This window comes from Monodelphis domestica, chromosome 6 (assembly GCF_027887165.1).
Source record: "Monodelphis domestica isolate mMonDom1 chromosome 6, mMonDom1.pri, whole genome shotgun sequence".
NCBI lineage: Eukaryota > Metazoa > Chordata > Mammalia > Didelphimorphia > Didelphidae > Monodelphis > Monodelphis domestica.
The window spans coordinates 9,822,853-9,963,775 of NC_077232.1; the positions used below are offsets into that span (position 1 = coordinate 9,822,853).

The following is a 140,923-nucleotide window of genomic DNA, read 5'->3' on the forward strand; positions in this document are numbered from 1 at the left end:
AGATTTGGGGAGAATCATATCTCTCTCCAAAGGGGAAGGTTAGCTCAGGACCCCTCTCCTGGATAGTGGGGTGGGTTTCTGAAGGGCAGTGACAGTGGGTGTCCTCCATCTCCCAGAACTATTCTCTGAGGAGACATATTTCCTGTCAGAGGGACAAGACTTGGCCACCTCCCTCCCAGAAAAAGAGGGGAAGAAGAATCTTCTCTCTCCCTTTTTCCTTCCCTGTTTCCCTCTCAATCCTTCTCTCTCCACCCCTTCTATTACAACTCCTCCTCACTCATTTTATAAACGAAGAAGCTGAAGCCCACAGACAGGAAATAACCCTTCTAAGGGCTTTGTTGTTCCATCGCATCTGATTTTTCATGACCCTATTTGGGGTTTTCTTGGCAAAGATGCTGACAGGATTTGCCATTTCCTTTTCCAGATCATTTTACAGATGAGGAAACTGAGACAAACAGGGGTGAGTGACTTGCCCAGGGTCACACAGTCAGTAACTATCAGAGTCCAGATTTGAACTCAGGGCTTCCTGACTCAAGGCCAGGCACTCACATCACATCAATTCCTTCTCATCTTCCCAAGTTTCCCCTTACCTTCCCTCAGCCTCAATTATCCCCTCATCTCTGTCCTTCTCCTACATGCCACAGCTTTTCAGCCGCTCCCTGGGCACCAGGCACCTCCTTTCTCCACCAAGTTCCAGTGAATGATGGCAAATGCAGAAGGCATCTTTCTAACTTGTTGGTATTTACCCAGCGGTGGGATTTCTGATCAGAAAATTGGGGCATTTTGGTTGTGTTTTTCACCCAGGGAAGAGTAATGCCTCTCCCTGCACATTCCAAATTGTTTTCCAGGACCGCCAAGCCCGTTTTTAGCCGCTCTTGTTCCTAATGGCAGCTTTGGCTTGGTGGAGATGCTGCCTTTCTCCTGGAAAGCAGGGTGGCGCATTGGGGCAGTGGAGTCTGGTTCCACTTCACAGCTGACCCTGCACTCAGCCACACGGGAGCCGAGGAAACCGTTAATAAGCCAGATGGGCTTTGAGCTTAGAGAACTGTTCTTTTACATGTGGGGAAACTGAGGACCTTAGCACTTACGTGTTATGCCCAGGTTCCTCTAGCTGCTTGAGGTGGGTCGCTGGCTGAGTCCAGAGGAACTTGAACATTATCTCAGGGGCAATAGGGAGCCAGTGCAAAGCTGTGAATAGAGGAGCAACCCGACCACACTTCCCCAGTCTGCATGTTCTCCTAGTAACCTTGGCTCTCGGCTTCCCATGACGTTGTTTGATTGTATCCGTCTTCTCAGACCAGATGAGTGGGGTCTGCCATGGGGGAATCACTGGGCTCAGCTGTTTCTCTCTCTCCTTCCCCCCATCCCTCCTTCTGTCTCCCACAAGAGCCACCAGGCCTGGGATGGGGACCACCAATCACCCTCCTTCTAAGGAATCCTCTATGCAACACCAGGCGGTAAAGCCCTTTTCTCAAGGAGTCCCCACTCTGTGGGAGAGACACATCTATGGAAGGTCATGGAGGAAGGAGGGCACAGAGAAGGCTTCAAGGAGGGGATGGTGCCTTGCTGGGAGGCCCAAAGAAGGGGGCATCTTTGGCAGAGATGGAGTGTAGAGAGGGAGGGAAATCCGTCTGGAGAGGTGGGCAGAGGTGTTTATGTTATTCCAGAAGGCATAGGGAGCCATGGAAGGTTTTTGAGATGCTGCTGCTGCTGACATGGTTGATTTCTTGCTTTAAGGGGCCCCAGAGCTGTTCCAGGGCAAACTGCTCCTTTCACAGAGGAGAAAACAAGTCCCATCTGCCCCGTAAGAGGCCGCCTGGGCGGATGTGGGGGAGGCAGGAGCCCAGATCAGAGGGCACTTCGGGAGAGAAGAGGATGGAGTCCATCCAGACGTCTGCAGGCCAGCCCTGGGCAGTGGGGGGTCAGGGAAGGCCGGCCGGGAGACTAGCACATCCGGCTAAGGTCTGGAGAGACGGTGGTGCTGTCCGGTGGAGGGAGCCAAGGGCCAATGAGCTCCTGTTTAGAGGAGATGCTCCCGGGGCCATCCTGCCGGAGCTGTCCAGCAGGCGCTCGGAGAAGGGACGGCAGGGTAGATGTGGGACAGCAGCAGAGGAGAGGGAGGGAGCTAGGCCGGGAAGCCCGGCTGAGGGGGAGACGAGCTCAGTGCGGATGGGCCGAAGGTACTGGAGGCGGGACAGACACCGAAGGGAGGCTGGCGAGAGCAGCAATAGGGAAGGGAAGGTCAAGCGTCTCCGAGGCCCAGGCTCAGTGGGCACCTTGGAGAGCGCCCTCCCGGGCAGTGGAGGGGGAAGGGGGGGAGACAAGCTCTTTCTGGAGGATGTCAGTGCGTGGGGAGGTAGTGCAGGCAGCCAGTGTAGACTGGCCGCGCAAGGCAGGCGGGCTCGTTACCAGGACGTAGCTGGAGCGGATGGCGGGGTCCAAGGAAGAGTTTGGAAGGCTGGGAAGCCCAGAGCGCGCTTGGAGATGGGGGGAGGGGGGAGAGTTAGCCAACGGGGAAGCTGAGGCTGGGAGAGGGCTCCGAAGACCCTCTAGGCAGGGGCCCCCGCCTCGGTCACGGAGGCCTCCTGTACCGGGGCTGCCGGAGGGGTGTCTGGGGGAAGAGCAGAGGCCGGTCCCGCCAGGGTCCTTTCGGAACTAGGTCTTCTCTCCCCTCTCAGAGATCTCCGAACACCCCAAAGTCGGGGGTCCGGGTAGAGGGATGGAGGGCGCTATCGCTTTCCCTCTCCCAGGGTCACACTCTCTGCTCCCCTGGCCAGGGACCGCCTTGGGGGCCGTTTGCACTCCTGGGTCCAGGCTCGGGACGCTGGGGGAGGCTGGGCCCTTCTCTGCTCCGTCCCTGCCCAGCCCCGGCAGGCCCTCGGGAGGCGGAGTCCGCCCGCCTGCCCTTCCCTCTGGAGCCTCTCCCCTTGGGGAGGGGGCGCGGCTCGGCCCCAGTGGCCCCCCCGCCCCCCGCGGGCTCCACCCTCTCCTCGGGGCGGCTGCCATCCATCCATCCATCGGGCCGGCCGGCCGTCGCCGCCGCCGACCCTCGAGCCCGGCCCCCGGGCCCCTGGCACAAAGCCTCGCGCCCCCTCCCCGGCTGCGAATCTTGAGCACCCTGGGGCGCGCCGCTGGGATGCCCCGAGGGGGCAGGGGCCCGGCGCCGCGCCCCAACTCCCCGCCCCCGGAGCGGCGACCCCTCGGCACGTGGGAGGGGAGCCAAGGGGGCGGGGAGTGAGGCCCCAGACCCGGTGGCGGGAGCCCGGCAGCAAGGGCGCGTGGGGGGGGGGGCCAGAGGCCGGCACCGCCCGCGAACCCGCTGCCCGGCCGAGCCCCCCAGCAACTGGCAGGAGGAAATAGCGCGCGGCCCCTTTAAATTTACCCAGGAGCCCTCCAAGGAGCCCCAGGGGCCCCAGGCAGGAATCCCCACCCCGGCTCCAGCCCGCGCCGGCCGCCGAGCAGCGAGCGAGCCCCCCGGCCGCCGTCGCCGCCGCCGCCTCCCGAGCGGAGGAGGTGTCCCCGGCGCCGGGCCCGGCGAGCAGCCCGCGCCCGGAGGGCCGCCCGCGGCGCGCACCGCAGCTCATGGAGCCCGGCGGGGACCCGCGGAATCGGAGCGGCGGTGGCGGCGGCGGCGGCGGCGGCGGCAGTAGCGGGCCTGGAGCCCCCCGCAGCCGGCGCCCCCCGCGGGCCCCGGGCCCTGAAGACCAGGAGGCCGGAGGTGAGCGGGCCGCCCAGCGGGGGAGAGCGGAACGGGGGAGGGGGGCCGCGGTCCCCGGGCCCTCGCGGCCGCTGAACAAAGCGGGGGAGGGGGCGGGCGCGGCGCCCCCTGGCGGGCTCGGACAGCAGCTGCAGCCGGGGCGGGGGTGAGGGGGAAGCAGGCAAGGGACCCCGGCCTGGGCCCCCCTGCGCGTATGGGCCCCACCCTGAGGCCCCAGGCCGCCGTCCCCGTCCCACCACCGCGGACCCCACCCCTGCCCCCTGTCCCCGGCCAGGGCGCCCCGGGCCTTCTCGGGCGCCCCCAGACCAGATCTCCATCGGCGTCCTCCAACTCCGGGCTCTGGAGCCGAGCTCAGCTGTTCTTAAAGGGGCAGGCCTCCTTTTTGCGGGAGAGGGACCCTTTCTTAAAGGGATAGGCCGCCCGAGAGGCTCCCGCTGCAGGGAGGGAAGGGGCCCCTGCAGGATCCTGATCCGACCCTTTCATTTGGCAGAGGGGGAGAGCCTCGCCCAAGGTTCCCAGGATCACAGGTTTTGGGGGGCCGGAGTAAATGCCCTTTGGAGGGCCTCAATGCCAACCCCCCATTTCTGTAAAGAAGAAAACAGACTTAGAGAGGGGAGGCATTTAGAGATCTTCAGGCCAAACTCCCTTCTTTACAGATGAGGAAACTGAGATCCAAAGGGAAGGGAATAACATGTAGTATGTGCCTGGCATTGGGCTAAGCAGTATATTATCTCATTTCATCCTCAGCCTGAGGGAGAAGCTACCATTTTATAGTTGAGGAATACATGGCTAAGAGAAGGAGAGGCTGGATTGGAACTCAGGGCCTCTGGTGGTCTTCCTGGCCTCTTTCCCCTGTACAGCCCACAGTATTTTGAGCCTCTGGCAGGGGAGAGGCTTTTCCCCAAAGGATGAAGTTTTCCTCTCCAGACAGCCCAAAGAGCCCGGGGCCTGCCCGCCAGAGATCAGGCTGCATGGTGGCTCTGCTCCCCACTTTTTGGACCTTGGGCAAACCCCTTTCTCTAAGCCTCAGTTTCCTCCTTTGTAAAAGGATCCCTCCTGGTCCTCCATGTGCTTCTCCCTGCCTGCTGGGGATTCATCTCCATCCTTGGAACCACCATTCCAGCCGGGCCAGCTCACTTACGTCCGACCCTTCCCCTCTCTGGGGGGAGCCTCCCTAGGCCCCGAGGCCCCATCCGCCTCTCCAATCCCAGGCTATGATTGCCGAGGGGAGACGATGAACTGGGAGCCCCGGAATCTGAGTTCAAAGGCGTCTCTGCCACCTGCGTGGCCCGGACCCTTCCTCCAGCCTCAGTCTCCTCACCGGTAAAGTGGGGGGGCCTGATTGCCTCTGCGCGCCTCGGCCATCTCCCCCCCCCCCCCCCTTCTGAGCCGCAGCCCTGAGGACTAAGGCTCAGAGCCCTCCTCCCCCTTTAGACTTCTCCGTCTCTCTCATTCCTGGCCGAGAGTCTTTATTAGCGGGAAAAGCTGCTCTTAAACCAAGATGGACTGCCTGGGTGGGGGGGCCTCGGCCTCGGCCCCCTCCCAGCCCCAGAGCTTCCTCCACCCCTTTTGACCATTCCGAGGGGCCGCAGAATTGGGCCGCTCCGGACCCTACCTCTGGGAGCGTGGCCCATCCCCGCCCTTGTTATTTAAAGAGACAAAGCCCTTCCCCTCTTAAAGGAACAGTACGTCCGCCTTTGTTTCGAGCAAGATCGCCGCGGTGGGGCGAAGGGACCGTGGAGGTCACGCAGCCCCTTCCCCTCGTTCTGTAGAAGAGGGAAGGAGGGACTGGCCTGGGGTCCGGAAGGAAGCTGGAGCCAGGATTTGAACCGGACTCCCAAGCCAGCCCCAGGGAGCCCTGCCACTGAAGCCTTTGCATCGGGAAGACCGGGGTTGGCGTGCCAGTCATCCCACCCCGGCAGGTCATCCCGCTTTCCCTCACCTCTGGGCCAAAGGGGTCGGCCTGGGTGGCCTGGGAGCCGGGCCCAGCTCCTGATCCCAGCTCCTGATCCCTCCTACGGAGAGACCCAGGACCAGGGCCAATACAATAGGCTGTTACTTGGCCGGGTCCAGCTGGCGCTCAGGAATGGGTGGAGTGAAATGGCCTCACCGGGGCAGAGACAGCCCCCTCCTCGGGCAGTGCCACTGGGCACGGGGTGGAGGTGCCTTTAAGAAGCGCTCAGGTGGCCCCCCAGCGGGCTTAAAGGGCCAGCGCTGGCCACTGCCTCCCTCCGGAGGTCTGGTGGCTCCCCGGCTTTTGTTCTATTGTGGGTCCATTTATGGCCTTTCTGTGGCCAGAAGGGATTCCTATTTAGAGAGAGCCTCCGGTAGCCAAGCCTCTTCCCAGACACCTGGAGAGGGCAGAGAGGGCAAATGTTATTACCCCTATTGGAAGGATGAGGGAAACTGAGGCAAGTGACCAGCTTACACGGAGCCTGAAGGGCAGAGGCAGCATCAGAACCCAGGGGTCCGAGCTCCCAGATCTGCCCAGAGAGGGGGAGTGACTTCACTCAGCCAGGCCCTCCAGGAGCCCCCCGGAGCTGCCCCTCCTTGGCAAGGCTCCCCCTGATCCCCAGACCCACTTTCTTAGGAACCAGGAGCCCCTCCGCTTGGGGAGAGCCTCCCGTCTGTGTCTGGCCAGCCCCCTCCCTGGCTGACTTCCTCTCCTCCAGGGACCCCGGCAGGCCTGTTCCCGAGGGCCCCACCCAGGCCTGGAAGCTGGGCCTGGGACCAGTGGTGAATTGGCCGGCTTCCCCAGCCCTCTGCGCTGGGGAGCCGTGCCGGGAGGGCAGGGCCGCCGTTTTTTAATAGTTCAAACTTGGCCCCCGGTTTTTCTTTCCTAGTCTGCTGCGCCTCCCTGGGCCCCACTTCAGAGCTGAGAGCAGGAAATAGTTTGAGCCGGGGTGGCAGGGGGGTGGCGGGGGTGCTGTTGGAGTTGGCCTGGGATGAGGCCACTCAGAAGGGATGTTCTGTTCTCTTACCAGGCAGCTGGCTTAGCTAGAGAAAGCGAGGAGCCCCAGCCTGCTGGGGCTGGCCCTTAAGGGCCCAGGGCAGCCGGGCAGCCTGAGCCTTCGGCCTTCCTTTCCCCCTTCCTGTTCTCTGCAGTGCCCATGTCCACCCCCAGCTTCCTCCTCCAGTCTAGCTGTGGAGTGGCTCCAATGAACCCCCCAGAGAAAATCTGCCTGTCCTAGGCGCGAGGACTGTATTTGAAGGAAAATGGATGAACCTAAAGGAGAGGCAGATCCTGACCTTACTGGGCAAGACTGACCCATTTGTGAAATGGAAGAATTGGAGTTGATAGCTTTAGGCCCCTCCCAACTCTGCCATTCCCTGTTCTAAACTCCTTCCCAGCTCTGCCATCCTCTATTCTAAGCTCCTTCCCAGCCCTGCCATTCCTTGTTCTAAAGCCTCTTCCCAGGCCTGCCATCCTCTATTCTAAGCTCCTTCCCAGCCCTGCCATTCCTTGTTCTAAAGCCCCTTCCCAGGCCTGCCATCCTCTATTCTAAGCTCCTTCCCAGCCCTGCCATTCTTTGTTCTAAGCTCCTTCCCAGCTCTGCCATCCTCTATTCTAAGCTCCCTTCTAGCCCAGCCCTGCCATTCCCTGTTCTAAGCTCCTTCCCAGCCCTGCCATCCTCTATTCTAAGCTCCTTCCCAGCCCTGCCATTCCTTGTTCTAAAGCCCCTTCCCAGCTCTGCCATCCTCTATTCTAAGCTCCCTTCTAGCCCAGCCCTGCCATTCCCCGTTCTAAACTCTTTCCCAGCCCTGCCATTCCTTGTTCTAAAGCCCCTTCCCAGCTCTGCCATTCCTTGTTCTAAAGCCCCTTCCCAGGCCTGCCATCCTCTATTCTAAGCTCCTTCCCAGCCCTGCCATTCTTTGTTCTAAGCTCCTTCCCAGCTCTGCCATCCTCTATTCTAAGCTCCCTCCTAGCCCAGCCCTGCCATTCCCTGTTCTAAACTTTCCCAGCCCTGCCATTCCTTGTTCTAAAGCCCCTTCCCAGGCCTGCCATCCTCTATTCTAAGCTCCTTCCCAGCCCTGCCATTCTTTGTTCTAAGCTCCTTCCCAGCTCTGCCATCCTCTATTCTAAGCTCCCTTCTAGCCCAGCCCTGCCATTCCCTGTTCTAAGCTCCTTCCCAGCCCTGCCATCCTCTATTCTAAGCTCCTTCCCAGCCCTGCCATTCCTTGTTCTAAAGCCCCTTCCCAGCTCTGCCATCCTCTATTCTAAGCTCCCTTCTAGCCCAGCCCTGCCATTCCCCGTTCTAAGCTCCTTCCCAGCCCTGCCATTCCTTGTTCTAAAGCCCCTTCCCAGGCCTGCCATCCTCTATTCTAAGCTCCCTTCTAGTCCAGCCCTGCCATTCCCCGTTCTAAACTCTTTCCCAGCCCTGCCATTCCTTGTTCTAAAGCCCCTTCCCAGCTCTGCCATTCCTTGTTCTAAAGCCCCTTCCCAGGCCTGCCATCCTCTATTCTAAGCTCCCTCCTAGCCCAGCCCTGCCATTCCCCGTTCTAAGCTCCTTCCTAGCCCTGCCATTCCTTGTTCTAAAGCCCCTTCCCAGGCCTGCCATCCTCTATTCTAAGCTCCTTCCCAGCCCTGCCATTCCTTGTTCTAAAGCCCCTTCCCAGGCCTGCCATCCTCTATTCTAAGCTCCTTCCCAGCCCTGCCATTCTTTGTTCTAAGCTCCTTCCCAGGCCTGCCATCCTCTATTCTAAGCTCCCTCCTAGCCCAGCCCTGCCATTCCCCGTTCTAAGCTCCTTCCCAGCCCTGCCATTCCTTGTTCTAAAGCCCCTTCCCAGGCCTGCCATCCTCTATTCTAAGCTCCTTCCCAGCCCTGCCATTCCCCGTTCTAAACTTTCCCAGCCCTGCCATTCCTTGTTCTAAAGCCCCTTCCCAGGCCTGCCATCCTCTATTCTAAGCTCCTTCCCAGCCCTGCCATTCTTTGTTCTAAGCTCCTTCCCAGCTCTGCCATCCTCTATTCTAAGCTCCCTCCTAGCCCAGCCCTGCCATTCCCCGTTCTAAACTTTCCCAGCCCTGCCATTCCTTGTTCTAAAGCCCCTTCCCAGGCCTGCCATCCTCTATTCTAAGCTCCTTCCCAGCCCTGCCATTCCTTGTTCTAAAGCCCCTTCCCAGCTCTGCCATCCTGTATTCTAAGCTCCCTCCTAGCCCAGCCCTGCCATTCCCCGTTCTAAGCTCCTTCCCAGCCCTGCCATTCCCCGTTCTAAGCTCCTTCCCAGCCCTGCCATTCCTTGTTCTAAAGCCCCTTCCCAGCTCTGCCATCCTCTATTCTAAGCCCCCTCCCAGCTCGCCCCCCCCCCCCCTCCTGAGACGGAGGCAGTCGCTGCAGACAGGTGGGCCTTTGTGCTGTGCCTTCTGGAGGGGCTGCCCCTACTTTCCTGGCCCCGGGTGGCCCCTTGGCCTAAAGCTACAGGCTTACTCTGTGCCAGCCCTTCCTTCTTAAAGGGGCAGATTCTTCCCTCGGATTCCTTTTTTTTTTTTAGGAAGCCTAATTATATGCGCCGTCCTAATATCCTTTTGTTTCCACTCCCTCTTAAAGGAACAGCGCTTTCTTTCCTGCTTTCCTTTAAACGATCCCGTAGTCCTCTTCCTTCCCTAAGGCGTCCCTCGAACCCCGCCAGCTCTGGAAGGGTGAACACTCGGGCCGGCTGGCAGAAAATTAGATTTCAGAATCTGGGCTGGGAGCTGACGCCTGCGGGGTAACCTTGGGCAAGTCTCCGCGGCTCCGAGAACTGTGTGCGGGGCGCAGTGCCGAGGTCCGGGTCACCTGAAGGACCCAGAGCCCCGTGGGCAGACCTTTCCCGGTCAGGTTGTGCCGCGGGCGGCCCGGCTCCCGGCCATTTCCTTCTCCTCCTCAGGTCGGGGCCGCCCAGCTCCCTCCCCACGGCCCTCAGGGTGACCCTCTCCTCCCCGCCCCCACTCTTCCCTTTCTAGACGGGGAGAAGGGCTGTTGGGTAAAACCCCTCTCCGGTGCCTCCCTCCCCGTCTAGGGCCGGAGCTGAAGCCAGAGGGCAGCGCCTTGGGGTCCCTCCCTTCCCCCCGGAGCAAGGGCCCTCCTTCTGGCCGGAAGTACTCGGACCACTGCGAAGCCCGGGCCTCCCGGCCCGGCAAGAGCCGAATCCCGGGGCGAGACCATCGGCGCTACTACCATGACCACTGGCGGCTGGAATACCTGATGGACTTCAACCCGGCCCGGCACGGGATGGTGTGCATGGTGTGCGGCAGCTCCCTGGCCACCCTCAAGCTGAGCACCATCAAAAGGCACATCCGCCAGAAGCACCCCTACTCCCTGCACTGGAGCCCCCGGGAGAAGGGGGTCATCAGCAGCAGCTGGGATGCCCACCTGGGGCTGGGGGCCTGCGGGGAGGTGGGGGGGCCGGGGGCCCGAGGGCCCGACGAGGACGAGGATGAGGACTTGGAGGAGGAGGAAGAGGAGGAAGGCCCCGCGGCCCCCCCAGCTTGCCTGCCCAAGGGCCCAGGTAAAGGCAGAGGAGCCCAGGGGGGACCTGCTCCCTCCCCCACCTCGGGAGTGTGAGCCCCTCCCGCTGGAACCTTAGCGGCCAGGAGGGTCTGTTCAAGCCCCTCTTTTTACGGAGGGGGAAACCAAGCCCCAGAGGGGGCAAAGGACTTACCTAAGGTCACACAGTATAGTAGGTGCTCTCTATCTTGTTAGGAAACCGCTCAGGGAGCGGGAGGAGGGGGAGGACTTAACTGAACCCGGAGAGCAGGGGAGGGCCGAGGGACCGACGCCCCGGTCTGGGAATCGGGAAACCGAGAATTGGAAGGGTGGAATGAGGGCCCGAGGGGGGAGCCAGGGGTGTGGAGGAGGCTGGCCAGAGGGAGAGGAAGGGGAAAAGAGAACCTAGAGGGAGGAGGAGCCGGGGGAGGGCTAGCCCCCAGCCCCCAGCGAGCCGTGCCCTGAGGCTATGGGACTGCCCTCTCAGTTCCTTCTCCCCACCTTCTTCCAGGCCGATCCTCCTCGGGCAGTGGGGGTGGCCGGCGTCGGAGGCGCGGGGGCCCTTCTGCTCCCCGGAGGCCTGGAGGCAGTGGGGGGCTGGGGGCTCCCCGGAGCCTGGAGCGGCGGCTGAAGGAGTCCCTGCAGAGCTGGTTTCGGGCCGAGTTCCTCATGGACTACGACCCGCGGGGCAACCGGCTGGTGTGCATGGCATGTGGCCGCGCCTTGCCCAGCCTCCACCTGGATGACATTCGGGCGCACGTCCTGGAGGCGCACCCCGGCTCCCTGGGGCTCACCGGCCCGCAGCGCAGCGCCCTGCTGCAGGCTTGGGGTACCCCGGCTGCGGGGCCAGCCCACCCCCCACCAGGTGTGAGGCCTGACTAGAGGGGGCCCCTCCAGGTCATCTTGGTGGGAGGAGGGAGGAAAAAGTGAGAGAAGCCCTTGGGAGGCAGGGACTCCTGGGTCTTCTCTGCTCTGCTCATGGCGCATGCCTAGGACACCTGGCGGGTGGTGTGGGGTTGCCAGAGGAATTTGAACTGGGGGAACAGGACGCCTGGGTTTGTCTGAGGTCCACCCCCAGCCTTTCTCAAATGAAGGAATGATGCCATTTAATTCATCAAGCATTTATTAGACCCTTCCCTCGTGCCCCGTCTCTAAGCTCCTTACCCTAACTGTGTGACCTTGGCTAAGTCACTTCTCTGAGCCTCAGTGGTGACATCTTCGCCATGGGGGCTAGCCGCTAACGGGCCCTCACGGGGGCAGGGGCTGGGCGGCGCTTCAGAGGGGTGGGTCCCTTAGTGGGCTAGGCCTCTAAGTCCAGCCCCCTCTTCCCTCCTGTCTCCCCACAGACGAGGACCTCGGCCCTCAAGACCTGACTCGAAAAGCCCAGGCTGCGCCCTCGGCTCCCTCTTCCCTGGATCCCTCTCCGCCGGCCCCTGGGGCCCCTCGAGCGGGAGCGGCCCCCGCGGAGGGGGGAGCGGCGGCTGGGACTGCCGCGGGGCTGCCCCGGGGCCGCGATCATCGGCGCTACTACCAGGAGCGCTGGCGGCTGGAGTACCTGATGGAGTACGACGGCGGACGCCGCGGCCTGGTGTGCATGGTGTGCGGGGGCGCGCTGGCCACGCTCAAAATGAGCACCATCAAGCGCCACATCCGCCAGCGGCACCCGGGCTCCACCGGCCTCAGCGGGCCCGTCAAGGCCCTCATCGCCCAGGAGTGGAGCCGCAAGGCCACGCACCTGCTGGCCCTGGGGCTTCCCTTCCCCGAGCCCCCAGGGGCCAGGGGGCAGCCCAGCCAGGCCACCCAGGGCCAGAGGGAGGAGGAGGAGCCGCCGCCGCCGCCGCCGCCGCAGCAGCAGCAGCAGCAACAAGGGGGAGAAGAAGAGCCGGAGGAGGAGGAGGAGGAGGAAGAGGAGGAGGGAGAATGGGGTGAGCTGGAGACCCGCAGCCTCCCTAGGGATGGGGGGCAAGAAGGGAGGCCACAAATAGGAGGAAGGGAGCACGGGGAGAGGGGCTTGGGAGAGACTGAAGGAGAAAGGGGCAGGCAAGAAGGGGGCTTCCTGCAGCGGGGTAATGGGGAGCCCTGGTGAGCTACAGGGGAGAGAAATGGGGAGATCCAGGAAAGGGAGGGAGAGGCGAAGCGGTGGGGCGGGGCAAAAGGAGAAGGGGAGGAGTCGGAGGAAAGAAGGGGTGCACTCGGGCAGGCCCCTATGGCTGTGGCCTCCCTCCACAGCCGACCGCTCGCCCTCCGCAGAGGAAGATGGTAGCGCCAGGAAGACTGAGGAGGAGGAAGGGGAGGACCACGCGGAGGAGGCGGCCGCGGCCCCGGCCCCGGAGCTGCGGGCCAGCAGCGCCCCGCCCCCGCCTCCTCCCCCGCCCCCGCCCCCACCGCCGCCTCCTCCGCGGAGCCGGGAGCAGCGGCGCAACTACCAGCCGCGCTGGCGGGGCGAGTACCTGATGGACTACGACGGGCGGCGGCGCGGCCTGGTGTGCATGGTGTGCGGGGGCGCGCTGGCCACGCTCAAGGTCAGCACCATCAAGCGCCACATCCTGCAGGTGCACCCCTTCTCCATGGACTTCACGGCCGAGGAGCGCAAGACCATCCTGGAGGCCTACGAGGAGGCGGCGCTGCGCTGCTACGGCCACGAGGGCTTCGGGCCGCAGGCGCCGCCCCCGGGGGCCCCCGACGGGGACGTGCAGCCCGGCGCTGTGTGCCGGGCATAGCAGCGGCCCCGAGGGAGAGTCCCTCGCCCGCCCCGCCGCGCCCCGAGCTGGGGGGAGGGGCGGTGCTGCCCCGCCTCCGCGTCACCCCAGCCCTCCCTGCCCTGGCTTCTGGCCCTTGCTGTGACTCTTGCCCTCCAGCGGAGGAAGTCTGGCCGAGGCCCCGCCACGGCCCCCCTGGCCTGACCGCCTCCCTCCGGCCCGCCGTTCAGTGTTAGAGCCGAGGCCCCGCAGCCCTCTCTTTCCGCCTAGGGCGGGGGGCTTGGCCCAGGCCCCCCTTGCTCTGCTCGTTGCACATGATCCAGACTGGATCCCCCCCCCCCCCCCCCGCCTCCCCCGGAGCGGGTTCTGACGCCCGCCTGGGGCCTGGCATTCCCGCGGGCTCTCCCCAGCCCGAAGCATGGCAGTATTAGGACGGCCGAATCCGCGTAGTAGCACTTTTTTTTTATCCTCCCTTTCCTTCGGTCGGGGCTCGGCACCCCGTCGCTGGGCTCGCCCAGAGCGCCGCGCTCCGCCGGCTTCCGGCGGGCGCGGGCGGGGAGGTTTTAGGGAGCATCTTCTAGGCAGGTCCAAGTTTGGAGTGTTTCGATTCATTCTCTCCTGTGGAGAAAAGGTGGCCCCGCAGCCGGCCCTCGCTCGGCGCTTCTTTTTTATTTGATTCGGAAACTTTATTTAATGCTTTTCTATGGGGGGGGGGGGGGGAGCTGGCCGTCAGCCTTGTGTGCAAATGTCTTTATTTATTATTCGTGTATCAGAGATAAGCTGGGAGCTCCCCGGACGGGTGGGGGGAGGGGGAGGGGGAAGTGGAGGAAGGAGCAGGCGGGTTCCCGAAGTTCCTAGAACTCCCCTCCGCGGGAACCTGTCGGGACGGCTCTTTCCGGTCTCCCCCCAGCACCCTGGGAGGGGCTGCTGCTCAAAGTGGCGACTTCCTCGAGGTGGCCCCGAGGTCTCCGGCGGCTCTCCCGGTTCCCACGGCCTCCACGCCGCGCCTAAGAACATCAGCTTCGTGGGCAAGGAGCGTTAGAGCCCGAGGAGCCCCCGGGGCTCGCGCAAGTGGCCCTTCCCGCTTCGGAGGGGAAGACCGCGGAGTTTAGGAACTGGCCCAAGGCGAGCTGCTCGGGCCGGAAGTAGCAGAAAGGAAGCACTTAGAGGAGCCCCGGAGGCAGCTCCCTCCCTTGGCACTCTGGGGGGTGGGAAGCTCTTTTTCGCGTGCTGCATGCCAACCCAACACTGCCTCAGTAGCCCGAGCAGTCCGTGTGTCCATGAACATTCTAAGCGGTGTGCTTGCCCTGCTGGCTAACCTGTACGTGTTCCTCCGAATCTATATTTATATGCCAGGTTACTCTTTAGTGACATTATCCGAACATTTGTATGCGTATTTGTGAGGTGTTTGCATCCGTTTTTTTTATATCCGCCTCCTAAGTTTTGTAAGAGAGGTATGTTGAATAAATGCTTTCAAAAGGAGCCCCTTCGCGTTTGCCCCCCTGGCTGCCTGGTCTCTGCCCTCCTGCCACCCCGCCCCCCATCCCGTAAAGAACGGAGTCCGCCACAGCCGGTCACAGACATTGGGATCTTTTTATTAATACCACATCCATTTGCAGTTTGACAGGACCCGATTCTCTGGGCTCCTGGGAGGGCGGCTACTGTTTGAGGATGCACGCACACACGCACACACGGCTTCGCGAGGCATTTTTTTCCTTAAAAAAAATCCACAACAAACCTGCCTGGCACAAAGGTGTGTCAATGATCAAAACACAGCAGTAATAAGAAAACCGACAGGAGGGAGGGGGGAGCCCGGTGACCATCAGCGGACACATTCCATACAACAGACGGAAGAGGAATGAGAGCAGAGGAAGGGAGAACCGGGAAGGACAGGGATGCCTTGGAGTTCCCCGGCCAGTCTTTCTCCTAACCATCTGACATCCAAGCCGACAGCTCGTTCTGCTTCTTGCTACCGAGCTGCCGCTGCGGGCCTAGAAAACACGGTGCGCTTCGTCCAGATTTTCCATTCACTGCTCACTCACTCTCGTGGACACTCGGCAGCAGCAAATGCATTACCGGAAGCCACGAGTGCCTAAATAATCTACTCTCAGAAGACAATATTAGAAGGGGGGAAAGAAAGTCACTTGGAGCTCGGACCAAAATGCCTTTATCCTCCCATCGGCCGGTCTCCCTTGCTGCTCTGCACCGTCGGTCCTCCCGCAGGAAGCCAGGGCCTTGAGGCCTGGCTAGGAACCGCTTCATCGCCATGTCGGGAGGGCCACTGTGGAAAGACGCTTCTCTCCACCTCCCTCCATAAGAACGAGGAAAATCTTCCAATAAAGTACCAACACCTCCAAAATGCAAAGCTACCCTCAAAACAAGGTCAGACTCCATGTAAACCACAAAATGTACTTCTAGAAGATCATCTGCATTTCGCTTGATTTAAACAAAACAACCCCAAAAAGCAAGCTATTTCCTCCTCCCAAGCCCATGCTCCTAAGCAAAAGCCCCTGTTTTGGGGTCTGTCTCCCCAGCACAGCTCAGGGAAGCTGCGCCTTCAGGCCAAGACGATGACAATCCGCCCAGGACGACCCAACAGAGAAATAACAGACACGGGAAAAGAAGGGAGCTAGAAGTTCCTCTTAGAAATGTTCCCCCCACCCTGGACTGAGATAGAATTACAACAACGGAGGAGGCCACATGCAGATTATTTTTCTCTAACAAGTTTACAGCAGTGTACAGCAGTTACAGACTTTTTTATTTCATAATATGAAAAGTACAACCTTATTAAACTTGAAGTGAGGCGGGGGAGAGGGAGGAAAGCACATTACAGGAATGAGTCACAAGACTAAAGCTCAGAACTGGTGTCATAAAGGAATACTATCCACTTCTCCAAACGGTCGCGTCTTAATCATTTGAAGAAGAGTGGCAAGCGGATCTCATCCCTTCTCTGGGTTTTCCTTCTAGTCCCCATTGTCTTGGACCAACAGTAACTTACTGGACAGAAGGAAGATCACGACTCTTTCGAAGTTATTAAATGGAACCAAAAGCGATGCCTCTCATAAGGCCCTACTCCGGGCAGAAGATGGCCCACCGAGAGCAGGGACCGTCTGTCATGTCAGCCTTTCACACAGTGGGGCAGTAAAGGGTCAGAGAGACAACAAGGCCCAGAAGATGGGAAGATTCCTCAAAGCCCCTTCACACCCAGACTCTTGCCCCAAAAGAATTTGTCCCAAATAAACTGTTCTGCTTTAAATTAAAAAGAGATAAGCTGATGATGAGAGATTGATTGGTAAAGGCCAATAAGTGGAAATGAGCTAGCTGGGATCTTCCTTCCGAATTCCACCCTTTCCTTTCAATCTTTCATCACCCCGTGGTTCTAGCTGGAGGCAAAAGCGCCCCCTCCTCCCCCACAAGATGTGGATTTATCCTATACAGGCGAGTCTGTCTTTTACGCTTGTGGGTTCTAAGACATCAGTTCTTTTTAGTCCCGAATGTTCTTGTGCTTGATACTGAGGACAAGGAGGAGGGAAGGGGAAATACCAAATTAAAGAAACCTTGGAATACAGGCTCAAGCTGACAATGAGCATACTCCTCCATAGGTACAAGTAACAATGGTTATAACTATTAAATGGTGTTTTAGTAACTGTTGGATTTCCAGTTTCTGAGCTGTTATTCTGCCTTTTTCTTTGCGATGCCAGGAAGTTTTGCTTGGATCCTATGGAAGAAGAAAAACAAAAGAAAAAATGAAGTCCCTTTTAGAATAAAATAATTTTAAATCTGATGCTAGGAGAAATGAAGCCAGTTTGGAATTTATATACGGAGTGAAAAAGATTGGAATTCCCTTCACCAATGCACATTTCAACCACCAATGACTCAGGTGGCCAACGCTAGGCCAGACTCGCAGGTGACATAATTTGCCCAGTCACACAGCTATGCCACGTTAAGCTAACCATTTATTTGAAGTATTAATGACCAACATTTTCTATCTTATGCACAGCAGAGAACTGGAGTCAGTCAACTTTGTTCTTCTCAAGGTAAATCAACTTAGAGGGTCGTCAGGTAATAAATAACATCGACAGGTGATATCTAAACAGAAACTTGATCTGAGAATTTGTGAAGTGACTTTGCCAGTCTTAAAAGTATATGCACACATGTAAAATGTGCTCAAGACAATGTCATGAAGATGGTTTATGCAAAGGGATCAGGTTCTCTACTGATACAATGGGAAAATCATGAAAACTGAGTTGTTAAAAAAAGATGCAAACTCCCAGAAGTGATAAAGCTTTAAAAAAAATTTTTTTTGCTAAAATATCTTTTTTCTGAAACAAGTGTAGGATGGAAGTGCTTCATTATACCAGAAAAATAAATGTCAGTTAATCAGAAAACCTTAAAGTCAGTTCAGAAAAGGAGCTGCACATTCTACATGGCCATCCATTTCCAGCACAATGAGAACCAGAAAAAAGTTTTCCAAAACAATAGATAAAATGAAAACTTCTGATACTAAAAAATTCTTCTTTTGGGCAGCTCAGTGGTTCAATGTATAGAATGTTGGGCCTGCAGTTAGGAAGATTCATCTTCCTGCATTCAGTAGTTGTGACCCTGAGCAAGTCACTTCATCCTATTTGCCTCATTTCCCTCATCTGTAAAATAATCTGGACAAAACTGCAAACCATTCTACCGTCTTTGCCAAGAATACTCTAATGCAGTCCCAAAGAGTAGACCCGACTGAAACAACTCAACAGCAGCAACAGTTCTTCTTTAACCCAAACTTCCAAATACCAAGTGCTCTATTATGCTGTTGCTCAGTTTTGTCTGATTCTTGTGACCACCCCATGGACGACACTGTCCATCGTCCTGGCAAAGGCACTGTGAAATTTCCTTCTCCAGTGGATTAAGGCAGATAAAAGTTTTAAGTGTGAGGCCAGATTTGAAGTCTTCTTGATTCCAAGCCCATGCGCTATCCACTGAGCCACCTAGCTGCTTCCCAGGCAAAGAGAGGTTAAGTGACTTGCCCAAAGTCATATAGTGTTTGAGGGTGCATTTGAACTCAGGTCTTCCTGACTCCAGGCCCAACACTCTATCCATGGATACATCTAGCTGCCCTCACTCTATCATAGCAATGTGTTTTAGGATGTATCAATGGAAGATGTTTAGATGTGACATGAAGTTATTTTCACAAGTAGCAGTAAAAAATACTCACTTTGCAACAACTGCCTTGGTCTGATCACGAGCAATGCCAACATAATGGTCAATCTGTGTCTTTAAGGAAGAAAGAGTCAAATTGTAACAGCAGGCAGAATATCAAATCTCCTTTTAGCAACAATTCCCCTAAGTATGTCTTCTTCCTTGAACACAACTATCTTCATCAAGGTAATTGGAAAGCAACAGAAAGGGCTAGCAGTGAATTCTTCCATGATCTGGGGCCATATTTTAATCTTCTGATGTTGTATTTCCTGTTCCAAATGTTCTGCACTCACTGAGGTGCTTCCCTAGATGTATATTTAACTAAAGTCATTGGTGTGGAGTTTGCCCTTAATACCAGGGGCTATATCCAATCCATTCCTGCTAACTGCTGACGGTTTATTGGCAGGGTGGTTTGGCATCTCCAAATTGAGCTCTTAGAGCCTGGTGATGCTCAATAACCAGTTAAATGTGGCAGGATTGCTCCAGATGGTGGATAGTTCAATTCCCTCACATACTTGTCTTTTAAAATTAAAGTAGGAGAAACAAACAATAAATCAATTAAAATGTTTTTTTAATGCAATGGGAAAGGATGATGAAAGCAAAAATAAATTTTCAGTCTAATATACTGCAGTCAATCATTCTTTGAGTTTATCTTACCTTATACTTTTCATAGACAATTGGAACACTGAAGACCAGCAGTTCAGCTGTAAGAAATAATCAATGTTACTTAAGGAGGATAAGCGGCATAATCAAAGCAATATGTTAAGCCTAAATTGAGGGAAATAGTTCTGATTTCTGATTCAAAAGAGCTCCCAGAAAAAGTTTAAATTAAGAATGTTATGTGAGCTTTAGGGGAATGCAGGCAAAGAGCCGAGGATACCAGCAAACATGGTTTGTGAAGCACATGAGGGGGATCCATTCAACACGTACAACATGGAATAAAGGTCATTTCTTTTTCTAGGCAGAGGCCACATGGCACTGTAAAGACGAGGACATGAATGAGGAAGTAATAGCACCAGGCTGGCCTCTGTGCCTGAGTCAGGCATCTAAGTGCCCCCTACGAGTCCCTGTACCAAGACACACTGATGTTGGCTCCCCAGCCTCCAGAGAGGGCATACCAATCGCCGGGAAGGTACACGACACATCAATGGGAGCGTAAATGGAGGAGGCCCACTCGAGAAAGCTTTCTTTCCCCGACTCCAGCACCAGCACTCTGCAACTGCCCAGCCTCCTCCACAGGGAGGACTCGCACCCTCCTTCCCAAGCACTCCAGCAGCACCATCGCCTTACCAAGAATCAGAAGGGTGATTCCATTGAAAACAGCACCCACGTAGGTCATCAGCCACATGAAGACAGCCAGCTAGGGAAGACAGGGTGAGACTGTCAGAGGTGCGATGCTCCAGCTTACCTGAGCCTTCAGCAGCTCTACCTTGAATATAGTTCCTCTCTAGCTCAGCAAACTTCAGCCTGAGGCCTGTTTTTAAAAACCACTTTTATGAGTTAAGAAGGTTTGTACATTTAAAAATACAAGGAAACTTTATTAACAACCATTCTTAACTGGCAAGCAAACATGGTAGTTTACAGACGCTGCTCCTTAGGTAAGAATCTGCCACCAGTCACTGCAAACTAATCTCCAAATTTCAGAGCTGCTGAGATTGTGCGGAGCCCTCACCACTGAAAGGCAAATTTAAACCACTTCTTGCTGGTTATCTTCTTCCTTTCTTCTTCTCAGTCTATGTTCTTTTAGCAAGAAGTGGTCTCTCCACCAGAACATTGTACCCAGTAACTGAAACACTGCGGAATGATCAACTGTAACTGATTTTGCTACTAATAGCCATGCAATGATCCAGGCCAATCCTGTGGGACTTATGAGAAAGAGGCTCTCCACATCCAGAGGAAGAACTGTGGGAGCGGAAACACAGAAGAAATTTGGGGTTTTGGTTTTAAAAGATGACTCTATTACAAAAACAAACAATATGGAAATGGGTTTTGAGTCTAATGTCTAATCCAGTGGAATTTCTTGTCAGCTCCAGGAGAGGGAAGGAAAGCGGGGAAGGAGAGAACATGAATTATGTAACCACGGAAAAATACTTAAAAGAAGTGGTATCTCCTCCACTAAATTTATTCTCATTTTTCAGACCCAGGCAAGGCTGAGCACAGTTCCCTCTTTACTTTTTCTCTGCTAAGCCTTTATTCCTTCCTTGTCTTAGAATCAAGGCCAGAGCTCCAACTAACCTTTAAGGAATCCACCAGATCTTCCACCAGAAAGAGTCGGATGATGAGTTTGAGAGCCTTATTGACATGCACCATAGCAGCATTCACATAATTATGGAAAGCTTCTGAGGACAAAGCAATGTCCACATCCAGGTAGGCTCTTAATGGAAAAAAGGAAAAAACAAAACCAAACCATGTACTTGACAAGTGAAATCATCAATTTGGATTTTCTTTCTAACAAAGTAGAACACCCTTATCCATGGCCTACCCATTCTAATTCTAGTTCCCATCCTCCCAAAGGTCACCACAGGGGACCCACCCAATAAACTGGAAGTTCTCCTCTTTGCTTTCAAGGAAGCAGAAAATTTGAATTACTGGGAGGACAGTGAATGGGTCACAACTCAGGAACTCCTGACTCTCTACTCTTAGCTCTATTATGAGGTTGTGATGTAACCATGAGCCCTGGGGTTGATTCTTTTCTCTGTAAAATGAAAAGTAAAATTTCGCCTCAAAATAAGTTTCTAACAATTAAGAGTTAATAACTATTTAGAGCATTTAGCAAAATGAAATACAATAATCTACCATATAAATTAAAAGTGTTAAGGAAAATGATACTGGCAGAGAAGTCATAAAATTACTCTATAAGCATTCTGAGGTAAAATTAAATCTGAGGCAGAATTAAATCTTTGGGGCAACTCATCCATCCACTTCAGTAAGCTCCTCTTTCTTCAAAAAATGAACAGAATGACAGCCACTTCTTTTCCTCAAAAATAGTATTTTAAGGGTTTGAGATTTCCAACAGAAATGTGTTTCAAACCCTATAACTGGTTTTTTATGAAAAAAATATCTTACGAGTAGCCAGAAATTACATCCCAGAAACACATGTTCATCTCTTCAGCTTTAATAATAACCTGCCCTCTAATATAAATGTAGCTAAAGAGGAGGGAAATGAGCACCAACACATTAAAAGAAGTATGAGATGAACTCAAGAATTCCCACACTTCTCCAACATACCATGGATAGAAATGCTTTCCCTAGCTTTACCAATTCTAGAAGACCTCAAGGCCTAACATTAAAAAAGGGGAAGGGGGGGGGGGGCAGCTGGGTAGCTCAGTGAATTGAGACCTAGGCCTAGACTAGACTAGAAATCAGAACTATTTTCCTTCATTCAGGCTTAAAAGGTGTGCATATTGCCTTGATTATGCCACTTATCCTCCTTAAGTCCTAGGTTCAAATCCTATCTCAGACACTTCCCAGTTGTGTGACCCTGGGCAAGTCACTTGACCCTCATTGCCTAGCCCTTACCTCTCTTCTGCCTTAAAACCAATACACGGTATTGATTCCAAGATGGAAGGTCAGGAACTAACTGTAAGTCACCCTATATAGTCCTCCCAGTTTCTGCCTATTATTGGAGCCCAAAGGTTCTCTACCATAGTAGCTTCTCCATAGTGTCCCTTCTTGGGGGAATCTCTTTTATCAGCACCCCAAGTGATTAGCAATCCATTAGTGTGCAGAGTGGACTCTCCTTGAGGAGCTGCAGAATTTCCTTTAAAATACTCTTCCACTCACTTGAATGGGTGGCCTTCTTCTGACTTCTGTACAGCTTGGATGACAGACTTGTAGATTCTGAAGGAGATAGTGACAGAGAGAAGGGCCAAGATGAGGTAAGAAGCCACACTGATGACACTGAAAGCTGCTAGGGAGAGCAGCATGATCAATGTGGTGCCAAAGACAAGGCCAGTCTTCTTGACATCCCGCCAGAAGATGAGATCATGCACTGTCAAAGGAAAAGGAAAAAGCTTTCAGAACATAACCAAGGACCACAGTGGAGCCCACGTCCAGCCTAGCCTGTCCTAGTCATGTGTATTCTCACTTTAAGAAAACCTACCAGACAAAACGAGAGGGCATTATTGTATGGCAAGTGGGTTTCATCAGACAAAAGGCTTTAAATAAAATGTCTTTTCCAACACGGGAGTTTCCCCAATTGCATCTCAAAGAAAATGGCATGGACATAGAGCTTTTCAGAAATATATCCGCTTCAGAAAACCGACTGGAATTCAATAAAACCTCAGATTTAAGCTATGAGTTTGTATTCAACAGAACATCAAATAATGCTTACTTAAAGAGGGTTTTTGCAAAGAGAAAATTTGTAATAAACATATTTGGAGTGTCATTTTAAATATAAGCAGAATTCTTATATGATGGTTTGCAGAAAACTCAGAATGTTGACAGAATTCTAAAGTTAGAAAGAAGCTCATTCCTCCAAAATCCTAAAAGCATTACATCACAACTAGTTACCAACATATGAGCCAATGACAATTATTTTACCTTCACTAGACATGACAATTACTATTAGGACTTCACTGATGAAAAGGGGGCTAGTTCAAAAACTGACAGCTCCACTATCTTTTTTAACTGGATGTCTACCACATAGCTGACATAAAAAGTATATGCTACTTATTAAAGGGGATTTTAGAATCCAATTCAGTACATCCAGAAATCTGATTGTAGGCAATAACCTCAATCGCTCATGCTACACCATTCCCTCTGCTCCCCCAATCTTCAGAATTTGCGGATAGATGAGTCCATTTGTTTTGGGGGAGGAGAATGAGGAAATGAAGAAATATTATGCTACTGTCCATCAAGAAAAAAAGATTTAAAACAAAAGTAACTATAGTCAAGAGTGGAAGCTTTTATTCTTTTTAGTTCAGGATTAACGAATGTTGTAATCCTTGGTATAAAGTTGGGAAGTGAATCTTTGGGAAAAATCCAGTCTTTTTAAGTTGCATCTTTGGGTGCATAAAGGAAAATGGAACAAATTTGTTTTAGGGTAAAGGAGAGAGCCCCCAAATAAACTGATCTATATTGAAATGAGGGAAGCGAAGCAAGATACCTTGCTTTCAACAAAGAAAAAATTGGTTTATGAATTTGAGGGAACAGTAGTTTGGAAAAAACTTGTCTTTACAGTCACTTAAACTGGATTTTAGGAAGGCAATTTTAGTCAGACCAGAAACAAGGAATACAAATCTGGAGCTGTACCCCAGCAGGAGTCTGGTGAACTAGCAAAGGAGAAGAGTTAGCAAAGTATAAGAAATTAAACACAACAAATGAACTAGCACTTTCAGCTTGCATTTAATTAATACACCTTTTAACTTGAGTATACTGATAAGCCGTCAGACTGGAGCACTTAAGTCTCCAGTGTCTCAGCAGGGCTCTGATAAGTACTTAACTCTTATTATTGTGGGAAAATCACAATCTAAACCTGTTTCCTTAACCCTTCCAACTCTTATCTTTTTCCTCATATCTCTTAATTTTTAAGTAATTACAGATTAAACAAAATTCTCTGTATTCAGAGGAAGGGCTATGGGCTACACCATTCCCTCTGTTCCCTCAATCTGCAGGATTTGGGGACCCATATGTCCATTTGTTTGGGGGAGGAGAATGAGGAAATAAAGAAAAGGAATTTGATCGTAATATCCAGGTAACCTGACAGAATCTGAAATACAAAGTTCACCGACCGATTTGCTATCATGCTATAATCTAGAGAGCAGTTGACTTCTACTCCAAAACTATACAAAGTCAGCTAGAAGCCCATGGGCATTAGGAAAAGGTCTCTCAAGAGACAAAGATGACTAGAGAAGACCAAAGATACATGTAGCTTGCAAAGGTCTGTGACCACAGGCAACAAGAGTAGTGGACTCCTTTCACAGTATCTCAATGGGCAACAAAGCCACAGTATTCATACCAAGAATGCTGAGGCCCAGGAGCTTTGAGAACCCCAATATTCTATCCTGGTATGTCAGAGAGAGTGCTGAAGATTCAGTGCTCTGAACTTCAAAGATCAAAGGGAAGTCTAACCCTGGGATGTGGAGGTCAAAGCAAGAACTCAAGGGACACAGAAAAAGACCAAAGAGAGTGGGCATAGCAGAGTGCCCACAAAGTGTATCAGGGGATGGCTAGCTACTAAGCACCAATTCAGGATCTAAGGCTGGAGAAATGAGGAAATCGAAGAAAAAAATTATCATCAAGAATCTCTGCAAATCTAAGTCCATAATAACTGGAACAAAGGAAAAATGGATTTTTCACATCTGAAAGAAATAAAGCAAAAGATTTTTTTAAAATCAAATCAAATCTCATGAGAAAAGAACTGAAAGGATAATTGGCTTAAAAGAGAAAATGGTAAACCTTACTCAGAAATGGAATTTCTGAGTTCAAATCTGGCCTCAGACACTAGCTATGTGACTGTGGGCAAGTCACTTTCCCTCATTTGCCTCATCTGCAAATTATTTGGAGGGGGGGGAACTATTTCAGTATCTTTGCCAAGAAAACCCCAAACTGGGTCACAAAGAGCCAGACATGACTGAAATGACTCAACAAACAAGTCAATGGCTCCATGGGACAGTAAGAAATATTAAAACAAAACCAAAGAATGTACTTTGAAAGAAAATGTTACATATCTGATGTTAAAAAAAAATCTGGAAAACAGGTTAAGGAGAGAATATTTAAGAATCATTGGATTCTCTGAAAATCATGATTTTTAAAAGTGTCTGAACACTATATTTCAAGATATCATAGAATTTGAGTCAACAAGAGCCGAAGAGCATTGTGAAAGGTAAAATGGATAATTTTCAGTACATTAAATTGAAATTTTTGTACAGCAAATGTTGCCAAGATCAGAAGGAAAGCCAAAAATTAGGGGAAAATTTTTTTATGAACAGCCTCTTGAATAGAGGTCTCAAGTCTAAACCATATAGAACTCTGTCAAATTTTTAAGAATAATAGTCATCCCTCCAACTCATAAATGGGCAAAAGATATGAACAGACAACTTTCAGATAAAAAAAAATCAAAGCCATATATAGGTATGTGGAAAAATGCTCTTAACTGCCTCTGATTAGAGAAATGCAAACCCAAGATACTCATATCTCATATGCATCAGAAATTGGTAAAAGAGCAAAATGACAAATGTTGGAGATGTGGAAAAATTGGGATATTAAATACACTGCTGGTGGAGCTATGAACTGATCCAACCATTCTGGAAAGCAATTTGGAATTACACCCAGTTATAAAACTGTGTATTGCTGGGTCTGTTTTCCAAGGAGATCAGGGAAAAAAGAAAGGAATCTATATGTTCCAAACAATTTATAGCAGCTTTCTTTGTGGTAGCAAATAACTGTAAACTGAGGGGATGCCCATCAATTGGGGAATGGCTAAACAAATTGTGGTATATGACTGTGATGGAATACTACTGCACCGTATTGGAAAGAAGTCCATGGGATAATGAACAATGAAATGAGTAGAACCAAGAGAACATAACTCAGGGAGGGGAAGGAGGGTTCTATAGAAATTCTATTAGTGGAAAAAAAAAAAAAGAAAACTGTCCAGATCTACAAAAGTCATATCTAAACCCCAGAAATTCCACATATAAAAAAAAAGAAAAAGCAACAAGCATCTAGAAACTAGTCAAGATCACACAAGACATGGCAACTTCTACTAAACCCAGAGAAACAGAATACTGGAACATAATGTTCCAAAAGGCAATGGGTTATAACCAAGAATATATAATCCTACAGAAAGGAAAGCATGGATCTTTACTGAAAGGGAACTTTAAGCATTCCTGATGAAAAAGCTAGAACTAAAATGGAACTGAAATAAAAACATAGTAAGAGTCAGAAGAAACCCAGAAAGGGAAATTTGAGTAACTAGAAGGAATCGTAGGATAATACAGAACTAACATTCTAATGGTGAAGATGAAGTTAGTGACCCTTGGGAATTTTCATTTCTTAATCGATACAAGGATAGTTAAGAAGCAGGATAACAACTGATAAACATGGAAGACAACCAGGTACAGCAAAAAAAAAAAACAACTTGGAAAACTTTAGAGCTCAGATCAATGCAAACATCAGCCATGTCTCCAAAAGCTCACCCCCCCCCCCCAAGGATACTATTAGCCACCTTTTTTTTTTTTAACCCTTCCCTTCCATCTTGGAATCAATACTGTGTGTTGGTTCTAAGGCAGAAGAGTGGTAAGGGCTAGGCAATGGGGGATAAGTGACTTGCCCAGGGTCACGTAGCTGGGAAGTGTCTGAGGCCAGCTTTGAACCCAGGACCTCCCATCTCCGGGCCTGGATCTCCATCCACTGAGCCACCCAGCTGCCCCCTATTAGCCACCTTCTGACAAAGAAGGAAGGGACAGGAGGTAAAGACAAATACTTTGGTACATGACCCTCCTATGGACTCTTTTTGTTTGATGATTATCTGTTTCTTTATTTTCCTTTTCTTTCAGCAGGTTAATAAAGAGGAAAGGACAATTAACTGCAATATGGGGGGGGGGCACTCTGAGCCATTGTAATGCTTTTTAAATTGCACAGAAAAAAAGACAGGAGGGAATTTCAGAAGGCACAAAAGAAAGGCAATTTTTAAAGTAACTTTTGTGGAATGTATTACATACTTCAAAAGTAAGTGGTGCTTTTCTTTGGTGTTTAAATTTAAATAAATTTGGGTGGCTAGGTAGCTCAGTGGATAGAGCATCAGGCCTGAAAGTCAGGAAAACCAAGCTAAAATCTGGTCTCAGCTGCTCTGTGTAACTTTGGACAAGTCATTCATTTAGCTCCAATTTCCTAGCCCTTTATACCCTCTTTTGCCTTGGTATCATTACACAATATTGATTATAAGACAGAAGGTTTTTTTGTTGTTTTTTTTTTAATTGATTCTGGGAACAACTGAGTGGCTCAGTGGATAGAAAACCAGGCCTGGGTTCAAATCTGACCTCAGAACTTCCTAGCTGTGACCCTGGGCAAGTCACTTGACCCCCATTGCCTAGCCCTTGTCACTCTTCTGTCTTAGAACCAATACATAGTATTGATTGTAAGGCAGAAGATAAGGGGTTAAAAAAAATTAAGAACCAGACTTTGTTCTCTTATGTGAGTTACAAAGCAAACTGGAAATCCAGAGTGCCAAAAAAACTGACTAATCACAGTTTCTCTTTACTCCAAGCATGAATCAGATAACAAAACAAAATGTTAACTGATGCGTGAAGGCACAACTAAGTTATTAAGGAAGCAATTACTTTTACAATGTATAATGTTTACTAAAACTTCTGGTTTGGATGCCATTGATTCAGACTTTGAGAAACAGATTTAAGCATTTCGGAAATGCCACTTTGCAAACAACTGAAAGCTAATCTTCTTGTCTCTCCCCACAGAAACTCCACCAGAGAACACTGTTAGTTAGTGTCAGCTTAGTCCCAGTTACTGCCAGGGGCAGAGCATCCATGGGTGGTCCTGAGGGTGACTGAAAGAATGGCAGGATTTCCATTTCTCTCCTTTCATGCTCTCTCGTCTGTCAATGCCTCTCCTCCGCTTCCCATTCCACATTAGCTTTGGCCACACGAGGCACTGCTCTGTCCAGGTACTCCCTTTACCTGCCTGCCTGCCTCCCATGACTTTAAGTACCATGTAACTGTGTCTCCCATCTAGGCCTGGAATCACAGCCAGCCCTCCATCCCAGGCTGGCTTTTTGCTTTTGTATCCACAGTGCTTAGCACAGGGCTTGAAGGGCAGTGGGCTTCTTTCTTTTAAACCTTACCTTTTGCCTTAGTATGGGACCCAAGGTAGAAGAGCAGTAGGGCCAGACAACTGCAGGTTAAGTGACTTGCCCAGGGTCATCCCTAGCTAGAAAGTGTCCGGGGTCATATCTCTGGGTCTCCACCCACTGAGGCGCTTTAATTAACTACCTCAAGCCATCTTCCAAGCCACACCCACTTTTTTCCAGGTTCTTCATTGCTGCCAACAAATAGCCCCCCCCCCCCGCCCCCCCCAGCATTTATCAAATGCCTACAATGTGCTGGGCAGTCCCTACTGGTAAGTAGCTCTCATGAGAAATGAGGCAAACGCATGAAGAGAAGACAAGGACAAGTAGAGCCAGTCAATAAGAGCAGTTAAAGACGAGGTATCTGACAAGGCAACATCCAAGGGCTCAATTACCTTCCCTTTCACCACGTACATCCAATCAGCTTTTAGGCGTTGTTCGCCTACTCCCCCATGTTCATAGGAGCGGAGGGCCACATCCAAGAAACAAATCCTGCCTCTGACATCCATTAACCGTTTAACCCTGAGCAAGCCGTACTCTTGGCCCAAGACAGCTTAGTCTAAATCACACTGGATTCAGTGGTAAGAAGCCCCACCACAAAAATCCAGACATCCCATTCTTTCCATTTCCCTGCCATAATTCAAAGAAGTTCTTGTCCCAACAAATTCAGTTATTCCTAAATGATCTCCTCGAACCCAATCTTTCCCCATTCCAGAGTGGCCAGGACAATCTTCCCGAAGTCCAAGCTTCATCATTCCATACTGCCAATAGACTAAGCGTAGTTTGGCATCCAAAGCCTGGCACAATCTGATTTCAACTCCCCTTCTAACTTTATTTCTCATTATTGCTCCATCATTCCCATATTCTTGCCAAAACGAACTACTACTGATTCCCAAATTGCATTCTGCTGCCCTTCCACGTATTCCCACAAACCATCCCCCAAGCTTAGAATGTCTTCCCATCTCCCACGTTTGCCAATTAAAACTCTTATTGAACTTCAAAGTTCAGCATCTGTGCCCTTCTCCATGGAGTCTTCCCTGATTTCCTACTACCTTCTAAACTAAAATATTTCTCCTTCCCAGATTTTCCTAAACTGTCTCTTGTTTATTTGTCTCTCACTTAGTGGACTATAAAGACCTTGGGGAAATTTTTGTATTTCTCTCTAGCGTCCTGCACATTGGAGATGCAGAATATTCACTGAAATGAACTAGTATCTGTTGTCCCTGGGTCTGTTCCTACAGCATAAGGAATGAGGAAGGGACAAATGTGTGGCTAAATACTAGGTTTTGTTTTGTTTTAACTTGTATGATACGCAGGCTCTTTTTTTGGATTCTGACTTTCGGGAAATCCAATAGTTCTTAAATTATCCTTTCAGGACCGACTTTCAGGACTGACTTCTTCAGGTCAGACACTTTTGATATGGGATGTCTTTCACTTCCTTCTATTTTCCAACTTTTTGATTGTGCCTGTGGGATAAGTTTCCCATCTCATTGGTTTCAACTTCCTTTCTCTAAGGTTTGTCTATAGCTGCACATCTCAGTGGTAAATGACCGTCAGGTCACTGACTGATGACGTCAAACAAAGCAGCATAATGGAGAGAGAAGCTGCCTCCCAACAGTACTTTACAAATATTCATTTGATTCTCTGGGAGGTAAGTGATGTCACTATCCCCATTTAAAAAATAATGAAAATGAGGGAAGCAAAAGTTAAGTGATCTGCCCAGGATTACATAGCTCATCAATATCTGAGACCAGATTTGAAGCTGTCTTCTTGTCTCCAGGTTCACTACTCTATCCACTGTGCCAACTAGCTGCTATAGTATCAGGACAAATCCTTTGCGCTACCCTTCAATAGCTAAAAATCAGAAAACATTCCACCCTCATAGTCTTACTTCCTTCAACCAATTACTGTACTGAAAGCTCCCATAGGATAGACATTAACACTTTGTTCTTCAAAATCACAATCCTGGATCTCCTGAAAACAAAAGGTTATCTTATAACATCAAAAATGGGAAAGCTAGGAAGCCATCTTTGAAGCTGCCACCACTGCAACTGAGGGAAATGACAAACATTGCCCCCAATCTGGATACAGATTGGGAGGTCTGCAATGTCTTTCCTATCCCCACCTGATTATAAGGAATGTCCTTTAATTAGGGATCCCAGGTCTTAAAACTTCACTCAGACTTTTGAACAGATCAGTCTTGTGGCCAAATTTGACACTGGTCAGATTACTTTGTACATAACAGATCTAGAAAGAGTCTCAACAGGAGATTTGGTTGGGGGAAAAGTACTGGAACTTGAATCTTACATGTGGATTTTCTTTACTCCTATCTAGAGCAAACTCAAGAATACTATATAGTCAATCATTCACTGAAAACAATTTGCAGTCAAATAAAGGAAATGAAAAATGAGTAGGAGAAACAGATGAAGTCACCTCATTAAAAATTTTTTTGAACTTAAAGAAACATCTTTTCACTTACTTATTGGGGTGCTCGACATTTCACATGAAAAAAGACCTCAGGGTTTGAGTGGTCTACACTGTTCAGTATGATTAAACAATGTATTACGGCAGTCAAAAAAAAATCAATACCATCCTAGGCTGCTTCAAATAACACATTCTCCACAAAAGAGATCCATCCTCTAATTGTACTATGTCCTATCAGAAATCTTCAGTCTGAGGCACAGTGAACAGTACTGAGGAAGCCTTAATTTCAAATCTGGTCTGGTCTCAGACACTTAACTAGCCTTGAAATTCTAGATACGCCACCTGACCTCTGACTACCTGAGTTTCCTCAAATGTAAACATTTTTTAAAAGCACCTTGTAATGTAAAAAAAGAGAAAATATTTTTAAAGCACTCTGCAAAACTTAAAGCACAAGATAAATGCTGGTTATGATAATGAAGGTATTCAACTAACTTTATGTGACATTTTAATGCCATATAGATTCTGTAGAGCATTTAGGATGTTTGAAGACTGATTGAAGCAACAGAATGTTTATCCTAGAAAAACCTGGGTAGAGTGGTAGGGAGGGCTTTCTAGACTTGGTCTTCTTATTCCTGGTAGGTTGGGCTACGAATAAAGGGTACAAGTTGCAGAAAAACAACTTCTGACTCAACACGTGGAAAAACTTTCTAACTAGAATGAGTTCAATGAGGGAGAAGTGGACTTCTCAAATTAAAAATGTGTAGGTTGAACTCAGTGATCTCTAAGACTTCTTTCTAGTTCTAAAGCTACGATTTCCCTAATTAGAGGGTTAAGTAGATGTTGACTGATGTAGAATGGATTCTTGGTCTACTACAGCTTGGACTAGATGATTTCCAAAGTTGGTTCTAATCCTTCCAATTCTGTGATTCTATTCAAGAGAAACACTCAAATCTTCCAGGAGGGACTCTTCCCATTAGCCCAACTTTTGGATCTTATATATCATACAGTAGTACTACTAACTCTAATCTCCTTTATATCTCAAATTATACTACAAAGCAGTAATTATTTACTTATTTAATACTAGCTCAAAAACAAGAGAAGTTGGTAAGTGGAACATATAAGGTCAACAACATATGGAAGCAAAGAGCAGAATAGCGCTTAACAAACACCAAGACTCCAGTTACTTGGGTATGGGCAAAAACTATTAGAAAAACTAGAAAAGAGGTCTGGCAGAAATTAGGTCTAGACCAACATTTCATTCTGTATTACACCAAGGTAAACTCTAAAACACATGAAACTTGGATTTTTATGTGGTGACATAAAAAAACAAATTAAAACCAAGATTAATGAATATTTGTTTCCTAAATGAGTTCTCAGTCTTGGTCTCCTTGAAATATTCTGGTCCAGGAGTTGGCAGTCTTTGATACAAGGGCAGTATTCATTTAGCGGGAGGTCTAAAGCCAATCCATTTAATGTAAATTCTAAGTAAAAAGATTTCTGCCATATTGATTCTAGGAATGATATATATAAATAGTTAAATGCTTATATCATATTTTACAGAATAATAAAATCTGTCCATCCCCAGCCATGAAACAAATTGACAGGGCCGAAGGAGTGGAGGAAAGATGGATGATGAGGGAGTGACAGCTAGTGCCAGAAACTGGTACTGTTTAGCTCTCCCAAAGGACACTGGTATCACTTCACATCTTAGTGAGAAGTAGAAGGGACAATTTGAAACAACCAAATACAAGCAAGAATTTAGAAAACTTAGTAAGGATACACAATGCTTGCTTTGGCATACAGTAACTGATTAATAAATGCCTTTTCAATCCTTCAGACATGTAGTTTGGTGAGAGAAACAAAAACTGTACTTTTAGAAACTTATTTCAGCATGAATACCTCAAATATTCTAACTAACATTTTTGACAAGATTAAATCTACCTTTTAAAAGCTCTAGTAAATTACATATCCAGACATCCTGTCATACACGATCGACACTAAAAGGGAGCAGCAATTGAAAAGTCAGACAGAGGACAACATTCAGCCAATGTTAAGTTCTATAAATTAGTCCCTTCATCCCTGTTTTAACTGCTGCACTAAGAGAAACCCCGCTATAAACTACCTGATTCAGTCCCTTCCATCAAGTTTGTTTTAAGCCAGGTTCCAAAAGCCTGCATCACAAGGTTAGAGACTATTAAAATGTTCTTATGAAAAAGAGTAAAATGGAGAATATAAGTTTATTAACTTCCTAATTTAAAAAAGTCCTAATCCTCCTAATTACCATCCACTAGATCTTTCTTCTTCCCTTACAATATTATTAGGGTCTATCATTACACACTAATATGACTAGCTTCCTTGAAAGAAAACTATGTTGATATAAAGTGAAGAGGGACAAGACAGCTAGTTAAATCATTTTACAATCCATGTAAGGAAAACAAGTAAGACTTTTGCCCAGATCATGTCTTTCTTCTCTTGCTAGATTTTACATAGTTTGACCTAATCAGTTTTCAACTGTAATTATAAATAATTACTTTAATCAGATGATAGTTTAAATTTTGATTCAACTTTTGTGGGTGGTAAATGGGTTAACAATCTGCTTTGCTATAGACTTGTTCAGCCAAATAAACCAGCCTCGAAAGGCACAGAAGCAGCATTGACAAAGAGCACAACGCAGTTACTGTGAAATATGGACACGCATGCTCTTTCTATGGACAAGTTTGGCAACAGCCCAAAAATTTGTGGGAACTTTTTCAAGGCAGCATTTCCTTCAGACTAAAAAAAACAAGTTTTTCCTCCATTAGAACAACCGTGCCTCCTCCTCTGTACTCAAACAGATTTATAATACCCAGAAAACAAAGTATCATTGACTCCCTCATAGGCAACAGAGAGGAGGGGCAAATCTAGAAATGAAAGAAAAATTGCAAAACTGACTAAAGGATCAAAGAGAAGGATAACACAACTTTAAAATATAATCCAAGAATAGAAAGAGCAAGTGTTGGTTTCTTATCTGGTCCCACTTAAAAGCTGTGTGACCCTGGGCAAATCATAACCCCAATTGCCTAACCCTGAGAACTGCCTAGCTCTCCTGCCTTGGAAGGGCATTTAGTATTGTTCTACGACAGAAAGTAAAAACAAAAAAACACAACCTCGGCCAAAAGGCAACCGGATAGATACACAAGTATATATGCACATGCAGCCCCCCCCCCCCCCCCCCCCGCCCATCACTGTTCAGTTGCCCTCAATGATTAGTAATGGGCTCCATTTTCCTTCCCATCCTAACTTTTGTAATTGTCTTCCTTCCTACCATCATCCTTGGTGATTTCACATTCAAGTTAATAACGACATTTTTTTAACCCTTACTTTCTGTCTCAGAATCAATACTGTATATTGGTTACTAGGCAGAAGGGTGAAAAGGGCTAGACAATGGGAGTGAAGTGACTTGCCCAAGGTCACCCAGCTAGGAAATCTCTAGGGCCACATTTGAATCCAGGACCTTCTGTCTCTAGGTTCGGCTCTCAATCCACTGAGCCATCTAGTTACCCTGAAATGACAATTCTAATACCTGGGCCCTGGACCTTTCACTTCGGTCACCTATAATAGAAATGTAGGCTGAGATTATATCTAAGATCTCCAAGATTCAGAACTCTGAAATTTTCTGATTACCATCTCTGGATTTTTCAATTCTCTTCTGATTGTCTCATTCTCTCGGCATCTGCTTTTCCCTCATGAATTCCAATTCTTCAATCTCTCTTTATTCTCCCAGTCCATTATCTAAATATACAGCTCTACTCTTCTCTTGAATCTACAAGTTAAGCCATTTCAACAAGACACTGTCCTCTGCTCTTGAACCTCTCTCCCCCTTATCTTTCTGTCTTTGGGTCTGGTCCTCATTCTTCCTATTTACAATCTCTCTCCATAAGCTCATTAGTTCCCCTAAGTCTGAATATATCATCTCTATGAAGGTGACTCCCAGAGCTACAAGCAGCCTTCATTTCCCTCATGAGCTCTAGTCCTACTCTGTCACATACCAATTACACTTCAAACTGAATGTGATTCATTGGCATCTCAAACTAAACATGTTCCAAACAGAACATACTGTCTTTCCCTACTTCTATCAAAAGTATCACCACCTTACCTTCTCCAAAATCCATTCGCTCCTTTATTTTACTTTCCAGAACATAAAATGAACCTTTCCACTTGCATTCACTTCCTTTTCCCTCATACAACCCATACAGGGTATGAAAAAAAGCATCCCAAATACAGCAATTTAATTATAGACATTTGGGATGGAGATCTCTGAATCTGCACATCTCACATTTCTTTTGAACTACAGCAATTCCCCTTTGCTTACTGAACACAACACCTTCTCTGATACACCATGCAGGGTGGTTCTGGGCATGGCCATTCTTCTATGCATTTAAAAAATGCTTCGGTGACCTTTTATTTCTTCTCTCACATTTTAAAAGAAAGGTATGAGGCATCCAGGAAGTACAGTGGATAAAGTGCCAGACCTGGAGTTGGGAGAAACTGAGTTCAAATCTATCCTCAGAAAAATTCCAGCTGTGTGATCCTGGGCAAGTCACTTCTAGTTTGCTTAGTCCTTGCAGCTCTTCTGTCTTAGAAATGATACTAATAAAGTAAGAAAATAAAAGGCAAAAGTAATCAAAGCTCAAAAACCCTGCAGTTTTGAATTGCCTTCATCTCCCACATCTAGTCAGCCATATGGTCCCCGTTTCCTTTTACAATACCTTTTGCATCTTTTTCTTTCCATTCCACTCAAGGCTTGTCTCCTCATCTCAAGCCAAGAGGCTTTCTAAGGCTGATTTTCCTTTCTCTAAATTGTACCTTTCCAATCTATCCTGCTTGCTACAACTGTATTAAACATCCTAGTAAACAATTCCAATGTCAAAGTCCTGCTCAAAAATCTCTACCAACTCTCCAATACCTAAAGAATAAGGTTCAAATACCCGAGTTTGTCAAAGATTCACAATCCACCTACCCAGACCTATTTGCCAGGACTTTCCTTTGAGACATTTATGTACTAGCAAAACTGTATTGTACATGCACAAGCTAGCTTTCTTGTTTCTGACAAAAAGGAAGCAATGTGGCCTTTCTCATGAATTAAATGAAGGGGCTGGGAAATTTATTGTATAATTACAATAACCAAGCAAGGCCCCAAGAGGACTAAAAACTTTTCCTTCTTTGCAGAGTTGGGGGACAACAGATATGGATCATTGTATAAATATTAAACTTAGTTGACGTGTTAACTGTTTTTGCTGAATGCTTTTTTCTCTTTTTTATCCTCTAAGAGAAGGCTTACTAAGAAATGGAACGGAGAGGAAAATGTTCCGAAAAGATAAAGAAAACAAAAGATATCAGTAACTTTTTTTTAATACAGGAAAGGAAGTGGTTAGGAGAGATACTTCTAAGTTCCTTTCCAACTCTAAATCCTATAATATTATTAGACCCTTTCTGACTGAAAATGCTCTATTTACTCCCAATTTCACCTGCCCCATTCTTCTCCTTTAAGGTTAAATTTAAATGCCATCTTTTCCAAAAGCCTCCCATGATCCCTACAGAAAGAACGCCCATGGCATTGGTATCTCTTTTACCTTACAATGACATTCCACTTTGTTTAATAATTTTTACACATGCATTTTATCTTGTATTAAAGGGCTTTATGTACAAGGTAAGGTTCCATCCAAACTTCCTCCCCCCTTTATCTTCCATACCACTCACAATCAAAAAACATTTACTAAGTGCTGATATTCCAGGAACTTTGCCAAGCACTGGGGATACAAAGACCAAAAAGAAATCATCCCTGACCTTAGAGTATAACTGAATTGTCTCAATGCTTTATCCACAAGAGGACTCCAACAAAGTTACCTACTTTCAAGATATGAAATTTCTCTGTGGGACAAGCCCAGATTAATTAAAAGTTCCATTTAGCTTCTCTCCCAACAGGACCTCCTTCATCTTTTGTTCTTCAATTCATCTCAGAAGTCTCATGTTAAAAACCCCACATTAAGAACAACAAAATGGTGATTGTCAAGGAGTCATATAAAAGAATAATGGTCTAATGATTTTAATGTTCTGGAACTCTGAGGTCAATCACTTATTTATAGCCAGGAGTAGAAAGCCTACTTTGTATAAATCTCTGAGAGTCAAATTTTGTGACAGGAAAAACTTGCTTGTGGAAGAGTCTACTTGCTTGTGGAAATGGAAAAGCAGAAAGAAAGCAAGTCAAGGAACCACAAGGTTTCACCTAACTTTTTTCTACCACATTCCCCCCCCCCCCCTTTTAAAAAGGACAATTTTTTAAGCATGATTAATAGAAAAATTACAATTTAATCAATAATGGGACTAGGCAAATACATGACAGGCGGTATTTCTAATGTAAAAAGTTACCTGAGAAGTCAGTCAGAAGTCTTGTTAGGAAATGCTCATTAACCTGTTCAGTCTTGCTAAGAAGGCTGGATATCATTCCTACTCCAGTAGGTCCTTGTGTAATACCAAAGTCAAGGTCAGAGGCAGTCTTGACATCTCTCTCCCTCAGGATATCATGTGATTTCTCTGGCCAAGGTGATTCTGGAGCAAATGTTGAAGTGACAGTCTCTGTGGAGGTTCGTATGGGTTTTTTTTCTATGGGAGCTTTTACATCCTCTTGTGAAGTCTTTATCCTGTCATCTAGTTTCCCACCTAATTCTTTAAGGGCCCTAATGGTAAGCTGCTCCTGTTCTAAATCTAAAGATGCTACTGGAGCACCTTGACTGGAAAAAGTATTCTGGAGTTGATTGCCATTGGTGCTTTTGTTTGGTACAGTGCATTTGTGGCCAGCATCTTCAACTCCATATAAAACTCTTATAGGAAAAGTTGTTTTCAAATTTGTGTCCTCTTCTGCTGTTGCTTCAAAGGCATTTACTTCAGCTAATGCTTTCTTTGTTTGGATTTCTGAAAGTGTGGTTATAAGGTCTTCTGGAGAGTCATCACTTTTATTCTCTCTCAAGGAGTCTTCTCTTAACATTCTTGAAGATTCTTCTGGAGAAAGCCTGGGCTGCTCAGTTTTAAAAGATTTTAGGGGAAGAATTTCATCCAAGTTGTCCAATGGCTTCACATATTTTGTTGAAGAATCAATGGCGATTATCTTTGGACATGAAATTTCACTAACTGGACTTTCTCCAAGAATATCTGACTGAGCCTGTAAGGTTTCAAAGTCATCAACAGACTCTCTGCAATTGTTATGTGTCTTACTGCTGACATCCTGACTGTATGTATCCTTGATTTCCCTTTCATCTGCTTCTATTATAGGATTTGGAACAAAAACAAGTTTCTCTGCCTGAATTTTGACACCACCACCAGCAGCAGCAGCTTCGCATAAAAGCTTCTCAGATTCTCTTTTATCACTTTCAAATGAAATGTCTGCAGTAATATCTTCAATAACAGTGTCATCGGATTCACCAGAACTATCCGCTTCCATCATTTCTGCTAGGAAAGAAGTCTCCCCATTTAGATCAACCTTCAGAGAGTCATCAGGTAAAAGTACCTTTTCAGTAATCTCTTCAAGGCCCGGTGATGCACATTTTCCACCTCGAGATTCAGGTAATCTGATGAGGGTGCCGCCTCCTTTAGGCACACTCTTTGCCATACCTTCCAAGCTGACTTTCTGTGCAGAGTCAATGCTGTCAGGTGAAACTTTTTCATAGAGGGATACTCCTGATTCAGTGCTGGGCTTGCTCCCATGAATGGAATGTACAGGGATTTTCTGAATGTTCTGATGAGGACATATTTTAGGATGTAAGGCTGAAGTTTCTGAAGCATATTCATTTCCATCTAACCTTGAAGCTTGAGCAAGGTTTTCAGAAGATTTTTCTGGTTGTTTTAGTTGGGAAGCTAAATCCCAAGTCAGTACTTCATTGGTGAAGTTATGCATGTCACTTACACACCGAGATACCTCTTCTAGGGCTGCAGTAGTTCGTGAAAACTGTCGGGTGAGCAAGGCGGAGGCTGGATGTCTTTGCTCCTGGTTTCTCAGTGAGAATATTCTGTTACTGTCCTGTGAGTTCCCAGTAGTTCTCTCTTGGTCAGTATGCATTGCCCAGCTACCAGGTTCACTAGTGCTCTCCCTATAGGAGTCTTTAAACTCCTGGTCAAACGTTGCTTTGTCAATGATGACTTCAAATGGGGATTCGGGAGACTCTTTTTCAACACTGACAACAGCAGAAACTTCAGAAGGAGACAAAGAGTGGTTACTGATGCCTTCTGCCTCAGACTGCTGGGTGTGCGGCTGCTGACCTTTTAGCAAAGTGAACTTGGCATCAGCCTCTGAAGCAGCCACCTCACTTTGGTTCCTTAGTTCTTGGTCCTTCATTTCCTTTGTAAGAAAGGCAGGCTGTTCAGGAAAACTGGTTGGAATACATGGACGATCACCGTGTACGTCTGCTTCTGTGCCACCAGGTGGAGCTTCCGTTGCAGAATCTCCATTGGTCCCATTAAGTCTCTCCATCTTTTTATTAGCAGCACCAGCAAAATTGTCTTTTCCTTCTTTTGACAAAGCAGGCTGGATGTCTAATACTTGATGTTTTTCTTCACGTAGTATCATGTCAGTGTTGAGAACTTCAGAAGATGAAAAAAAAGAAGTCGGGATTTCTGACGTGCCCTTATCAGAGCCTAGTGAGCTCAATCTCTCTGAAGCCAGCATTTGGAAGAGAAAAGTGTTTACAGCGTACAACATTCACGAGCTAGTCAGGCAAAGCAGCATGCTTTGTTTTCAATTCACATGTGTATGTGCACATATATGTATAAATGTGGGCAACAAAACAATGACTACACGTATTCTTCAAGGCATGCACTAATCAGGAAGCCACTTCATGCTGTGAATGCAATGGGGCAAAGCATCGTAGAAGCACAGGGAAGGTTTTGGAAGGCAGGGATTGTTTTTGCAGAAACAATAAAAGCAGCACGAACTTTAACGCCACTTGCAGTTGTAACTACATGATAACAAAGTGTCGCTAAAATTTTGTACAATGTTTATAATGGACCTTTTGTTCTTTCTTCAGTGGGGGGCAGGTAACTATAAAACAAATAAAATGAATACTACAACACATGGCCTTACTTGATTATAAATTCACTATTCTTTGCTACATCATTCTCATGACTGCCCATGGACATTTCCCTACTGTAGGTGTCACTGCAGAGGTGACAAATACGGGAAGGCAATGTTGCCTATACTCTTATGCTCGTATACTCTGCAGGCTGAATGGTTGTTAGTAAGACTTACTTGTTCTCTTTTAAAACTCTTTGCTGCAAGAAATGACTCGCCTGGTAGAAATTTGGAAATGAAGGTGAGATAAAAAGAAAAAGTATCACAAAAAAGGATACGACATTTTAAAAAAGAAGATTCACTCTTCTAGTCTAATAGTCCGGAAGGAAAGGTCCCTGGCAGGGCTAGTTTCCCCTCTTAACTACAGAGGACACAGAATTGTCCCACACTTAACAGTAGAATGTTCTGTCCTAGACACAGGCCTGTGCATATGCCCAGGTAATTGCTTATCTGACATAATTGAAGGGTCTTGAAAAGATTCACTAGCTTTAAATTTTCTTTGGGCTGAAGCAAACCGATGGTCAGAAGTCATCTTTTAATATGCAACGCTCTTACAAAAGTAACAGATCCAGCCCAACTAGTCATTAACACCTGCCTCTAAGAGTACCTCACATCTACTTTGTCTAAGAACATCTCCCCCACTAGAATGTAAATTTGGAAAAAGTCAAACTTTTGTTTTTATCTTTGTATCCCTGGGGCCTAGTAATATTTATAGATATTTTATTGGATTGGATTTCCAATTTCATAAATGGTAGAGACTCTAGAATAGATTTGGATTGGGGAAGGATAGAAGGATCCTCAGGATCAGGGATAGCTAGTCAGCCAGGTGAGCTCAAAATCAGAAGGCTTTTGGCAAAGGCACTAAAAAAGAAGTAGGAGATTGCTAACTAAACTTCACTTCCCTTCCAACTTCTTCTAGGGCTAGCATGGCATATTCCACAACATTATATTCCCATAGTATCTTTTATCAGAAGTCAGCAATACCATCAGTAACCATTTTCACTCTTTTCTAAATGAAAATAATAAAGCACCTAAACAAATAGACTAAATAGAAGCAACTGAGAATCCTAAATCTCAACCCACAGATTTAATTTCTACACTTAATTAAGAAAAGATGGGCCAAATCTCACCACCAAGCCACAAAATTCCACTGTTATAAAATTCTTTTTTTATTCTATTAGTAGGCTATGATAATCATAATCTGAGGTTAGAGAAAAGTAAATTGTTAAAATTTAGTGGTATCTGTGCAATAAGGATAAATTGTTTAAGCCAACTATAATCCATACTCAGTGCTAATAAATCTAAAAAAACACCACTGGACACCTCTGCCATTGTGTATAGCATAGGCATTCTAAGCATTATATATGAACTAAAAATACAAATCATCTCCAATATTATACCAATATATAACAAAGCTTAGAAACAATTTTAGCTATTGTAATCTGTGGCAGTAATCACTTTAGTAATCTAGGCTTTTAAAAATGGCTACTGATCGTTACTTGATGAATATAGCTTGGATTAGATAGATGTAGGTTCGAACAAAACTGCTTGGCAACATCTTAAAGGAATGGAATTCTGAGGTGAATAAAACTTTTATCTCAAACTATGCCTCCATCCCTACCAGTCTGCTTATCTATTAGGTTATAAATTTCTTAAAGCCAAAAATCTTACTTAAATCTGTTTTATTTCCCCTGATCTACTCTGTTCAGAACAGAGAGGAAAGCAATAAATCTTTTTTTGTCCTCACACTGCAAACAACTTCCTTGGAAGTCTGAGGCATGTCATCTTGTAAAGAAATAGATATAAAAAATCAAGATGGTGACAATGTTTACTTATTCTAAGTGAAAATTGTAAAATCTGAGTTGTGCAAATAAAGAACTACACCAAGTTCTGATTTTGAAATGTAAAATTAACACAAACTTTTCAAATTCACTGAAATAAGCACTCATAAGAAAAACAATGGTATTAAAGATTAAAATCTACTAAATAGAGTCATGATAGCTCCATCTGGAATAAAGTAGGCATTACAGTGTATTTAACATTTACTGATCAACCATCAATACCATAAGATACTGAATAAAGTAAAACTTACTTTAAATAATCTTTAGGAATGCTTTAACTACTAAATGCTTTAACTACTAAATAGAATTTTTAGGGGTTTTTTTTGTCATTAGCAAAAACTAATTCCCATCTTGCTGGTTACAAAAGATTATTATTTATTGCTTCTCCTTTTTTTCCAATTAATTTATTCATCTCTCCCTTTTTTCAACAGAGCCAACATTTCTAAGGCAAATATAGAAATTCCAACAGAACTTATGTAAATGGTCCTTCTTCAGTTGCTGTGGACAAAAATATTTTTGTAATTGTCTGTTGGTCAAATCTAAACTGAAGCTCAGATGACACATTAACCAGTTTCTAGTTTGGCTATAATCTACCCTTGTTTATACTATTGGAAAAGTTCTCAGAACCTATCCCTGGTCCTAATAAGATATTGGAAGCCTATGGTTTAGTCTAATTCCTGTATTTATAAAGGAAAAAGACATTTTCTTTGGTTCTTTTAATTTTTATCATCCTGTTTGTAATTTTAAGCACAGGATTGTGCCAGCAGTTATGAAAGTAAATTATTTGGCAATGTTAAAAGCACTAACAGACTTGGGCAGAATCTATTTTCATGCTAATTATTTAAATGCAAGGCAATTTTGAAATTAAATCATGATTTTGTTGTAGTACAAAATAGTACAGAATTCAATAAACCTTTTGACTTTCTGCTATGACCATAAGGCATATTTCCTTCAAGTAAAGAACATCACAATTAGTACGGTAGCACTGTTACCCAAGACTAGATGGCAATATTTATAAGGATCTTCAAAGGTCAGGTTTATTATATTATCGTGCACAACGAAGAAGCACTAATTTTAAGGTTATTTGCTGGAAACAACTCTGACTAATCTTTCTCAGAGAAATAGCTATCTCATTCAGTAAATAGGAAGGAAGGAAATACTGTCAAATATTGTTCAAATTAATTCCAAGAACATACTCATTTTTTTTTTGTTATTGAGTTCACTTACTAGGTATTTCATTTTCCAGAGGCCTGAACACTAACAAAAATCCCTATCTACTCAGACATGACAAAAAAGGGCTTTAGATTCAGAATACAATAAGCATGGCAATGTTTCAAATTTTGTCAAGCTATATTGAGCCCTGTGTTTCTAGATTGCTTTTAAACCTAAAAAAGCTCCAACAGTTTTGATCACAGTATTTAAGATAAAGTAAGAAAGTTCAAATCAGAAGCCACACTCTTAAGCTTCTGCTCTGCAAGAACACCATCATTTCTAAATAACAAATTCCATGGTTGATGAGTAAATATATAATCTAAATGAAAGTGTTTTCCCTAAAATTGCAAATATTAAAAGATAGTAAGCATTTAAGATACTTTTCAATTCTCCCTTCTAGTCCCCAAAACCTTTCCCCACTTCAAAATGTAGGGTGTCTCAATCAATTTGCTTTGGAGAAGGAGAAATAACTTGTACAAAAGCCTTATGCAAAGATCTTAGGGTTAGGCTCTTCTTACCCTACCATCTGGAAAGAAGGCCGAGTATAGAAAATACTCCTTGCCCGTTTCTATTTAGGAACGACTCAATTTCTATATGTCAATATTTACTGTCTCTACAATACAGCAATTTAACCTGGGAACAAGTTGCAGCAGGGCTTCAAATATAGATTATAATGTATTAGTTATCCTATCACAAAAGGATAGTCTCTTTAATGTAATGAGCAATATTGAGTCCTGTTATCATTTGATCAACTACTTTGTCATTGCCATACACAGACATACAAATGTAAACACACAAAAGATTAGCTTGAAAAAATATTCAGGCATAGGTTTTCCTACACATGAATTTTTTTTTATTATTAACAAAACAAGAGGGAATGAGTTTCAAAATTTTAAAACGTGCAAAATATTATCAGCAACTTTCAGCCATAGCATCAAAATAGGAAGTTAGCCAGCAGACACTTTGCAGCTAAGCTAGTCCAAAACAAGAAAGGTTCTTCTGTACAAAGAAAAATGTTTTCTTTTATTTTCATAATTTGAAAAAAGGCTGTAACTGGCTTGGTTTTTTTCCTCCTCAAAGCTTGTCCCAAAGTTATCAGTGTTCTAACTTCCTATTCCAGATGCCTATACAGTATTGCACTGGCCAAACTGAATGCAAACATCTAATGAAGCAAAAATATTTCCCATACTGAAAGACAGGAATTTTCAATTTGTCTGTTCTCCCAGCCCCAATCATTTTTACAATGTTTCATGAAGGTAGAAGGTCTTATTATATTTTTCTCCTACATCTATTTTAGTGAAAAATATTCATCCTCATGAAGGAGAGAATTATGTTTTAGTTTGCATTTGTGCTTGATGCAACACATCTTTAAAACATTACTCTAGTCAACTGAACAATTACATGATTAAACTAGCTTCTAATTCAATTGCTCCCTTGCTTTTAATATGTTACCAGTAGAAGTGTCGCTCACCTTTTTAAAAGAACAATCAGTAAATATGAAAAAGGCGTGGAAAAAGCACTGTACAACTATCTGGACAAGTCAATGACTAATTCTAGGTCTCAACTGCTCTATATTTATCTAAAATAGATATAAAAATTTAACTTGACCTTTGGCAGGGAGCTAGACTCTATGTTCTACCAAGTCATTTTATTAGTAACAACCATTTTCACCATAGTAAAATATTATATTAATTGCATTTCACTAACTTGAACTTCAGGATTAGGTTCTATAACTAAAAAGGATTTATTAAACAAAAGATAAATATAGGAGATATTTATATATAAACAATAAATATATTATAAATAAGGAGACTTAATTTAATGTTCTTAACTAACAATTGGTTTAAGAAGCAACTATTTATAGACAAATATTCCTCTATATTCACTGTTCCAAAGGTCTTAGTGCAGTTTTAAGCTTTACTCATTTACATAGCCATATAATTGGTATATTACCAGAAGATTGATTTATTTCAAGGACCAAAATTACTTACTTTGTTCCTAGGCATACTTTTCTTTAAAAATCTTCGAATTTAGCCAGGCCTCCCTCAGTTTAAATTAGTGACATTTAATGTTATCTGAAGGCTCAGGCCCTATACCAAGGATAATATCAAGTTTCATTGTCTGAAGTCTTTGGAACTCTTTAGGGGACTGGCTTTAAGTTTGCCACCACTCCAGGAAAAATATTTTATGTTAAGAGGATTTGTTCAATGTATTTGTGAAAACAAAACATAGAAGCAGTCTTTATACGTAACCCTTATGCTCATTAAGATCTGCTCATTAGCTTCTATGTTCCTTAGCTTCCTAGAATTTACAGGTGGTGATATAGGGTTACTCTTTCTATAATGGTTTGCCCCTTGGCCTGAAACAGCCAAAATTGTTCTTAAGGAATACAATTTCTTCAAACCAAATAGATTCTTCCTGGTATTTTCCCCTTCTGTTATTTTACTGAAGGAAAAGTAGAATCTGTCAAAAGCAGTTGTCAAGGGATATCTCTCAATCAGCAGCTAAAGTGAGTGGATCCCCACATAATCGCTTAGTCTCCAAGTCCAACTCTGGTCACCAGGCAAGGACTGTAGATCAGAGAAGGTTAATCTCATTCAACAAACACAGCACTATTTGGGAAATTTTTCTATCTTGGTCTCAAGTGCTCTCAAAAGGGGCTGGTCCAGTTTTTCACGTCTTAAGGAAACTAACACTTTAGTTCTTTCAAGATATTGATCCTGTTAATTTTTCCTTCAACAGTAGAACCTACTTTTCTTTCCCTAAAATAATTTTTATCCAAGAAAAAGAGGGGTGTGATATTCTATAGGTTTAAAATTATTCCAGAATTATAGTCAACTTTTTGAAACTGAGACCTCCTATAAATTTTAGTTTAGAAAAATCCCTTTTCGGTTCTATAGCCTACATAAATATATCATTGTTTTTCAAATGCAGAGTCTCTAGAATGATTAATCAATTTTGAAATTTGTTTCTAGAAACATTCAAAAAGTACACAGTTAAAGTTAGAAGCTATTCCTTTCCAGTATGAAAATGGTCATTAATAATAGATTTTTGAATATTTGAAATATTTCCATTGCTAAGTACTAAGCTCAGAAAAGAGAAATTTTTGGTGCCCCCCCCCCATCAAATATTGATTTACTTGCATTGTTAACTCACTAAAGAACACACCTAATGGAAATTTGGTCTAATATCAGGATCCAAGTACAGTCTTTTTGCAATTTGTCACATATATAATGTAAGACTTATGTACAATTAACTTTCAGGGGATGTTATTAACCCAAGGAATACACAAATCTGTCTGCCATAGTTTTTGTAAAGAAGAATAAACAGGTCAAACTCTCTATGTTCATTCAAATTCTATGTTCATTAAGTCCAGTCCTATATAAGGACAGATTCCTTAATGAATTGCCATAACCTTCAACATATGTAATTCCAGCTATGATCCAGTAGCCACAAAGCATGGCCTTAGGCTTTTTGGGCTAGTCTTAGAAATATTTAATTTAAAAATTTTAAACCCTCACCTTCCATCTTAGAATCAATACGATGTGTTGGTTCCAAGGCATGGTGAACCAGGAAGCAAAGAACTCTGCTTCTTAAGCCTGGGTGATCAGTCAAGACAGCCCAATAGTCTAACAATGTCAATGTCTGTCTGCCTGCCTGTCTGTCTGTCTGTCTCTTTCTGCCTGCCTATTTCCCAGTTATCCCACCCTTTGCATCTCCAAACATAAAATTACCATATTGCCAATTCCCTTCCTCACTAGATGCCAGATTAAAAAAAGTAAAGTCACAACAATCTCTAGGACAAGAACTGCTTGCCAGAAGCCAAGTGACTTACTCCAGGGCCAATGAGGAAAGAAATTCAAGCTAAGACGGTTCACAGCAGGCTGACAGGTGCTTTCTGTATAGGCAGTGGAGACAAGATTTTATCTTTTTCTTTCTAACACCAAGTGTCTCAAAAGAGTCATATAACTGTTAGTCAATATTCTAAATCATATAGATATCACATTCTGTAGTTGGGTTGGGGGTTGTTTTTTTTTTCTCCTCACCCTGAAAGGCACTTCTATCTGTCCTAAATGTTAATGGACAAAGTTAATTTTGTTTCTTAAGGCTGACCCTTAAAAAGCAAACTTTACTTGTCTAGTGAATACTTCCAGAGAACTATGAGCAAACAGCTGCTAAATATACACAATGAACTGATTTGCCATTAATTTGAGTTTTAAGGGATTGGAGGGGGGATGAACAATAAGAATAGTGTGCCTTATACTCCCAGTTACAGCCTTTCTCAACATTTTTCTTTCATTAATGCACAAGAAAATGACAGACTTGCCTTGTGAGGTCGAAAATAGAGATACAGGCTGAGAGGAAGAAACAAAGGAATCTGAAAGAAAATATATAGGATGAGAATTCGAAAACCTCACACAGGAATTTTAAAAACTTTTCTGTCAGTCAGATTTAGTAATGTCACTACCATTCTCTTTAGGGAAAAAAACAAACCAAAACAAACAAACAAAAAACAGCTTTACAGCTAGATTTCCACTCACCCAACAGCAAAATTTTATTGATCAGATGGACTGTTTTACTAAACACATTTTTACCACTAAAGGAATTGGTGAGAGGAGTACCTTTTCTGTAAGAATAACTTTAATCATGGCATTCAGAGATTTAGAGTTGGAACATTAAAAATTATCTATTCCAATTCCCCTCATGAGGAAAGGGAGGCTCAGTACTGAAAAGGGGATTTCAGATATCAGTAAAGCAAGGAGCCAAGTTTCAAATATCATTATTATGACAAATCCAAGGTTCTTTCCCCTATACCACATTCCACTGTTATTTGTTGGGGAAAAGAAAATAATTTCTATTTGCCTTAATAAGTTTTCAAGTGCCTGACAGAGGTAAGTGACTAAGAATACAGAATGAAACAAAAATACTTTGGACATGGACAATTAAGGAATTTGTTTTGCTTGACAATGCTTATTTGTTACAAATGTCTTGTTTTTCTTGGATGTGGGAGGGAAAGAAAATTATTTTTGTTAAAGAAAAATTAAATTTAAAAACATTTTTAAGTGCCATATTGAGAGTAATTTATTGATGAGATCAATTTACACATTTCCCTTAAAGTTTTCATGTACTTTTCTAGAATTATCAAATATTTATCAAGAAGGGATCCAAATGTAATTTCACCTTTTAAAATTATAGCTCTCCAGATCTACTAATCTTGTTACAATATTTTTCAGTTTTGAATGTTTTACACATTGATTTTAACCATACAAAATAAAAATACTTAAAATTTAATAAAGGTTTTTCTAATAGATATGCCTATAGGCACTAGTTATAAAATGCCCAGGAACAGGTATATATAATATTGATCCTTAAAAACCCAGAATTCAATCGATAAACTTTGTATTACATATAAGCAAAATCAATCAAAAGAAGTATAAAAATAATTATATATGAAGTTGTACCACAATTTTGGAAAATCACATATTATTAATAATAGCTACCATTTATATATATATATTTTCTTTAGTCTTGTAATATGGTATCTTATTTAATTCTCACAACCACTGGTGTAGGTTGTAGTATCCTTACTTTACAATGGAGGAAACTAAGGCAGACAAGAGGTTAAACAACTTGCCTAGGCTCACACAGCCAGTAAGAGTCTGAACCGGGAAATGAACTCATATCAATCCCAGTTCTCCCTCCACTGCACCACCAAGAGACTAGGTGTCTGCAAGTATGAACTCTTAAGTTCCCACCTGTTCCAATTCTAAAGAGAAAACCAACACTCACAAGGCTATTCACAGTTATTACCACAAAGCAATATCCCTTTCCCCTCATTATTTAAAAAGCTTATTTACGTATTTCTTTAATGTTTCCAGATGATCTCACTTCTTTATGCATCTACTTTCAATTTGAAATCTCTGTGGACTATTTGAAACCTGAACAAACCAGAAAAACCAAGCTGCAAATTCAATGCCAAAAATTAAAGTAGACGGGCATGAGATCCTACCAATTCACCAGCTGTCTTACCACCTTCCCCCTCCCCCCCCATAACACCTTGTTTTGGTGGGAAATGTTTACATGAGACTATTAACTATACACAGCGTGCCTACTTACAGAGATCACAGAAAATCAGTTATCACTTGCACCAAGATTGTCCAGGCATCTATTAAACAATGCACCGTGTAAGAGATCTTACTGTAATCTTTAGACTTTATTCCATAAGGGCAATTAGTTTATAGAGTTGGCCTCAAGAAGGGTGGTTTTGAAACTCAAACTCTGGTCTAAACCCAGCATGTCAGACCCAAGCTATAGTGTCTTCGTCGTAAAAGCGGATTCAAGTAAATTGGTTAAGACTTTCAGTATGAGATGATAGAATAGTAAGTATGCTGTAATAAATAACCAAAATCCAAAGAGTCCTCTAAATTTTTAGGCAGGTCAGCTGTCACTTCAGCACTTATCTGAAAGATGTATTTTATGCAAAAAGCGACGGTTGTCTTATTCATCCTAGGCCAGTGTCTTGAATGTAGTAGTTCTCCAATGAGTTGTCGGAAACGAACTACCTAAATTTAGATTATTCATTCCCTACTGAAAGTTTCAAAGTTTAAAAGACAGAAACAGACATCCTTCTTTTCAACTTCAGTGAAATTAAGAAGACTTATAATCTAACAGAAATATTCATGTTAATTATTAACACAATGTCCATTCCTATAGGCGGTAGACTACACTCTGATCAACTTTGCTTCCAATCTTCAACATCCTCCTTTCATCTTTGACTTGATTTTTTTAAATCCTGACCCATCTTGGAATCAATACTGGGCATTGGTTCTAAGGCAGAAGAGTGATAAGGGCTAGGCAATGGGGGTTAAGGGATTTGTCCAGCTGGGAAGTGTTGGAGGTCAAATTTGAACACAGGACCTCCCATCTCAGGGCTTGACTCTCAATCCACAGAGCCACCCTGTGGCCCCCTTTAACTTTCCTTAAAGTCAAACAAACAAAAACCAAGAATTAAGGGCAGCTCACTTAACCCTCCACTGTTAGCCACTCCAGCCCTAGAACCAACTTACTAATAAATACAGAAATGAAAAGTGATTGACTCCCTGATATCTGACCTCTCTAATATTAAACTGCAAAACTGATCACATGTAAATTTAAAACTGCATTATGCAACTGTTACCTAAATAAACATTTTGTAGTATGGACAAATGCTTACTATTTCCCACTTCATAACCAAGGTGTTACTATGTTCAATTCTCATTAAAAATTCACAACTTAGATGTGCAAAAAAAGCATTTTCACATGCAAAGTAGAATACCATAAATATTGTAAATGTAACAAATGTCCATCCAATATCACTCCTTTTTAAAAAGCATAATTCAACTTAATACTTTCAAAACTGTCCCGCGCTTCCTTCTGCACTCCTCTGCAGACATTTATTTATTTATTTGCTTATTTGTATTTTAAATACTATGTATTGGTTCCAAGGCAGAAGAGTGGTAAGGGCTAGGCAAAGGGGGATAAGTGACTTGCCCAGGGTCACACAGCTGGGAAGTGTCCAAGGTCAAATTGGAACCTAGGGCCTCCCATTTCTGGGCCTGGCTCTCAATCCACTGAGCCACCTAGCTGCCCCCCTCTGTAGACTTTTTTAAAAGTTTCAATGGTGCCCTTTTTTCTGTACCACCAATATTATTCCCAAATACCCCTTTCTTTTAAATGCAGCAGAAAAAAAAATGCCCAAAACCTTGAAGTAAGTACAGTCAAGCAAAACAAATCCAATTGTGGCCAAGTTAAAAAATGTTTGTCTTGTTCCATTCTTTTGAAATTTTTCACTTTTCAGTCTCCAGAATTATTGTTACTCTTCTCTTCAACCCCAAAATACTCTGAAAATGCGTACACTCTCAGAGAAACTAATTACCCCAATTCCCACCTGGGACAACTAGCTTCGTTACAAAATCAGTAAACAACTTTTAAGCTGCAGTCTATTGTCTAGTAGAAACACCAATACCAAAGATTCTAATAACAAAAATGAAGGTTTGAGATAGCAATAAAATACTTAATTCTCAAAACTATATTCCTGGTCCCCTCGAAGTCCAATTCTCACTCCCTTATGGTAGGGAAGAGGTTGAGCACTGGCTCAAAAACCTGTCCATCTCAGGACTCTGCAATCTTAAAAACTGAGAACATGGGGGCACAGCTGGGTAGCTCAGTGGACTGAGAGTCTGGCCTAGAGATGGGAGGTCCTAGGTTCAAATCTGACCTCCATCACTTCCCAGCTGTGTGACCCTGGGCAAGTCACTGGACCCCCATAGCCCAGCCCTTACCACTCTTCGGCCTTGGAGCCAATATACAGTATTGACTCCAAGATGGAAGGTGAGGGTTTACAAAAACAAACAAACAAACAAAAACACATGAGAATTTAAGAATCAGTTTACCTATGATCTTACCTTGAACTTTTTATCTTCTCCCCCACAAAAAACATTAAATATCCTTGCAAGACTCCAAATTATTTTCTGATAAAAGGCAGCATATTCAAATAAAAAATTTAGGTAGCTTTCCTGGCTCTCATTTGTTTGAATATTTTAATCCCACCTTTCCCAATAATTGATATTCTAAACTTCCAGATATTGATTCCTCCAGGGCACTGAATATACTAAATTATGAAACTGCAAGTCAGAACTTTGTAGCTCTATTAACCACTGAATTCACTTGAGTGACTGAACTATTTTCAATTCACTTCTACTTCATACTCACTAAATCTAAATCAATAAAATGATGATACTACTCAATGTTAAGAAATTTCAAGCTAACTGGGAATTACATGAATTTTTGCTTCTAGAAATTGTTATTTTCCTTTACCAATCTTTCCTACAGCATTGAGCTTCCTGAGGCAATCTTCTCTACAACAGGACTGGTTTTAGTTCTTCCATGACTTTTTTTTTTTTTACTAAGTGGAGATTTAAAAACCATCGATGAGAACCAGAAAGCTGCTGCTCAAAGCCACAAAAAAGTACTAAACACCAAAGGACAGTGTGTGCCACCCTGAAACTTCCTGTAACTGCATTGCCACTATGGCAAAAAGTCTTTCGAACTGCAGAAATACCCTGAAAGAATTCGACGATGCAATCACAAGCAATGACCAGTCTTATTTTATGGGTTTCTTTAAAAATGTATATAAAAGCAATCCATTGTAGAATAGTTCAACTACAATCTAGAGCTGCTTTTATCAAATAAAAGATAAGGCAGTTCCCTTGGAAACTGCTAGGCTGGTATGCACCACATGAACTGAACCAGTAAACAAGATACCCAGTTGAATTAATAATTTGTAATCTGTTTCACTAAAGAACCAAATTACTTTGCCAGAGCACCAAATAATTCTGATCATAAATGTAAAGCATTTTGCAAACTTTCAAGCACTACATACATGCTCCTAGGTGGTTTAATTATTCTCATTTGACAGGTGAGGAAATCAAACTCAGAGGTGACATCTTGCTCATAGTCATACATCCAATTAAATCTAAGGGGCAGAATTTAAACCCAGAATTTTTCTACTTGAATCATGAGGTTATGCTCCTTTACCTGACTGAAATAAATGCATGGATGACTTGTTTAATAAAACTAATAAATGCATAATTCCAAATTGGCAAAATACACCTAATAAAACATGGTGGTTATTATTTTTCCAAATTCCCTTTTTAAAATTCTGAAGGCAATGGACAGTCTTTACCAACAATTTTTTAGAGCTCTTGGTAGAAAAACAATATTTTTGGAAGTTGAAGAAATGAAAAACCTTTAAAGAACCACTCAGAACAAGTTAGTTGCAATTCATTTTGTTATCTACCCAGCAGCTTTTCAGAATAGCTGTTATTTGCAAATTATACCTACATGTGAAAATTACATTGAAAGAAACTTGGGAAAGGGGAGTCAGAGGGGAAGAATAATTATAACAGCATAACCCACTCAAAAAAAATCACATGGGGGACAGCTAGGTAGCACAGTGGATAGAGCACCATGCCTGTCGTCAGGATTTAAACCTGGGTTCAAATTTGATCTCTGATACTTCTTGGCCATGTGACCCTGGACAAGTCACTTAACCCTGTTTGCCTAGGCCTTGCCACTCCTCTGTCTTGGAACTGATACTAAGAAGATAAAGGCTAAAAAAAAAATTATTTTGTATTTACTCTGAATATGTCAGATTGGAGACTGGACCTGTGATTTTATTAGCATAAAGAACTCCTGGGTGAAGAAAATCTCTCTCCCAGGACAGCCTAGAATCTTCTTATAGAGTTACTCAAAGAACACTGAGAAGTGAGGTGAGTTGAGAAAGAGGCAGTGGGACGGGGGGGGGGGGGGGGGGGGGGGGGGGGGTGTTCAAGCAGGCTCTCCATCCACCTTGCCAGGCTGCCCGACCCTGTATTTGGCACATGTGGGGCCTCATCAGTGGGTTTCCCCCAGTAAAACATAAACTACTGAAGGGGAGGAGTTCTGTTTCCTTTCTGTCTGTATCCAAACAGGCTCTGTGATTCTGGTCCTGGATTGGGTGAGTGGGCTGGCCTGGCCCTCTCTTCTGCTTTACCCCACCTCCTGCTTTCTTTATTCCCATCTCTGTGGATGGGACTTTTCATATTCAAGAACAATCACTGCGTATCATGGCAACATTTATGGTGAGAACAAAGGAGCATAAAGAATGCCATGCCAACGCGTGATAACGCAACTTCAGCCCTTCTAAGACTCTGAGATAAGTCACCTAAGCTATTAGGATAATGGACTCCTCTTGCTTCCTAGCAGAAGGAAAAGTCTGTAATCGCCCACTTCTGGTTCAAGAGCTGCCATCTGTTCCTTTCCAAAGCAATGTCAAGGTTTAAGGCACAAAGTCATCAGAGTTGCACTGCTAAACATTCGTCTCATGAAACTTTTGCCACACTAAACTTTCACCAACTGTTTCATGGGTGGGTGTGATTCTTCATACGTCATATAGAGAAAAACTATTTCAATACCAAGATTTGTGACTGGATGAAGCCACTCAAATATTTAGGATACAAACATAAACATATTTCATTGGCCTGCTGGGAGTATGAACATGTTACTTTCAAAAAGCCCACTCAAGAAGTGCCAGTGGGAGCGACAACCAAAGAGAATCAAACCCAAATTAGAGACATTCCTATCCAGGTACTGGTCAGTCGCGCCCTGAGATGTACAAAGCTGTTCCTGCCCTCAAGAAGCTTATATTCTAATGGGGGGAACAGCTTGCAAACAAAAGCTATAACTGCAAAAATGGCTAATTGGGGGCTGGAGGGGAGAAAAGGAGAAGAGAGGCCAGGATCAGCTTCCAGCATAAGGGGGATGGGTTTTTAGGAGTCTAGAAGGAAGCCAGGGAAGCCTGGAGGATGAGGTAGAGGAATATTCAAGCACAAGAGCTACTCAAAGAGAAAACCTGGGGGCAAAGGACTGAGGAACAACAAGAAGGCCAGTGTGACTGAATGACAGGGTAAATGAAAAGGGGGAAAGTCTGAAAGACAGGAACAGGTCAAGAGATGAAACTTGAACACCAAACACACTCTGAGACTCCTTCTAATACTAGGATTCTAGTTTGTTTTTAAGCTGTCCAAAATGTTTTTTAGACGAAATGTTTATTTTGGCACTTCATTTATGAGAACGTGAACTTCAGACTGTGGCAAGCTGCAGAATTTCACAAATTTCACACGATAGTATAAAATTAAGGGAATGCATTTGAATTTATATGAATCAGACTCTCACCTACTTTGGCCTAGCAGAATCAACTACTGTATAAATAGCCCTGGTCTTCTTATTCATTTTTAAAAGTCCCTTTCACTTCAGTTCAGACATTAACTCTTACTTCTCCAGAAATCTGCCAAGTCACCATTCACTCAGACCTCTTCCTCCCCTTCCAATAACATTAGGGCCACCTTCCACTTGTATAACACTTTCCATTTTACAAAACGCTTTCTGATACATTATCTTATTTGATCCTCAGAAGCCCACAAGGCAGGGGAACTAGAGGAGAGCCTCAATTTACAAATGAGGAAACTCCAGCCCAGAGCTTGCTTACTTACACAAGCTCTCTTGCCCAAGGTCATGTAAGTACTAGTCTTAGCTCTACATTAAGAACTTATCTCCTGCTTTATGCTAGTAAGCTACATTAGTATTTGGTCATATAAAAAAGGGAAAAAGGGAAGCCAAGGGCCAATTTCCCAGCCGGCCTTTTCACAATTCCTTGTTACATTCAAACTTCTACAAATTCACAGACTCTCAAGGCTGGAAGACACTTTAAAAATTATCTCAGTCCCCCTCATATTTTATAGAGCAGTAAACAGTGCCTTTTGGGTCAACTTGCCTAAGGTCATGGGGCTATTCCATAGAAAAATCTATAGATTTGGAAGCAGAGTGAAAAGACTAAACCTAGAGCAGATTCCACTTAACCAAGCACTAGCCAGCAGACCATGGACTGCATTATTCCACTTTCTTTAATTTCTGATTCTCTAAACCAGTGATTTCCTTGGTGGAAGTTGATTTCATCACTCTTTCTTTAAAAGAAAAGCATGACAGAGTACAAACAAGTCTATCTAGACTTTCGTGGCTGGTGTAACTTCCAGGAAAGCCACCAAAGTAGTAACAAGGAAGAGAAGCACAGAAAATGACATGGATTTAAGAAAAACACCTCTCTCTAAATGGCTTGGGATGATATTAGTGCCTTAAGGATGCTACTATAGCATGTGATTTAAGACTTTCATAAATTCATCAAGATTAGATCCAAGATTAGATCAAAAGATATTTAAAATTAAGCCCAGAATAACCAACTTCATTGTATATTCATGCAAGCAGAAGACTGACTGCTACCATTAGAGCTGTGGAAACCATTTTGTAATGAGGAAGCTTAAGTAATGAACCGATGACTACATACTAGAGAATCTTTATATGCAGCTTTTGTATTAAGTGCAAGACCTAAAAATAGAGATGCTATAGAAGGCTCACAAAAACTGTAATGTATAAAGGACACATCTGGGCCTATTACTGCCTTGGTATTTTAATAGCAAGCAATGAAGACATGAAAAACAAAATTTTCATTTTTATCTTACATGTCAACAATGACAGCACTTATGTACCACCTAAGATACTTCAAAAACAAATCAGTCATGAGGAAAATTAGTAGATAATAGTAAAGTGCCAATATATAGGAAGAAATATGCAGTTAAGAAAACAAGCCAGGTGATTGCTGATTATTTGTATTCCAAGCCTTTTGTAAGTCAGGTTCTTTCCTTTAGAAGTTGGGAGTTCTCTTAATTACATAGAAATCATTTAGTGAGGAAGGAAAAAAATTCATCACATCAAACAAATGGAGGGAACTTTAGAGAATGTATTTTTGCATACATGCCCCCCTTTATTCTATAAATGAGAAAACTGAGGCTGACGTTTCCAGAAACTAAAATTTGAAAGCTTTAAAATTATGTGAGGCAACGAAAAAACACAAAAGCATTTAATGATTAATATGCACAATTTGTCAGGACCTTACCCATTATCTACAGGGAATTTCATTTATGGTTACAAAATGTCTTATTCATGGAAATTCATTTCCTAAAGCTTGTGTACATGGACATATATACCCACACAATTAGTAGCATTAACTCAGGAAAACAACAACAGTGGCAAAGCATTTAGTAGTATAAAAATGCAAAGCAAACCTACCTTAAAAGAAGTATTATGTGGAAAGGAAAAATATTAAACATTGTAATTTTAGTGACTGTTTAGGCCTGCAGAATGGAGACGATCCACCTTCCCCTCCTGCAAGGGAGGGTGACCATGGGCATGGACTAAATTACACTGTCAAGATTGAGTTGATATGTTGGTTAGTTTCAATGAGCTATTTTTCTTCTTTATTGTTTTGTTATATGGGGAACCTGTCTAACAGACAAGAGAAATGTACATTTGGAAATTCAGGTGTTGTCAAAACAAGACATTAATAAAACTTTTCTTTGAGAGGATACTACAATAAGTGAAAAAGATTGTGGCTAATGACACCAAAAATAAAGATTCAAAGAAAATATTAGCTATGTCACTAGACATTTTGGTTAGGCTTTATTATGTTTTCCTATGTATCAAAATCATTTCAACAAGGCCCTATTAATAAAGATAGACAGTTCTTCCATAGAGATAGCCAAGAGGAGGGAAATGCCCTTGAAGTGATTTCATAATTGATTCAACCATTGTAAACTTTAGACTTAAATTTTAGACTCTGCTCTAGCCAATACTTCCATCACAAAGGTTTCATTCCCAGAACTATGGTCTAAACGTGTAGCACATGAGTGCCACCCAAACCAGTTTAAAAATTCAATTTGTAGGTGACTCAATGGATAGTCAGGCCTGAAGATAGGACCTCAAGACACCTGTGGAAGCTCTGTGACTGACAAACCCTTCCTGCTCTTCTGCCTTAGAACCTACTGATTCTAAGCTGGAAGGCAAGATTTTTATATCCATATAAAAGTGGTAAATATTTAACAAAATGAAAATACAATAAAACTCAGATAATACATTCTAAAACTAAGTGACCCACAGAAATCCTTATATATGGATTCAGTGGCCTTGAGTTTGACACCACTAATCTAAACCATAAAACAAAAATCAATGTATGCATCAGAAAACAGTTAAAGGAACCAAATAAAGGAGAACAGTGATAAGAAGCACCCAAGTTGCTAAGAGAGAATACCACCCCCAACCAAGTTGCTTAGTAATAGAATTGTCTTTCCTTGAGAACTGGGCACGAAAAGAAAATTGTAGAGAAATAATTGTTTAACGTTAGCACAAGGGGTCCAACGTTTCTGCCTCACTCCTTACTGGTACAGCTAACCCTGACCTAAAGAAGTCTTACCCAGCTTTCAATAAAATAAGTTGCTTCTACTGAAATAATCATAAGCACCCTGGGAAACCCAATAGGACATGGCATGGACAGGAGGAAACAGCAGCATTCAGAACATACTGTGTATCTACAGCTAATCGCCACGATAACGACAGATGGAGACCAGCTCCCCAAAGTCAAGCAACAGATTGAATGAAGAAACTTAAAAATCCAAATTCTTGGGGAAAATTCCGAATAGGAAACTAATCCACGATTCCCGACAGCCCAGGGAGCCCTTTTCTCCACCTGTTTTCTTTCCGAGGCTCTGGCCCCTTTAAGAACTGTCACCTGCCCACTGGTTTTTTTCCTCCGAGAAGGCATCTGCACTGCAGATCTCCGCAAGAGGGGCGCTTGCCAGCCAGCTCCCACCAGCGAGCAGACGCGCATACAAAGGAAACGCAGTGGTCGGCTCCGCAGCGTCCCTACACGCCATTAGGGAGAGGGAGGAGAGGGGGCTTTCGGCAGATCGTGCTTTGTTCCATCCATCCCCTTCTCTGCAGTCGCCTTTGTCACCTTAGTTCGCGGGTTCTGGCTCCAGCAGACACAGCTGAAGGCAGAGCCCCATCCCCGAGCACTCCGTCTATTCCCTTCGAGCAAACAGGGCGGTGTGCGTGGGGACGCAGAAGGACCCTCCCAGGGGAGGACGATGCAATGGGGGTGGGGGGCAGTCACGCCGCCCCTACAGAGTCCTCTCCTCTGGGGTGGCCAGCCCAGGCCCCCAAAGCACAAGCCCTTTACCCCGCACCTATGGAAGCACCCCAAAAAGGTTGCCCCCATCCCCCGACCCCCGTGACCTGATGCCATCTATGCCGCTCCTCTCCGAACACAAAATAGGCACTTAATTTGTGCGGGCGGCCAGACCACTGCCCGGCGGGGCGCGGACCCCTCCTCATTCCTTTTCTAGCTCACCTGCCCCGCAGACCCGGGAGACCTGGGGCTTTTCCAAGGGCGCCCACCTCCCAGGGTCCCCCCCCCCCCGCAGCACCCAGGCTTGATTGTGCAAGGCAGGGAAGAGGCGGCAAGGGAGCGTGGGGGAGGGGGGTCGCTCTCTCCCAGCAGTTCTCCCCCCTCCGCTCGTGTTTTCCCACGGCCCCACCCCAAGGCCCTGGCTCCACACCCGTTCCCACGCGTGAAGCCAAATCTCGGGCTCGGCTCCAGGTTACCACCTGAGGCTCCCTCCCCGAGCCCCGACCGAGCCCCTACCCCTACCCCCGTGGGGCTGCCCCCTCATCCAGCCGCCCCCGCCATTCCCCCAAGGCCTCCCCTCCCCCTCCTCACCCGCACAAGACGAGGCGCAGCTTTTGCCCCCTAGGCCTGGACAGGCCCCAGGGCTTCCCCCGCTGCCCGCAGCGGCCCCAGAGGCATCGGCCCCGGACGACGAGGACGAGACGGACGGGGACTGGGTGGCTGCCGATGGCTCCGCCATGGCCTCGCCAACGGGAGGCGGAAAGGGCAGAGGCGAGGCGAGGAGAATAAGGGCTGGAACTGCGAGAGGTGAACGGCAGCAGAGGCGGTGGCTCCGGCTCTGAGGGCGGACGACGAGCGACTGAGCCACTGACTGGCGGCCCGGTGGAGAGGGAGTGGGGGAGGGGCGTAGAGCTCGGTCGCGCGCCTGACGGGATACGCAGGCGCACTGCAGCCCCGGACCGGCGGGAGGAGGTGGGCGGCGGCCGCTCCAAGCCCGCAGCGGAGCCAGTGCGCAAGCGCAAGAGATCCTCCCGCCCGCGTGCCCGCGCGGCGCCGCAGCCCCCCTCCTCTCAGCGAGCGAGCGACTGAGGGGCAGGGGGCTGGGCCGGCCCTGAACCCCGCCCACAGCCCTGGCTCTAGGGAGCACGTGTCTCCTGGTGCGGGGCTGCGGGAGTGTCCCTTCGCATGCACTTGTTGGCGGCTTTTGGGGAGCGGGCCCTGGCGGGTCTCCCCTGCCCTGGAATTGGGGGAGGGGCGGCGCGGTTCCAGGCTGCTCTTGGCTCTTGGTGCTACCCCGGCAGCCCCTGGCACCGACCCCTCCCCCCAACCTCCCCAAGGCGTTCCTACCCTCCTTTGGGTCGGGCTGGAAAAGCGGGGAAAGGCTAAATCACAGTTCTGCTCTCCGGGATCAGAAAGTCCGCCGGGAGCTCTCGGACTAGAGATTACGGAGGGGAATTAAGTGGGAGGGATGAAGGTGGGCAGATCTAAAGGCACAACCCTGGGCCTTCTCTGCGTCTCAGGGTCAGCCAGCCCAACCCCCTGGTTCTGCGATTTCTGGGGAATCAGGAGAAGGGCCTGGACGGGATGCTCCGGAGCAGTAGTAAGGCAGCCAATACTGGAGGCAAATGGACAGAGGGGTCACCCCCCCCAGGCCTTCAAGCGCAGTCTTTGACCTCTTGTCGGGGTTTGAGGTACAGGCAGACCGCGGAGGGGGCTCCGAGGTCTTGTGAGTCTCTCCTCTGTCAAACCCTGCCTTTAGGGCCTGCCCTTCTGCTCAGGGACTCATCGTGCTGCCTCCTGGCCTGGGATCAGTTCTCAAACGGTGGCGTTCAGAGGATCACAAAGGCTCAGTTCCCTTTAAAAACCCTGGGATGGAATTCCTTTCTGCAGAGCCTGATCGATAAGCAGCCTGCAGCCACCGCAGTAGCCATAGAAACGCCTTCCGGAGAAGATGCTCCCTCTGGGAGGAGGGCAGCCAGCAGAGGGAAAGAGAGATTAGACCATGGAAGGAGCCTTCCCCCAGGCGCCCTTGCGGGCAGCCTCGGAGGTCAGAGAAAAGCCCCACCAGAGAAGGCGGTGGTGGCTGCCGCAAAGTCCAGAACAAAAGGCAGCGTGCCTGGGTTGGGCCTGCTGCAGTCACCAGCCACGGAGACAGCTACAGCCCTTCTGGCGGGGCCTCCCTGGTCATTGTGCACAAGGCCTGATAGCATCCTCCCGATAAATGCGGAACTTTGGCAGCCTGACACAGGATCGAGGGAGAGACAGGCCTCGTAGTCAGACAATGAGCAGCAGCCTTCCAGGCCCCTCACCACGCCTGGGCAGGCAGAGCACTGGACCTGGAATCAACAAGGCCTCTGTCCACACCAACTAGCCTGGCCCCCATGGACAAGTCACGTGCCTTTCTGAGCCTTCATTTTCCCCATCTGCGAAATGGAACGAATGTACACTTTCTCCTAGCATTTTTTTGAGAGGGTCAAATGGACTTTGCAAACCTTAAAGAAGGATAGATGGGAAGGGCAGCTAGATGGCACAGTGGAAAGAGTGCCAGGCTTGGAGTTCAGACTCTGGGCAAGTCATTTAACCTCAATTATCTGGCCCTTACCCTTCTGTCTTAAGAGTTGCTACAAAGACAGACAGTAAGGGTTTAAACAGGAAAAAAAAAGAGCTATAGATAGGTCTGTTATTGCTGCTGTTTTTATTCTGGAATCCCCTAGTATAGCAAGTCCAAGTGGCAGAGAAATTAGCTTTTTAAATGTATTTTTGTTTCTTGAAATATTTCCCATTTGCATTTTTAATATTTATTTTTTAACTTGTGAATTCTAAATTCTCTCCTTCCTGATGTGGGCTTTAAAATTAGTAATCAATAGCTATTATATTTTATAAAGGTTTATTAATAATGACTAAAGCAAAAGAACTGCCTGACTTCAGCCAGGTGGAAGGTTCAAAAGAGGACTAGGTAGGGGTTACAGCCACTAAATACCATCATGCAAAAAAAAAAAAGTGGGGACCCAGGAAATGGAATCTTGGGAAACTAAGGGACTCCTGGGGGATGAAGTCCAAAGGCTCAAAATCTCCATTTATACATATTCTCCCTGTGATCCTATTGGGAAACCAGTTTCCCCAAAAGGATCGTGGAAACATACTCAACTTAAAAATTGCAATAATTTGTGGATAAAAGGAAAAGAGAACAAAACCAATGATTACCAGGTTGACAAAAAGCCGACTGATTTTCCCCCACCCCTTGACAAGGCAAGCAGTAGGCTATGAATTAGACAGATGAAGTCATGCAGAACATTTCCATATTAACCATGTTGCAAAAGAAAACACCCAGAAAAAAATCTCAAGAAAAATAAAGTGAGCATATGCCTTAATCTGTATTCAGCGTTCATCAGTTCTCTCTCTTCATCACAGGTCCTTTGGATCATTGTCTTGATTAGAGTTGCTAAGTCTTTCAGCATCGACCATCATTACTGTTCCTTTATACAGTTTGGGTTTTTTTTTGCTAACTTCACTTTGCATCAGTTCATAGAAGACTACCCAGGCTTTCCTGAAACCATCCATTACCATTTCTCATACCACAAATGTATGTAATCCCAATCATACACCGGAATGTATTCAGCCATTCCCCAGTCAATGGGCATCCCTTCAGTTTCCAGTTCTTTGACATCAAAAAAGAACTGCTGTAAGCATTATTTGTACATATAGACCCTTTTCCTTTCCCTTTGAACTCCTTGGGATGCAGACCGAGTAGCTGGATCAAAGGGTATGCCCAGTTTAATAGCCCTCATTGGCCTCCAGAAATCTCGACCACCAGTGCATTAGGGTCCCAATTTTTCCACATCCTCTCCAACATTTGTCATGTTCCTTTTCTGTCATGTTAACCAATCTGATAAGTGTGAGTAATACCTCAAAAGTTATTTTGATTTGCATTTCTCTAAGCAGTGATTTAAAGCATTTTTATATGATTTAATAGCTTTGATTTCTATTCTGAAACTGCCCATTCATATCCTCTGACTATCAATTATTCTTACAAATTTGACTGTTTCCTATATATTTGACAAATGAGGTCTTTACCAGAGAAATGTCCCCCCCAACCCCCCTTTCTGCTTTCTAATTTTGGCTACATTCGTTTTGTATGTGTAAAGACTTTTCAATAAAATCATCCATTTTGCTTCCTGTGATCCTTTCTGTCTTTTCTTTAGTCATAAATTCCTGCCTTATTCGTAGATATTTGACAGTTAAATCTTTCCATGCTCCCCTAATTTACTTAGGAAATCACCCTTTATGTCTAAATCTTTTATCCATTTTGACCTTATTTTGACATGTGCCTAATTTTAGCCAAACTGCTTTCCAATTTTCCCAGCAGTTTTTGTCAAATGATGAGTTCTTGCCCCCAAAGCTAGGATCTTTGGGTTTATCAAACCCTAGATTACTTTGGCCATTTGCTAATGTGTTAATGGTGCACCTAATCAATACCCCCGATCCACCCCTCTGTTTCGTAGCTAGTACCAAGTTGTTTTCATTGTTACTGCTTTGTAATAGGCTTTAAAGTCTGATCCTGTTAAGTGGCAAGAAGCTAACTTTTTTTTTTAACCCTTCTCTTTCATCTTAGCAATATTGTCAATGGGTTCCAAGGCAGAAGAGCTGTAAACCCAGGCAATGGGGGTTAAGTGACTTGCCTAGGGTCACCCAGCTAGGGAAGTGTCTGAGGTCACATTAAAACCCTGGACCTCCTGTCTCTAGGTCAGGCTTGTAATGTACTGAGCCACCTAGCTGCCCCCAAGAAGCTAACTTTTGAAATCTAGTATCTATGATCTTTGTAGACTATCAGGGAATTTCCCTTTTCCCCCCCATTTAATTAGTATTTATTAAAGCCTACTTAGTATTTATGACTATTTATTAAAGCTTCTCATGTGTAATAAAGGGCTGTCCTAGAGGCTCTGAGGGCTAAGAATGTCGAATGTCTTCACTGTTCTTAAAGCCACAAAACAATGAAAGGAGTGGATTAGGGGAGTTTTTCTCCTCCTGGCTCCTCCCACCCCCCAAAAAGAAAATATACACATGAATTTTTAAAAAATAACATTTTATTTTGTGCTTCAATTAGATTAAAAAAACATTTTTAATCTTTAGGTTTTTAAAGTTTGAGCCAAATTAAAGTTTGAACCATATTCTTAAGTTCCCTGCCTTCCTCTCTCCCTTCCTCTACTCTCTGAGAAGGAAGCAAATAAACACATGAATTTCATTAACATTTCTTTTTCCCTATGGAAAAGATTCGGACAGGGGCAGCAGAGGTCCTGGGTTCAAATGTGACCTCAGATACTTCTAGCTGTGTGGCCCTTGGCAAGTTGCTTAATATTACCTAGCTCTTACAGCTCTTCTGTCTTGGAAACCATCTACAATATTGATTCTAAGATTTAAAGGTTTAAAAAGAAGAATGAAAAAGAGAAAGAAAATGCTTAGTTCAGTCATATAAAAATGGATGTTCCCCACATTGAGAGAAAGAACTATGGGAGTAGAAATGCAAAAGAAGAACGTATGATGTCACGTATCACATGTCTATATGGGGATGTGATTTGGGGTTTAGGCTTGAAAAGATGGCTCTATAGCAAAAAGGAATAATATGGAAATAGGTATCAAGGGATAGTACTTGTGCAACCCAGCCCTGGGAGAGGGGAGGGAAAGGAGATGAGAATCCTGGACACATTTTTTTAAACAAAATAAATTTTTAATTTTTTAAAAAACAAAATATTTTAAAAACGAAATAAATAAATAAATAGTGGATGTTCCAAAAGGCATTTATTTACACTTTGGAGGCGAGCGCTGGCAGGACGGAGGGGTCTTCCATGGTGCGAAGGTTTCTGAGTCCTGGTGGAGAAGACTGGAAAATTAGGAAGGGAGTCACCACAGGAATGCTCAGAGGACACAGGCAACTCTAGGCTGGTCTCCAAGGATCAGATGATTGGTTGGCCCCAACTTTGGGAGTCAAATCAAGCCAACCAGCATTTACTAAGTCCTTACTCTGGGCGGGAGACCCTGGGCTAAGTACAAGAGGACAAACACAGGCAATAGCTCCATGCCCCTCTCCTGGCCTAGGGGCCGGCGGAGACCACCCACTGGACCACATCAGACTCAAACGCAATGTTCTTCAGAAGCATCCAGGACCCTGGAACCCGCCCAATTCTCCAGAAGGGCCCCGGCACCTGTTTGTGGAGACGGTCAGGAGAGGCTGACTAACGCCGACTACTAGACTATCTCGAGATATTCTGAGGGATGTAGAACAAGGCAAAGGGAGAAACTGACCTTGTGGGGTCCTCCCCGAAGACCAGCCTCCGCCTGCGGCCTCTCCAGTTTCTGGTCATGACCAAATGGCGATGGAGATGGAGTGGGGCGACGGGCAGAAAATGTGCTCGATCTGGGGTCTAAGGTCCTGGGTTTGAATCCTGCGCTGCCAGGACCCTAGTCAGGCCTCCATAAGATGCTTTCAGAGAGACCTGGGAGAGGCGCCCGTCTCAAGCCCTCACTGCACACAGAGGGGACCGCAGACAGATGTTTGTCCAAAGTCACAAAGGCACGAGGGAGCAAAGCTGTGGAACGGAATTTCCGAGGCAGCAGGCCCTCTGACTCCTGATCCCACGTTCTCGTAGCTTCACCAATGGTTTGTACTGACCCGGACCTTTTTGGTCAAAATATCGTCTATTCCCAGCTCCTTTGATTTCTATTTAGGGGTCCCAGATCGGGCAAACTAGCTCATTTGAGGCTCAGAACAAGTCTTTGGGAGGGTCTGCCTCCTGCTTTGTCTCTCCTCATCTTTGCCTTTGTGAGCTCAGGTTTCCTTCAAAGCAAAGCATCTGGGTACCGATGCAGCCCCCCAAAGCATCTTTTGTGTGCACACGCAGGCAGACGTGTGTATACCGCACCTACATGTCTATAGACATGTCATCCTCCCCAAAGAATAGAAGTTCCTCGAAGGCAGGGACTGTCCTCCTTTTTTTTCCTATCTCATCCCATAGCACAATGGCTGGCACATAGTAGGAACTTAATAAATGTTTGCTGGTCCAGCGATTAGGCGGTTTACAGGACTTGTGCTAAGATTTATTCAAGATACACTCATGCGACCTATCCACAAGTACCTCCTTTGGCTGCTCCAAAAAAAGCTTCTAGAAATATTCACGTATAATAGGATGCTTTTCCTCTTTAATTTTTAAAGAGTTTTTCTAATAAAGGCCTCACTTCTCAAATACATGGAGAAATGAGCCCCATGGAGATCTTCTTGTGGTATCAAATAGAGGTCTAGCCAGGGATGCCCAGCTTAGTAACTTTGGAGACTTGGGTTCAAATTGCCATCCACAGTCTGGTTCGCAGCTCCATGAATTGGAGGCACACTAGGCTATGCTCACCCAGGCTCCGCTGTTGTAAAGGTATAGAGGTGGTAAATGAGCTTTTGTGTGTGTTTGGGTGCGGGGGGAGTATTTGGGGGAGGTCCCATCCAGCTTTCAGCCTTGTCCGCTACTAAAACATCTACTCCCATTTGGCTGCCTGCTGGAGAATTTCCCATGGTTCCTTTCACCTCTACATCCACCCCATACAATTTTACTTCTCCTCTGGGCCACGCGCCACGCTCAGCACGCACTAGGCCAGCCCGTGTAAAAGGGCAGGGCCTGCAAATATTCACCCGCCTGGGAGTGAAGACGCTCATCGCGTCCTTCTCCAGTTCTTTGCCTTTTCTAGAGAGGAGTGCTGCGGCGCAGGACGCCGGGCGAGTGCTGGGGATTAGGCTATGAGTCCACGGTCTCCGGGCTGTTGCTACACACCGATCTGGACCAGGGCCACGGCACAGACTTCTACCTGGACTGTGGCCCCGACTTTCCGGTTTTCAGAGGAGTGGCAAGTGTGGAAAACTCTTTTTTCGGGCAGGGCAGTAGAATGGACTCTGGAACCTGGGCGTCCTGGGGCCTGGTTCAGGTCTTGATTCTGGAGGGCCTCGGTTTCCTTATCTGTAAAATAAAGACGTGGGGGGTTGGGCTAAGTGATGGCTCCCCAAAGGCCCCCTAAAGTAAAACGAGCCACAACAAAGCGCCTTTTGAGTCTGTGAAGGGTTCACTGAGTAAAGGAGATGCTAAGGAAGCGGCTGTTCTGCACTGGGGGACACTCAGGGGCCACATGCTCTGCAGGGTCTTCTTAGGCCAGGGAGGCAGGGAAAGAAGAGGATAAACATTTCTGTATTGTGCCTATTATATACCCAGCGCTGAGCTAAGGGTTTGTTTTTTTACTAAATTCTCTCTTGTGTAAATCCTTAGAGCATCCCTGAGGAGGTGCTATGATGGTCCCCATTTTACAGTTGAGGAAACTGAGGCTGGGAGTTTTAGTGATTTGCCCGTAGTCACAAGATAGGAAGTGTGGGAGGCCAGATTTTGACTCAGATTTGGTCACCCCCGTCCCTTGCTAGTGTGGCATTCACCCCTAAGCCCTGACAGGTGACTTTTCAGCATTGCCACATTCTCCCCCGACACCCAATTCTGCCACCCCCGCCCCAAAGCCTTGAGCTTGGCAGGTGAGGTTGGTTAGCAAAGCTGGGCCTCCTCCAGCAGACCCACAGATCATGACCAGACGCAGTCTGGGAGCCTTTCCGGTTTGGTGGGACGTGCCAGAGCTCGAGTTCTGCTGGCAGTGCCAATGAGATGCCAGGGTCACCCACGAGCCATGGTGAGTCATGAGGGGAGGCCTTCACCAGAGGAGAGGTTAATATGGCAGGAAAGGACTGCTGGGCTCTGGAACACACCTTCTTTGGGGTGGAGGCAGGAGAGTGGGCAGGAAGGGAAGAGAGGGAGCTGGGTCAAAGGAATGTTTACTTGCACCCCCTCCCTCCTCCACCCATGGCTGGGCACATTCCAGCTGCTCATCCAGGGGCCTCTCGAGGCCCTGTTTGCGGATTGTATGGCCACCACCACCATTATGGCCTGGGTGCTGCTCTGTGTGTGTGTGTGTCTGTCCATCCGTCTGTCTGTCCGTCCATCCGTCTGTCTGTCCGTCCATCCGTCTGTCTGTCCGTCCATCCGTCTGTCTGTCCGTCCATCCATCTGTCTCGGGGGTTCAGGCCCATTTCAGAATAGCCAAGCAGAGGGGAGTATCAGTGGAAGGGCAGGCTGGTGAGCCTTCTGGGTCCATATCCAGATATCTCTGCTGGTTGCCAACCTCTGAACCCTCTTGGCCCTGCCATTCATGAGACTTTGGACAAGTTTCCTCTCTCTCTGCTCTCGGTGGCCTCACCTTGGCCCCATATTCTCTTCAATATGGATGCACTGTCTCTGGGACAGGAGCGAGACAGAAGAGCACCAAAGGTTAGGCAATTGGGGTTAAGTGACTTGCCCAGGCTTACACGGCTAGGGAATGTCAAATTGGAACCCAGGACCTCCTGACCCCAGGCCTGGCTCTTCCCTTTGATCCTGATGTCCTCAGGACCTCGGATGGCACTTGGCATAGAGTAGGTGCTTAGGCAAAAACTTGCAGATAGACTGATTCATGGTCAGCAGGAGCCGTCGCTTTGGCCCTAGACACCACCAATGAGGAGCCTCAGGGCTGGAGCTGAGAGTGAGCTGGGTTCAAATTCACCCTTGGATCCTTTCTTGCTGAACCTCTCTGTGTCTCAAAGTCCTCATCTGTAAAATGAGAATGATAATATCTGCCACATCTCCCTCAAGCAGCAATTTGAGGATCAAATGAGATCATGTGTATACACTTTTGTGGCTGTTCAGTTGTTTCGATGACTCCATTTGGGATTTTCTTGGCAAAGGTCCTGGGGTGACTTGCCACTTCCTTCTCCTGCTCCTTTTACAGATGAGGAAACTGAGGCAAACAGGATGACGTGACTTGCCCAGGGCCACCAGTAGGTGCTCAGTGCCCTGGGTTGGAAGCAGTGCTCTGCCTAAGGCTCTAGGGTTCAAGGTTTGTCTGAGGGGAGGCAGGGAGGTGGAAGACGGCAGTGGCCTGACTTACCTGCCTGGCAGCCCCCCTTGCCTTCTGGTTCTCTTTCAGGGGCTAACCTGTTGTTTCAGGTGGGCTGGCATGCCTGCCCTGTGGGTGATGTAGGCTAACGCCGATTGGCTATCTGTCTACAGCTCACTGGGCAGCACTGAGTGGAAGTGACTTGCCCACCGTCTCATAGCTAGTATGTATCTGAGCAAAGCCTTCCAGACTCCAAGACTCAGCCTCCACCCTAAAAGCTGGAGTCCTTGCCCTCAAGGGCCTGCCTTCTAGATTCTGGGACAAGGCAGCCCTGGGAGTGACAGCCTCCCCAGGACTCCTGGCAATGCCTGGGGCATGGCTCCAAGTCCCACCAGTCCTCTGGAGGGACCAGGAAGGCTGAAGGGACCTCAACAAAACTGCTACTGGAAAGCCAGAAGATGCTGGAGTTGGACGTTCCCCTGGGCTATGGCTCCCAGCTGGTCCTACAAAGAAGAAGCTCCCCTTCTCTTAGGGATGGAGTTAATGCCTCATCCTTTACTCTGCCCCCAGTCTTGCAGGGCATAGAAATCCCAACATGCACAGCATTCCCAGGGCCTTGGGTCCGAACCATCGGTTTCTGGATCCTCTGCCAGGGAGACACGCAAATAGGCTGGATGGCAAAGTGCAAAAAGCATTGGGTTCAGGGTCAGGAGGAATCTGGCACTTGCTGGAAGTGTGACAATGGCCGAGTCATTCAATGTCTCTGAACTTTTGTGTTCTCCATCAAACAGGACTAAGAATGCCTGTATCCCCTACATGAAAGGATTGCTGGCAAGATTAAATGAGATCATGTGATGAAGGAATTACACGGGGCAGTTAGGCAGCTCAGTGGATGGAGTTCTAGGCCTGAAGACAGGAGATCTTGGGTGCAAATCTGGTCTCAAAAACTTCCTAGCTATGTGACCTTGGGCAAGTCACTTAACCCCCATTTCTTAGTCTGTACCACTCTGTTTTTTCACAGTATTGATTCTAAGACAGAAGGTAAGGGTTAAAAAAAAAATAGCATTTGACAATTTATAAAGTGTTTTTCTTCCTGATGATCCCTTGAAGCAGGGAATTTGGCTCTGGTTAGAAGGGAATTTTGTATACAGGAAAGGTCCTGATGGAGATCCCACAGGTGCCCAGTGGCAGTGCTAACACTCAAACCCAGGTCTCCTGACTCCACTAAAGCCCCAGTTATCTTCCAGAGAGGCCACTTGTACCTGGGGCAACCGGACCAAATCATTGAGGAACAAGTATTTATTGAGCAATTATTGTATACAGAACACCTTGCAAAATCCTGCCTGCAATCCAAAGTTTGGATAAGAAAGGAACAGGCCTTGTGCTCTAAGCTGATGAACTTAGAAAAGATTGGGCAGCTTGGCGCAGCCCCTTGGAGTCAGAGCTCCAAGCCCCCTTGGGTGGCTGTGTTCTGGGGCAGGTTATTCAATCTCTCTGGGTCTCACTTTCTCCTTATGTGAAAGGAAAGGGTTGAACTCTATCACTGTGGTCCTAGGACATTCATTTTCATCGGATTCCTCCAGTTGGTTGCTCTGGAATTCCCTGGAATAAAATACTATAGACAAATTGGGCAGGACAAGACCCAAAAAAGTGATCAGGAGAGAGGGTTGGGGGACAAGGATTCTACCTGTGTTCTCTCATTCTTCCCCATCTCCCCTTAAGGTCTAGAGCTAAAAAAGACCTTGAGGGCCCCCCTGTCCCAGACAGGGAGGGGTAAGTGACCTACCCAAAGTCCTGGCTGGGATTCTCATCCAAGTTTCCGGGCCCAGATCCATTACATAAATGCAGCCTAGCCTGGGTCTCTCAGGTTTGGTCCTAAGTGCTCAGAGGTTTCAGAATGACAGAGGCCATGGGCAGCAATCAATAAGCAAAGCTCGCCAGGGAGATGCTCTTTTCTGGTGTGACTGAGAACCAGGGAAGGCCCAGGGCAGTGATGACACAGCAATTGGTGGTGCTGGAGGTAAGGTCACCTCTAGTCATCACAGTTCAGTAATCTCCCTTTTCAAGATCCCATCCACCATGGAATCCATGTGACTTTTTAAAATACAGGGATGGGGAAGGGTCCTTAGAGATCATCTAGTCTCACTCCCTCATTTTACAAAGGAGAAAAGAGAGGCCTAGGAAGGGGAAGGGACTTGCCCAAGGTCACAGTCAGATCCTGGGAGGTTCTGCCTCTTCTATGGCTCTAGAGTGCCTCAGAATGGAAATTCCCTTAGGTACAATGTGATTTAAAATTCTCCCCTCCCCCCTTGATTCCTGTCTGGTTCTCGGCTAGGTACTCCTTCAATGCCTGTTGAATTTAATAGAATTGAATAGGGTTGGCCTAAGTTCCTGGCACGGACAGTATTAGGCTTTTAATAAATGCTTGTTGGCTTGTTGATTAGGTGCTGAAGGTCAACGAGCCTGAGGCTGTGAGTCAAGATTAAGCTTGGCTCCAATATCTTTTTGCCTTTGTTATCTTGGGCCTGTTACAAGCCCTCCTTGGGCCAGTTTGCTGCTGTTCAGTCATTTTTCAGCCATATCCAATTCTTCATGACCCTGTTTTTTATTTTATAAAGCTACTGGAGTGGTTTGCCATTTCCTTCTCTAATTCGTTTTGCAGATGAGGAAACTGAGGCAAACAGGAATAAATGGCTTGCTCAGGGTCACACAGCTAGTGCCCAAGGCTGAATTTGAACTCAGGAAAAGCAGTCTTTCTGATTGACTCCAGGCTAGGTACTCTATCCATTGTACCACCCAGCTGTCTTGCCTCAGTTTATTCATTTATAAAATGAAGGATTTGGATGGATGAGATGATTTCTAAAGCTGGTTCCAGCGTGATGTAGGGAGCTTTAGATTTAGCATTATTAGTCCTGGGGTTCAAGCTCCTTCTCTGCCCTTTACTGGTTGTGGGCAAGTCATTGTTTCTCTTTGGGCTTCAGCTGTGAAAAGAGTTAATAATAAAGTGCTGGGAACCCTTTAAAAGGCCTGGAGATGGATGGGTGTCATCATTATTCACTTTTCTGGGACTCAGTTTCCCCAGTGTACCGGACGGACTGCATAGGCGGATCTCTCAAGCCCCCTTCTCGCTTCATTTCTCCCTCCGTAGCCCTCTTCCCTCCGCCTCCGGGCTTCCGCTTGGCCTGCTGGGAGTTGTAGTTTGGTACGACACAGATTCTTTGTTTTTCTCTGCAGCAGCAGCCTCAGGCACCGAGCCGGAGCTCTCCGATGGACTGGTTTGGACGCAGCCGGGTTTCGCAGTCCGGCCCTCAAGAGGTCCATAGACAAGCCACCCTCTGAGCGCCGATATCGCCGCCAGGCTTGGTAGGAGTTATGGTTCCTCAGGAGACTGAGAGCCGAACCGCCTCGCCCTGCTCCCGCATGGCCTGCTGGGAGTTGTATTTTAATGGGAGTCCCAGAGCCCGGTTGGGCGCGAGAACAGCACTACGCTTTCCTGGAGGCCGCGGTGGGCGGGGGTGCCGCGTGGGCCCCGGCCTAGCCCCAACTCAAGAGCGCGTGCGCAGCCCGTTTCTCCTCGCACCCGAGTCCCGCCCGTTTCCCGCTCAGCTCCGCCCGCCCGCCTGCTCGCCCGCTTGCCCGCCCTCCAGGCCCGGCCCGGCCCCGGCCCGCCCTCCTCCGCCGCCCGGGCTGATGAGGAGGCGGCTCCATGTTTTCTTTTCTGCAAGCAGCGGCGACGGCGGCCTCAGCAGAGAGCGTGAGGAACCCAGGTAACCCGTTCCCGGCCCCAGCCCTCCGTTTTTGGTTTAACCTCCACGCCCCCCAGCGTGTAAGAGGGGTGTCGGGACCGTCAGGAGAGAGTCACGCCGTCTGGCCTCGGGGCCCTTCCCTTCCTGGTCCTCAGTTTACCTGTCTGTTAAAGGGGAGACCTGTTGGGGTCCCTCCCTTTTCGGGCTTCCGTTTACCGCCGTGTAAACCGAGGGGTGCTCCGAAGTGGCCTCGTTTGTAGCGGAGGGACCCACGCGCCTCCTCCCGTGGGCTGGTTTGTCATTTTGCCTCCCCCATTCAGGTTCTTCCTTTCAGCCCTCTCTTCTGTGCCCCAGAGCTGTGGGGGAGGGGGGAGGACCCTTTTCCTGTGTCTCGGAGCAGTGTGTGGGGGCTTCCTTGTGTCCCCAGCCCAGGGCAGGGAGGAGGGACCTCTTCCCTGTAGCCCTAGACTGCAGCAGTTGGAAGGGAGGGCAGCTGTGCCCTAGAGCGGTGTGGGAGGGGAGCCCCTTCCCCTGCCCCCCCTGCCACTCCTTGGGGTGGGGTGGCATTGGAGTTTCCTGTCTAGGTTTCTGTCAGCTCTGCGTGCTCCACCCTGTTGGGCACAGAGGGTGCAGGAGTGAGTGACCCACCCCAGGGGATCCCCATGAGAGGCTCTCCTTCCTTTGCAGACATTCCCACCCTATTGGCCTGGGAACTTTGAAGCCGATTCTTTTGGCCATATTAGGGTGGAAAGATGAGGGAGGAGATGTTGGACCTTGCAGGCCTCCCTGGCTTGCCATCCAGACCCTTTGGAAACCAGGCTTTGGCCCAGGTACCTGCCTGCGCGGGCACCGTGGGCGGCCCCACCTCCCACCCTCCCAGCAGGCAAGTTTGGTGAGCCAGGCCTGCCGCCCTGCCACTCCTCAACTTTCATTAAACCTGCCCCAAGAAACTTCAATTATTTTTAACCTGGATCTCACCACCTCAAGGGACTGAAACCAAAAGCGTCTGGTGCTGGGGGATTTGCTGTTCCGTCAGGCTCTCCTGACATGACTGAAATAGAATGGGAACTTCAGCTGTTTTTGGGTCTGCTCTTCCTTTTTTTGAAAAGAAGCTCAAAGGGTGTCATCCAAGGATCACCCCCTTCCCCCCTTTGAACATAAAACTGGTGAACTTTCTGTCTAGACTCCAAAAGGCAGGTCAGGAGTCCAGTTGGGAAAACTTCTATTCCCTCCTTTTTAGTCTGAGGAGTTGTATTGAAACTAGGATTGAAAGGAGGAAACTTTTAAAGTGGGGGCCCAGGGCAGGCCACCTGCTTTCTAGTTGTTGCCAACCTACTGGGAGACACGTTGTTCCAAAGTCACTTTTAATAGATAAAATGACCAAAGGAAAACTGGTTTTTAAAATCTTATTTCAAAATTTTATTGATGTTTACAACCTGTGATTTTAGAGAATTGCCTCAGGTACCTACAGTCTCAGGCCCACTGTTTGTGAGAGGTGAGATTTGAACCCAGGGCTTCTGGACTAATTGTTATACTGCCTCTTCTTTCAGATAGAAAAAATAGATAATGCAGTGGTGTCAGATCCTAGGGGAAACAGCCTTGATCATGAGGGTCCCTTCTGGCTGCATCTAGTCTTAGAAAAACACGTATCAATGTTATTTATGTTTTATTGTATTTTCATTTATTCTGTGGGATATTTGCCAATTACATTTTGATCTGGGTTGGTGGCTGTGCCTCAGGCCCAGACCTAGAGTCTTGACACCTCTGCTATAGTGGCCAGAGAGCTGGGTTCCAGGCCTGACTTGGATATGTCCTGACTGTGTGACTTTGGGCAAGTCACTTATCTCTTGGAGCACTAGGAATCTCCTCGAGGTTCTTAAGTTACCAGAAGGATCCGCTTGCATCAGCAGAAAAAGTTTCTTCATCTGGGAGGGCTTTGGAAATCTTCCTTACAATTTCAGTGGGATTTTTTCTGTATTTACTTGGCTTTATAAACCCAGTTTTGCCCTATGAAAGATGCCTCTTAAAGTTCCAGCTGATAGTGTGGCTGCCTGTAAAGGGGAACATTTTCTCACTCTGCATTGCAGGATCTTTCCTGTCTTTAATATTGCAATTCCACGATACCTTCTGAAATCACACCTATAAATGACTTTGTAAACTTGAAAGCACTTTATCAATGCTATTAGCAATTGTCATTTTTGGAGAATTAGACTGGTGGTTTATTATTTTAAAAATCAATAAAACTAAGGGGAAATAGATAATGTGTTGATTTGTTAAAAAAAACCTCACCAAATAATAGTTGAAATACTTTTTAGAATAGAAAGAATGCCAGCTGTGGAGTTGAATTGGTTTCAGATCCCACCTCTGATGTTTACTCACTTGTGTGCCATTGAACAAATCATGACTCCCTAGGCCACAGTTTGCTCATCTGTAAAATAAGGGGTTTAGACAGATGACCTCTGAGGTCCCTGCCAGCTCTAGAGCTAAGATCTTGTTTCAAAAAAATTTTCTAGGGGCAACTAAATGGCTCCATGGATAGAGCAGCAGGGGTAAAGTGAGGAGCACCTGAGTTCAAATTTGGCTTCGGATACTTCATAGCTGTGTGGTCCTGGGCAAGTCACCTAACTCCCATTGCCTAGTCCTTGCTGCTCTTCTGTCTTAGACCTGATACTAAGAGAGTTTAAAAAAGAAAGGTAGGGGACAGCTTGTTGGCCTAGTGGATAGAGAGCCAGGCCTGGATGGAGAGCCAGGGCCTGGATTGTATGACCCTGGGTAAGTCACTTAACCCCAACTACCTAGCCCTTATTGTCTGTCTGCTTTGGAACCAAGCTTAGTATCCATTCTAAGGCAGAAGGTAAGGGTTTTAAAAAAAGAACATTTTATGCTGGCAGAAGCCTCATGTGTTGTTTGCTTTCTTCAGTGGATAGGGTGATGGAGGATATGAAAAATTGAACATTACTACACTTTTTCAAGAGGTTTATCATGGACTTTATTGAAACTTTAGGATCAGGAGAAGTAATTTGCTCCTCCTCAGACTGGTTAGAGCATAGATATTATGGCAAGTGTGTATGTAAAGAATTTATTTCCTCTGCCATATGTTTTTAAAGTTTTCTCTATTATTCTTAAAGTGTTTGTCCTCATGAAAAAATATTCAGAGCTTTGATTTCATTTTGGGAGTCCCCTAGAACCTGTGCAGCCTGGCACTATTCTGAACTCTAGAATCTTGGGAGACTTGTCCAGGCTCACATAGTCTGCCCCTTCTCAGAGGCAGCCCTCTCCCCTTCCCCCAGGCTGCTGGTCTGTATTACTTGAAGAGCATTAAGGACAGGGCGAGGTGCTTATAGATGTGTCAGCAAAGAGTCCTGCACAAATCATGGTGCTGAATTGAAACTTCGAAGGACATACGATTTGTGACACAGTTTATAAACTAGGGATCCCAGGAGGAGACCTAGGAGGGACCTAGGAATAGAGTCTGGTGGCCCAGGGAGCACGAGGTGGTTAGGAGCAGAGCCAGGCCTTCCTCTAAATCCCTTGTTCGTCCACTCAGCCAGCCAGCCAGCATTTAGTAACTGCCAGTAAGGAGCCAGCAGAGTGTTGATTAGAGAAGATGATGCCACTTCACACGCAGCATTTCCGAAATACGATTTTTGTTGCACTTGTCAGTGTTGGAGTGTCTCTTTCCAGATGGTTCTGGATATCTCAGGACTCTGCCGAACTGAGCTCTAGTCTGGTATGCTGGATGTTCCACAGATCCTCAAATTCAAACTGTCCAAAAGGAACTCAAAACCCTTCAACTCATGTTCCCAAACTCATTCTGGATTTTTCTGGACTGCCCTGGTTTCAGGTGGAGGCTGCCACTCCAGATTCTTGACTCTTCTTCCTCACCTCCTCATCTAGCCATTCTGATGGCAGATCTTGGGGCTTCCCCCTCCAAAATGCCTCTGCTGGCCACCCCCTCCCTCCCATGGCCGGTCTGGTCCTTGTGTTCTCTTTCCCAGGCTGCTGCTGGCACTTCCTGCTCTGTTTCCTTGCTTGGGTGGTCTCTGACATTCGAAATCCTGGTGCCCAGGGACTGGACTTCTTACTTGGTGCTTCTCTTTAGCTTTCACCTCTGGACCCTCAGGCTTTGAATCAGCTCCTTCTTCACCTTTTCTTCTGGAGTTAGAATGGAAGCTCCCAGAGGGCTGAGACTGTTCTCTGTCTCCTCAGTGCTTGGCATACAGCAAAACATTCCGTAAATGCCTTTCCATCCCATTTCCTTGCTTCCCCAGACCCCAGATACTGGGTACCTGCCTTTTGTGTGAGCTAAACATTCCTGTCCTAAAGGAAGATTGCTCTTGACAGGGCTGCCTCTGGGATTCTCTTTTCTGCTTCTCGTACAACTGAGCCTCATCATGAAGCCTTTCTGGACCATCCAAAGCTGCTCATGCCTCCTCCCATTCATTTCGTAGAGTGGGAGCTCCTCCAGGACAAGAATTTACTTCATCTTTGTCTTTGCTGCATTTCACTTCTGAGGGACACAATCATAAATTCGTTCTAAGTAGTGCAGTAGGTGGCTATCAGTTCTTGCTTTTTTAATCCTCTGAATGATAATGACACTGATAACTCTTGTTAGAATGCTTTAAAGTATACAAAGCACTTTCCCTAGGACAGTTCAATAACCTTAGGAGGGAAGGGAGTTCAGGAATTTCCTCCATTTTACAGGTGAGGAGACTGAGGTTTAGAAGAGCTAGATGACTTTCTTTTTTTAAAGAAGTTTATTCTTTTTTACTTTTCAGGTAATTATTTTAAAATTAATGTGTTCCTCCTAAAACTTCCCTCCGCAATTGAGCAAAGTGAAAAACAAAACATAACAAAACTGGGAAAATGCCTCCAGCACACATCTACTTCCTACATTTGTCATGTCTAAACATGCATCACTCTCATCCTTTCTGTTTCTGCCCCTCCCCAGATCTGCCTCTCCATTTGAAATGTTTCATCTCTGTCAAGGAATGAGAGATAGATCTCATCTTTATTCTCTTGGACCAATGCTTTTATTGATGAGAGTTCTGAAATTTTTCCAAGGTTTTTTCCTTACAGTGTTGCCATTGTTTCAGTTCTGCTCACATCATTCTGTGTCCATTTTTAGAGAACTTTACAGTTTCTTCTGTAGTTGTCCATTTGATCATTTCTTATGGTAAAGTAATATTCCATTATACTCATCATTTGTTTAGCCATTCTTTCAAAGTATATTCCCCAGTTTAAAATTTTGGGCTAACCTGAGAGCTGTTTTTTTCTTTTTTTTTTCACATATAGATTCCTTTACTCACTTTTTAATTTCTTTGTGATATAGGCCTAGTAGTGGTTTAGCTGAGTCAGAGGCCATTCACAATTTGTAACTTTGGGGACATAATTCCAAATTGCTTTCCTGAGAGCCTGGATCAATTCACAACCCTACCAGCAGTGTACATCTGCTTGTTTTCCAGTATTCCCGCTAACATTGGTCAGTTCTTCTTTTGCTCATTTGATATAGAGGTGAGATGGAACCTCAAAGTTGATTTAATTTGTATTTTCTCTAATTAGTAGTGATGTGTAGAGCGTTTTTTCATGTGATTATTGATAACATGAAGTTCTTCCTTTGAAAACTGCCTGTTCTTATCCTTTGGCCATTTATCTATTGGGGAATAATATCCAATAATAATAAGATATAATAATCAGACCGATCATTTTAATCACTTCCTCATATCTTCAAAGAGGCCTTTAACAGAGAAACTAGTTGAAAAGACTTTTTTCTCTAGTTACCGGATTCCCTTATAATCTTGATATTAGATTTTTTTGTGCAAAATTTTGTATATTTTGTATATTTCATGTTCAGTTTATTTTGGGCAAACTTCACTTGTTTAGTCAGAAAGTCTTTTTCTGTAGATCTGAGAGGTAATTTCTTGTTCTGTCTTGTGAGTGATGTGCTTTTTATATCTATTTCAGATAGTCATCTGGAGCTTATCTTGGTTGTGTAGTGCGAGGTACTGGTCTAAAACACAGTTCTGCCAGGCTGCTGGCCAGTTTTCCCAGCAGTTTTGTCATATAGTTTCCCAAGTTACTGGAATCTGGGTTTATCAAACACAAAACTTCTGTGTTTGTTATTTTCTGTCTGTGGTATACTTCATCTGTTCTACTGATCTCCCTCTTTCTTTTTTAACTTATACCCAAGTCATTTTTGTGTGTATTGTTTTGTAATGTGTTTGAGATCCTGTCCTGATATACTCACTTTTTTTTACTACCTTTCAGATTCTTGTTTTTGTTCCTCCATATGAATTTTGTGATGATTTTTTCTAGGCCTATAAAATATTATTTTGTGAGATTGACTGGTGGTACAGTAATGAATAAGTACCTTAATTAAAGTCATGGTGTCTTGATTAGGCTAAATGATTTGTCTAGATCCACACAATTCATAAATATCGATTGAGACTTGAAAACCAAGTATTTGGATTCTGAGATCTTGGCTCTTTAGTTTTCTGTGGCTGAAAGAATAAGAAAACCCATCCAAACAGCATGTGGAGTCTGCAGGAAAAGCCTTCAGTAACTAAGCAAAACCTTAAATTCCTGAGCCTTGCTGTCCCTTCTATATTTAGAAAATAAATGAATGAAACTGAAATGAGCAGTCAGATATTCACTTTTCTACTCAAACCCCCGGAGTATTTCTTGGGATTCTTGTCTCCAGATTCTTCTGTGTAGGATAATTATCTTTTCTTTTTAGAATTAGAAGGCCTCAGACATTTAGTTGGACCCTATCGTTTTATAACTAACAAATCTGAGGCCCAAAGAGGGGATGGAATTCTTCCCAGATTAGCCCATAAATTTATGGCAGAAGAAGAATTAGAAATCCAGATTTTCCAATTAGTCCTGCACGCTTAACATTTTGCTGCCTTTCTGCTTTACCAAATAGGCATAATTGATTTTTTCCCCCCTTACCTTCTGTCTTGGAACCAATATTGGTTCCCAGATAGAAGACTGGTAAGGGCTAGGCAATGGGGGTTAAGTGACTTGCCCAGGGTCATACAGCTAAGATGTGTATGAGGTCATATTTGAACCCAGGACCTTCCATCTCTGGGCCTGGCTCTCAATCCACTGAGTCACCCAGCTGCCCCCCATAATTGATCTTAAAGATGACCCTGTTAAGTTTTCAGGCTTTAGAGAAAATATGTTCACTAGGCAATGTGAAAAGATTTTCTTTTTCTTTTTTCCTTCCATCTAGGAATCAAGGCAGAAGAGTGGTAAGGCTAGGCAATGGGGGTTAGTTGACTTGCCCAGGGTCACACAGCTTTTAGAAAGCATCTGAGGCCAGATTTGGAAACCAGGATCTTCTGTCTGCAAGTCTGACCCTCAATCCACTGAGCCACCTAGTTGCCCCCTATGATTCATCTTAAGGATGATCTTGCAAAGTTCTTCATCATCAGAGAAAAATTCAGTTTTACTTACTGTACAATGCTAAGGCAAGAAAGTAGACTAAAGTATTTTGAAAAGATTTTTTTGATACTAATTGAAAGAAAAAGGATGTTCTGTTAACCCTTTATTTTCTGAAACACCTTTTCCCCAGACCATCCTAGCTTTTGAGATTTTCCTTAGTGCTTTATTTTTACTGGAAGCACTTAAAAACATATGCATAACTGTGAACACAAACATGGGCCAACAGCAGATAAAGATGTTTCCAAAGCTAATTCTAAAACTGGTTTGAATTTGACTTAGTCTGTTCTAGGCTGTCTTTTGTAGCTTTGTTTTTGAATTATGTTTAATGGTTGTTAGCAGGAACATGGCATGCGCGTGTGTGTGTGTGAGTGTGTGAGTGTGTGTGTGTGTGTGTGTGTGTGTGTGTGGTGTATATTTGGGTGTTTCCCTTGCCTTTCAAAGAATATGTTATTTTTTAAAGAATGGAAAATCTTGGATCATAACTTTTTTCTGAGTCACACATGTACGTGGCATTCTCTCTCTCTCTAACCACAAGGCAGAAATGGGTTCCTTTGGTTTGTGTTCATTTACTCTTGGGAACTTGGAATGAGAAGCTTGCAGAAGGCATTGCAAAAGTCCAGAGATGATTTGATTATGATCCCAGTTAGTATTGATCTGTGGCATTGTGGCCCTAAAATGACTTGACTCAGTTAGGTCAGCTGTTTCCAGTTGTTCCCAGATCACCAATTTTCACCTAGTTTTCTTGTTCCACAGATCTGACTCTCTCACGACCCTGTGGATAGGTTTTCTTTTAATCATTTTTTTCTCCTACAGCTGACTTCTTCCAATTTAATTCCTCATATTGTGTTTTCTCCATAGGACCAACTGAAAAAGCGGACTGGGATTCAGCAGGAGCGTCCCCTCCTTGGGTTTGGCCTTTCTTCAGCGGCAGCATAACAGCACAGTTTGTATCATTTATTCATGTGAATAGATTCTGAATACTGAAAGAACCTCTTATTCCTCTTGTATTCATATTGGTCTAGAAATAATTTTTTTAGGGGTCTGCAAAGCCAAGGGCTAATGATAAATGTAGGCTGAGATATGGTCTTGCTTATTACAGTCCTTAGTCTAAGTGTAAGTTAGGACTTACTTAGTTCTTGGTTTTACTGTAAGATTCCAGGGGACGTAGATAGAGTGTTGAATTCAGGCTGCTGGAGGACCTGGATGTACAGGTGCATTGTAGCTTTGGTGATTCACAGCTTCGGCATGAGAAGAGACCGCAGAAGGCCAGCCTTCCCCCCACCCCCATGTTAGGGATATGAAAATGGAGGCCCTGAGAAGTTAAGTGAGTTCGTTCAAGCCATAGGATACAAATAAAGATTAAAAAGGGTCTGAGCTTTCAAGGACAACATGTATACAGGGTGAACTAGAGGTCCTCTCATGACCTAGGATGAAGGGGGGGCAGGGAAAAGCTTCTTGTAGAATATAGAATTTCAGACTAAATTAGAAGGAAGTCAGAAGACGGAGGTGATGAGAGAATATTCCAGGCAATGGAGATGGAATGCATCTAGAATAGACTTGGAGCATTCTGTTCAAGGAATGGCAAGAGGGCCAGTGAGAAAGGCTTTCCCAGATCCAAGGGGAGCCTGCCTGTGCTTCTGCCACTCTGAAGCATCAGAGCTTTTCAGCTGGCTGATGGGAATCCAGTCCAGGGGCATCTGCTCTTGCTTAGACTCAAACCCAGGTCAGAAACTGGCGGAGCTCAGCCCAGGGGCAGCAGTCTGACTTCACCCTGGATCAGATCCTTTGGGAGTACTGAAAATTTACAGATTGCAGCCCTCAGATGTGGGATTAGCACAACACTCAACACCTCAAGAAAGCAGCAACAGGACTGGCCCAGTCCTTCCCTCCACCAGTGTGGCAGAGCCCAGCCCTAATATCATGCCCTAAATCAGGAAGTAGGCTGGAAGAATGTGCAAACAAAAGAGGAATCCCACTGGAAAAAGGTGTTATGGTGCCAAGGATGCCCAAGACATAAGCCCAGAAGAAGAGATTGACTCTAGAACTTACCTCTAAGCACAGCCTCAAGGGAAAGCACGGCTCAGGCACAGACTCCATTCAAATCCCTGGAAGAGATGAAGCAAGAGTTTAAAAGTGTTTATAAACCAAATGAGAGTGCTAGTAGAAAAAAAAAGTATGAGAAATAAGTTGTGGAAGAAAGAATTGAAAAGGGAAACTTCTTGAAAATTAGTGTGGACCAAATAGAAACCAATGACTGAGGCTGCTAGGTAGCACAGTGGATAGGATACCAGAAATTGGGAGGGCCTGGGTTCAAATTTGGTCTCAGATACTTCCTAGCTGTGTGACCCTGGGCAAATCACTTAGTTGCCTAGCCCTTGCCACTTTTCTATATTCGAATTGATAACTAAGACAGAAGGTAAAGGTTCAAAGGGAAAAAAAAGGAAGCCAATGACTTAAGGAAACAAAAAGAAATATTAAAGTCAAAAGATTGGGGAAAAAAATTAAAGCAAAGGTGAGGTATCATAGCAAAAACAAGTGACTTGGAAAACAAATTCAGGAGAAAAAAATGAAAAACTCATTTGACTCTGTATTCTTTGATTTAAAAAAGAGCCTAGAAATCACATTTTGGTGGCAGCTAGTTGCCTCAATGGATAGAGTGCTAGGCCTGGAGTTGAGAGATCCTGGGTTCCAATCTGGCCTCTGATACTACCTAGCTGGGTCACCCTGGGGAAGTCACTTAATTCCCATTGCCCAGCCCTTATTGCTCTTCTGCCTTGGAACTGATACTTAGTACTCATTCTAAGACAGAAGGTAAAGGTTAAAAAAAAAAGATAAATGTGAGTCACATTGAAAGATAATATTAAAATATGAGAGGTGATGCTTAATGAAGGAGTTTAGGGGAGAAGGGAGAGGAACCAATAGCAAGAATGGGTGGAAGGATCAGGTGAGGATGGGGGATCCAGCTGTCAGGGGCAGATTGAGGGTGAGTGAGAGCATGAGGATGACAGAGAGCAGTCTGCTGGAGGAGCATACTTGGAGAGGGTTTTACCTTGGCCAAGATGGGGTGGAGGACAGAATAAGTGGAATTTGGAGCCTTATCCGCCTCTAGGGGTTCTGTTGCTTCCCATCTCTGACTTGTTGGGTGGTTCTGGACCATCCTTTTTGCCTCTGATCCTGTAAAATGGGAATAATGATATCTATGGTATCTACTGCCCAAGGTTCTTAGCTGTCTGGTGACAGCGTAGAGGGCTTTGCAATCTCACAGCCCCTAGCCCTACTTCTTTCTGTGCCCTTTGTGTTTGTTCATCACAGATGTAGCAGGGGCCCATGCACAAGCATATGGAGAGGATTGGATTTGGAGGAAAGGGACCTAGGTTCAGATCCCATCTTTGCTTCACATTACTTGTGACCCTGGACAAGTCATTTACCCGTTTGGGTTTACTGTTTCCCCAGTTGTACAGTAGAAGGTTTGGCTTATCCTTTTCCTTTCCAAAGCCTGGACTGTGAGCCCGTACTTACCTCCACTTACCTGGCTCTTTTTAGAGATTTTTGTCAGTGTTGTTCATTTGTTTCAGGCTTGCCCCACTCTTCCTGACCCTGTTTGGGATTTTCTTGATGAAGTTACCGGAGTGGTTGTCCATTTCATTCTCCAACTCATTTTATAGATGAGGAATCAGGGGCAAATGGGGTTAAAGTGACTTGCCCAGGGTCACCCAGCCAGTACGTGTCTGCGGCCAGATTGAACTCAGGAAGAGGAGTTTTCCTATCTCTAGGCCTAGCACTCTATTCACTGTGCCACCTAGCTGCCCATGTTGTCATTAGCTGTACCAAACAGAATTGATAGGAAACTGTTAAGGTTTATACAGAATTTTGCTCCCAGTGTATGTATCACTTTCCCTCCAATCCCACTGCCAGCACTTTGGTCCAGGTCCTCATCACCCCATGCCTGGACTGCAATGAATGGGAGGAGGAAGGAGAGCACGTCAGGCATGGGGCCCGGCCAGGGCAGAGGCAGGAGATGGAAGGGCTTGTGTGTCAGCCCAGAAGCAATGAGGAGCAAAGCTGGGATTGGAATCCAGGCAACCCCCCAATGCGATAAACTCCAAAGGCTCCCTGTCACCTCTCAGGATCAAGCTGAATGTCCTCTGAGCCCGTCTGCCTTTCCCGGCTAGATCCTCAGAGACGGATCTTGTCTCCCCTCCTTGTTCTCTAAGCAACGCTGGCCTTGCACCGGATGTCTTTGATTTGCCGCCATGGCCGATGTGCTCTGCCTCCCCTTTGACGCTGCTTAAACCTTTCCTGGGTCTCTGAGGCTCCCCACTGCAGGGCCTTTCCTCTGTCATTGCCTCCTGGGAACAGTGTGTCTCCTGTTTGAATGAGCAGAGCCCCTGTGTTGGGGTGGTCAGTGCCAGGCGTGGGGCAGGCCCCTCAGTGCTGGGTGACAGAGAGGGAGGTTCAGTTGGCTCTCAGGTGCCCCTCTTCGGATGATCCCAAGCCTATCACATGTGGTCAGAGTCATTCTTTTGCAGGTGACTGCTAGAAAGTTGGCAGTTGGGGGGCAGCTGGGTAGCTCAGTGGATGGAGAGTCAGGCCCAGAGACGGGAGGTCCTGGGTTCCAATCTGGCCTCAGACACTTCTCAGCTGTGTGACCCTGGGCAAGTCACTTGACCCCCATGGCCTAGCCCTGACCACTCTTCTGCCTTGGAGTCAATACACAGTATTGATTCTAGGAAGGAAGGTAAGGGTTTAAAAAAAAAAAGAAAGTTGGCAGTTGGCATTTGTGTTTCGAAGTGCCAGGGGCCATCGTCTAAGTTGTTAGGAACCTGAAGTTTCTGAGCCTCCAGCTAAGGTCCGGAAGAGCGAGCAGACATGCATGAGCTCAGGAAAGTGACTCCTGAATCCAGGACTTCTTGGGCCCAATTCGAGCCACACACTAGGGACTTAATATGGGTGGACTAAAGGCTGTTAGACCCTGCTTGCTCCTGTGTGTGTGTGATCTCGTCCTTAGACATAGAACCTCTGCCTAGTACGGTCCTGAGGGGCCACCTCACTGCTCCTCGGAGCTTCTCCAGGGCTTCTGTGCTGGGGTTCCAGAGTGGGGACGAGAGTTATCCCAGCGACCAGGGCAAACCCTTATCAAGGCAGCCTCGTGCTCGTGTTGGTACCAACTCTTAGGCTGTAGAGGTCTAGCTCCAGTGAAGTCAGAGGCCGGTCAGCAGGCCCAGTGGGGCATTGTGGGAGAGCATCGGACTCGGATTCTGTCTCCGGGAGCTGCTTGCTAGAGGTTGGTGGATGTTACTTAAGCCATGAGTTGTGGTTCCCTCCTGTGTTCAGTGCCTGGCTTCCTTAGTGCCCTCCTGCCATGCAGAGATGTGGGAAGGCTCCTGAGGGAAGAGGTAAAGCCTTGCTCCTCCTTGAAGGAAGGTGGCTACCCGCCAGGGTCAGCTGTAAGATGTGGCCTGCCTTTTCCAACCTGGTGATGCTGGCGTGAAGGAAGAAAGGGGCCTCTTTGTGGCTTCCACCACGACTAGATCCATCGCTGGAATGTGCATGAAAGGCTGCTCAGTTTTGGGTCCTGCCTCCCTGGCTGTGGATCAGCCCCTGGTGGTGGCCAGTGTAGTTACTCCTAGGGCGTCACCTTCCCCCTTGGTGGGGTCTTCACTGCCCAGAGACTTGGGGGTTGGGATGCCCACCTGCCGCACCTCTCACTCCCAGTACTGGCCTGAACCCCCTGGAGCAGGGCTCATGAGTTCTGGGTGCCTAAATGCTGAGCATTTTGGCCCTTTGATGCCAGTGAGAGGTGCCTTGGAGGCTGGCCCCGGGAGTAGAGGCCAGCAGTCTTGGCAACCAGATCCAGCAGCTAGAAGGGCCCGCATTGTGCCCTTGCTGCTGGTGCGTGGGTTCCAGCTGGGGCATGATTCTTCCTGGAGAGTTTCTGCGCTGTTCCTGCGCACGCTCTCCCTCTTTGAAGGCAGCAGGTCTTCCCCAGCTTCTCGACATGCCCGGCATTTGCTCACCCCTTGTCCTCTGTTCCATACAGGTGGGGACGCCATGAATCTCCAGCATCCCAGCCCGGTGCAGATCGTCTTGGTGCACAAAGATCAACATTCTTTTGAGCTGGACGAGGCCTCCTTGTCCCGAGTCCTCTTACAAGACCACGTCAGGGACCTTGATGTCGTAGTGGTGTCAGTGGCTGGAGCCTTCCGCAAGGGCAAATCCTTTTTATTGGACTTCATGCTTCGTTTCCTCTATTCCCAGGTGAACCTGAATCCCTTGACGGCATCTGGAGAAAAGAGCTTCTTGTGGTCACTCGGCCTTTCGATGCTTGGCCCGCGGGGGTGAGGTGGGGTGTCCGTCAGCCCTGCTTTGGCTTCCTGTCCTTGTGTTTAAAGGAGACTTGTTTCTCATGTTGCAGAAGTTGGGCGGCAGAACAGAATGGCTGGGCAACGAAAATGAGCCGCTGACGGGATTTTCATGGCGAGGGGGCTCGGACCCGGACACCACTGGGATTCAGATCTGGAGCGAGGTTTTCATCGTGAAGAAGCCTGATGGGAAGAAGGTAAAGGAGGGGAGGGTGGGCACCTCCAGATGCATTGAGGACTTGGCTTTGATTTTTTTTCTTAAACCCTTACTTTTCTTAGAATCAATAATACTGTGTATTGGTTCCAAGGCAGAAGAGCAGTCAAGGCTAAGCAGTTGGGGTTGTAATTTGCCTGGGGTCACACAGCTAGAAAGTATCTGAGGCTCTACATTTCATAAAGAGTACATGCCAAAATTGTATGTGCTGGGGCAGTTTTGTGGCTCAATGAGTGGATAGAGAGGCAGGTCTGGAGATGGGAGGTCCTGGGTTCAAATTTGGTCTTGAACACTTCCTAGCTGTGTGACCCTGGGAGAGTCATTTGACCCTATTGTCTTGACCTTACCTATCTTCTGCCTTGGAATAATACATAGTCCTGATTCTAAGACAGAAGGTGAGGATTTTTAAATAAAATACAATAATATGATGCCATTATAAAGAGGGATGATTTGTTTGCCTGTTACCTGAAAAACCCTGAGAATGAAAAAAATGAAAATAGTATTGCAAAGAATTATCTACCTTTGACACACATAATTATATATGTGTAGTTTTACTGTTATGTACTTCTGAAAGTTTGTAGGATTAAGAAATTAAATGAACATTCTTGGTTTCCTGTCCACCCCAAATCCTCATTCTTGCTCTGAGGATGATCCCACCTCAGTCTGGAACATGATAAGGCAGCCTTAGAGGTGGACAGAGGCTCAGCCCTGGGTCACCTTATTACCTCATCAGTAGATGGGTAGATCTGGCTGTTTGGGGCTCTAGGATTTGCCCTTGGGCCTTGGGGCAGAGAGGCCAGCCCTCGTGTGGGAATGCCATTGGGCTCCTCTTCTAGCAGGCCTCTTTGGAGGATTGGGGTCTGTTTCAGAGAGACCGCTTGAACCTTTGGCTCTTATTCTTCAGCATCCTGTTTGTATTTTCCCTTGTTTAGGTTGCAGTTGTTTTGATGGATACCCAAGGTGCCTTTGACTGCCATTCAACAGTGAAGGATTGTGCCACTATATTTGCCCTTAGTACCATGACTAGTTCTGTCCAGGTAAGTCACTTGCTTTATGGGAAAAAGGGAAGCATGCATTGGGATATTTGAGAATGAAGGAATCTCTAGGGTGAGAATCCTCCCAAATGAGGTACATTTGTGCAGGATAAGCTGTATGTTGTAAAAATTAAAATTAATAATAAACTTCAAATATTATCTTTCATAAGATTTATTAATAATCACTAGAAGTAAAGGAATTAAAAAGTAACAAAATAAAACCATGTGCCTATGGCTAATCTACCTGTTCAAATAGCCCGCTCCACCAGTGTCCCGACCTAGGAAGGAAAGACCCTCAGCCACAGAAGACCACTCTATTTATCTCCTGTTTACATCAGCACATAATGACAGGAAGTCAGTGGGCTCCTGAGAAATGTAGTTCAAAGGCACAAGATTTCCAATTACACATACCCCCCTGAGATCCCTTGGAAGACTAGTCTCTCCAATGGATCTTATAAACATAACCAGCTTTTAAGTTACAATAATTTTGGGATAAAAGGAAAAAAGAACAAAACCAATGATTGCTCCTTGCATTGACAAAAAGCCAATTAGGAGGCAGTCCCCTTCGGCATAAGAATATACATACAATTCAAATGCCTTCAACCCCACACAGTTCAAATCACCATATCCCAAAGTTCACTCTGGATCTTCTGGTGCAGCTTAAGGTTTCTGAAGGCATTTTCTTTCTTTTTTTTTTTTAATATTTTATTTGATCATTTCCAAGCATTATTCATTAAAGACATAGATCATTTTCTTTTCCTCCCCCCACCCCCCCATAGCCGACGCGTAAATCCACTGGGTATTACATGTTTTCTTGATTTGAATCCATTGCTATGTTGATAATATTTGCATTAGAGTGTTAAGGTTTCTGAAGGCATTTTCATGGAACCAAACAGTTCACTTTCTGGATTTGGAGAGGTAACATGTTTCTTATCCTAAAATTACTCTCAAAAGAATTTAAACTTTGCATTATAGGATAATTACACATTCTCTCCCTGAGGAGGATGGTGAAAAAATAGGAATCACTCAGGGATGCATGGCTGAGTCATGAGGTTTATAAATCAATTGGCAAAAGAAAATATAAAACAAAAAAAAATACAAATAAAAGAGAAAAAATAACATCTGGATGAAATGTAGAATATCAAAATCTTATGTGTAAAAATTCTAAGTAAAGAAAAATAAACCTATAACAGAGGTCCTTGAATCAGGGTCCAATTAAAGTGATTTATGTAATTATGCACTTACCCAGTCAGTAGCCAGGACTATAGAAAGTTTGCCACACTATGAAAGACAGAAAAGGGACTAGATTATGGGAGCAAGGAAGGCAGCCAAAGTGAAGTGCTTGATAGAATGTAGGGCTCAGGGAAGGCCTGCCTCTGATCTATGTCAAAATAGCCACAACCTCGAACTCTAAACAAGTTCAAGTCCTCTTGTTTTGGCTCAAAATTTTATCAATCCCATTGGGATTGATTGGTCTCTTTGACTTTGTGCTAGATAGGCACTATGCAGGTTAGGTTTGTGCTTCTTTGGCACTGAGCAGTGCCTCTTTTTGTATTCCCTTCTCTTGGAATCAGACAGAATCATTAAGCAAAGTCCTGTAAACAATGAATGGCATTATTTCTATATCTAAAGCTTTTTGGGTATGCATTGACATTGGGGCAAATGTATTTTAAACTTGTATTACTGCAAAATCAAAAAAGTTAAAGATTTTCTCAATATTGGTGACATGTGCTTCAAATACAAAAAGGAGAGAAAAAATAAAACTCAAATACTATATTGTACATGCAAGGAAAAACAATAAAAAATATAAAAAAAATAATATAGCTTAGAATCAGTGACACATTGTGTCAGCCAAGGAGAGGTAGAATATAAAGGTTTCTCACCCAAAATGAGATCCATTTCCTTTTTAACTTGGCCATGAACCACTGTGTGAGTGCAAATGATTTTCCCAAAGTAATAGTTTTATAAAACTGAGGTAAAGTAGTTAATGCACATTTAAAGAAGATGCCAAAATTCACAATAGCTCATTTAATGACAACAGCAAATCCTCTATTATATAGGATTCACATGAGCTGCCGTGTGACATTTAAAAAAAAACCTATGAACTCATGGATACTTGTCACAAGTTCCACAGATGTAGCAAATCTTTCAACCTTGACTGAGATTTTTTAAAAAATTGTATTTAGTCAATTTCGAACATTATTCCTTGGTTCTAAGAATCATATTCTTTCCCTCCCTCCCCCTCATCCCACCCTTCCTGTAGCTGACTCGCAATTCCACTGGGTATTATGTGTGTTCTTGATCATAACCTATTTCCATGTTGTTGATATTTGCACTAGGATGTTCATTTAGAGCAGCGATTCTCAACCTCTTTGTAGCAATGAGAATATATAATGCATATTAGGTATTTACATTCCGAATCATAACTGTAGCAAAATTACAATTTTGAAGTAGCCACCAAAATAATTTTTTGGTTTGGGGTCACTGCAACATGAGGAACTATATTGCAGGGTCACAGCATTAGAAAGGTTGAGAACCACTGATTTAGAGTCTATATCCCCAATCATATCCCCTCGACCCATGTGATCAAACAGATGTTTTTCTTTGGTGTTTCTACTCCCAAAGTTTTTCCTCTGAATGTGGATAGTGTTCTTTCTCGTAGATCCCTCTGGGTTATTCAGGATCACTGCAGTGCCACTAATGGAGAAGTCCATTGCATTTGATTGTACCACAGTCTATCAGTCTCTGTGTATGATGTTCTCTTGGTTCTGCTTCTTTCACTCTGCATCAATTCCTGGAGATCGTTCCAGTCTCCATGGAATTCCTCCAGTCTATTATTCCTTTGAGCACAATAGTATTCCATCACCAACATATGCCACTGTTTGTTCATCCATTCCCTAATTGAAGGGCATCCCCTCATTTTCCAATTTTTTTGCCACCACAAAGAGCGCAGCTATGAATGTTCTTGTACAAGTCTTTTCCCTTATTATCTCTTGGGGGTACAAACCCAGCAGTGCTACAACTGGATCAAAGGGCAGACTTGGGCATAGTTCCAAATTACCTTCCAGAATGGTTGGATCAATTCACAACTCCACCAGCAATGCATTAATGTACCAACTTTGCCATATCCCGTCCAGCATTCATTACTTTCCACTGTTGTCATGTTATTGGCTGAGATATTTTTAACAAAGTCTATAATAACTGCCATCATTACAAAATTTGGCAGGGGAGCCCAGAAAAAAAAACACAAACCTGTACTAGTGATGAACACCTTTTGGGTCTAAAACATCACCAAGAAATCTAGATTGTTCTGGTGGAAATAGATTAAACTGAAGAGTTAAAATATGCAGAAGCTACTTTAGGCTTCATGCTTTATATATAAAACTTTTTGGCAGGCACTTCTATTTTGTCCTCTACCTTTAATTCAACATTCTTTATTTTATATATATATGTATATATATATGTTATATATATAATATTCAGAAGCTGCTAGACTTCACAGAAAAAAAAATCCTTCACCCCTTCTGGATGAGATTATAACCCATTACAGGGTAACTAAGCCTCTTGGGCACCTCGTTCCCTCTGCCATGAGACTATTAACAGTTAACAGACCTGCTTCCAATATGTCCCACCCATTTCACATGGAGCTGAGGACTAAATAGTGAAAATCACTTCAGATGTCTCGTCCATTACATGTTTAATAAATGTGGAGATGGGGGAAATACAATAGTGCTTTTGCACTTCTCTTCAACTACAAATGGACCTTTATATCTTGTTACAAACAATTAAAAGACAGGCAAATGATCAGAGGTACTGATGCTACGAGAGATCTAACAATCACTTCTAAATATTCCTTAAAATCAATTTGAGATATTTAACTCATTAAATGCTCCAAAGGTTGTTAACCAGGTTGACAGAGTCCATCCGTCATCTATGTGACAATTCACAAAGGCAAAATGGAAGAAAAGGCTGTATAAACAACATGTGACCTCGATGGATCTGGTGACAACCTTAGTATCCCTAAGGACCTATGTTTTTTTGCCATGAAAGAGGGTTTTTGGAAGATGACTGGGCTTGTACAATGATATTTTGTTCAGTACAGTTATAGGGGAAAGGTACAAATAAAAATAATGTAACAGAATATATCTAATAGCCAAAACACAGTAGATTAAAATGATTCAATGTAACAGAATAGTTTTGATCAGATTAATATATGAACTTAAAAGCAAACAATCAGAAAAATACAATAAGATACAGAGACTTTCATAAAACAGTGGCATCTGAAAAGGCTTAAAAATGTAACCTCCAGACTCTTTAAAGTTCCTTCCCTATCCATTAAGGTTCCTTTTGTCATACCTCTGGGATCTCCTGTAGTGAGGGAGAATTCTTTGCTGAACATAGTATGGAGGAATCCCAAATTGGATGTATTTTAGAGAGTGGGCAGGCCCAAATGGCAAGGGTTTGTAGGGAGATGAATTTCTCCCCTGAATCTCAGGCAAGATATTAGCAAGGACCAGTGCACCCAGGAATGATAGGAAGGAAAAGCATCCTAAAATTGGGAGCTGTTTGAGATAGATAATGCACTGCTCTCTCATAGAGTGGGCCATGCTTGCAATTTCACCCTTTGAGGGGAAAAAGAAAAGGTGCTTCTAAATGGCTCTCCAATCAGGCACGGACTGAAGTAGCTCACAGACAGCAGAAATGGCCAGGAGTTAGGAGGGTAATTATTGCTTAAGGGAAACATACCTGGGCTTCCAAGGCAAGCCCTTAACTGTTGGCAATGTACTTTATCAGCTACCCAGGAGAGGGGCTCCAAGGACTTCTAGCTTGTGTGCTCTAAAGATGCTGTGTCAGCAATCAGCAACAGCAGCAGAATCAGGAACAGAAGTGACAGAAGCATGTGGCTAGGAGTTAGCAGCAGGAGTTTGGATCGGCAGCAAAAAGGATGGGCAAGAGAAACGACTTATCCCTTCTCTGCCAAGAACCCCTGGCTTAATTTGCTCAATTAAAGCCAGGAAAAATGGGGAGAAAAAACTCAGCAGGAGCAGGGCAGCAGCTCCGAAGAGAGTTTGGAGTTCTCTCAGAGTTCACGAAGTAGGTGGTGAAAAGCCATGGCAGGAGAAATGTGGCTTTGTAAAATTTATCTAGGCTATCTTAAAAAATCGAGAATTCTTACTCCAACTTCAGTGGTTGCCATCAATGTAAAAGTTGAAATTAATGTACAATACTTAAAATATATTTTATACGATTTATTAATAATCACTAGAAGTAAAGGAATTAAAAAGTAACAAAATAAAACCTTGTGCCCATGGCACATCTGCCTGTTCAAACAGCTTGCTCCATCAATGTCCCGACCCAGGAAGGAAAGACCTCTAGCCATGGAAGACCACCCTATCTATCTTCTGTGTATGTCAGCATGTAATGACAGGAAGTCAGTGGGCTCCTGAGAAATGTAGTTCAGAGGCACGAGATTTCCAGTTACACAATGTGCAGCTTGGAAAAAAGAAAGGAGTGGTTGCTGCTCTGGACACAGCCCTGATAAGTGTGTTGAATATGGATGATGCAGGCTCATTTGGGGTTTCTTCAGGTTAATCCTTCTCGGTAGGATGACGTTCATCTTCAAATTTCTTTTGTTCCAGATTTATAACTTGTCCCAGAACATCCAAGAGGATGATCTCCAACAGTTGCAGGTAAGCAGGGCTCACAGAAGTTATTTCCTTAGGGTTTTTGTCTATTCCAAGTTTTCACCTCTTTTCGAACAATCTTAGGAGGGCGTTTTTCTCTAAGAGGTTCAAGGGTGTAAGAAGGTTGCTGTTCCCTTTCCATGCCCATAATGGCTGGCAGCATCTCTGGGCCTGCCCAGCTTCCCTATTTTGGGCCTTTTCACCTGGGACCTCTGTAGAATTCCCTTGAGTCACCTTACTCAGCACCTCCTCCCCTCAGGACTGTCTCATCTGTCCTGTTACAAGGGAATCACTTTAAAATCAGGGTCCTTGGTGACCCCACTTCTTCCTGCTCCCTAGAGACCTCCCTCCTACACCCAAGCCCTGACCAGGCTTGTCCTCTTCTTCCACATCTCCTAACCTTTCCCCTTCATGGATGAAGGCCATCCCAGTGGCTGCCTCTGCCTCCAGCTGCTTGCTCCTTCAGAATTCCTGAAAGAGGTGGTGTTAAGCCATATTTAGTATTGCCAGGATTATGGTAGTCTTTTTTTAACCCTTGCCTTGTGCCTTAGGCTCCATACTGTTTATTGGTTCCAAGGCAGAAGAGTGGTAAGGGCTAGGCAATGGAGGTTAAGTGACTTGCCCAGGGTCACATGGCTAAACTATATCTGAGGCTGAATTTGAGCTCAGGACCTCCTGTCTCTGGGCTCAGCTCTATCTACTGAGCCATCTAGCCTCCTTTAGGAACATTTGACGAATATTTCTTGTTTTTTGTGGACTCAATGGCAATTAAGTTAATTGAGTTCAGAGCTGGTTGGAGAGATGGCCAAGGAGTTCCCAATCCCACATTCTTGTGGTATGAGACCTTGAGTGAGTTGCTATGTGGACCTGCCTGCCTCCCTACCCTATGTGACGTTTTGGCCAGTGTCTTGGTTAGAGGCTCAGGGGAAATGTTCCCCAAATCCCCAGATGCCTCAGAGCTGGGAGGAGAGCATATGTCCAGAAGACAGAGCCAGGATCCCAAAGGCTCTGGGCAGACGGACACAGGCAGCTCAATCCCGTAGCCTTTAGTAGGGATAAAGGCCACTAGGTCTCACTTTTGGCCCTGTAAGTCACCTTACAGGCATTCAGTGGGGCAGGCGTAACCAGGCAACAGTTTGTCTGAAAGAGATCAAGTGGTTCTGCTGGACCTCGGCTCTGTCTATGTCAGTCGTGGTCAGGGCTGTCCAGGACTTCAAGGGAAGACCTTGGGATGCTGGGACTAAGAGACCAGGGGTCCCTTGTTCTCTACTTTTCTTGAGCTTTCTCTGGAGCAACAGGCTGCTCAGTTTTAGGGAGCACAGTTGAAGGAGGCTATTGAAGAGAGCATCCTAGCAGCTAGGGAAGCACCCAGAGGGGAAAGCCTGAAGAAGAGGAGGCCAGGGAGGGATCCTGTTAGTGGGCCATTTGTCCAGCCCGTTAAAACTGGAATTCCTTTGGGCACAAGCTGGACTTGGGGCTGCTGAGCTCCTGCCCTGCAGTGATGTGGTTCGGTCACAGTGCCCAGGATTCCCTGGAGAGATAGAGAAATTGGGAGGAGGGTCAGCTTTGGGGTAGATGGTGCTGAAATGAAGTTGAGGGACTTGACTTGGGACTTCCCCTGTGGGCCAGAGAGAGAGGCTGGAAGAGAGAAGAAGGGGCCCAGGCATGAGGGCCATGGGCTGGGGAAGCTGAGGGCATGGACCTGCTGGGGACGTGGAGGCTCTGACTGTGGGGGTGACTGAGCCTGAGCCAGGAGGTGCTCATGTCAAAGGCTGCTGTCACGCTGTCCTTTGTCAGGGGGCAATCGGGCTCTGACTCTGCCAGCCTCAGCACCCCTAAATAGGTTCAATGTAGCTTCTATATCATCCTGCCCCACCCAAGTCTCCTTGGCTGTGTTCCATCATGTCATTGGCCCACAAATATTTATTGAATGCTCACCATGGCTAGGCACTGGGGAGAGAAATACAAGAAGGGAATAATCCCTTGTTGCAAGGAGTTTCTATTCTGTCTGAGGTGAAGAATTCATGTTCACATGTGTGTGGCCAAATGTACATATCCATATACATCCATTTGTCTATGGATTATTATCTCCAATTCATATGATAAGATAGAGTCACAATTCATATGATAGGATAGAGTCAATCAGTCTCAGCAGAAGATGCTTTTTCTTCACATGTGAGCAGTGAATCCAAGAGTCTCTTTCTCCAATCTTTATAGATGTTGGAGTAGTTAATAATATTTGGAATGGTCCTTCCCACGAAGGTTGAGTTGCTCCAGTTCGCTTGAAATTCTTGATATAAACTTTATCTCCTGGGTTCAGGTCATGCAGAGAAAAGTCTAATGGTCCAGCTTGTACTGCAGTTCCGGATTCATGAAGTTTACGTAGTTTGTGCTGTAACTCCTGTATATAGGAAGCAATAGTAATATCTCCCCCTAATAGCGATGTATAAGCCGGGGAGAAAGGCTTAGCCTGTATAGGCGGATGTCCAAAAAGCATCACAAATGGTGAAATATGTAAGTCTCCTCTAGGCCTGCTTCTAAGATAAAATAGGGCCAAAGGGAGAATTTCGGGCCATTTTAAATGGGTCTCAGTGCATAATTAATTTGCCAATCATAGTCTTAAGTTCTTTATTCATCCTCTCCACTTGGCCTGAGCTCTGGGGGTGATATGGAACATGGAATTTTGGAGTTCTCCCCAAGCAAGAATATATTTGGTTTAAGACAGAATCGGTAAAATGACTCCCTCTATCGGAGTCAATACGTGCTGGCAGGCCAAAACGAGGAATAATTTCTTTTAAAAGTATCTTTGCAACAAAATCTGCTGTGGCTCGGGTCGTAGGAAATGCTTCCGGCCATCTGGTTAGTTGATCTACAATTACGAGACAAAATTTATAACGTCCAGCCTTTGGCATTGTTATGAAATCTATCTGTAGATGTTCAAAAGGTGTGTAAGCCAGAGGATGTCCCCCAAAGGCTTTTCCACGATATGCATGTTGGTTATATGCCTGGCAAATAGGGCAGGCTGAACATACTTTAGAGGCTATAGTAGTTATACCAGGGGCTATCCATACTCTCTTGACAGAATCCACGATGCCCTGGGTGCCAAAATGACCATTTTTATGAATAGATTGGCAAATTTGGTTATAGAAACTTCTAGGGAGCAGGGGTTTTCCTTCAGATGACACCCATACTCCATTAATTTGTTTTGCTTTAAATTTTTGTTCCATTTTTCCACTTCCTTTTCATTATAGGAAAGTGATAAATTTAAATTATCAGTGGTTGTTAATGTTAAAATTAATCTAGGTCCTTCTATGGCTGCTAGTTTTGCAGAGGCATCTGCTCGGTCATTTCCTCTAGAGACAGGGTCAGAGCCACCTGTATGGGCAGAGCAATGAACTACAGCTAGGGCTTTAGGCAGTTTGAGAGCAGAAAGAACTTCATTAATAATTTCTGCATTAGCTATGGATTTTCCAGCTGAGGTTAAAAATCCTCTCTGGAGCCATAACATCCCGACTGAGTGACAAATGCCAAAAGCATATCTAGAATCCGTATAAATTGTTGCCTTTTTATCCTTGGCAATTATACAAGCTTGTTTTAGAGCTATGAGTTCTGCTCCTTGAGCGCTAATGTTAGAAGGTAGTGAAGTTGACCATTCAGTGGCAAATTCTGAGACTACGGCAGCTCCAGTGTAACGTATGACATCCCTCATAAAAGAGGAACCATCGGTAAATAAAATCAGATCTGCATTGTCTAAGGGAGTGTCCAAGAGATTATCTCGAGGCTTTTCTGCCATGGACACTAATGTTTCACAATTGTGTAATGGTTCTCCTGAAGTGGGTAAATCCGGAAGCAAGGTGGCAGGGTTAAGAGTTGAACAGCGTTTCAAGGTAATATTTTCACTATTTAATAAGGTTATTTCATACCTTGTAATTCTCTGATCCGAGAATGCCTGTGTTCTATGTTTTATCAATAATGCTTCTATCTCATGTGGGCACATTATTGTTAATGGACATCCCAATACTAAATCAACGGTTTTTGAGCATATACTCCTCTAAGGCATGGTGGTGCTCCTGCTGCTACTGGGTCTAGTTGGGCAGAATAATAAGCAATTGGACGCTGAGAAGGTCCCAAAGTCTGAGTTAACACACCAGAGGCCACTCCTCTTCGCTCATGCACATATAAAGTAAATGGCTTGTTGTAATCTGGGATGCCTAGAGCAGGGGCAGACATGATAGCCTTTTTTAGATCTGATAGAGCTGACAAGTGTTCAGGCTCTAATTTGAGGGGTTCAGGAACCGAATCCTTTGTTAATGCTATAAGGGGCTTAGTGATTTCCCCATAGCAAGGAATCCATTGTCTACAAAACCCTGTTGCTCCTAAAATTGCTCTCAGCTGTTTCTTAGTGGTAGGAGCACTCTATTTTTGAATGTTCTCAATTCGTTTTGGAGAAATATAACGAGCACCCGCAGTCAAGATGAATCCCAAATATTCTACTTTTTGGAGACACCATTGAACTTATCCTTAGAGATTTTATGTCCTCTTTTGTGCAATTCCAAAAGAAGGTGTTTGCTATCTTCTTGACATGTTTTTGCATCTGTTGAAGCCAAGAGTAGATCATCTACATATTTGATTAATTTGCTATTTTTAAATGTTATATTGTCTGTGTCTTGGCTCAAAATTTGCTCAAATAAGCTCGGACTTTCGACATAACCCTGTGGCAGCCGACACCAGGTATATTGTGAGCCCTTCCAGGTGAAAGCAAAAATATGCCTGGAGTTCTCGTGTATTGGTATGGAAAAGAAAGCTGAACACAAGTCTACTATTGTAAAGTATGTAGCTGTGCTAGGAATAGATGAAATAATAGTATGTATGTTAGAAACTACAGAGTGTCTCTTTATAACGTGATTATTCACTGCCCTTAGATCCTGTACGAATCTATAGATGTGCTTGCCATCGGGCCCTTTTTTTGGTTTTTTAATTGGCAGGATGGGCGTGTTGTATTCAGATTTGCAAGGGATTATTATTCCCTGTTCTATTAATGAGTTAATAACTGGTGAAATACCCTCAATTGCCTCCTTTGAGAGGGGATACTGAGGGATAGAAGGAGGTGGGCTAGATTTAGCTTTTATCTGCACAGGAACAGCAGATTTAAGTAAGCCTACATCAGAAGAAGATGTGGCCCAAAGAGACTCCGGTATATTTTTAGGTATTTCAAAAATGGAAGGCTCTTTTGCCTCCTGGTTTTCCGAGAGAAGTACAGGGAGTAAATTTAAAGATTCCTCTGGTACTTCTAATGATAATGAGCCATCTGGGGAGCAGGTTATTGTGGCTCTGAGTTTGCATAGAAGGTCCCTCCCCAGTAAATTTAAAGGGGAGTCAGGCATCAAAAGGAAGGAGTGTTGTACCTCTAGGGGTCCTACAGACACCATTCTAGGAGGAAGTCTTTTAACTCTTTGGGTTATTCCTGATACTCCCATTACATTCTCTGAGCCAATAGAATAACATTGTAAATCAGGTGTTCTCTTTAATACAGACCAGGAAGCTCCGGTGTCTAATAGACAATCATAATAGGTGTTACCCACCTTTAAGGTAACATGGGGTTCATTAGTATGGGGGGGCAGTGGATAGGGACAACGGGTAGTAGGACATCAGGGTCCGGGAAATCAAAGGTTGTATCCTCTGATTCCTGTGCCCCAGCCTCCCCCCCGCCCCCCGACACCATCATTGTGTTTGGGATATTCCTTGGGCACCCCCCTGAAGGGCACCTCTCTGAGGGTCATTAGTACCTCGAGTATTTTTTGGACGAGCTCCATTTCTCATATATTGTTGTTGTTCATTATCATTATAATTTTCTTTAATTGGAACATTGTCATTATTTTCCCAATTCCTATTTCTATAATTCTGGTTTCTAAAGTTCTTATTTCTGTATTCATTATAGTTATTTCCATAGTCATTATTATAATTTCTAGAATTCTGGTTTCTATAACCATTATCATCATTTCTATAGTTATTATTTCTAAAGCTATTATTAAACTGTGTATTCCTTCCAATCATCTTAAGAAAGGTTCTACATTCCATCATTTTGTGGCCCTTCTTCTCACAGAAGTGGCAAGTAATGGATTGATAATTGGATTTCTGGAGAGGGGCAATTGTCGTTGGTTCATTATCATGCCCACTTTCTAATTTAGTCATCCTATCTATTAAATATCTCATTTTTTTCTTCATTTCCTCCATGTCATCATTATTTTCTTCCTCCTTTTCTTTGTTTCCCTTTAAAACATATATAGCTGTTTTTCGCAATTCTTCAAGGTCCATATCTGACCATCTTGGGTATTGTGTTCTAAAATAATTCTTAATTGCTTTGCAAGAATTATTTACAAAGATTCTTCTAACTTGTCTTAAACTACTCTCTTTAGTTAAGTCCCAATCTAAGTATCTGTCCCCAAACTCGATAATTCTATCCATAAATCTGGACGGTGATTCTTCTTCCTTTTGCTTAATTTTTTCCAGTTCCATCCACTTATCTGTACTGTCTGCACATTCCTTCATTGACATGAGGATGGCCTCTCTACAACGGTATAGTTGTAGATAATCCTCAGGATTGTTATAGTCCCATTCGGGATCCTGAGATGGCCAATGTGCTGCATTACGCCCCCGGGTTTTGTTGACATGAGCAATTATTTTATTTTTTTCACGTTCACTTAAAAAAGCCTGTAGTAAGTTCTCAACGTCCTTGTAAGACGGATTATACTGAAAAAATATGTCTCCCATCTTTTTTGTTACTAGAAAAGGATCTTGTTCATATGTGGGGATATTTCGTGTAAATTCATTTATTTCTTGGGGAGTAAACGGTATCCTATGCCTTAAAGTCACCACATCCCCATTCCATCCTATTTCAGGTACTTCTCTTAGAGGAAACAGGCCTCTAGTTGAATTTTGTACCTGTGGGTCAGTTTGACAAGGACAGGTTTCTCTAGGAGGACAAGATCTCCCTTGCATTGGAATTTGGTTTTCTGTAGGAGAAGGAACATGAGAAACTGGGATTGCAGGGGAAGGGTTTTGGGGATTAAATTCAGACAAGATTTGCACTACACGAGAGAAGCAGTCTGTTAACTGGGCTATAGGGAAGGTGTTTTCCATCTCTATTTCAGGGAAGGAAATTTCCTCATTCAAAGGTTCAGAAACAGGTCTGTTTCTGGTAGAGTGGGTGTTTGCCCATTGATCCTGTAAGAAACATTTTATATCTTCTAATTGGGCTTGCATTTTATCCTCAATTTTTTCTATTTTATCCTCAATATTTTCTATTTTATCCTCAATATTTTTTATTTTAGCATCTCTAAATATAGTATTGAGGAGTACAAAAATGACAGTACCTATTAATATAAAAATTTGGAGGTATCCTGCATTCCTCAATGCCCCTAATTCTTCAGCTGCCATATAATTGTCAAAGAATGTAGTACTCATTTTTATATATATTTTGTAATTTCACAAAACACGTGGGGAGCAGGGCAAAGCAACAAACTTTCCACAGGGTTTTTTTTCTAATCCAGGAAGTTGTTCCTTAAGGGAAAGGATATTTAGAAACAGCTCTTCCAGCCAGGACTTTAGAGTCCTGTTGCTGAGATTTAAAACAGCTGTTTTCTGTCTATCAGAGTCACACAGCTGGAAAGTATCTGAGGTCCGATTTGAACCCAGTACCTTCTGTCTCTAGGCCTGGCTCTCAATCCGCTGAGCTACCCAGCTGTCCCTTAAGATTAAAGGGAAGAAAAAGAAAAACTGCTGATTCCAATTTAACTTAAGGAGAAAAGAGAAGAGAGAAAAAGTTTTTTATACTCACGTGTTCTAGCAGCTGTGTCTTTAAGCCAAGTTTTTTGTTAAAAAAGAGGGACTAAGTGGTGAGATGGTATAGTAAAAAGGCAAGGAATTTCAGAAGTTTATTGAGAGGATTCTTTAGACTCCTGTGTGGTCAGCCACAATGTAACAAGGAAATCACTTTAAAAGACTGATATATATTAATTTAAGGTCGCCAAGGAATTCAGCTATGTAATTCCTAAATGAAAACTCAAGTCAGCCGTCAGCCTTTTATAGAGTTTAATTACAAACAGGAAGAAGAAAGGAATTAGAGATAGAGAGAGAGAGAGAGAGAGAGAGAGAGAGAGAGAGAGAGAGAGAGAGAGAGAGAGAGAGAGAGAGAGAGAGAAAGGGGAGAGAAGGGAATAGGGCTTAAATACCCCCTCTGTTTAGGCTGGGCCAAAAGGCCCAAGCCCTTAGATAGCTGGGCAAAGAAAGGAGATCAGTCCCTATTACTCACGTGACCAAAATGGAGAAACAGTCTCAGAGGCCCCCACCTTCAGCTTCCTTCAGAGCAAGCTTCTCAGAGCACCTCTCCAACCACTCAGCCAAACTCTCCAACCCCCTCCAGTCCTCAGACCCCTCTCTCTTTAAGGAAACCATCCAAGTTGCCTCCCCTCAGTTCTCACATCTACCAATCACTGTCCATCATTTTCCCTGTGCCAATGGTGGCTCTAGCTTAACCCAGGACCGCCCAGAGGTCTGGGCTTTGCACATGTCTGTTGGAGGTCATATTCTCAAATAATTAAATTTTGATCTATGCTGCAGCCCTTCCTAAATCCTGTTAGGACTGAGTGGGGTGGAAATTGTATTTTCCAAGACCTGATTCTGTCATTCCAAGTATCTCTATTGTATCAATTCTAAAATCAATCATGACTCAAAGAAATTCCTGTTCTATGCTTAAGCATAGGTCAAAGCCCTTTCCATTGTTCAGCAAAAGGTTTCTGTCCTAAAGTAATCTTAAGAAGGGAGGAGGAGGAACCTCCCATGCCAATGGGGTTCACATTCCAATAGAGTTCCCATTCTCAATAGGAAATTTTTCAAGTATGAAATTTCCCAATGGTGAAATTTCCAACATTTATAAGTCTAAGAAATTTTAAGGTTTACACGAGATAGGGTGGTTTGGGAAGGGTGGGCAGCCTTTGAGGGAGACCAAGATCAGGAAAGGCAGGGTCAAGAGGGATGGCCTGGGGCAAAGGCACAGAGGTGGGAGAGAGGAACAGAGAGGCCTGCTCATCTGGATCCTAGCCAGTGTGTGGGAAGAGTGGTGTCCACTGAGGCTAGATAGGCAACTTGGGACCAGGGTGTAAAGGATCAGAAAAGCTCATAGAGGCAGAGGAAGGATTGGCTGAGGGAGCAGGGCATGTGTCCAGAGCTTCTCTGAAGGATGTTGCTTTGGCCAATGGGAGGCCGAAGATGGGCACAGCAGTCACCTCAGACCCCGGATCCCTTCTCTAGTGATTTCTCCCTTGTGTCCTTTCTCTGGGAAGCCTGTTCCGCTCTCTCATTGCCCACCCCCACCTCGCTTGGGTTCTTTGGCCCATTTTATTTCATTATTTTAAAAAAACTTTATTTTTAAATATTTTTCCATGGTTACATGATTCATTTTCTCTTCCTCCCCTCCCAGAGCTGACCAACAGTTCCACTGGGTTATATACTTAATATCTATTTCCATATTATTGATTTTTGTAATAGTCATCTTTTTAAAACCAAAACCCCAATCCTATACCCATATAACCAAATGATAAATCACATGTTTTTCTTCTGCATTTCTGCTCCCACAGTTCTTTCTCTGGATGTGGAGAATGTTTTTTCTCATAAGTCCCTCAGGACTGTCCTGGATCATTACATCGCTGCTAATCGCAGAATCAGTTACATTCAATTGTGCTACAATGTATCTATCTCTGTGTACTTTGTTCTCCTGGTTCTGCTCATTTCACTTCACATCAGTTCATGGAGGTCTTTCCAGTTCACATAGAAATCAAGCAGTTCATTGTTCCTCATAGCACAATAGTATTCCATCACCAACATGTACCACAATTTGTTCAGCCATTCCCCAATTGAAGCGCATCCTCTCATTTTCCAATTTTTTGCCATCACAAAGAGCACAGCTATGAATATTTTTGTACAGGTCTTTTTCCTTATTATCTCTCCAGTGCTATGGTTGGATCAAAAGGCAGGCAGTCTTTCAGCACCCTTTGGGTATAGTTCCAAATTGTCTTCCAGAATGGTTGGACCAATTCACAACTCCACCAACAATGCATTAGTGTCCCAATTTTGCTACATCCTCTCCAACATTTATCACTTTACTGTCACATTGGCCAATCTGCTAGGTGGTGTGAGGTAGTACGTCAGGGTCTTTGGCCCATTTTAGAGGACAACTGTGCAGTCTCTGCCCATGACTGGGATGTCTTCACTCCCACAAGTCATTGTTGGTCATGCTGGCCCATCAGTGGATCTGATGAAGCCCCTGCTGTGTGGCAGGCCCTGCCCTGAATGTGGGGATGTGAAGGACTAGAGGGGGGACCATGGGATGTGCAGCTCTGGCTGCTGGGACTTACACATTGTTGTCTTTGTCTGTTTCTTTTTGGAAGCTTTTCACGGAGTATGGTCGTCTGGCGCTGGATGAAATTTTCCAGAAGCCTTTCCAGGTATAGCCCTTCATGGAAGTTCCCTCCCCCACCCAATCTGTGCCCTTAGGCCCACTTCCCCTGGGGCAGATGGTCCTCAGCCTTTCCCTATTCCTCCCCTTGGGCTAGGCCCCTTTCCAGCCCATGGGCCTTGGCCCCTTGGTCCAAAGCCTTAGACCCTGGAGGGAGTCCATAGACCCTGCTGCTTCTTGCCAGGGATTCCCAGAACAGGGAGATCCCGACATGTCTCAGCGTGTCCTGGGCGCTCTTTGAAGGGGGCCTTTAGCTGCTGCTCAGAGCTAGCACCCATGGAACACCCAGCACTTCACTGATACCGTGGCATCTGCCCTGGGAGATGGGGGCAAAGTGATCCCCATTTGATGAATGAGGGAAGCGAGGCACACAGTGGTTCAGAACTTTCCCGGGGTCACTTCTGAGGTCTCATCTGCTCCAGGCCCAGCAGCCATTAATTTGTACAAGACTGGGTGTGACCCCCCCCTTCTCTCCCTACAGACGCTGATGTTTCTGATCCGAGATTGGAGTTTTCCGTATGAGTACAGATTTGGCCTCAAGGGGGGAATGCAGTTTCTGGAAAAGCGCTTGCAGGTAACTCACGTTCGGTCCTGGGTGTCCCTTGGAGGGCCCACGTGGAAGGGGTGTGTTTGTGGGCTGCCCTGGGACAGAGAGGAGGACAAGGCCTCAGACCAAGGATCATGGACTGACACATGTGCCCTCAGGCCCTCGGGCTTGTTGCTCCCTCTTGGAATAGTCTGAGCAGCCCCTGACAGCCTGGTCGAGGTGTCCCTCTCTTCCTCCAGCCAGGTGCCAGGCCTCTCCTTGAAGAGGCTCAAATGGGCCCTTCGGCCTTGGCTGCAGGATCCCCCCTGCCTCCCTCTCCCCCCTGCCTCCACTGCCATTCCCCCCACTCCCCACCCCTCCAACCCCAGTCCTGGTGGCCTCGTCTCCAGGGCTGAGCTCCAGCCTTGTTGGTCTTTGCGGGTAGGTGAAGGAGCAGCAACATGAGGAGATCCAGAATGTCCGCAATCACATCCGCTCATGCTTTAGCAGGGTCACCTGCTTCCTCCTCCCACACCCCGGCCTCCTGGTGGCCACCAACCCGGCCTTCGATGGGAAGTTGAAAGGTTTGTTACACACCTGTGCATATGGGTGCCCTCTGCAGGCACCCTGGACCCCGGCGGTGGTGCACATGCACACATGCACACACACGTCCCCCCATTTGGTCCTGTCAGTTGCATACACATACACACGTACACCACACTGCCTGTAAACACACAGTGCACATGTGTACATGTACACCCATACACTCCTATACATGCATGTACATGCATGTAGAGGCAGATGGATCCTGTCCCTTGTCCACAAACATGCACATACACACCCCTGGAGGCAGAAGGATCCCATCGATTGCACATGCACACATAGACCTTCCAGCCCCTTGAAAGTGCCTTTTCCTGATTGACTGAAGGCGGCTTCCTGGCAGGCTCAGGGTGGGCTCCTCCTGATCTTGGGTGGTCTCAGGGGACGGACCCTGTTTATTTTTTTGAGTTCATAATTGGGAGCAGCAGGGGGTGAGGGTGGGGAGCTCCAGGGACAGAGTCAGGCCTGGAGGCAGAGGTCATGGGTTCCAGGCTGACCTCAGGCCCTTCCCAGCTGGGTGACCCTGGGCAGGTCCCTTACCCCCACAGCCCAGCCTTGAAGCTTAGAAATGCAGGTTCAGGATTGAAGGAGGCGCCAGGCTTTTGTCAGGGCAGCACAGAGCTTAGCTTCCTCCCCTCTCGAGTCACAGCTGCCCTGGTGTAGAGCCTGTCTTCCTGTCTGCTTGCCCTGTGGCTTGGCATGGAGGTGGGGGCCTGAACCTTGCCATTTGCCAGCTGTGCCTGGGGAAGTCAGTGGCCTCCCTGGGTGGAGATGGCCCACCTGACTCTTCCTGCCTGGAAAGCAGGGCCCTGGGGGAGGCCCACATGGGGGAAATTGAGGAGACCCGGGAGGGAGCAGAAGGTGCCCTGCAGCTCCTGTCCATCTGACTGCCCCCTGGGAGCCAGGTGGCTGGACACTGGCTATTGGTTATTGTAACCTTAGGCTGGTCATCTCACCCCTGGCTGCCTTAGTTTCCTCAGCTATAAAATGGGGACTGAACCAGCACCTACCTCGGAGGCTTATTGTGACAGTCGAATGAGCTAGTATGTGTACAGGGCTTGGCATGGGGCCTGGCACAGTATAGGTGCTTAGGAAGTAGGTGCTTGCTCTCTCTCTCCTTCCCTCCCTCTCTCCTTCTTCTCCCTCCCTCCTTCCGTTGTTCCTTCTTTCTATCCTTCCTTTGTTCCTTCCTTCCATCCTTCCTTCCCTCTTCCCCATGGAAAAGCAGTTTGGAAACACCCCAGGCTCAGGGAGTGGGCCTGGATCACTGATTTCATTGGTGCAGGGAATGTCCCTTGGAGGAGACTCCCTCCCCCAATGTGGGTCAGCACCCCTCTGCCGGCCGGTCAGCCCTGCTGTGGCAGCAGGGTGCCAGCAGTTAGAATGAGACTTTGGAATTCTCTAGGCCTGGATCTTGCTTCTTCAGAGACCTTGGGGTTGGGGGGGCTTGGACCCCCAGTGCAGAGCCTTGGACTTGTGCCGTGCCCTTTGGGCTCTCCTGTGGGTGCTGGTTGACATGTGATGAATGTGGCACAAATTGCCCCAGCTTGGGTCAGAAGATTCTTAGGTCCCGTACCTGAGGGGGCAGGGGGAGGCGAACAGAGTCCGGCCAGAGCGGGGCTGGGGTCTTGCCGCCTCTGTCTAGTGCTCCGGGTTGGGGCTTGAGGTCGGCCTGTTACTTAGTCTGGCCTTCTCTCTGGTCCCCCGGTTAGACATCGCTCCTGAATTCAAAGAGCAGTTACAGGAGCTGATTCCGTTTGTGCTGGATGAGAATAACTTGATGGAAAAGGAGATTAATGGTTCCAAAATCACCTGCCGTGGCCTGCTAGAGTACTTTAAGGTAAATGCGGCTTCCCCCTAGGGGGCCCTCTGCCTGCCTTCAGAAGGGTGTCCTAGATGGGTCTCAGAGCCACGAGTAGCCATCAGGGGGCAGCACTGACCCGAGAGACGAGCTGGGAGGAGATGCCGTTAGCAGGGGCTTCCCCTTTCTCCCATCCCAGAGCCGGCCAGTGGCTGCCCCCCCAGGCACGAGGGGTGCAGGAGGGGCTTGGGCTGGGGTCCACACTGTTAACTCCCGATGGTCCCTGAGTCATGACCGGTGTGTGCCGAGCCCAGGCTCTGCCGCAGCTTCCTCGAGCAATGCCCTGATGGTGCCCGCTTTGTGTCCCAGCTCGAGGGCTGGCACGATCTCTTCAATCTTTGTGTCCCCAGGCCTACATTAAGATTTACCAAGGAGAAGACCTGCCTCACCCCAAATCCATGCTGCAGGTAAGCCATCCCTTCCGGGCCCTCCTGAGAGGTGGGCTCCCGGAGAGACGGGCAGGAGGGAGACCATTTGGAGGCCCATCTCACAGGACTGTGGGCGCCCGAGATCCTCCAGCCGCCTCTGTTGTATGTGATGTTGGCATCAGGCAGAATGGCAGCTCCCCCGGGATCACAGGGCTGGAAGTTGGCTAGGGAAAGCCAGTGCTCGTGTGGGCAGCCCGTTCTTTGGGGAGCTCCCGCTGCCCGTGCAGGCACGGAAGCTTTCCTCATCTTTCTTCCTCGTTCTGCCCTTCCGACCAAGGAGGACAGACCTGGCCTTTCTCGTACCAGGCTCGCTTCAGGTACGGAGCACGTCTCCGCGGTTTTCCCTTTGCCACACTGACGGTCTCTCGATCTCCCTCCGCCGCCGGTCTGGAACCCTGGTCGTTCTGGCCCACTGGTGGCCGTATTAGCTGTGGCTACCCCATGAGGCACCATCCTCAGAAGGGAGCTGACCAGTGAGTGAGGTGGACTGTAGAGGGGCCACTCGTCTTGCTAGGGCTCTGTGATGTCACTGACCATGCAGATGCAGCCCTCTGTGCCCGTGCATTCTGTGTCGGGCTCTGCTGGCATTTCTCAGGGGTTTGCAGTGTGCCCGCCTCAAGGGCTTGCCTGCTAATGGAGAACCTGGCACACAACAAGCAGGGGAGGGAGGAGTGGGTCCAGTCAGTGCAGGGCCGAGGTAGAGACAGCCTGCAGAGGGAGGAGACCGGCTGGCCTCGTGCCCTCTGCGGCCGTGTCAGGACAGCAGTGGGTCACAGGGGTGGTCTGTGCGTGGTCCATCCTTCCCCCTGCGGTCAGCCCATCTGCTGGCACCCTCTGAGGTTCTTGGGTGCTTGGGTCCGCCTCAGCAGCCCTGGGACATCAGCAGGAAAGAGTTGGGCCTGCCAGACCTGGCCATCAGGTTTATCCCAGCTGGGTCATTGGGCCAAGCACTTATGGTGGGGGGCTTCACAGCTTCTGCAGGGACCCTCCCCGGGAAGCCTTTCCTGAGAGCGCTGATCCGAGGATTGCAGGGCTCTGGCCGCAGTTTATTTTTTTCGCTTGCCTGTAGAAACAATTTTGACCATTGATGTTTGACCGTTTGCGATTCTGATTCTCTTCCCACCCTTCAGGGCGTCTGGCCAGCCGGACCAGATGCCCTTAGAAGCCGCAGACGCCAGGAGGCTTGGCTTCTCATGTGATTGGGAAGATGAGCCTTCTGCGGACTGCCAGTGGGTCAGCAGGCTGTTGGCCCTGCACACCTCCTCAGAGGTGCCCTGCTGGGGGCCATAGGGCCAATTCTCTAAACAGGGCTCCTTTGACAGATTCAGGAACGCTCTGCCTCATGCCTCGGGGGTTCCTGGCTCTCTCTCCATCACCTTTTAGAGGCTTCTCTCTGCCTTTGGCTTCTTCTCTTCTGGGTCCTGGAAGAAATGATCCCTTTAACTCCCGTCACCCCTCAGCCCCCAGGTTGGCTGTAGCTGGTTTAACTCTGCTTCCTCCTGTCTTTGGCCAGTTGGGGCTTCACACTGGGGCCTCATCATCATCAGGCCCCTCCAGTCTCCTGAGGAGGTCTCTTCAGCCTTACTTTCTCCTGTCTGAAGACCATTTCCTTCAGCCCCTTCCTCCTGTTCCCTCCCTACTCCCCGACTCTTGCCATGTTCAGGCCATGTTCAGGCCTGGCCATTTCCTTTTAGACGCTGCCTCTTACTCGGGTGCTTGTCTTCTCCCAACTTCAGGCCTTTGGCAGACTGTGCCGGCTCTCCTTTTCTCAAGCCATCGATAGCCGGGCCACGCAGGGTAGGGATGGGCACAAAGCGGGCACTCACCCAGCACTGGTGGTCCCTGGCCTTCTCTGAGTCTGCAGAACTATCCTTGCACCCGCCGTGCCCGTCAAAGGCAGGAAGGGTGCGAGCCTACTTCACATGGCCCGCGCCCTTCTTCATCGCCTAGCAGTCCTTTGGAAAGGGAGGGAGGTGGCGAGGGCAGCTCACAAGCCGTGCCAGCTCTTCTGGTCATCACGGCTGCCTTTTCCAGCCCTGCCTCCCCCTCAGGGCCGCTCCCCCATCTAGGACCCCTCCAACTTCTCTTATTGGTGCTGCGCTCTGTTTCAGTTGTTCATTGTCTTTTTGTTCCGGATTTTCCTAGTCTGCGAGGTACATTCCCTCCCTCCCAAAATGCACATTGGAGAACACGTTCGCCCGTACCCAGGAACAGTATTCCTTACCTTCCGTCTTGGAGTCTGGCTGCCAAGACAGAAGAAGAGAGGGGTTAAGTGACTTGCCCAGGGTCACAAGCGGCAACGTGTCTGAGGCCAGGTTTGGACCCGGGACCTCCCGGCTTTATCCACTGGACCACCTGGCTCTGAAAGTCCTGTTTTTCATTAGCAGTCCACTTACATATTACCTGTCTCCTGTCTTTGGGGCTTTTATTTAACCTGCAAGCCTGAATTTGTTCAGAGGACCCAGAGCCCCTCATTGCCTCCGGGGCTGCCGAGCCCATTCCTCCTGGCTGCTTAGAGCTGAAGTCGAGGATGCTGTGGCCTTGGTTTGGGGAGGATCTTTATGAAAAGGCTTCAGAGGGCGCGTGTTGTTCCCTAAAACAACATGTGGGCCTTCCCCACTCACTGTAGATTGAGAAAATGGAAAGTGCAGCCTTTGCTTCACTTGGGGGCCTGCTAAGCTGGGTATCAGTTCTAAGAAGAGTGGCAAGAGCTGGGCAGTGGGCGTGAAGTGACTTGTCTAGGGCCACCCAGCCAGGAAGGATCTGGGGTCTGATTGGAACCCAGGCCCAGCTCTATCCATGGAGCCCCTCAGCTGCCCCCTAAACTGCCTGTCTTGATATAAATCTGAGTTGCTGTTAGGGGCAACAGCTGGCCATTGATGTTTATCCAAGAGGAAGAGAACTGGCTGCCAGGTGAGCAGAACCAGAAGGAAGCTGGGGTGAACCTTGGCCTGCAGCTAGCTGATGCTTGTAGGGTGGGTGGCCCTGGGCAAGTCACCTATACCCCCCCGCCCAGCCCCGAGTGCTCTTCTGCCTGGTTTAGGATGTGGCCCACGGGGGTTTGTTGGGCTTGTGTGTATTCTGTGGAGGGGAGAAGGAAAGCTCGGCTGATTGCGGCCCTCCGTGGAGGAGGGGAGCTTCTGGGGGCCCCGGGGACTAGGCAGCTTCTCTGTGCTTGCTTTCAAGGCCACGGCGGAAGCCAACAATCTCGCGGCTGCGGCATCTGCCAAGGACATGTATTATAACAACATGCAGAAGGTAGGCGCTCCTCTTCTGCTGGGGCGGCGCGGGGGAGGGGCCCATCACTGGCCTCAGGACCTGCTGGTTCCCTCTTGATTGGCGTGGGGGAGGGGAAGGGGGAATGTGTGCCCTGATTGGCCCCGGGGGAGGGGAGGCTGACTGATTGGCACGGGGTCTCCCTAGTTGATTGGCCGTGGGGGGCAGAGCCTGATTGATTAGCGTGAGGTCTCCAGATTGATCGGTGTGGGGTCCCTAGATTGATCGGTGTGGGGGTCTCCAGATTGATTGGCACAGGATACCCTTGATTGATCGGTGTGGGGTCTCCAGATTGATCAGCGTGGGGTCCCCAGATTGATCCGTGTGGGGGTCTCCAGATTGATCAGTGTGGGGTCCCTAGATTGATCGGTGTGGGGGTCTCTAGATTGATCAGTGTGGGGTCCCTAGATTGATCGGTGTGGGGGTCTCCAGATTGATCAGTGTGGGGTCCCTAGATTGATCGGTGTGGGGGTCTCCAGATTGATCAGCGTGGGGTCCCCAGATTGATCGGTGTGGGGGTCTCCAGATTGATTGGTACAGGGTACCCTTGATTGATCGGTGTGGGGTCTCCAGATTGATCAGTGTGGGGTCCCTAGATTGATCGGTGTGGGGGTCTCCAGATTGATCAGCGTGGGGTCCCCAGATTGATCAGTGTGGGGGTCTCCAGATTGATCAGCGTGGGGTCCCCAGATTGATCAGTGTGGGGGTCTCCAGATTGATCAGCGTGGGGTCCCCAGATTGATCGGTGTGGGGGTCTCCAGATTGATTGGCACAGGGTACCCTTGATTGATCGGTGTGGGGTCTCCAGATTGATCAACGTGGGGTCCCCAGATTGATCGGTGTGGGGGTCTCCAGATTGATCAGCGTGGGGTCCCCAGATTGATCGGTGTGGGGGTCTCCAGATTGATTGGTACAGGATACCCTTGATTGATCGGTGTGGGGTCTCCAGATTGATCAGCGTGGGGTCCCCAGATTGATTGTCATAGGGTCCCCAGATTGATCAGTGTGGGGTCCCCTGATTGATTGGCACAGCATGGGGTCCCCAATTTGATCAGTGTGGGGTCCCCCGATTGATCCGTACGGGGTCCCCAGATTGATGGGCGTGGGTTGGCCTCTTCTCACAGGTCTGTGGAGGGGAGCAGCCATACCTGGCGGCCGAGAGCCTGCAAGAGAGGCACGACGAGTTCAAGAAGCAGGCCCTGGAGCATTTCCAGAAGAGCAAGAAGATGGGGGGCAAGGACTTCAGCCGGCGCTACCAGAACGAGCTGGAGAGGGAGATCCAGTCGCTGTACGTGCACTTCGTCAAGCACAACAGCAGCAAGAACGTCTTCAGCTCCTTCCGCACCCCGGCCGTGCTGTTCAGCTTCATCGTGCTGCTCTACGTGGGCTCGGGCTTCACTGGCTTCCTGGGCCTTGTCAGCATCACCCAGCTCTGCAACTGCCTGCTGGGCTTCCTGCTCCTGGCCCTGGTGGCTTGGGGCTACGTGCGCTACTCGGGCCAGTACAGTGCGCTGGGGGGCGCCATCGATTCCAGCGCTGCCTTCGTCCTCCAGCAGGTGAGTGCCCCAGGCCGGGAGCCCGCTGGAGGCCCTGCTCCCTGGAGCCGTGCTTCAGAGGCCCCGATGGCACGGGCGCCATCGGAGGAGCTGCTCCTAGCTTGGCTGCGTGCCCGAGAGCCGGGCGTCCTTAGAGGGGTCCCCGAACCAAGGAGGGCATTGTCTCAGCCTGGCCCCCATAGCTTGGCCGGGCCCAGTGTGGCTCGGGGAGGCTGTCCTGCTGGGGGTGACTCTGGGCTTTGTGGGGATCCCTTGCTTCTCTCCAGCCCTCTCTTCCTGCTGGCCAGGAGACTGTACAAAGGTGTTAGGGCGGCCCTGATGCTCCCGGCCCGGCAGGAGGCTGCAGCCGTGGTGGTTAATGTTGGGGGGCTTCCCTGGCCTCAAGGTTCAGCGTTGGGGTGGGCGTGGGCCGGACGTGCTCCATCCCCGGTGAAGTAGAGGCCTCCCTCGGGGGGCAGCTCCCTCCTGGGCCGGCCCGGTCATCGGGTGTGCCCCCGGCGCTCTCCTCGCTGCCGTCCCAGCCTTGTGAATCCGTGTTGTTGCCTGGACTTTTGCAGGCTACCTCTTGCATGGCGGATTCCTCAGCTGACGGCGAGAACGAGGAGGAGGTGCGCTCAAGACCGTCCGAGGACAAGAAGAGCCAGTAGAGGCGGAGACGTGGCCCGAGCACAGCAGGACCGCCACGCCTCTCCTAAGGCAGCCAGACCCGCCTGCCACCCTGGAAGAAGACTCGAAATTCAGTGCTGTAATAAACGGAGCAGACGTTTGCCTGTGGCCTAAACCCACCTCCAGGCCTGTCGGGAGCCTTTCTTTCCCTTCCGGGAGAGGTCCCAGCCCACGCCTTGTTTTCATGTTGTTCCACTTTCCTCCTGGCACTTGGGGGTGGGGGTGGGGGAGAGCAGCTTGACAAGCCCTTTGTACGTACCACACAGTGCCTTCTCAGGCTGGACTCCCTGGGAGCAAAGCCCCGTCCCAAAGCCTCTCCGCGAGTGAGGGGGCCGCGGAGTGCCGTGAGACTCTGCCGGCCAGCTGCTGGGGCCCCGCTCGGGAGGGCACACCCACACCTTCCTCGGGGACGGGAGGCAGAGCCTCACCACCGGCTCTCCTGCACCCCGGATCTGGCCAGGGGAACGTGGGCCAGCCGCGGGCGGAATGAAGAAATCCACGCAGTGACCTGACGCGTCACCCGAGCTTGTGCCTTGGTCAAATGGACTGTCTCATGTAGTTGAGATAGGAGCTTTGGTTCTACGTTTTACATTTTATTTGAACTTAACTGCATTCTCTCAGAAGCTGGACAGAGCAGGCCTTCCAGAAGACCTGGAGGAGAATCTTAGCAAGTCGAGCCACCTCCCGACGGTGCCTTGGTGGTTGGAGGCTCCTGGGCCTGTGTTCCACGGTGCCCCTGGGGCCAGACCGCTGCCCCCCATCCCCGCTCCCCTTCTCTCCTGGCCCTGTGGAAGAATGCAATCCTGGGAGCCCACAGGGACTTGGACTCCTTTGGTGCCCCCTCGGAGAGCGGCGGCTTGCCTTCCCGAGAGGTCCACGAGAAGATGGGCTGTGGCTCGCATCGGCTGTGGGGGCAGGAAATATTGGGGGTCTGATCCGTTGTCTTTCTCTACGTCGCTATACTAGATTTGAAAATGCTGGCTTTCTCCGAGGCGCCTCTGCCATCAGACCCACCTCCGCCAGCCTCAAGAACATCGAGGGGAAGCTCGGAAAAGCGAGATCCTCTTCTATGCACGTCCGGGCAGAAGGAGTCTTTGGTCACCTGGTTCTGTCTGGATTTCTGAATCGGCTCTCGGGGCTTTGTCCCCTCTGAGGGCCTGGATTAGTTCCAAGTACTTGGCATTTTCTTCCAAAATCAAATGACCCCTGTAGAGTGCCTTGTAGAGGGCGGCTGTTCTGGTGGCCTCGCGTCTTAGCTTACCATCTCAGGGTTTGGTTTAATAGGGAGATGCCAGGCTGTTTTCAGAATTCATCTACTGGCCTTCTCGGCATTCTCCAGGCTCTGTTTTTAATAAAGGGATTGGAAGGTGGCGGCATCTGAAATCTGCTGGCATTTTCCGGGAGCCCCTCTGGGCAGACTGCCCTCGTGCAGACACCTTGACCCTCCGATGTGTTAGGATTGGAGAGAAGCTTTGCACCTTGACGTAGTCTGTAATCAGATTCGTGGGTTCCTCATCCCCAGACCCTGAAGTGAAGGGAAGGTCTCGTATTGGATCTTTGATGCGGTATGTGATACAGCAGAACCCTGAGAAGTCATCACTTATTGACAAGTTGAGGGGGATCAGGTGTCCGGCTTCCACTTGGGTCTGCCTTTACTTGTCGGGTCTGTCTTAGTGTGGCCGGCTCGGGCAGAGTCCAGTTAAGTGTCCGGTCTCCCCTGGGAGGAGGTGGACTCGTTATTGGACATTTGAACCTTTTTTGCATTCTCCCAGCTTGGGGTGGATGGTGGACCAGTTGTTTGTTTCTTAGCAGAGAGGCGAGAAGGCCTTGATGCTCAGGGCGGGCCTTTGCTGGCCTTTTCTTGCACATGTCCTTCAGCACATTCCTTTGATAGGTTGTTAAGCACAAATGGAGATGGGACCGTCAGGAAAAGGCCGTCTCTCCTAGTGAGAGTGTTCTTTAATGCTGATATCACCTCTAGTCTAAAAATCAAGAGAAATTAAAATTAAGTTGTGCCGGACACAGGGCCACGAGGCCCACTCAGTTTGGGGAGAGGGACTAGGGTGGGAATCGTGATCATGTCCTGGGAACTGTGGCCTGGTTTAGTGGACAAGTTAGAGCCGTTGGTCTGGACCGGGGGGCCTGTGATGTTATTACCGACTTTGCACTTTGTAAGATTGCCTGCGTGTTTTTGTCCGTCTCCTTTGTTTCTCTTTCACAGAAAATAAAATGCTTTCAGCAGAGAAACAAGCAAAGGCGCCCCGGCCCGGCAGGCTCGGCCGTGCTCGGCTAACCCTGCCCAGAGGCCGCCCCATCAGGTGCTTGTTTTCTCTTGGACACATTCCCATGCACTCCCAGAGGTGTGTGTTCCACTTCAGGTGGAAGCAAGGAGATGTACTCTTGGATTTTAAAATGTTTTTTAAAGACTTCTGAATTAATGTCGTTGGTAGCATATAGAGCACTCTGACGTTTAGGTATCTGCTGGCAGAAAAGTAGTAACAAGAAGCCAAAAAGAAGCCCCCCGGCTGGTCCTTGAGGGACCCAATCTCTGGTTAGCGGTGCTTGGTGCCCCGGACGCTGGCTCTGGGGCCGCCTCCAACCCCACAGGGCCGTGAACAGGCCGTGGAGCTTCACGTTTCGACACGGGAACTTTTTGTTTGACTTTGAAAGTCATCCGGGAAGCCGGAGGTGAGGTCTTCGGGGCGCCTTGTCAGGGGCCCAGGAAAGGTGTCCGAGTGCCAAATAGGATCCTCTGGTAACCAGCTTGGGAGATTGGCAGCAGTCCCCCAGCCCTGCCCCAACACCCCCGAGGAGGTCAAAGGTGCTGGCTCCTGTGTCCAGTCACCGACTGGGGGCAACAGAACTGGGAAGTTGATTAAAATCAGCCCAGACTGCTATTTTTTTTCAATTAGAAAATGATCTGAATCCTCTTTCTCCAATCACTAAAACACTGAAAATCCCCTCCAGGCCCCACATAGAGATGATGAGGTTTCCAGAATCGGGTTGGAGGGTCCCCACATCTTGTGGCCTGGCTTGGTTATTGTGGCTCCTGGGAGCTGGACCTGCTGGCCATGTAGCTCTGAGGGTGGCAAGACTATGGAAAAAAACATTCCTTTCTTGACTAGGATTTCTGTTTTGTGACAGCCCACGTGGGAATTCCATGTGCCAAAGCAAAGAATGCGCTTCATCTAGTTCCCAAAGATTCCTGACTTAGGTTTGGGCAGAAGGGCTTGCTGGTCACCCACCAGTCCCCGGGGGCTCCCGCTCAGACCCGTTGTGTTTGTATTGTGGAACTGTTGGTCAAGCACCGACTCCCACCCAGCTATTTGTCTGTTTTTTCATTTGTTAGCCCTGGAAAAGTGCAATCAGATGAGTGTATCCATCCACCCATCCGCTGGACTCTTAACAAAGCGTGCGTGTCTCTCTATCACATACATCAAGAGTTGTGAGATTATGTAATGGAATAAAGACCACACCATGACTTCAGATGCATTCTGCCTTTTCTTCTCTGTTGGAGACTCGCTTCTCAGAGCCGGGCCTCTGCGGGAGGTCTGGAGGCCGGCGGCTAAAGGCCAGATAGAGGCCCCGGAAAGTCCTTCACCCCACGCGGGCTGCAGTTCGTCCTCTAGCATCGGAGCCTTGGGTGGGTGCTCTTAGAGGGGGTGTCCTCCTCCCTGCCTGGCCCATTTCGGAGCTACCCAGCAGGCGTCTTAAAAAGAGGAAGCGGGAAGTTTCTAGGGTCCCGTAGAGAATGGTTCATCGCGTGGCTCCTTCAGACCCATCTGGGCGGCAGCTCGACACATCCTCTTGGTGGAGGGCCAAGTCCTGCCCTCCCTTTGCCTGTCCCTCGACTTCGGTGACGGGTTCAGGGTCCCGGGGCCCCGAGGGCTTCCCTGGAGGGGTGCCAGGCCCGTGGAAGCCCAGCTGCCCCACCAAAGCTGGGAGAAGTGAGGAATGGGTTAGAGCCTCAAGAGGGCCCCCTGGACCTCTGGCGATACAAACTAGGATGACTGGCTGGAGGGGTCCAGAGCGTTTTCTGCGCCTGGTGAAAAGAGCACTTTACTGGGCAGTCCATCTTTTCCCTTGGGCTGGCAGAAGTCACAGCAGCCCCCCAAGGCGGGGCCTTCCCCGCCCACATAGGCTGTTTGGTGGTTCCTTTGAAGGCGCCTGCTTTAGGAAGAATACACGAAGGTGGACAGAACCTTGCCCTGGAGAGTCGGGAGCCCTGGCTTCCAGCCTCCACTTCCAACGTGTGTGAGCATTAAATCTCTTTCACAGGGCCCCAGCTTCCTCCCATGTCAAGTAAGAGTCAGACCAGGTGATCTACTCTGCTCACTAAACCTCCGTGGCTTCCCCTTGCTCCTGGAATGAAATACAAGCTCCCGTTTTGCATTGAAAAGCCCTGGTGATTTGATTTCTGCCTAGCTCCCTTGTGCCAAACATGGGTGCCCGGGACCTGACCTCCCCTTCCCTGCCTTGGTGCCTTTGTGGCCCTCCTCCAAGGCCACCGACTTTCTGCCTGATCCATGGGCCTTGGAGCTGGGACCAGCCTTCAGGGTCAAGGTGGCACTGTGGGTTAGAGCGGCTCTGGGAGGCCGAGGTGGGCACAGTGCCCCAGATGACTCCTACCTAGAGCCAGCCTTGCAGGAACAGGATCGCAGGGAGGTGAGGATGGTCACTGGTGGTGGAGGACAAGGACCCCTACCTCAAAGTAGAGGAGGGTCTCCAGGGAGGGAAGGAGGCTGCCCCCTTGGAAAGTCTTCGAAGAACGCTTAATTTAATTGGGAAATGCTAATAATGACTCCTTTAGCAGATCCCCAACCCTGACCACTTTGTGGTTGGTCTTGGAGTGGTCCTTAACTTGGAAAATTGCCCCAAGGGTAACTAAGCTAGGGCTGAAGCTGGTCAGGCCTGGCTGGACTGGCCTTTTGGTGGCAGCATGCAAAAGCTTTCTTAGTGGGTCCTTTCTGCTGGAGACATCGCCTCAGAGACCCCACGTGTGGATCTCCACACTCCAAGGAGTCAGAGAGCTGGCCGGACTCTAGATGAGGGAATCACAGAATTTTCAGGAACTCACCGGGCTGGATCCAGTCCAGCCTCTGCTCAAGGACTGTTAAGTGAGGGGGACCCCATCACTTCCTGAGGCATCCCACTCCTTGGCAAGCTCATCCTGACTTCCAGCCTCATGCCTACTGCCTGCTGGCATGAAGCACTTGGCAGCTTTTTATAGTGTTCCCCATTGACTGCTCCCGGCTCACTGTCCCTGGATTCTCATGGAATCGTGGAAGGCAGGACATCCAGGGTCACCCAAGGTCCCAAGTAGCTAAGCTGTGGATCAGACCCTCCAAACACAGTATTCTTCCCACTCAGTCAGTCTGAAAGGAGCCCAAGGAGACTAGAAAACTGGGCCAAATTTTAGATGAGGTTGATTAGAAGTAAATGTAAAATTTTCCTCTTGGGTTCAAAAAATCAATTTCCCAAGTGTAAGAAGGGATTCTGATTCGCCATTGGTTTTCTTGAAAAAAATCCAGGGTCCTAGTGGACTGCAGATTCCCCATGAGACCAGAGCTAGAAAGAAGGGCAGCCAAGGAGGCTCATGCAGGGTCAAGTTGCTTTAAGAGAGGTCTAGTGGCCAGGACTGGGAGTTGGGAAGAAGGAGGCACTTCTAGTCCCAGCGTATTGTCTGCTCTGCTCCGGGCCCATCTGGAGCCCTAGATTGTCCAGAGGGGAGTGAGGATGATGACGGGCCTGGGGACCTCCCTAAGTGAAGATCAGGTAGGATAGGGCACGACCCAGGGGTTAGAGGTCTGTACTCATGGTCTGGAAAATGTGAGTTCAAATCCTCCCTCAGACAGCTGTGTGACCTTGGGCAGGTTATTTAACCACGCAGTCTTAGTTTCCCCATCTGTATAGTGAAGATCATTATAGCGTTAGCTCTTAAATCACAAGGTTGTGGAAATAAGATGAGATCCCACCTGTAAGTAAATCACTTTGTTCAGTAAGGGCAGGACAAGTCACTTCCCCTCCCTGGGCCTCCGTTTCCTCGTCTTTAAAATGGGGAGATTGGAAGGCCCCCTCCAGTCCCAGACCTATGATTCTGTCATGATTCTTATTTTCATGTGAATACGTGGAAAACACAACATGGGAGGGGGGCGGGGGACCCTTTCTGGGCCTGAGGGGGCTGTTGGACGGAGGAGGGATTGGGAGCCCTTTGGGGAGGCCAGTGGGGGTGGGGGGTGGGGCTTTCCGGCCTTGAGGGCTGCCTGGAGAGGGGGTGAGATCTCCGTCTCCAGGAGTCTTCAGAGTCGATACATAGGAGGCGGATAAGCCAGGTCCGATCGCCGGCCAGCACCGGGACGGGGATTCGTTGGATCGGCGAGCTCGGGAAAACGTGTTTAGAAATTTGTCGGCGCGCGGAACTGGCCCAGAGGAGAAATCAAAAGGCCTTCCAGGCTCCTCCCCGAGAAGTCTTCGGGGCGAGAAGGTTCCTGATCCCCCCTTAAACACTTTGGAACGGGCAGCCCAGGCTCCAGAGGCCGGGAGAAATCCGCGGAGACCAGCTGACTGCCCAGGCTCGGAAGAGCCCGGATCCCTCCGCCCTTTCCTCACCTCCCAGGAGCTCCCTTCGCCGCCCCGGCTGGGCGGAGCCCGGAAGACCCCACCCACAGCTGGCATCCCTCCCGCTGGTCCCCGACCCTCAGCCGGGCCCAGGGGGCATGGGTGTGCTTGTAGGTGCCCCCGCTGGGTGCTCCAGGGGTTAGATGACTGGAAGAGGCGGGGGAGAGGGTCCCCGCTCCCCCCCTGATGGGCTCCCACGGGGCACCAGGGGCAGTGCCCAGCTGTCGCCTCCCTCCGCCGGTGGGGGGCGCCCTTGCCCGGGGAGCGCCTTGTGGCCGAAATCAGCTGCTCTCCTGTCACAAGCAGCTATTGCCCGAGAGGCCTGGGTTGGGCTGGGTTGGGCTGGGTAGGCCTGCGCCCTCCCCCAAACAGGTGGCGGCGCTCCCAGAGGTTAGTCTGGTCCAATCAGGGATAAGGATCTCCCCGCTCACTGCCCGGCCTCCGAGGGGGAGGGATGGGGAACAGCTGGCGCTAATTCGAGCCAAGTGTGGGCGGAGAGCCGGCTTGGAATCGCCTCGGTTTCCCCCTTTGCCCCGCTCCGGTCCTCGCTTCCCGGGATCGAGTTTCGAGTTTTGCCTTTTCTGTCTTAGGAATTCCTTCGCTGCCAAGAAGTGACCCCCAAGCCCCGTGGAATCTGCCCGGAGGACAGAGATGCAGGTGGGGATCCGCGCCGGGCTCGGTGCCGGAGGGGCCGCCGGGACCTTTTCTAGGGGCCTCTGGCCCGTTTTGCGAGTGCTTCGCTTTGTTTACCGGGCGGGCCCTGGCAGCGGGCTGCCAACGAGAGCCCCAGCTGCCCATTATTCCGGGAAGTGCCCAGAATGCCTTTGTGGCCTGGCCTGGGAGACAATGGGCGCTTAGAAAGAAACGGGATGCGGCGGCGCTGGCCGCCAGATAGAACTTTCCTTTAGGAAGCAGCCAGAACGGGGGAGGTTCGGCTCGTCCCCGCGGGCCCTTCAGGCCTCTCCAGCCCTTCAGCTTTCAGTTTTGTTTCTGGTCAGGACTGAAAGAGAAGGTGGAACCGGAGCTTACAAAGAGACCGAGGGAGGGAGGGAGGGAGGGAGCAGAGCTGGGGAGTGGGTGAACCTCAGAACAGAAGGTTCGAACCCTGGATGTCAGCGCTGAGGGGGAGGGTTCTTAGAGCCCCGCGTAACAGAGCTGGGGGGTCTTTAGAGTTACAGGATGCCAGAGCTTGGGGGGAGGCTTAGGGTACAGGATGTCAGCTTGGGGGAGGCTTTAGGCACAGGATGTCAGAAGTGGGAGGCCAGAGCTTGGGGGAGTGACAGGGTACTGGGTGCCAGAGCTGGAGGGCCTCATCGCACAAAATGCTAGGGGGGGTGTCAGAGCCCAGAATGTCAGCGATGGGAGGGTCAGAGTTGGGGGTCTTTGAGAACAGGCTGGCAGAGCTTGGAGTTGTAGAGCGCAGGTTGTTAGTTTGGGGGAGCCATAGAGTGTAAGGTGGCACAGCTGGAGAGTCTCAGAGCACAGAATGTCAAAAGTGGGGGGTCACATGGGGGGCTCTTTGAGAACAGGATGCCAGAGCGTGTGGGAGTCTTAGGGTACAGGATGGCCGAGCTGGGGGGAGCTGGAGGGTCTCAGAGCACAGGCTGTCAGCAGTGGTGGGGGAGGGTCTTTGAGAACTGGATGTCAGAATTCCTGTTGTGACTGGAAGGGATGGATGTTGTTGGATGGAGCTAATCCATCTCATGCCTGTATCCAAACAGGAATCCCGTCTGGAGCATCCCTAAAGCAGTCATGAAGGTTTGAAGTCCTTGATCATGGGGGGCTGGGGAGGAGGGGAGCCCCCATCTCAGACCGCTGAAACGGGCAGAAATCTGACCTGGCTTTGCCACCCTTCTCTGGGCTCAGGCAGAACAGGACACATTTCTTTTTTTTCCTTTTTATACCTGTGGCAGCCAGGTGGGGATGGCTCAAGTGCCACCTCGCGCCTTGCTGGGTGACCTGGGAAGTCATGGTTTGGCCCTCTCTCTCTGGCCTCAGTTTCCCCCTGGGACTCATAACAGCTCCTACTTCCCAGGGTTGTTTCTATCAACTGAGGGAATATTTGCAAAGTTCTTTCAGAACCTTAGAGCACATCATAGATGTTCTTATTATTCCTTAAATGTGACTGTGCTTTCCTCTCTAAGCATCCCCTCGGCTTTCAAATGAGCCTTGAATGGCTGCTGGTTACTCCCCAGACCTTGTTTGGACAAACTTCTAACTGGCCATACCTGCCATCTTGTGCCAGTGAAGGAGCTTTTTTTGGATTAACTTCAGGATCTTAGATCCTTCTCTATTAAGTTTTATCTTTCTAGATTGGGCCTGAGCCCAGAGAGTTCTTTCTGGCATCCAGCAGGTTTGCTCTTCCTTCCAGATTTGTGTTGCTGACAGATTTGATAAGTATGTCATGTAGGTCTCCATCCAAGTCATTGCTAAGAAGTGGGGGGCTCTGCGAGGGCTGGAGACAGGAGGTCCTGGGTTTAAATCTGGCTTCAGACACTTCCTAGCTGTGTGACCCTAAGCAAGTCACTTCACCCCCATTACCTAGCCCTTACTGCTCTTCTGCCTTGGAGCCAACACACAGTATTGACTCTAAAATGGAAAGTGAGGGTTTAAAATAAAAAAAAATGATACCCAGTCCTGGGCCAAGAATAGATCCCTTTGACACTCCACTCTAGATCTCCTTCCAGAAATGGGTCCAGCCATTCAACTCGCTCTAATAGTACTAGGGTTTAGCACATTAAAATAAAAACAAAGTTTTCAATTACATGTAAACATTTTTAACATTTGTTTTGAAAAATGTTGAGTTCCAAATTCTTTCCCTCCCTCTCTTCTCTTCCTCCTCTTTGAGAAGACAAGCAATTTGATCGAGGTTATACATGTCCAGTCATACAAAACACATTTGCCTATTAGTCATGCTGTGAAAGAAAATACAGACAAAGCAGGAAAAAATAAGGTAGAAAATTGTAGTCTTTGATCTACATTCAGACTGGACAGCATTTTTCATTAGAAATCCTTTGGAACTGTTTTGGATCATTGTATTGCTGAGAATAGCTAAGACCTCCACAGTGGATTATCATGCAATATTGCTGTTACTGTGTACAATGTTCTCAAGCCTGCTTCTGCCCAGATTTTTCACTTGAAAGCATCCCATCTCATTTTTCATAGCACAATAGTATTCTGTTGCAAGCAACCCCCACAATTTGTTCAGTCATTCCCCAGTTGATGAACATCCCCTCAGTTTCCAATTCTTTGCCACCACAGAAAGAGCAGCTATCAATAGTTTGGTACGAGCAGGTTCCTCCCCCTTTTTAAATCTTTTTGGGACCCAGTAGTGTTAATAGGGTATGGATTACAGAGTCAAAGGGTTTGCATAGATGTATAGACCTTTGGGCAGAGTTCCAAACTGCTCTCCAGAATGGTTGGAATTTACATTTTAATTGGGTATTAATGTCCCAATTTTCCCCATCCTCTGCAACATTTGTCAGTTTCCTTTTCTGTTATATTAGCCAATCTGATAGGTGAGAGATGTTGCCTTAGAGTTGTTTTAATTTGCACTTCTCTAATCAATAGGGAATTAGAGCATTTTTTCATATGATTGTAGATAATTTCATTAAGTGGGGAATGACTTGTATTTTTAAAAGTTTGACTCGATTCTCTATATATTCGAGAAATGAGGCCTTTATCAGAGATACTTGCCGGGAATTCTTCCCTTTCCCCTCCCCCTAATTTTCTGTTTTCCTTTTAATCCTGACTGTTTTGGTTTTATATAAAACCTTTGACATTTAGGATAATCAAAACCCTGCATTTTATATCTCATAACACTCTCTGTCTCTTGTTTGATCATAAATTCTTTCCTTAATCATTGTGAGATTTAAAATGGTTGAGGTCTTAAACTGTAGTGATTGAAATAGTGGAAGATATAAATTGTGATAGATATAAGAGAGGGTGAGTAAATTTGACCGCAGAAATATGTTTCACTACAGTGTCTTGGGTTTTAAATCAAATATAAGGTGGTCGCCAGGGAAATATTCCCAATTATTCAAATACTCAAGTCAATTGGGTTTTATAGAGATTTTAATTAACAATACAATGAGTAATCAAAGAAAGAGAGAGAGAGTAAGAAAGGAATAAGTATGAAGGGCCTCAAGCCAATATGGCCTAGACCTGAGTCTTAAGAGAGAAATCAGTCAGTTTTTTAACACTCACCACAAGGTCTGACTAAACAAGGATACTAGTGACACCAGGCCAGCGTCCTTCCTCCAAGAGTCTTCCAGCCAGAGATTGTTTCAAAGGGCCTCTCTCAAGAGCCTCCAGAGCTCCTACCCCAGAGGGACAGAGCCCCTCAGAGGAGCTCCTCAAGGAGCTTTCCTCCAGAATGAGAGTCAGAAATCCAGATTCCTTGCTCTTCTCTGAGCTCTTATTTTTAAGGGCAAAATCTCCTCTGTCACCTCCCCTAAGTCCTTACATCTACCAATCACTGTAGATGTTTCTAAAGGACCGCCCATTTTGAATTCACAGCTGAGTAGTTTTAATCTCTTTATTAAGTCAGGAAAAAATGCTGCTGTGTCGACAAATTTCATTAAGAAAAAACCTCTGAATAAGTTATCACCCTTTTAGGTTAAGTAGTTTACAAGTTGCCCCACCTTTATAGGTACTTAGTATCCCATTGTATCAATTCTAAAACAGTCATGACTCAAAGAACTTCCTGTCCCTTCCATAAGCATGGGTCAAAGCACTTTTCATTGTTCTCAAGGAGCTCTCTGTCCTAAAGCAGTCCTAAGTAGGGTGGAGTAGGGATATTCCCAAGGCAAGGAGCCCTCACATTCAAGTAGAATTCTCACTATCTGCTAGGGAATTTTTTAAAGTAGAAGATTCCCCAATGGGGGAAACCCCTAACATTCATAAGTCTGAGAAATTTTGAGGTTTAAATCATTGACCTGACAGGAAAACTATTCCATGCTCCCCTAATTTGTTTAGGGTATCATTTTTTTAAACCCTTACCTTCCATCTTTGAATCAATACTGTGTATTGGCTCCAAGGCAGAAGAGTGGTAAGGGCTAGGCAATGGGGGTTAAGCAACTTGCCCAGGGTCACACAGCTAGGAAGTGGCTGAGGTCAGATTTGAACCTAGGACTTCCCCTCTCTAGGACTGGTTCTCAATCCACTGAGCTACCCAGCTGCCCCCAGGGTATCATTCTTTATATCTAAATCAAATACTACTCCTTTTGACCTTATCTTGATATATGATGGTAGGAGATGTTAGGTCTATATAGGTCTATATCTAGTTTCTGCCAAACTGTTTTCCAGTTTTCCAGCAATTTTTGTCATACAATGAATTCTTGTCCTTAAAGCTTGGATCCTTGGGGCTTACTTACCTCAGTCATTTGTGTGTTATGTACCTGATCTATTCCATTGGTCCATTACTCTATTTCTTAGCTAGTACCAGATTGTTTTGATGATTACTGCTTTGTAGGACAGTTTTGAGATCTGATATGGAGAGGCCTTCTTCCTTCAAATATTCTTTCATTAATTCCCTTGATATTCTTGACCTTTTCCTCTTCTAGGTGAAATTTGTTATTTTTTCTAGTCCTATAGAATAATTTTTCAGTAGTCTGCTTGGTGTGGCACTGCATAAGTAAAGTGACTTAGGCAGAATCATCATTTTTATTATATTGGCTTGGCCTACTTATGAGCAATTAGCATTTTCCCAATTGTTTAGATTTGACCTTATTTGTGTGAAAAATATTTTTTATAAAGATATTTTACCAATTACATGGAACAACAATTTTCCATATAAGTTTTCTGAAGTTAGATGATCCAAATTGTCTTCCTCCCTCCCTTCCCTGAGCTGGTGAGCAGTTTGATCTGTATTATACATGTTTTATCATGCAAAACACATTTCCATATTGTTTATTTTTATAAGAGAAAACTCTCGGAAAGCAAAAACCCAAATAAACCAAAGTGAGATATCGCATGCTTCAATCTGCAACTGACTCAGTAGTTCTCTCCCTGGAGGAGGACAGCATTCTTTGTCATAAGTCCCTCAGAATTGTCCTGGATCGTTGTATTGCTGAGAGTAGCAAAGTCTATCACAAGGGATCATTCCACAATATCGCTGTTACTGTGTATAATGTTTTCCTGGTTCTGCTTATTCCACTCTGCATCAGTTCATGTAGGTCTTCCAAGCTTTCTCTGAACTCATCCTGTTTACCATTCCTTATAGCACAACAGTATTCCATCTCCATCACATACCACAATTTGTTCAGCCATTCTCTAATTGACAGTCATCTCCTCAGTTTCCAATTCTTTGCACTACACAAAGGGCGGCTATAAATAGTCTTGTATAAGGAAGTCCTTAACCAACCCCCCCTCCATTTTAAAAATTATTATTTTATTTTATTTTATTTTTTAGTCAATTTAGAACATCATTCTTTGGTTCCCCCCTCCATTAAAAAAAAGAAACAAAAACCTCTTTGGGATACAGTAGTATTACTGTAGTAGTAGTAGTAGTAGTAGTACTGGATCAAGGGGTATACACAGTTTTATAGCCTTTCAAGCCTAGTCCCCAATTGCCCTCCAGAATGGTTGGAGCAGTTCACAACTCCACCAACAATGCATTCGTGTCCATATTTGCCACATCCCTTCCACATTCATTACTTTCCTTTACTGTCCTAGCATCCAATCTGATAGCTATTGGGTGGCACCTCAGAGTTGTTTTAATTTGCATTATGAAAAGTATTGCGTAATTGTGTTCATATAATTTCTGGGTGTTTATCAAACAATGAGGCGGGTATGTAGCAACCAGCCCATCTACACCCCATCCTCAAGACATCCACCTTAGCAATGGGTCCTCCACTGACATAGCTGGCTATTAGGCTAAGCCTCTCGACCAGACACGGGGAGGAAGCGCCAGAGGGTGGAGGGGCTCCTCATACATTGGGGGACTTTGCACTGAAGCTCATGGCACCTGAATGGAGCTCTCTCCCCCTCCCCCAACTACACTGACATGTTAAACAAAGTTTCACATCGGAGAGAAGATTTTCTTATAGGAAACAGCCCCCTCCACTGTGACATCCTGAATGTAGCTACTTCTGATTGTTGCCTGTTCCTAAGTAACACATCACTCTCCTTAGGGAATCACACTAAGCTAGATCCTACTCACGAGAAGTAATCACAGGGATAAATGACTGATTGCAGATGGGTGGGACTCTACTAACATAGGCAAGGGAGCAGAGAACGTGTGCTTTGAGTGAGGAATCAGAAAAAAGGCCACTCGAGGGCCATTTTCTATTTGCAGGAATTGGCAGGGCGGGCAAGAGCTGAATCATGTCCCGAAAGAGTAGAAGGTCAAAAATGAACTCTGTGTCCTTCCCAGCTTTGCTTAGGAAGGGCCAGACCTGACCTTTAGCTTGATTTTCTCATGTTTGTCCCCAAAGGCCTTCTAGGTCTGTGCTGTACTGCCACAGTAGTAGGGGAAGAGTGATGCCCAGCATCCTCTCTGTTTGGATCAACGACAAGATCTCCCTCAAAGGAGGGAGAGACACTCTGGATCACAAGGATCTTGCCTCTGCCTGCATGCTGTCAAGTTTGGGCACATGCCCTGAGAGAAGAATGTGAGGTGACAGATGACAGTTGTCCTAATGTTCAGGTCCAAGGGAACTGCCTGTAACTTGGGAGGTCCTGGCTTGTAGGCTCCACTATCAGTTTTACTCTCCCCAAGTCCACATGGTTTGATTTAAATTCCAGCTTCACTGTTGTTCAGACATTTCAGATGTATCTGACTCTTTATGATCTCATTTGGGGTTTTCTGGACAGAGATATTGGAACCATTTGTCCTTTCCTTCTCCAGTTCATTTTACAAATGAGGAAACCAAGGCAAGCAGGTTTAAGTGACTTGCCCAGGGTCAAACAGCCAGTAAGTGTCTGAGGCTGGTTTTGAACTTACAAAGATGAGTCTTTCTGACTCTAGGCCTAGTACTCTGTATACGATGGTGTCACCTAGTTGCCCTCTAAAAATCCCAGCCTTCTATAAGTGTCCATGATCACATGGTCTCTGCACTTCTAGAATGATCAGAGACGGTTTTCCTAGAAAGTTGGGAGTGGTAAGAATAGAGAAATGAGAGTGAGTTGCTGCCCAGTTAACATTCCAAAGTCAATGAGACAGGGAATTTCTGGAAGCCTAGAGCAGCAATATTTTCCAGTTTAACTCACTTTAAGTTATACGTTCAAGAAATGCATCACCAACAACCATTTATTAAACACTTACTATGTGCCAGGAAAGAGAAGGCAAAGAATTAAGAAAGGCAAAACTAGGCAAGGCCCTTGCCTTCAAGGAGCTCCCAGTTAAATGGGGGAGACAACATTGTAATGAAGGAGGGAAGGCACTCACTGAATTGTTCTGGTTGATTCAGTTTTCTGGATAACGAATTAATTAGTCAGAAACCCTTTCATCATTTCTTAGGTTCATCTCTAATTGTTGCAGAGACAGTGGGGCTGGGATGGGCCTCTGCTATGTATCAGGCCCATCATTATCCAAATTTGTTCCCTCACCTGGGAGCTGAAGGGCTTGGAAGAACCTGACTCTAAGGCTCCTTCTAGAAAGTGTCCTACAATCCTGTGATTGGGGCCTCAGCACTGTTTCTCCAGGCAGAGACTGGAGGAGAGAGGGCTGGTCTTTGTGAAGGCTGCACTCAGGGAGGCACCCTCAAGAGGACGATGATTAATACTGACAAGGAGGCTGACTCACATATATGTAAAGTTTTATGGTTTGCAAAATGGGGTGCTTGTGTTCAATTTTGCACCTTGATAAGCCTCTGGAATTGGGTAAGGACAAAGGGTCAAGATATAGGAAATGGCAGGAGGCAGGAGAAAAAACTTGAGAAACAAGCTCATTCGGCCTTCAAGAGTTTAAATAGCTGCCAGAGCTGGGAGGGACCTTGAATTGTTTCTTTCTGGCTGTTTGCAATAGCTACTCCTTGACCTAGAAACTTTGGAATTTGGCTATCACACTCCTAAGAGTTTTCCTTTAAGGATCTCTTTCAGGAGGTAATTGGTAGATCCTTTCACTTTCTATTTTACTCTTTGGATCCAAGATATCCAGACAATTTTCCTTTATAATTTCTTGAAATATAATATCTAGACTTTTATTTATTTATTCTTTTTTTGTTTCTGACTTTCAGGTAGTCCAATCATTCTTAAATTCTCTCTTCTCAATATATTCTCCAGGTTTGTTGTTTTTTTTCCTATGAGATATTTTACATTTTCTTCTATTATTTCTTGATGTTTCATAGAGTCATTAGCTTCTACTTGTCCAATTCTAATCTTTAAGAAATTATTTTCTTCATTGAGATTTTGCACCTATTTTTGCATTTGGGTGATTCTGCTTTTTAGAAAGTTCTTTTCCTCAATGAATTTTTATGCCTCTTTTACCAACAGGCCAATTCTATTTTTTAAGATGTTATTTTCATCAGTATTTTTTGCGTGCCTCTTTTACCAAGCTGTTAATTCTCTTTTCATAATTTTCTTGCCTCACTTTCATTTCTTTTCCCAATTTCCCCACAATTTCTCTTTTCTCTTTTAAAAAACTCTTCCAGGAATTCTTGCTGAACTTGAGTTGAATTAGCATTTTTCTTTGAGGCTTTGGTTGTAAGGCTTTTCACATTGTTGTCTTCTAAATTTTTGTCTTCCTTGCCTCTGTAGCTTTTTATGGTCAAATTCTCTCTTTGTTGCTAGCTTTTTTTTTCAACTTATTTTTTTCTTTGAATTTTATGTTAAAGTTGCGCTCTGCTCACCTTAGGGTAGGGAGTCACCATATCCAGTTTCAGACTATTTTGGGGCTGCTGTTTTCAGAGAAAGTTCTGGCGGTCTATACGATTTTGGTCCTTCCAAGATGATGTGATCCTGGGAAGGGTGTGATCATTGCTGTCCTGGTCTGTGCTGTGATCTTTATCCAAGAAGGGCCCCTGGTCGCCTGTAATCACAAGCACTAGTGTTCCTTTTTCTTTGGAACCGTGACCAGGTATCCTGCTCCCTTGTGACCTCCCCCCAGCACTCCTTTCTGCCTTGGAATGTGGTCCAGAACTGCTTATGGATGATAGAGTTGCTAATTAATGTCAGCTGTAGCCAGTGCCAGCAAAGGGTTCCAGGTAATCTCTCTGATCACTTGTGTAACCCCCTTACTGTGTCTGGGCTGAGAGTTCCCAAAGCTCTGGTGCTGGGGCATCTGCCTCCAAGGCCCATGGCTGGGACTCCTATCCCCTCCAGGGCCACAGACCTTCCCTCCTGACCTCTTAAGTTGTCTTAGGATGAAAAAATGCCTCCCTCTGAGCTTTTGCTGGCTCTGCCACTCCAAAATTTGATGTGAGGTGTCATTTTATTATTATTTTTTGAATTGAAAAATGTTATTTAATTAATTAATTTAGACTATTTTTCCTTGAGGTGTTATTTTAAACTTGTTTACAGGGAATGTTGGGAGAGTTCAGCTGGGTCCCAGGCTGTACTCTGCCCTCTTGGCTCCCAATATGTCTTATCCCTTCTAAGCTTTCCTTCAATGAGTCCTTTCATGGCCTTTCGCATGCTTTTTGGGATAAGCTCTCTCATCTCTCTTTCCAAATGCAACTTCTAACTTAGCCTTGTTTGTGATTTTGTAGCCGGAACCCAAACCTGGCGATCTGATTGAGATTTTCCGAATGTGCTACAGTCATTGGGCCATTTATGTGGGTGATGGTTATGTTGTCCACCTGGCACCTCCAAGTAAGAAACTCTGCTTTGTGAGTTTGTCTGTGTTGGGGAGGGTCAGGACGGCTCATCTTCCCGAGTTCAAATCTGGCCTCACATGCTTATTGGCTCTATGGTCCTGGGCAAGTCACTCAACCCTGTTTGCCCACTTCCTCCTCTATAAAACAAGCTGGAGAAGGAAATGGCGAATCCCTCCAAGAAAGCCCCAAATGGATCCACTAAGAGTACATGGCAGCAAAGCAACAGTAAACAGACCGGGCAGGGGGCAGACCTTGTGAAGGCTCCCTGGTTAGAGAACGGGTGAGGGGAGTTTCTGTTGATAGATGGCAGATTCATGCTGGGTTGATGAAGCCTCTTGGGTGGGTCTCAAGTCTGGTTTTGGAGGACAGCTTGACTGTCCCATAACTGGCCCCTCTGTGACACTGTCAGATGGTGCCATTGGGTCTAACTTGGGATAGGACTGCTTAGGAGAGACCATCCTGGGGTGCCTTTTTCTTTTCTTTTCTTTTCTTTTCTTTTCTTTTCTTTTCTTTTCTTTTCTTTTCTTTTCTTTTCTTTTCTTTTCTTTTCTTTTCTTTTCTTTTCTTTTCTTTTCTTTTCTTTTCTTTTCTTTTCTTTTCTTTTTTCTCTCCCCTCCCCTCCCCTCCCCTCCCCTTCCCTCCTCCCCCCTCCCTCCTCCCCTCCCCTCTCCTCCCCTCCCCCCTCCTCCCCTCCTCTCTCTTCTTCTTTTTTCTCTTCTCTTCTCTTTCTTCTCTTTTCTCATCTTTCCTTTATTATTATTATTATTATTATTATTATTTTTGTCTAAAAGGTGAATATGCTGGGGCTGGGGCTTCCAGCATCATGTCAGCCCTGACGGACAAAGCCAGGGTAAAGAAGGAGCTGCTCCGTTCGGTGGTTGGGAAAGACAAGTATCAGGTGAATAACAAGCATGACAACAAGTACCAACCGCTGCCGGTCAACAAGATTGTCCAACGGGCTTTGGAGGAGGTGGGGAAGGAGGTACTTTATAAGCTGACCAGCGAGAACTGTGAGCACTTTGTGAATGACCTGAGATACGGAATCCATCGCAGTGATCAGGTAGGCCCCCCCCCCCCCAATGGTGGCCCAATGAATGCTGTTAGGCCTGCCGGGAAGGCTCGCTCGGGGGCCATTTCCATGGGGTTATAACAGGAAGCCCGTGCTGAGCAGGTGAAGTCTTGTCTGCTTCCTCAGCTTCCCCTGGGCCTGGGCTCTTGTTGCTTCAAACTGAGCCTCCCTATGTGAGGGTATCCTTCTTGCTCCCTCGTGAGGAGAGGCTGGCCTTAAAACTCTGGGAATTTCTCTGTGGGGGAAACTATATATAAATAACTAAACTATTCACAGTAGATGAATGGCACTGTGAGTGGGGGCACAGGAGCTGGGGGCCCGGGAAGAGATTCTGGCAGCGGGTGGGCCTGCAGTAATCCGTAGGGTGAGGTCCCCCATTTCTTTAGGGGAGATGAACCCCCTTTATGCTTCAGGTGAGTGTGTTCAGCATCTGCCCTGGCTTACTGCCATCCTGTCTGTGATTCTTTGCATACCAGAATTGACACCTAGGCCATGGCCACAGGGTGGCAATGAATGATTTTCCTAAAGGCTGTTCGATTTATGACAATGAGTACAATGCTCCCTTATATCCCCCCGTGCTGTAACGGCCCCTGAGACCCCCCAAAGGCCATTGGTTTTCTATAATACTCATTCTGGCATTTAAAAAAAAGCTGCACAAAACAGAAGTATAATTTTTCCACTTTATTCTTGCTGCTTTTTTTGGTAGCATGGCTAAAACGGAAGGGTTTGCATAATTTCACACGCATAACTGACCCAATGTTGCTGGTGGAAGGGCTGGGGGAGAATTTAAAAAATAATAAAAATTGTGACAACATTAACTAAAATAGCTGCACAGAACACGTGGGATGTCCTCCGGTTGTATCTGGATTGTCCCTAGAAGCCCCTCTCCCCTCCCCTTCTTTTTCCCCTCTCTTTAGAGTCGCCCCTCAGTCTTATATGGCCATTGCCCCTGCTTCTTGTAATTAATGGGTCGGTTAGACGTTTGGGACATGGAAGGGATGATGAAGAAAATGGGGGAATTTTAAGTGATATGGTAGCCAAAGGGCTAAAACTGACGTGATTCCTCCCACCTCCCAGACCTGTTTTGGGTGGTTTATCCTTGGGTTCATCCATTGGACTCCTCCCTCTCTGTATGATTGAGACATGTCCATGCATCCCGCATGGGCTGTTAGTGCCTTACTTTTTACCAAGGGAGCAGAGAGCCAAATCCAAGCTTGCAAAGTATGGTTGGAAACGGGGGGAGGGGACAGGCTTCCCCATTGACCAAGGCTTTCTTGTGTGTTTGCAGGTCAGAGATATCTGCATTGGAGCTGGGATAGCTGGCGGTTTGGCTCTTGCTGGCCTCTTTGGTGTGTTGGTTTCAAGAAACAGACGGCAAAACCAATGAGATGGCCATCCGAGTTATGGAAGCTTAGCTGCGCCACAGGTTATATTGTGCAACATGGCGTTCAGTGCCTTAATGCTTTTAATAAAGTAAGATGGTTTTATTAAAAAAATTCACTGGGAAAGGCCCATGATAAGTCTGCCGCAAGCTCTCCCTCCTGGGTTAGATAGAAAATGGAACTAACATAAACCTTTCCTGGTTTAGTGGCAGCCCATTCTCTCCTTTGCCATCCTTGGAGGAAAAGAATCACAGCTGGCCCCAGTCTGCCCCTAGTGCGGAGCTGGAAGGGTCCTTAGTGCGCTATCCTCTAGCCCCAGCCCCTCATTTAAGAGAGGAGGGGACAGAGAAGTTGTGACTCTCCCAAGGTCAAACAGGGGGAAAGGCGCAGAACTGCAATTCCAATTGGGGTCTTCCGGTACCAAATCCAGCATTCTTTTCCCAATGCTCAATTGCCTCTGTGTGTGCTAGGAGACAGAACAATGTTCTGATTCCTTTATTGCCTTGAGGACCAGAATTCCCTGCTTCCCACAGTGATTTCTAAAACAATCGACCCCTAGAAAGAAACACGTCACCTCCAAATACGCACTATATAAAAGAATGCATGCAAACTAAAAATAAATGGGAATAAATCTGCCTTTAGAGAATTGACAGGAGGGGCAGGGAGGGAGGGAAGATAAAGCCAATATTGTGCTTTTCTTTCCCATTAATGAGAGGATGGGACAATACCCTTGTAGGTGGCAGGGGTCTGGAATTTCTCTCTAGCCACATCCATTGGCCATGGCCAGGTGAGAACTCCCCATAAGCCTCTATGGCTAGCTACTGAGAATGGACGGAGGGAAAGTGCATCCGGAGGATTTCTGAGGAGAGGCATAGCAGTGTCTCTCTCTTCCCCGACCAGATTTCCTTTAGCTTTCCCATGGCCTTTGGGCTTGGGTGAAGACAGTAAAGATCCCTTATTTTCATTCCCACATGATTGGAAGAGTGTCAGGGAAGGGCTCCAGCATAGCTAAAGACCAACCTGGCTGAATGAAATTCACCCTCAGAGGCTGACTGCTTTAGGTTAAAACATACCAGGTTCAGGAATTCTCCCCTTTCCTCCCCCCGAAATTGTGAAGCTTTGGGTAATACTTATTTTGTGAACTTGTTCCCATCCTTGTCTAAGATTTGGTCTGGCCAATCTGCCCTTGCTGATCTGAGGAAATGGAGTACAGTCTAGGAAAGTTTGGGTGGTGCCTAGCAGGCAGGTAAGAAGAGGAGCTCTGAGGCATGGGGTGCTGCTAGGAAAAGCTGCCTTGGATTCCAGGGGAGTGCAGAAAAATGGGCCTGGGGCAGACAGAGAGAAAAACCAGCCAACTCTCTGATGCTATGTGAAGTGAGAATCCATTTGGTTTGAGAGAAGTCACCAATTCCCATCCATAGAACAGTTATTCTATTTGATGGTAGTTTCTGCCTTTCAAAGGGCAGCTATTGGGGTATTTGAAAATTGTGGGAGCCAGATCTAGAGTTGGGAGAGTAGGCTTTGTCATGATTATATGGCCTTGGGCAAGTCATTTCCCCTCCTATGTCTCAATTTCCTCCTCTTTCATTTGAGAATACAAGTGCCTTCTTCCCAGCAATAACTTAAGGCTGATATGAAATGTGTGTGAAGATGCTTTGAAAACTATAAAATGCTCTTAATTTTTCATAATAAAACTTTATCTTACTTCTCAAAATGTGTTATTCATTTAGGGACATTTGTGGGTGTATTAAAAAAGGCATTTCCTGCCCAGTCACTATTATCTTGTCTTAAGAACCAGTTAGTGATCTTGGATGTCAGGTACCCAAGGCTGTTGGAAGGAGTGGAGGCGTACAGAGCTTGAGAAAGGTTGAAACTTGGGCTTTTGTGCAAAAGCTTGAGTTTTGGCCAAGAGTTTTCAGCTGCTCTGACTTTAATTAGTGGATGGGTTGGGGTATTTGGGAGGCTGAATATAGTTGAATATGGGAGCTAGGGATTGGACCTGGGAAGGACAGAGGGAACTTGTGGGAAGGGTTGGGAGTTAGGGCCACGCTTGAGGATAGGTGTCCAGAAGAACCTTGTTAGTTTTGTGGAAAGGAAAACTGAAGCAAGTTTTGGACTTTCTGCCACTCAGGTGGAACAAACAGCAGTTGGAATATTAGAGAGAAGATATTGACAAGAATGACAGTTGGTGGGGGACGGGGCAACTGGGAGTGGGAGTTGGTCTCTCTTGGCTAACTCTCTTGCTTCCTGGCCCTCTGAATGGAAACTGGAAGGAGCCTCTCTACCTGTCTCTGTATAGCAGTACCTCTATTCCTGATTTTCCCAACTGTGTGTTCTACTGGGATTCCTGTGATCATGTCATCAGACAAAAGGATTTAAGGGGAGCAGTTTGAGCTGTAAGGTGTGTAAGGCCCAACTAGCTCTGAAGGTCAGAACCTTTTCTTCCTTTTGCTGTCTATTGCTAAGACTTTGAACTTAAGAAAACTAGCACAGATTAGCATAGACAGGAATAAAAGAAACCCTTCACCAGCCTGCGAGGCCTGGCCTCAGCTCAAAAGCTGAGAGAGACTCAAACCCAATCTAGGGAAATCCTGATTCCCTCTTCCCTGATACCTCCCCAATCCAAACGTGTTATTAAAATTCATCTTATTTAAATCACCACAGTCAGATAAGAGGACTATCATTTCAAGGGGACATAGAGGGAGCTGAACTTCAGGACTGCCATTCAACCATAGATGGTCCTTATTGGACCCTTGCTGGGCGACCTTGGTCTGGGGAAGCCTTGTCCTCAGGAGGGTCTGTGCTTACATGCTCTGGGTATCTTTCACATCAATCAATAGAGAAGACATCCTGTGAGACTTAGTTGGCCTGTTTCTTGGGAACCCCATTTTTCAAAGAAAGGCTCTCAGCAGGGGGCATCTTCTTCCTTTTATCTCACTGGCAGCCCTCTCTCCCTTCAACTCCTCCATTCCCTGTTACAAAACCTTATCCCCTGTACCTTTTCAAATCAAAACAATCCCTTTAAATATTAGTTTCCAATGCTATCATTTAGAAATGAAAAGCTTCAGTGGCTTTTCTAAGCATTTCTCCTCTGAGGAAATTGTAGAGAGACCAAATGGAAGGGATTAGAGTAATATAAGTGATTCCCTTGGGGCAGAAGGCACCAGAATGCTACTGGAATCTTCAACTGGCAGACACTCAGGTCAGTATAACTTGAGAAGAACTGAAGCCCCTAATACACAAGGACAGGGAGCATATTGTCTAGCTCACAGGAATATGCAGGGGCATGGGCAGAACGTCATCAATGATGATGATATTTAATAATAGCAAGGGTAAACTCCAGCAGCACCACCTCCCAGATTGCTGGAATACCACTTGGGAAGGAGTAAAGGATGACAGACAGAATGTGAGTAGAGGAAGAAAAGAGAACTTGGGCCTGGAAGGCCTGGAGCGAAGCCACTCTCCCCACTGAAGGCTCTCCCCACTGGAGAGGAAATTTTTGTATTTTTGTAACATTCAAAGGAAGAAGAGGAGGGGAGGGGTGCTTGGTGTTTTGGTTACTGGGCTGCAATCTGGGACCCTGACAGTAACAGAAAAGTTGGCTGTCTTACTGGGCATGTGTCCAGGCTTCTCCTAGGAACACCCAAGCCTTGTCAACCTGGATGACTACCACCCATTGACTGGTGATTCAGGTGGACATGTGTGACCCCTTCAGAAGGGCTGTGGAAAACATTGTTAAGGATAATGATGCTTGTCTATCATTTGACTAGAAATGGAGCTAGTCATGCATTGAGGGCAACAATTACAGCCTGTATGTTCCTTTGGCATCCATGGAATGTCAAAAGTCAACAGGTATTTAATAAGTTCCTACTGTGTGTCATATCCCATGTGATCCTTACAACACTGCTAACATCCTCATTTTAAGCTTGGGGGAACAGGCAGAGGTTAAGTGATCTGTCCAGGGTCACACAGCTTGTGTTTGGGGTTGGATTTGAACTCAATTCACCCTGTCTCCAGTCCCAATGCTCTACCCACTTTACTTAAAGTATTAAGATGTAGTCGCTCCTGGAGGGCTGGGAATTGGTGCTCCAGAACAAATGTTGCCTCTTAAAATGGGTATGGAGAGGGGGTGCTGCCCCTGAAGGCTCTAAGGTGTTTCAGGAAGAAGAGGGAAGGGGGCTCCCCTTGGGTGGTGCAGATCATTGGCCTTGGCCTGCCAAGGTAGCAAGAGGGTCCTGGTGTGGCAACAAGCCCATAGATTGTTGAATATAAAACCCATCAGTTACATGGCTTCATCTCCAGTGCTTGACTTGGAGAACAATGGCAGGGCTTGCTCAGATTCTGTCTTCCTGTCCAAAGCACTTATCAATCACAGTGCCTGGCCCAAGCTACCAAGTACCTACTTACTATTATGGGCACTTTTCATTTTTTAAACCCTTACCGTTCCTCTTAGAATTGATATTGTGTGTTTGTTCCAAGGCCGAAGAGCTGTAAGGGCTGGGCAATGGGGGTTAAGTGACTTGCCCAGGGTCACTCAGCTGGGAAGTGTCTGATTCCAAATTTGAATCCAGGACCTCCTGTCTCTAGAACTGGTGCTCTATCCACTGTGCCATCTGGCTGCCTCAGAATAGCTTTAAGATTGGTGGTATTACCAGGCAGTTGGTTGCCTGCTCCCTCTCCCCTCAGCCCCTCAAACCAGGGGTACACTCTGATGTAGGTGGGGAGTGGGTTCCACCGGCCGGTCCATAAGCCTTTCTTAATGCCCACTATGCGCCAGGCACTGTGCTAAGCGCCGGGGTTACAAAGGACAAAAGTCTTGCTCTCCAGAAGCCTCTGGTCCAATGAAGAAGAAAGCCTGGACACAGCTCTGAACAAATCCGCTATAGATGGGCTACATCGGAAGTAATCACCAGAGGGGAGGCACCGGCACCAGGCGGACTCCGGACTGGAGCGGGCCTGAAGCTGGGGAAGGAAGCGGAAAGGGCCGCGATCTGGGCCTGGGGACACCCGGGGCAAGTGTACACAGCTGGGAGAGTAAGCAGCCCAGGAGAAGGAACGGGAGGCCGATGGCCAAACGATGGCTTCTTTCCAGTCAGCCCGAGCACGCAGGCTCCCCGGGCAGCCGTTCCCTGCTGGGTACGGGCGGGCTCCTCCGCGGGGTCCCAGGTTGACGCCGGTGTCCTCCACGCTGGAGCGCCCTCGGCGAAATGTCTCCCGGAGCGTTCGGTTGGGCTCCCTCTGCAGCGGGCAGGGAACACTCCGGGGGCCGCGGGGGGGCGCCTCCTCTCAGGCTGCTCAGATACCTGAGGTTTTAGACTGAAGGTCGAGGGCGAAGAATCCACTTTACAGCCTTCCCCATCCGCACATCACACATCGCACATCGCCGCGGACCAGAATCGCCGGAGAGTCTCACCCAGAGGGGGCGGTGACGGTGGAGAGGCGTGGCCAGGGGAGGGGGAGAAAGCCCTTCTCTTCGGTTTGTGATTGAGAGCTTTAAAAGAGGGTCCAGGCCTGCTTCAAACTCTGCAGCCTCCGCATTTGGACGCTCCCCTCCAGCCATCTCAGTGGGCTGCCCTCGAGGCGCTTCCACTCTAGTGAGTGATGGGGCTGGGCCATGTCCCTAAGCCTCTGGGGGTCCCCCACAGAGACACGCGTGGGCACAACGTGGCTGGCACCTGCGCAAGTAGACACGGAGAAGGGAGACAGGAAAGTTGTATAACCTGCTGTCACGGACTAAACTCTCGCAGCGATTCTAGAGAGCCTCTACGGACGCCACCTTCCGGGCAGCTCTAGGAGCCGGAGAGAGCTTCGAGAACTAGTGCGCAGGCGCCAGAACCCGCTCCCTACTCCCCCAAGGCCGGCAATCTACTGCGCAGGTCAGTTAGTCCCTTTCTACCACACCCATCTGGGTGGGGTTAAATGTGCTCGAGGTCGGTCCATGCCGCCTGTGTGGACTACTACGCATGCGCCTGTGCTGCGCTCCTCGTTTACGGAGGCGGCTTCTTTCTTTTCTGGGCCCGAAAGCCTCTGCTCTGGGAGGGAGGGGCTCCTTGGTTTACCGCGGTGAGGCCCTGGCCGCTCCGGAGGAGAAGCCCAAGGTCCTGAAGCTGGCTCTTAAAGGGCAACACACATGTTAATCTGAACAGCCGGTGGATGGGTGAGAATCATACTTCTGTAGTCCAAAGTCCTCCTCTTGCAAATCAGGAAATTGAGACTCAGAAGCAGCAGGTGCAGTCATCAGTGCATTGTACCGATGGGGAAACTGAGGCAGGGATGTCACAGCTAGTCCACCTATTTTCCGGAGAAGGGAAACTGAGACTCAAGATCATTCCCTTCCCTCCCCCCCAAGCCACACAGAGTTTGGTCCTGATTTCTGCCTCTCTAAAGGACGCCAGAGGCAGCAGCCCAGCCCCGCCCCAGGAATGAGGCAGGTCTTAGAGTTGATTTGAAGGTCCAGGTTTTGTAAAAGAAGGGCCAGCTGTTAGAGTGCCAACCCCACACCTTTGCACTGGCTGTGCCCATGCTTGGCAGGCTCTTACCTCCTCCTTCGTCTTCCTTAGACTCCTTTACAGAGTTCAGCTCCAGCATACAGAGCCTGGGCCTGGAGTAAGGAGGACCTGTGTTCAAATTTGGCCTCAGCCACATCCTGGCTGTGTGACCCTGGGCAAGTCACTCCTGTCTGCCTTAGTTTCCCCATATGTAAAGTGGGGACAATCACAACAGCACTTTCCCATGGCTGTTGTGAGAATCAGATGAACTAATCCTGGAGAAGGGCTTCAAATGGTGCCTGGAACACAGTAGGTGCCATATAAATGGTAGTTGTTGTCACTATAATTATTCCTCCTTTGCTGGAAGCCCCATGGGGTCTCTCTCCCCTGGGAGATGAGCTGCTGTACCCCTGTCTACACCTGGAGGAGGAAGGGCCCTGTTTTTGCATGCCACATACCTGGGGTGTTCCAGGTACCTGTGAAGCATGAATGAGGCTCTGGGCCCTGGCATCCACCAACCCCTTCCTCCCCCTCTGGGATTCTAGGAAACAGAAACAGAGGGAGGGCAGTGATATTCCGAGAACCTCTGTTGGGACCCTTTGCCTTTCTATTCCATCCCTTCCTTGGGTTTCTCACTGTTCTGCTTCATCATCTCATCCCCTCCCCTCTTTTGGGGTGTGTCTGCCCCAAGGTCCAGACTTTGCCCCATTTTGTTAAGTCCTGTTTCTGGAAGAGTCAAAAGGCATGAGCTCATCTGGGTCCCTTGGAGACCCCCAGGGATGGGCGCATCCCCATGGCAAAGGCAGAAGAGGATGGGGAGACATTCTCAGAACACATTAGATAATTGGTTAAAGCCGTGCCCAGAAGCTTCTGAGAAAAGTGTCATCATTTTTCCAGGGAACAGGGAAGGCTGCAAACAGGGGCAGCCCCTTGAACCCACAATGTAAATGAAAATGATTTATGTCATGTCGATGAAATGGCTCCCATCAAGGGTGGCTGGGCACCTGCCGGGCAGAATAGATGACCAAATGGCTGAGATGGTGGGTGTGTTTGGGGAATGGAAGGGGTTTATGATGCCAGTCCATGGAGGTGCAGGACTCCCAGAAGTGACTGCAGCTAATCCTTAAGGAGCATACACCTAGGGATCAGCACAATTGAGGTAAGGTGCCCGGAGCCATCAAAGACCACTCAGTTTGACACGGTCCACATAGAAACCGGGGACTGCAAAGCAGCCCCCAGGAAGGATGGAAACACCCACTGAAACCACCCTAAGTGACTTTCATTATTAACATCCCCTTATTATTGGAATTGCTATGATTATTATTCTTACTTAGCCCCAGGAAAAATAGATGAGAGCAACATGCTTGCAGAGTCAATACAGATGTCCTACTCTGTCCCCCCAGGATATTACCAGGAGATCCCACTTATAAAGTTAAACCTAAGGATTCTTATATACCCACTTAGATAGGACCCTCTTTTCTAGGCATAAAAACTTCTGGCAAATCTGTGCTCTGAATTCTCTAATCTATATCTGGGTCATGTTGATTCTACCCTCTGATCCTGCACTTAGCAACAATGTTTCATTGATTATCTCCCTAGGCTTCCCGTCTGTTGTTAGGTTCCATGGAAACATGTATGTTGAGAATGAAACTGTATCCCAAGTAGATGTGTGATCATGAGGGTATAAAATAAAGCCAGGCCTCAGCCAAGGTGGAACAGTTTATCCTGTGAAACCTGTGCTGCAGGTTGAATGCAAAAGCTGTGTCCCATCCATCATTTTGCCGACACCGTCCCACCTCCAAGACCCCATCCCCTGTGGGAGGCTGGCCCACCCCACAGCAGCAAGGAAACAGACTGTGCAATAACTTAGCACTGCAGGCTGCAGAAAGTTAGCACCTACTAAATACTTAGCAAGACAAACTAGTGGTCAGAACCATAGTCAGACATTGATATCTTACACTGACATACAGATGATGAATATATCCACATTACAAATCCAGACTTGGAACCTCAATCAAGAAACCTGCCAAACCAAAGAACCTTTTCATCTCAAAGCTACCCACACAAAATATAAACATTAGCAGAAGAAATCAGAATGATATGGGAATAGAGAGCATCAGGCCTGGAGATGGGAGTCCTGGGTTCCAGTCTGGTCTCAGATACTTCCCAGCTGTGTGACCCTGGGTAAGTCACTTAACCCCAATTGCCTAGCCCTTACCTCTTTTCTGCCTTGGAACTGCTTCTCAATATTGATTCTATGACAGAAGTGAACATTTTTATTTTTATTTTTTTAAACCCTTACCTTCTGTCTTAGAAGAGTGGTAAGGGCTAGGCAATGGGGCTTAAGTGACTTGCCTAAGGTGGCACAGCTGGGAAGTGTCTGAGGTCAGATTTGAACCCAGGACCTCCCATCTCTAGGCCTGGCTCTTCATCCACTGAGTTACCCAGCTGCCCCCAGAAGCTAATGTTTTTTGAAAAATGATACCGTTGAAGGCCCAGTCATTCCTGCTAACTTGCCTTCTCCTGGAATTGTCTGAAGAATGTTCTTGCAGAGTCTACAGATGAGATTAAATTCTAATACTTTATTCACTTACAAAAAGAACTTATTTTGATCCTCTTGTGCAAAACACACAGAATGTTAAATGTAAAAAAAATTAAGAGCAGGATAACTTGTCTCAGATTTTTTTCTAGATGAACTAAGCTGAAAAAGATG

At 46.7% G+C, this 140,923-nt stretch overlaps 4 protein-coding genes across 13 annotated transcripts; 3 read left to right on the top strand and 1 right to left on the bottom strand.

Moving 5' to 3' along the window:
- The first annotated feature begins 3,000 nt into the window (after nt 1-3,000).
- ZFTA (zinc finger translocation associated) lies at nt 3,001-14,363 on the top strand. Of its 2 annotated transcripts, none has more exons than XM_056801562.1 (5): nt 3,001-3,718; nt 9,716-10,204; nt 10,694-11,047; nt 11,529-12,107; nt 12,433-14,363. In XM_056801562.1, the coding sequence occupies exons 1-5, from the start codon at nt 3,583-3,585 to the stop codon at nt 12,900-12,902; spliced, it is 2,028 nt and encodes a 675-aa protein (XP_056657540.1). In that variant the 5' UTR covers nt 3,001-3,582; the 3' UTR covers nt 12,903-14,363. The 2 variants fall into 2 exon arrangements, with proteins under 2 accessions (XP_056657540.1, XP_056657539.1); XM_056801561.1 differs by having other exon boundaries at nt 3,002-3,718; nt 12,412-14,363.
- A 92-nt stretch (nt 14,364-14,455) lies between these two features.
- On the bottom strand, nt 14,456-60,067 carry RTN3 (reticulon 3). 5 transcript variants are annotated; one of them, XM_007497741.3, is made up of 9 exons: nt 58,634-60,067; nt 46,775-46,825; nt 36,703-38,907; nt 21,852-22,059; nt 20,304-20,442; nt 19,359-19,428; nt 18,726-18,772; nt 18,085-18,143; nt 14,456-16,599 (listed from the first exon to the last, which is right to left on the bottom strand). In XM_007497741.3, the coding sequence occupies exons 1-9, from the start codon at nt 58,779-58,781 to the stop codon at nt 16,554-16,556; spliced, it is 2,973 nt and encodes a 990-aa protein (XP_007497803.1). In that variant the 5' UTR covers nt 58,782-60,067; the 3' UTR covers nt 14,456-16,553. The 5 variants fall into 5 exon arrangements, with proteins under 5 accessions (XP_007497803.1, XP_007497802.1, XP_001362805.1 ...); XM_007497740.3 differs by having other exon boundaries at nt 36,703-38,979; nt 58,634-58,985; XM_001362768.4 differs by lacking the exon at nt 36,703-38,907 and having other exon boundaries at nt 58,634-58,993.
- Nucleotides 60,068-71,193: 11,126 nt separating this feature from the next.
- On the top strand, nt 71,194-115,382 carry ATL3 (atlastin GTPase 3). The gene is made up of 14 exons (XM_007497739.3): nt 71,194-71,751; nt 80,035-80,119; nt 85,217-85,434; nt 85,592-85,735; nt 86,685-86,789; nt 92,426-92,476; nt 102,916-102,972; nt 103,465-103,557; nt 103,955-104,093; nt 105,822-105,949; nt 106,321-106,377; nt 109,585-109,656; nt 110,799-111,230; nt 111,788-115,382. Exons 3-14 carry the CDS (start codon nt 85,228-85,230, stop codon nt 111,875-111,877), a joined length of 1,575 nt encoding a protein of 524 aa, XP_007497801.1. The 5' UTR covers nt 71,194-71,751; nt 80,035-80,119; nt 85,217-85,227; the 3' UTR covers nt 111,878-115,382.
- Nucleotides 115,383-118,132: 2,750 nt separating this feature from the next.
- Nucleotides 118,133-133,436, top strand: LOC130454963 (phospholipase A and acyltransferase 3-like). 5 transcript variants are annotated; one of them, XM_056801567.1, is made up of 5 exons: nt 118,133-118,380; nt 119,105-119,171; nt 129,164-129,266; nt 130,063-130,331; nt 131,629-133,436. In XM_056801567.1, the coding sequence occupies exons 2-5, from the start codon at nt 119,166-119,168 to the stop codon at nt 131,725-131,727; spliced, it is 477 nt and encodes a 158-aa protein (XP_056657545.1). In that variant the 5' UTR covers nt 118,133-118,380; nt 119,105-119,165; the 3' UTR covers nt 131,728-133,436. The 5 variants fall into 5 exon arrangements, with proteins under 5 accessions (XP_056657545.1, XP_056657544.1, XP_056657541.1 ...); XM_056801566.1 differs by having other exon boundaries at nt 118,135-118,624; XM_056801563.1 differs by lacking the exon at nt 118,133-118,380 and adding an exon at nt 118,587-118,904.
- Nucleotides 133,437-140,923: the final 7,487 nt, after the last annotated feature.

Bases quoted from the DNA above. Each gene is read 5' to 3' on its own strand.
- ATL3 (XM_007497739.3), top strand. From the start codon at position 85,228: ATGAATCTCCAGCATCCCAGCCCGGTGCAGATCGTCTTGGTGCACAAA. The intron at 85,435-85,591 runs GTGAACCTGAAT...CTCATGTTGCAG, and splicing joins TTCGTTTCCTCTATTCCCAG to AAGTTGGGCGGCAGAACAGA. The intron at 86,790-92,425 runs GTAAGTCACTTG...CTTTTGTTCCAG, and splicing joins CCATGACTAGTTCTGTCCAG to ATTTATAACTTGTCCCAGAA.
- LOC130454963 (XM_056801567.1), top strand. The intron at 129,267-130,062 runs GTAAGAAACTCT...TTTGTCTAAAAG, and splicing joins TGTCCACCTGGCACCTCCAA to GTGAATATGCTGGGGCTGGG. The intron at 130,332-131,628 runs GTAGGCCCCCCC...GTGTGTTTGCAG, and splicing joins GAATCCATCGCAGTGATCAG to GTCAGAGATATCTGCATTGG.
- RTN3 (XM_007497740.3), bottom strand. From the start codon at position 58,781: ATGGCGGAGCCATCGGCAGCCACCCAGTCCCCGTCCGTCTCGTCCTCG. The intron at 18,773-19,358 runs GTAAGGCGATGG...TATTTCTTACAG, and splicing joins AATCACCCTTCTGATTCTTG to CTGAACTGCTGGTCTTCAGT. The intron at 16,600-18,084 runs GTGAGTATTTTT...CTTCTTCCATAG, and splicing joins ACCAAGGCAGTTGTTGCAAA to GATCCAAGCAAAACTTCCTG.
- ZFTA (XM_056801561.1), top strand. From the start codon at position 3,583: ATGGAGCCCGGCGGGGACCCGCGGAATCGGAGCGGCGGTGGCGGCGGC. The intron at 10,205-10,693 runs GTAAAGGCAGAG...ACCTTCTTCCAG, and splicing joins TTGCCTGCCCAAGGGCCCAG to GCCGATCCTCCTCGGGCAGT. The intron at 12,108-12,411 runs GTGAGCTGGAGA...CTCCCTCCACAG, and splicing joins AGAGGAGGAGGGAGAATGGG to CCGACCGCTCGCCCTCCGCA.